General features: G+C 42.9%; 4 protein-coding genes and 1 long non-coding RNA gene across 9 annotated transcripts in view; 3 read left to right on the plus strand and 2 right to left on the minus strand.

The window, feature by feature from the left end:
* The first annotated feature begins 230 nt into the window (after positions 1-230).
* Positions 231-32,624, plus strand: dpysl2b (dihydropyrimidinase like 2b). Of its 3 annotated transcripts, XM_037117321.1 has the most exons (15): positions 4,042-4,445; positions 15,379-15,488; positions 15,779-15,867; positions 17,024-17,208; positions 18,751-18,915; positions 19,215-19,276; positions 21,173-21,253; positions 21,467-21,535; positions 23,835-23,955; positions 24,152-24,308; positions 24,461-24,602; positions 25,326-25,496; positions 27,433-27,612; positions 27,784-27,949; positions 29,544-32,624. In XM_037117321.1, exons 3-15 carry the CDS (start codon positions 15,848-15,850, stop codon positions 29,633-29,635), a joined length of 1,611 nt encoding a protein of 536 aa, XP_036973216.1. In that variant the 5' UTR covers positions 4,042-4,445; positions 15,379-15,488; positions 15,779-15,847; the 3' UTR covers positions 29,636-32,624. The 3 variants fall into 3 exon arrangements, with proteins under 3 accessions (XP_036973214.1, XP_036973216.1, XP_036973215.1); XM_037117319.1 differs by lacking the exons at positions 4,042-4,445; positions 15,379-15,488 and adding an exon at positions 231-709; XM_037117320.1 differs by lacking the exon at positions 15,379-15,488 and having other exon boundaries at positions 4,043-4,445.
* On the minus strand, positions 26,389-27,414 carry LOC119030022. The gene is made up of 2 exons (XR_005078151.1): positions 27,062-27,414; positions 26,389-26,919 (listed from the first exon to the last, which is right to left on the minus strand). It is a non-coding gene; the product is annotated as an uncharacterized LOC119030022 (long non-coding RNA).
* A 13,158-nt stretch (positions 32,625-45,782) lies between the features above and the next one.
* adra1ab (adrenoceptor alpha 1Ab) lies at positions 45,783-62,166 on the minus strand. 2 transcript variants are annotated; one of them, XM_037116281.1, is made up of 4 exons: positions 62,118-62,166; positions 54,587-55,844; positions 47,878-48,207; positions 45,783-46,727 (listed from the first exon to the last, which is right to left on the minus strand). In XM_037116281.1, exons 2-4 carry the CDS (start codon positions 55,494-55,496, stop codon positions 46,663-46,665), a joined length of 1,305 nt encoding a protein of 434 aa, XP_036972176.1. In that variant the 5' UTR covers positions 55,497-55,844; positions 62,118-62,166; the 3' UTR covers positions 45,783-46,662. The 2 variants fall into 2 exon arrangements, with proteins under 2 accessions (XP_036972176.1, XP_036972175.1); XM_037116280.1 differs by having other exon boundaries at positions 47,795-48,207.
* Positions 62,167-82,566: 20,400 nt separating this feature from the next.
* On the plus strand, positions 82,567-91,834 carry tmem230a (transmembrane protein 230a). The gene is made up of 4 exons (XM_037118118.1): positions 82,567-82,724; positions 86,703-86,817; positions 87,102-87,224; positions 90,971-91,834. The coding sequence occupies exons 2-4, from the start codon at positions 86,716-86,718 to the stop codon at positions 91,109-91,111; spliced, it is 366 nt and encodes a 121-aa protein (XP_036974013.1). The 5' UTR covers positions 82,567-82,724; positions 86,703-86,715; the 3' UTR covers positions 91,112-91,834.
* A 1,856-nt stretch (positions 91,835-93,690) lies between these two features.
* igsf9a (immunoglobulin superfamily, member 9a) overlaps positions 93,691-128,851 on the plus strand; it is a 62,443-nt gene continuing 27,282 nt past the window's right edge. The window contains exons 1-7 of one of the 2 annotated variants that reach the window (XM_037116833.1): positions 93,691-94,084; positions 107,287-107,372; positions 107,537-107,737; positions 115,721-115,867; positions 119,233-119,381; positions 122,241-122,352; positions 126,527-126,668. In XM_037116833.1, the coding sequence (XP_036972728.1) occupies positions 107,321-107,372; positions 107,537-107,737; positions 115,721-115,867; positions 119,233-119,381; positions 122,241-122,352; positions 126,527-126,668 (803 nt within the window). In that variant the 5' untranslated portion in view covers positions 93,691-94,084; positions 107,287-107,320. Of the gene's footprint in view, positions 94,085-107,286; positions 107,373-107,536; positions 107,738-115,720; positions 115,868-118,261; positions 118,442-119,232; positions 119,382-122,240; positions 122,353-126,526; positions 126,669-128,851 lie in introns of those variants that run through there. The other variant, XM_037116834.1, reaches the window with a different exon arrangement.

A 128,851-nucleotide genomic window follows, 5' to 3' on the forward strand; every position in this document is an offset into this window, starting at 1 on the left:
GGAGGGGGAAACAAAAAAAGAAAAAAGACAAGGGAAGGACCCCTCATATCTGCTGTAATACATCAGGCTACATTAGGCGGATCTCTCCGGTGCGGGGTGCTTTCACGCATCATTTAAGCCTGACAGATTTTTTTTTTTTTTTCAAATTTTTATTTTCTTGTTTCCCGTCCACGCTTTTTGTCACAGTGCGACCACCTGCGCTTGAAAAAAAAAACAAAAAAAACAACCCACCGGCTAAAAAGGCGGTGGCTGTCCAGGCGAGCGGAGCTGAGAGAGAGAGAGAGAGACAGAGAGAGAGAGGAGAGAGAGAGAGAGAGAGAAAAAAAAAACAGAAACAAGGAGCCGAGACTCAGTGAGAGCATCCGTGCAGCCACCATCACAACAAAACAGCCCCCCTTGTTCCAAAGAAAAAAAACCCCCAAAAACCCCGTGAGGCATGTCCACCGCCGGGGAAGAGGTGCCAGCCTTCTTCAAGAGCATGGGCTCCGACAGCCCCGCCAGGCCGAGGCAGAAATTCTGTGGCATGTTCTGCCCGGTGGAAGGCTCCTCGGACAGCAAGACGCTCGACTTTGACGCGCTGTCGGCGTGCAGGGGCGGCCGGAGCGACGGGAGAGTCATCGACCGGCAGACCGACATCACCCAGCCGAGGAAGGTGGAGATCAGGGAGAGCACCGGGAAGGAGGCTCTGCAGAACCTGGACGACAAAAGGGTAAGTCTCTTGGATTTAAAAAATATATATATTATCATTATTAGTATTTTATTACATGCTCATTGTGTATGTTTCCTTTCAGTTCTCTTTCATTTTTGCTCTCCTGTTTGTGCGCCATTTTTTCCCCCTCACCACCTAAAAAGTGTTCCAGTTTGCATCCTCTGCCACTTCATTCGAGTTGCGTCCGTGTGCCTGACAACTTGCCCCTGACTACATTTCCCAGAGAGCACCGTGATGTAACAGAGCAGAGATTTAGGGCCCACCATGCAGGGCAGCCAGAGGGAGTGGCTCCTGTTACAGCTTACATTAGTCTTTGGTGTGATTCCCCACCTCCTCTTTTTGTAGAGCTGGTTCGTCCGATTGCACAATCCTGCAGAGTGTGTGTTCAAGAATCTGCAAACCAGGGGCCTGGGTTTATTCAGCGGGACACACACACATACACACACTCAGGCTCAGCTGTGGTGCACGACTGCAGCGTTGTGTTCTCTGGTGCATCTATCCTCTCTGAGGGTGTGGGGCTGGTGGATATGAGGCAGCAGCTCTAACTCGCATGACTTGGTAGGAAGAAAAAAATTAAAAATCTGTCAACTTTGTTCTGCTGCTGCTGCCTGGAAACTCACCCTCTGGGTGGGGGTTTCCAAGTGGGTGCCACTAACAGTATCACGACTCCCTTCGCTTTGCCCTTAAGCAGGCTGCTCAGGATGCTGTTTAAAAAGCCTTCAGTAGTGGTGTGGTGTGGTGTGTCATGGTGTCATGTTGCATATTGATCGGAAGCATTAGCTGCACAATCTGGCCCCGCAACCACCGGCTCTCTTGCACATCCCTCTCTGGTTGGAGTCTTACATGTGTAGCAGTTTGCCCTCCTCCGCTCTTAATGTCTGACATGTTGTTTAATCTGATCCATGAATAATAAAACAAACAGAATGAAGCGACTGCATGTTTAAGAAGCCTAGGCTGATGAATGTGACATGAGCAGACTGCAGTGGTGGGGAAGTAACTTTTGTGTTGTACTTTTTTTTTTTTTTTTGCTCCACGACATTTCACACGATGACTTCAGTGACTCATCACGTTGCAGGTTTGGATAAATCTTAGAAAATAGAATCAGCAAATAAATAGATACGATAAATGTTGATTAAGGTAAGACTTTATTGAACTCACAAGCTAGCCGTCAGTATATAAAGTGATTAGAAGGAGCCCCACCCTTCCCAGCTGCAACACTACAGTGATGCATACACTGATGCATCAATTAGTGTATTATAATGCAGTTAGATATGTCATTCTGCACAATGAGCCCATTTACTTTTGGTCCATTAAGTGTATTATGAATGAATGGACCTGACTTGTGGTTTTGTCTGCTTCCTGCAACGTTGCTGACTCAACCTGATTGCTGGATTTCCAACTTTATATTTCCTGATGTGACAGCTTCATAGGTCTTTAGATTCAGCTATCAGTGCTACACTCTGACAGTGTTGCATTTTGGTCTGGTTAGGTGTAGGCAATCTATTTTCTAGTCATCTCCTTGATTTTGTGTAGATCAGCTTAGTCCGTGGCCTTAAGCTTCAAAGTCTGATGCTCTGGTTTCTTACCCATCTTCGGTTTTGCACGTGAAGGGCTCCGGGCTCAAGTTTGCAGTTATTAATAGCATGCAAAGTCTAGTTACGCTTTCAAAATAAAGCTTACAGACAAACGATTCATATGTCATGACATATTATGACGTTTGGACTGTTCTAAATGCTGTGAAAGGGTCAGGGTTGGGTTTGGTTTGGGCACAAGACCTAGTTATTTGTTGGGATTAGGTTCTGGAACAGATGTTAAAAGAAGTCCAAGTAAAGCTACGCTCAGTCTGGCAACGTACGTAGCAGAAGTTGTGCATGTGTCGTAGCTCAAGTCCTGTAACATTTGTGAGGTGTATTTTGGTTTGTGCGCGTTAACTTATAAACACAACTTAAAAACGAATCACTCTCGATTGTTGGTCACAAATGGGACATGAACCCTGGACATCAGTATTAAAATCCAGTCTATTACCACCCACCCGCCTCAACTGCACCCCTCTTAAAGAGGTGATACCTGAGGGGCAACTACAGCATCAAACAACAGCAGAAAAGTCAGTACTTGGATGTGACACAAATGACAAATTAAATGTGAACTTGTCTGCGGTTTGCAGAAACATAAAATGCCAACATGTTATACTGATACTGATGACTGGGCTGGACAGACTGCACAGCTCTACAGTTAAGCTACAGGATGAACTTTTGATAACATCTTGCCTCACACACGCCTTTAAGCCGACAAATGTTTATTATTTAATAACAGTAACCAAAGTCAGGTCCTTTAACAGAGGAAACAACATGTTCCTTTTCCTACAAATGAAATGTTGGATGTTAACATGCTCACAATGATCAGTTAACCGAGTCTGGTGGTTAGCTGTATCAGCAAACATCTTTATGGCTCAGTAACTGACATTACTGCCTCAACTCACTGACTCTGTGACTTCTCTGCTTGTGCACTGTGAGTTACAGAGGAACCGAGTAACAACACAAATGTTTGCTTTAACTGAGAAGAAGACATTGCAGGTGTTCATAATTGAGCAGGGTCTATAACACATTAAGACACTGCATCCCATTACAGCTGCCAAGGAGGTTATGTTTTCACCTATGGCGTTTTTTTTGGGTCGTTCGATTGGTTTTGTCAGTAGGATTACACGAAAGCCACCGAAGGGATTTCCACGGAACTTGGCTGGAGGACGAGTTTCAGCCCAGCGCGGAACCAGATAAAGGGACGGAACCAGGACTTTGTTGCACGTTGTGTTTTCCGTTTGTTCTAATCTAACGAGCCAAATATCACACAAGGGCCCACCCTGACATCTTCAAGGTGTGGAAATAAACATTTCTGTGTGAATGATGTCTTGAAAATATGAATCCCCTTGACACTGTCAAGAGTCACTTGTTGTTTCTACCCTCTTTAAAAACTCTGTTGGGACAGCTCAGACAGCAATAACCATTCAGGAAGACTGGCTGAATCAAATTTATCAAAGCTGGAGATGGTGATGGAGCTGATCCCCCCCCCCCCCTGAGCTCTTGTCTATCAGTTTTCCCTGGCTCTGATAAAAGTCAAGATTTGGAGGGCCTAACAGAGGAAGTGCTTGGAGTTAAGATGGCTGCTGGCTCCTCTTCCCTTCATTCGTTCACTTGCCTGCACTCTCTGCTCTGCCTCCACTAATCCAGGGAGAGCAATTGATGGCATTAGTGCCTCTCTCCTGTCAATGGAGCAGGGCGAGGCTCTGCGCATGCTCCGTGGGGTTCTTCTTTTTTTTTTTTTTCACGGGGAAGAGGCTCGCGGAGTGGTCCCTCCCTCCCCCTCCTCCCCTCCCCTCCTCTTGTCTCACTCCGTCTGGGGAAGGGAAAAGCTTTGGTGCATCGGCGAGGAGCGACCGGGAGGCTGCCAGGCAGGAAGGCGAGTTGAGAGAGAGAGAGCGAGAGAGAGTTTGACTCGTTTTTTTTGTTGTTGTGTTGTTGTCGTCGTTGCTGTGGCCTCCCCGAAAAAGACCAGCCGCCACCTTCTTCTTCACCATCTTCATCACCCTCGTCTGAGCGAGCAGTAATCCGTCCATCCCCCTCGCTGCATTGACTCGCGGTCCACGGCGCAGCGCATTAAAAAAAAAAAAAAGAAAAAGGCGAAACCAACCCGGCGAAAGATGTCTGGCTACCAGGGCAAGAAGAACATCCCCCGCATCACAGTGAGTGTCGGGACGTGTGTGTGTTTTTTCTTGTTCTAATGTTCACGTAAGCTGCGGTTGTGTGTGGTTGCGGGGTGGGCCTGCGGGGTGTGGGTGCAGGATGTCACCGGGACGGCATGCTCCCCTTCTCCCCGCCGACAGTCCCTCAGCTCCGCAGCGGGGGCTCGAGGAGAGCCGCTGTCCTCTCTGCGGATGGTTTTTGTGCACGTGCACACTGTTTCATCGCCAAAACCTTCGAAAAACGCACGTTAGGATCGACCAATCGATCGGCCGATGAGGCCGGGGGACAGTGTGTGTGTGTGTGTGTGTGTGTGTGTGTGTGTGTGTGTGTGTGTGTGTGTGTGTGGAAGGGGGGAAAAAACCGTGATTTTTCTTTTCTTTTTTTTTTTTTGCAGCATCTTTGCGACAAGTGCTTCAGTCCGGGGACAAAAAGAATTCGCCTCGACTTTCATTTTTTAAAAGCAGATCGGCTCTCGGCTCTCTTGTCTTTGTCCCCGGCATGCAATGACAGTTGAGATTTCACGCCGGTGGTCTTTGTTAGGCGGTGTGTGTGTGTATGTGTGTGTGTGTGTGTCTGGTGGCCCGGCTACCGTTCCACACACACCAACTGCTGGGTTGGGGGGGCAAATGCTCACCCTGCATCCGCCTCAGAGTCTCACTCCCCCGGCCGTGATTCTCTCTTTTCACCCTGGGGAGGAGGGGGAGAGGAGGGGTGGGGGGCTGTTTTTTTTTGCAAGAAAAGGCACTGCAAAAAGCATTGAAGGGGGCAGTTCACTGGTGTCACTGATTATTTCCCTTAATTCATAGCGGGAGCTGCAGGGATGGTGGTGGTGGTGGTGGTGGCTGAATGGAAAGTAGAGAATAGGGAGGGGAAGGGAGGGGAGCCAGTGGAAAGGGAGGGGACAGTGGGTCCTATTTCCTTCCATGTTTCTGTCTTTCCCTCTCTCCCTCTGCCTTTCTCTTTCTCTCTCAGCTGTGGAAGATGCAGAGGCAGTGCTGATCAGGAGAGGAGGAAGGAGGTCACCGTCTGAGCGGTGGTGAAGTAATTGGGTTGAAATAGTCAGAAGACGGCTCAGATCAGGGCAGAACAAAAGGTAGTGTGGAGGGAGCGGCGGTGCTTGTTTTCAGCCTCCCCCCCCCCAAGATTGCTGCGTGAGGATGAAGAAAGATACATCCGCTGAATAAATCATCTGGCTTGGAGATGTTTATCTAACAGGCCAACTAGGACACATGGTGCTGGGCCAGGAGTGCTCAGGTGGCTCCTGACCTGCAGCCCTCTGAGCTAAAAGTGACACTCCACTCAACACCCCTGAAGTAAAGAATCTAATTCTCTGATTAGAAACTCTGATCAGGACGTGATGTGGGTGTGGCGGCGGATGCTGGGAGCCCATCATCTCAGAAACCCATTCATTCATATTTAAAGTGGCTCTGTGGAGTGGTGCTGGAGGCTGCTCGTTAGCTAATGTTAGCGGACTCCCTTGATAAATAAAGGTTAGCTACTGTTAGCAGAGCAGAGATAGTGGAAACGCTGATCAGAGTCCTTCCACAGTCCACAGTTAAAGGAGCACTATGGAGTTTTTGTGGGAAGAGATTTCAGTCAGAAGGGAAAGAGCTTCACTGACTGACTTTTAAAAAAAAAAAAAATGCCTCAACAAACCACACAAACAAACTGACCTTAAAGGACAACACAATATCATACTTTATATGTGGCGGACCCTGCCAACTTTCTAGCTTCAAACAGTGTTCTGGGGACCTTATTTCCCTCTGAGAGCAGCTTGTTTATTCACTTATGGAAAATGTGTATTATTACCTCATTAATATTGTGAATATTACAGTTCTGAGTGTGAATTTCTTCACCAAACTGCGTAGTGCTCCTTTAAACAAATCGTCCATAAAGGTGACTGAGAGAGACGGGGAAGGTCATGTTACAACCCCTCTAACTTAAGGCCAATAAAAAGTGATTACTACATATAAATGGCTACAAATTATTTCCTGGATCCCCTTTAAAGTCTATAAGAAGAGGCCTAATACCTCCATCCATGCTGCACCTGCTGGGCGTTGTGAACACGGTGCAGCCAGCGACTCATCTCAGATCCCACAGAACCCTTTTTTTTGGCACTGGACTGAGTGAGAATGTTCAGACAAGCCATCCTAAAATAGAAATTACAGCTCTACAAAAGGTAAAATGTGACTGTCAGTCACAAACGCTGGCGGAGGAGCCGATGTGCACACCTCCCGTGTGGCAACAGAGTGTCCTGCGGCGCTGCCTGTCAGACAGGCTGATTGGTTGATCTAGTTTTATATCAAAAGACACACTCCACATGTTTGCTTATCATGTGGATTATGGGGGACATGCGGTCCAGCCCATGATTAACTGATTGATAAATACTGGACTTTCGATGTCGATGTCGATATCAGGGAGTAAAATCAATACCAGTGAACCAGTAACATTGAATTTGGCCAATATGCTTATCAACACAGAACATATACATAAACACACATGTTTTTGCAAAGATTCCCTTACAGTGTGGTTATCAAACACTTAAAAGATATGACAGTATTTGCTACTTTTCTCTGTCTCATATCACTGCAAATTTTAAAAAAATATTTCAGTTTAGAAGTCTTAGATAAATCGAGCAGTTGTTGGATGGGTTGTGGGGACTTGTGAGGAGCATTTTTTTCCTCCATTTTCTGACAATTTATAGACAAACTATAAATTGATGAACTGAGAAAATGATCAACCAAAAGAAGCAATAAAGAAAATGAGTTGTTAACTGTGCATTACTGCCAGGAGAGCAGACAGTAAAACACAAAGCCAAGTTGGTCTAAATAATGTATGTGTGTGCAAAAATACCCCCCAAAAATGTCTGGAGGAAACTAAATGAGAGAGAGAAAAGTCTCTGCTTCCTGTTTTTCCCAGTTTAACTTAAGCCTTAAAGTCCCTCTGAAACTGTTGCGTAACACAAAGTACGTCTGAACAAGTCATATATGATAGTAACCGGTGATAATTGGAAACATCTGATGGGCCATGCTGATATGGCGGCGTCCTCTGTGAAAAGCTGGCAGCCTCTCAGGTGAATCATCTCCTCTCAGCTCTCTGGAGAGCGCTTGAGATGCAGCAGCCGGTTGGTGGAGAGATCAGAGGATTAGCGTGGGGTTGTAGTCCCAACAGTGATTAAGTCAGACCTAAAGGGATAGACTGCCTATTCTTGAACCATGCATTAAAGAAAAAAGGGGATCAGAGACTGAATGGGTACCTTTAGTTTTGTCTTGATTGCACAGTAAATGTGTTGTGTGAGACGTCGGCTACTCTGGACCCTGTGAGCTCCAGGTAACATCCCCCACTCGTGCAACCGCTGGGCGTCGGTGCAAAGTGTGGATGAGCTTATTAAACCAAATGGAGGAAATGAACGAGGCTCAAATCGAATCAAAACTAAACAGGAAAGGCTGCGGCCGTCACAAAGGAGCTCTGTGTTCCGCGTCTTTCTCTACAAACCAATCAACTTAAGACTCGAGGCCGCGCATAATGCCGAGTGTTCATCGATCAATCCATCCATCCGTCCTGAGTCATTATGGGTGGAGTGCTGGTCGGAGCTGACTGGTTTTTGTCCGGGGCCAGATGGAGCCGGGTCAGCTGCACAGGCAGGGATGTACTTAAGACCGATCTCATCAAATATGAATGAACTCTCACAAGTTCACCAGCTGGGTTTGGAGATTCTGCGGCGCATGTTCTGATGATTCAGCTCATCGAGAGCAGAGTTATGAGACGTGTGATGGAAGTGATGATGGAGTGAGGCGGGGCTGGAGTTCAGTAACGACTGCCTTTGTTGACGATTGATTGATTTGTTGTTTGGTGTAAAAAAATATCGATAAGTGTTTCCTAAAGTCCAAGATGACGTCTCCAAGGGTCTTGTTTTCTCCACAATGCACAAAGATATATTTTCTGAATTATACATAAGAAGTTGAATATCTCTGGGTTTTGATGGTTGGCTTGACAAAACAGGTCATGTGAGAATGTCCCATAGAGTACTGGAAACTTGGTGATGGGCATGATCCCAGTATACCATATTACACAGTTATTATTAATGTCGTTGGTCACAGTGACCCTTGAAAGGAGAAAGAAAAACAGAATGCTTCCTGACAGACATGAAAGTTGATAAAATTTTTTTTTAGATATGTATAAGGTAGAATGTACACAGCACACCTTAAAACCGGTATATCAGTGCGACCTGACGGCAGACTGAAAATGTAATCATTGCTTGCAGTCCTAAATGATATTAAACTTCATAAAACTTGAAACCAACTGGAACCAGAGAACATTTGGCATGTTTTGCTGCGTATATAACCCAAACTGTCAGACACCCGTCTCTCTATCAACTAATCGATTCATTCGCGCTGGATTTATTTTTGCAGTGTGTCTCGACTTGCTTCCCTGCACAGCGAAAGATATAAATTTAGATGAAAGCAAAGTAAAAAAAGAAAAAAACAGGAACAAAGACAAAGTTTTGGTGAAGTGAACGCACCTCTAATGTTGAGTGAAAGGTAAAAATAGCCTGAGGCTATAATGAGACTGTCCTGGATTAAAGTCTCTGTGACTTCAATCCTCAGCGGATGAGAGATCATTAGCAGTCTGCTGCAGTAGTATACCTGTAGTACAGCAGAGGTCCCGGGTGGCAGCTCAGTGTGTGTGTGTGTGTGTTTTCACTGTGAAGGGCATGTCCGCCCGTTCACGCTGTTCTCTCACAGTGCACAGCAGCTCGGAGATCTGTCTGCTCTCCATAGCACACATCACACACACCCTCCGGCTCAGCAGCAATTCTTCACAGTCAGAATCCTCCCGAAATCCCCCATTCATAAAGCCAGAAGTTTGAGAGAATACAGAGCGTGTGTGTGTGTGTTTGTGATTTCATTGATCAGCACCAGAAACAAAGAGGAATACTGTGAAATCTGTAATAGGATACCTCTAGCTGCAGCTGGGTGCAGAGAGAGGTCAATGAGTTTGTATTCATAGAATTTAAGATGATTTATATGAGTTTTCATATTTATGAAAGAATTAAGAATGTAGATATTTAGGTCTGAGAGAATTTAAGCAGCTTTTCATTGTGTGATTATGTGTAATGATGAACACACAGAGAATTGTCACCTTTATCTGCAGTTCTTCTCAGTCGTATGTGGAGTTTTAGCATCACTGTTTTCGTTTTCTAAGCAGGAAGTAGCTTTCTGAGAAAACCCGGTGTAGGTAACGCTCCCACCTCCAACACAACAGATGAAGTGCATCAGCATGAGCATGAGCAGCACTAGCATTTAGCAGCTAAAGAGCCATATATTTTGTTCAGTAGCTGGTGGAGAGTAAAACAGAGCTAAAACCAGGTCACCCAAAACACAGCACTAAAAGTAAGCTAGTGTTGCTCTATGCTAACTGTTTGCTACCATGATCGCCATTTAAAATGTATTGGGCATTATCAGTCAGTCACTGTTGTGGTGTCTCCCACAAATCTGTTCAGTTTGAAGGATTACAGCAGTTTGCAATGTCGAAAATAAAAATGTATGCAAATTTTTCATTAAATGAAAATTGTACATAAATAAAGTAGACTATTTATTCTGAGTATTGATTGTAGTAATACACTAACGTCATAAAGTTTCTGTCTAAATCTCCTAATATCTGTTGGCAAACACAAAAAAATCTTGTTTGTGCTGTAATTTCCAAACCCAGGTGGTGTTGAGCTGCACACTCACCCCTCCGGGTGTTTGTTTCAGTCCTGTTTTGCCACTCTTTCAGCCAGCCTTCTGTCTCAAATAAACTTTCACAGCAGTTGTCTGTACATGTACTGAGATAATTTTGGTAGCAGGCTGGTTTTTGAATAATCCCGAACGCACATAAATCACGGTGCTGAATGTCTGACCTGGCAGCGTTCTCCACCTGACTTCACCAATGTTCCCAGGATACTTTCCATTTGGACAACAACACATGACGTTGCCGGGTTACGTCTTCACACTGGCAGACGTTTTCACAGCCCCGCAACGGATTTTGTCCTGATTTCATGAAACTCTGTCTTCGCATTCAACAGGCGTCTCTTTTCCCTCCGTCAAGCGTTTAAGTTTTCCCCCGTGTTGTGCTGCAGATTTGTTTGTACACAACACGTTTTGATGATGTGTGATAAACTACAGGAGTCATAGGATACTACAGATTGATCTGATGGGCTGTAACAGAGAAATAATCAATACTCCCTGAGTCCATCATCAGTGTGTTTCTTTTATACCCAGCAGCTTTTAGAAGTGGAATTACTTCTATAAATATGTTGGTTTAAAGCGGCTATAATCAATGTTTTTATATTATCTATGGTTCACAATGTGTCACGTGAGGATTATTAGATAACTCAGAGAAGCATTTAGCATCTTTGAGATCACTGTTACACTTCGCTCGCACCAGTGTTGTTCTTGGATGCAGCAGGAAGTAGTTTTCTGTGAAAAATTAGCCTTAGCAATAGCATTAGCTTTAGCATTTAGCAGTTAAAGGGCCAGATATTTTGCTCAGGAGTTGGTTGAGAGTAAAACAGCTAAAGAGAAAAGGAATATTCACCACGTCAGCTAAAACACGGCTCTATATGTAAGCTAATGTTGCTCTATGCTAGCTGTTTGCTACCGTGTTCACCATATGTATTAGGCATTATCAATCAATCAATCAATCAGTCCATGTTCTGTTTAGCATGTTGCCCTTCCCCCAGGTGCCCAAAAAATCTGTTCATTTTTAAGGAGCAGTTGAAAGGATTACAGCAGTAGCAGCCCTTGAAGCCAGCCAGTTTTATTTCTAATCAACCATAAAATTAGCAACAAAACAAGCAAGATGCAAATTAAGCTGCCATTGTTTGTGGACACAAAGGCCTGGTGCTGTGTTTACAGTAAACCAGAGAAAACCACAGAGACCTTTTTGTTCTTTTGTCTTCTGGATGCATGAATACGCAACTGCTCGCTAACACGTTCATCATATACACCCCCAATAAATGCTATGCGAACAGCTTGTCATGCTGCCTTGAAGTAGCCCCCTCCCCAAAAAAAACAGGTGTGTTTCTTCAACTTTTGCCCCTTTAAACTAGCCATTTTTTTCTCCCTAATATTAGCAGCAAAATAAGCTAAATCAAATGCTGTTTTATTGTAATAATACTATTAAGGTGCACATTAAGTTGCCTAGTGTGTAGACTCAGAGTGCTCCTGCTATGTTAATGATGAACCAGAGAAGAAGATGTGTTGTTTTGTTGTCTTATTAAATCATGCTAACCGGAATCTAGCTAGCCTCGCTAGCACTGGAGCATAATTGTTTGACCAGCTTTATTTTTATCATCATCATCGTCATCATCATCATCATGATCCATCTGTTCTATGCCGTGCATTTTTCTTTTTTATCATGCTAACCTGAATCGAGTTAGTCATGCTAGTATTGGAACACAGTTTTTTGTAGTTTATCGTGAGCAGATGGATTCAGCTTTACTTCTACTTGACCATTTCCTCATGAACCTGGCTGCTGCCCCTCTCAGAGACTTTATCCCCACCACGTGGGGCCTTCCCCCCACTTTTAGAAGAGTCAGGATGTTTACTTTGAGGAAACGGAAGGAGCAGTGAGGAAAGTTATTGCCTTCAGCAGAACAATCAGTGAGTAGTTTTTGTCTTCTTCATTCATGCTGGATAGATTTTTGCTGGTATGTTTACATTAGCACGGTTAAATATCCTAGCCTGGAATGAAAACACTGCAGTTTAGCAACAGTGAAGCCATTGAGCGCCGTCCACATCCTGTTTGTGAGGTTCCCATGGAGGGAAGGTCACTGTCATGTTTGGCTCTCGTCCAGTACAACCAGACACGCTCTCTAACCCCTGTGAGCTCCACAACAATATCATGATTGTACAGTACGAGTAGGATCAGGGCAAGTTGGGCACGCTGATCTTCCAAATTTTTAGTGTGTAAAAAAAACTGAACCCTATGGGACAAAACATGTTTTTTAGTGGGACCTCTTCAGAATCATCTGCCCTAATAACCAACAGTCTTTATGGATAAGTAATTGAAATGAGCAATTGTTTCTTGGCCTGTGCAGTTTCGGGTCTGTGTGAGTGCTGAGTCGAGGAGCGGAGTCTCGATGCTCCAGTGAGTAATGTGATAATGACAGTCATGATGAGGCACATGATGTATCGGCATATTTCAAAGCAGTTGCTGGTATGAACGCGGGCCAGTGCCGGGCTGGAGCGGGGCCAGTCGTTCCGGCAGGGCGGTCGGCTGCGCATAGATCGAACATGACCACATGATCTATTCGCATTGGTTCCATCGGCGCTGTCAAGAGCATCGCCACACCTTTCACATGACAACTGCGGAGCGTTTTCCAGACATGCTGCAGTCAGCTGAAGTCCTCGAGTGTGTGTGTGTGTATTGTGAGGCTGTGCATGCATGTCTTTGTGCGTCTTCCATTCCTTTTATTGAAAAGCAAAGAGTGTGAGACGTTTCTCTCCTATAGCAGAGAGGATGTGACTTAATGACGCATGTATGTCCTCCATGTGCAGCTGTGAACAGAACAAAAAAAAAAAGATTTAGGTGATACTCACTATCGCAGGCCTGCACTCACAAACTGTACAGCTGCATCTGTTTCTTAGTTCAGTAGTCGTCGTCCTCTGTGGCTCCAGGGGGATCCACATGAAATTTAAAGGGACGGTTCACCTCAAAATCCAACCCTGTGGAGATGTCTTTGGAGATGTCTGTAGAGATGTCTGCCTTTTCTCAGATATAATAAACAATTCCCAAGAACCCAAGCAGACATCTTCAAATCTTCAAATAAAATCTTTTCCTCAAGTAATTCAATGTACAGTCATTTGAAACAGAAATTTAAAAAAAAAAAAAAAGCTGCAGCGTTTGCAAGGCGGAACCAGATCAAATCAAATGATTAAGTGCACTTTGTGAAGAACACAAACACTTGAAACAGATTAAAAGAAACAAGTGCCTCGTGTTGTCTCGACCCGGTTTGCTGCAGTGTTTAAGAATCTGAATTTGCATCGTGTAACAAAAACACAAAAGAATGTTCCACCTGCTCCTGGCTGTGATCGCAAAGATGTCTTTTCTTCTATATCTGTGACCAGACTGTGATTAGGAAGAGTCTGGAAAGATAAAGACATTTAAGAAAGACCGTGAAGTGTTATTTGGAAAGCTGGGCTGAGCTGTGCAGTGCAGAGCCGTGTCTTGTGCTGGTTCTGATCCAGGGCGGGGCTCTGACTGGGAGCCTTCGTAGAGCAGCAGTTGTGCTCTGGGGCCAGAGCTGCTGGCCGGGCGGCAGCGAGTGGCAGCGGCTCGAACAGAGCTGCCTTTGTTAGCTGGGGATGCTGGGAGCCTTGTGACCAGAGTTGCCACTCCCATTTTGGACAGACGACCCGGGGTGACTGGAAAGAGGGAGGGACGGGGGGGAGAGGGGCTCTGTGTGGGAGGATGTGGAGGTGGCAAACCCTCCCTCCCCCTCTCCCTCTCCTCCTCTGTCCTGCACATGGACAAGTGGCACAGCACAGCAGGCATGGATGATTGATTACACCGCCTGCACTCTGATTGGTCCTCTCTTATGTCATTGTTGTGACAGCTCAAGCACATGAGGAGGACAGAGGGGTGTGTCTGTCTGTCTGACATTCATTAGTATCATTTCATGTTCCAAGCAACCAAGCATGTTTACATGTTTACCAAGGAGCTGCAGTACTAAACTGCTGCTGTGACTAACTTATAAACATTTATATAACGAACATTCGTTTAATACTCCTGACCTCAAATAACAGTTTATGTCTGAGTGTGTCTAGGCGATGTTAATAAACTTTTAAAAATGAAAGATTTTCCTTCAGACATACTTGACAAAGATTCTGATCACACCCTGCTTCTTACACTTTACAACAGCCATCATTAATAAATGGCAAAGTTTTTGTTTGTTAAACACGAGTGAATAAATATTTCGCTGTTACCACACACTGAAATAATGTTGAACTAAAGTTAAACTAGCTGTAAATCTGTCACTTATTAATGGTTATAAGAAGAGTTATCACAATGGAACCCAAAGATAAGACAATGTCCGAAACAACAACCATAAAGATACAAACACTTCACGCCAAGAGGTGCAAGTCAGGGAAAAAAAGAGTAAAAGTGGGAAAGAAAAAGCCTAAAACTGAGTACAAATCATTGATTCATTCTGGTTTGATAGTCTTAACAGGGCTGTGTGGAAAAAAGGCAAATTTATTTCTGTTCCCCTTTTATTAATTTATTTCCTGAGAACATAAAACGGTAAGCTGAGGTCACAGTATTGAGGCTTAACAAACCACTAATCAACATTAAAACTTCCACCTAGATAAAAGTCTCTTGCATGCATGTTTTATTCTCTGTTGTCATTTCCCATAATATTCTTGTAATATACTGTGTAAGACGACGAGTGGAGCGTCACGTGATGCCAGTGCATGATGAACATAGTTTAAATGCATGATAATATCTTTTGGTCAGCAGTGTTGGGCTTCAAAATGAAATATAGTGAGGGGGCACTGTAATATGTTAATTCTGCTACAGGAGAGACTTGATGTTTCTCAGCGATTTGGAGGGAAATAGGTGCATATATTGGCATTGGCATCAGCAATCGGGCTAAGTTGGGTAATATCAGTCTGATGAATACCGTCAAAAACCCTATGTTGTCATCCCTCATTTTAAAGAGTGTCGGAGGCTGATTGGCAGTGTTATGATCAGACCCCTCCTCACATCTAATCCCAGGTTTAATTGAACCCGTCTCCTCCCTCTCCCTCTCCCTCTCCTCCATCTGCTCCCCCTGCGTCTTATCTCTGTCACTAATTCACATTATAAACAGTGTCATTGTTAAAACATGCGCACAAAATATTAAGCATGTGTTTTAAGAGTCTGTGTGTGTGTGTGTGTGTGTGGCAGATAGCGATGAAGAAAGCCAGCACCAGTTGAAAGACGTTGTGCAGCCATGTGTTCCTTATCAGGACACATCCTAAAAAGGCCAGGCGCAGTCTGCCGTGGACGTTCGGCAGGTTTGGCTTATTTTTTTTCTCTTTTTGGGTTTGCGAGCACCGGTCCGCTTTTTTTATGTGACATTTCACAGAAATGTCTTTCATCAGATGCACTTAATCCTGCCTCCAGTCCAGCCAAATCGGATACTCGCCCCCATAAGCATATTTTTTATGGGCGCCTATAAATCTCTACATGTTAAGATGTGTGGCGGTTCCTACAGTTGAACTGGATCTTCTCCTGGTGGAGTGTGTCGTGTTTAAATGTAGTTAAACGATCACTGACTCGTCATCCTTTTTTTTTGCTTTTGCAGAGCGACCGTCTCCTGATCAAAGGAGGGAAGATCGTGAATGATGACCAGTCCTTCTGTGCTGACATCTATATGGAGGATGGAGTCATCAAGTGAGTGGAATAAAGACACACAAGTCATCGTGTTTACAAAGTTAAAATTGGTCCATGTGTCTGACTTTTGTCTCTTTTTTATTACGGTACAATCATCATCAACATAGAATCTATCAGTCAGCACATTTAATAGCACAACATTGAAATGTATTTCCATCTATAACTCATTGCACAAAAAAGACATTAAAATATGGGGTTAGACAATCTCACTTAAAGGTCTGTAAAGTAGTCGAACTTATATTACATGGTCCTCCTCAGCAGATGTCGATGAGTTTTCTCACTGTAGCTTAATCCGTCTCAGGACTTTAGGGAAAACTTTGCACATTTATTTCTAACGGAACACTGCTGTAGAAAAAAAAACAACAACCCTAAAACACCACAGAGAATATCATCTACAGACTGAACTCTGAATAACTAATTTAAATTAAATGAAAGGCACAATATGTAACATTGCCGCCTTAAAACTACTGTTTTATATTTTGACAAGTTGTGTATTTACATGATCCCAAATGTTTCCAACAACGTTCAAACCCAGAAGAAATCCACGAGTTCGCTCAAAGTAACAGTGTGTGTCATTTGGTCACCTGCCGTCATATCCTCTCTACATCCTCAAGTTGCCATAACTCCCGAGGAAACATGGGAAACTCAAGAGAATGTGCCACAGAGCGAGACAGGAAACCGGTGAAATAACTAATTAGTCGGCCTGCTGTGTTGTTCGTATTGCTCACTTGAGATGGAACACGATTGTTCCTCTGCATCCTTGATAGTGACAATGAAGACTGCAACTCCCATGATCCCATGGTACTTCTCAGCATCATCTGTTATTGTTTCGATAGACAGACCCCTAGTGGCAGAAATGACACAGTGCACATTTGAATATAATGGTTTCAACTTTTGTCCCCAGGCTGAAGAGAAAATACAAACGTCTGTTTTTTGCCTGTTGCTGGTTTGGATACAAATTTTTGACTTTGTACATGATCAGTACAATTTTAAATTTGACCAAGTATAAGTTTTAAAAAAAAGTATAGCTCTTGTTTGAGTGATAGAACAGCTTTGTTTGGCATTTAGTTTAACTAGTTTAATGTGCTGTCTGGAAGATAATGTTTCTCTCAATAACACATGCAAAGTATAAGCGCTGTATCATTTTTCTCTTCAGACAAATCGGGGAGAACCTCATCGTGCCCGGAGGGGTGAAAACCATTGATGCCCATGGCCGCATGCTGATGCCCGGTGGCATCGACGTGCACACGCGCTTCCAGATGCCCGACCGGGGCATGGTGTCCGCCGACGACTTCTACCAGGGCACCAAGGCAGCACTGAGCGGAGGCACCACCATGATCAGTGAGTTACTCCTCAGAAATATCCGACTGTTTGCGATTAAAGGCTCGCCTGTGAGCTAATGCGTCGGCTCCCTTTCGAGTCCTCTCTCTTTCTCTCTGAGCGCATCAAAGCGCCTTTCCCCGCAGTGATTCCTCATTCACTGAGCGGCTTTAATTGAAAATATCTTAATGAGAACAGGAAGGGTGCCAGCCTGGCCTGTCTGTGACCGAGCCAAAATACAAAACCGCCCATCTGCTGCGAGGACTCCGAGCCAGGGAGTCAGATCACTTTCTCTCTGGACAAACAGATACTGCAGATTTAACACTGTTGCATGTCCTGTATGGAGACTTTTCTATCTCTTAAAGCTTATTCCTGCAGCTCTGTTTTACATTAGCATAATGTTTCAGATGAATCTCAGGGCTTGGTTCTGATGTCAGATCCATTTAAATACCCATAATCTCTAGTCTCATCTCTCTGCCTTGGTGTCAGTCTTATGATATTTACTTGTTAACTTGTGACTTAAGGGCTAAATGTAAATAGATTTGGTACAACTGACAGGGATTTTGATTCAGATTATCTGTATATCACTCCTCAGGCCCATTCAGAAGGAGAACAGGCTGTCTGGATAAAACGAGCCAGTAATGTAAAAAGATAACAGAGCTAAATGAAGCTGCTCTCTAACACTCGCCCTCCCTCTGCTGACTCAGCAGCTGAACCCTCCTCCACTTAACTGCAGAACAAACACTCCCGGGCGACTCGCGTGTTGTTGTCACCTCGGGCAAAAAAAAAAAGGGCTGACGACTGCAGGGTTGGACAGGTCCTGGGACTGGGACGTGAAGTGTGGCAGCCCGGTGACTGGAACGTCAGGGCGGTGCACATCGCAGACTCACAGATGTGACTGCACCAAAAATGGAACGTGACAGAGAGACGGGCCAGACTTGGAATAAACCATTAGAGAACTCAGATTTGAATCAAACCACAGATGAGTGTGTTGATGGTCTGTTTCAGGTTCGACATCGGGTGGCCCAGACTTGATAGATGTGGGCTGCTAGTGTTAATGTAGACTGGACTCTGATCACTCAGATAGATGCAGTTAGTAACACTTGTGGTTTGTAAATGGAATCTTTTCCGATGAGATAAAATAGGTGATTTGATGACGCCATGTCAGGGGAAATGATCAATTTGAACTATTATCTAAAGTTAATGTAATTTATTCGTAAGAATTGACAACAGATGACCTGAACGAAAATCATTTGCAGCCCTCATGTGAATGCATGCAATTTGCTTTGTCCTCTGCATCAGTATATGCAGATCATTATACCAGACTACATGTCTTGAACATCAGAACAATTACATCTCAAGACCATACATATGTTTGTCTCTGTGTAGTGGAAAATCACAAGCACATTATGGTTTGCATGGAGACATGACTCAGGTATCTGGCAATTTTCAAAGCTCAGTCTCCTCCGCGCGTCGTCATTCGAGACAGAGTTCGACTGCCAGGTGTGAACTGCTCGGTCGCCGTTTTGACTGAGGTGTGTGTGTCTGTGTGTGTCCGTCCAGTTGACCACGTGGTCCCCGAGCCCGGCATCAGCCTCATCTCGTCCTTCGAGCAGTGGCGCGAGTGGGCCGACAGCAAGTCCTGCTGCGACTACTCGCTGCACGTCGACATCACCGAGTGGCACAAGGGCATCCAGGAGGAGATGGAGGCTCTTGTTAAGGACCACGGTATGACCACGCCCCACACAAAGTCACATTCTGATTTACTGCGATTATGCCCGAAATGTTTGAAACTGTTAATTGCAACCTTATTAGCTGAATGTCCCATATTGATGACAATTAGATGACTTTCTTGATTGTAAAGCGGGTCGAGGTGCTGTGTAAAAAGTATGAAAGTATGATGAAATGCACAGCTGTACCTGTAAACGAGCCGTCAGGTCTTCGTGAGGTTGTGACACATGTCTCACTTTGTTCCAGTCTTCCCTTTCCCTCGTGTGTTTTTACACTTTGCCATCTTGTATTTCTAGGTGTCAACTCTTTCCTCGTCTACCTTGCTTACAAGGATATTTTCCAGTTGACTGATGCTCAGGTGGGGCCTCCTCTCTCCTCCTTCATTCTTTGTTGTGCCATGTATTGCTGAGAAACATTGCTAGAGATGCTTGATGCTGTATTTAAGGATCAAATCAAATCAGGGAGGGAGGGAGTTTGTCGTATTGTACTGCTAACAATGATTGGTCTTGCTCCCACACTAAATCTGATTAGACTGGACGTGTTCTCGAAATATGAGACCTGCTGCTGCGCATGAATCCAAATTTAATCCACACGGTTAGCCTAATGATCCCAAGTGTTACATGATATATGAGAAGTGACAGCGAACAAATGAATCCACAAAGATGATGCTATTTACTGCGGAATCTACAGTTGGAATAGACAGAAATAACAAAAATCCTAGCTTGTTACAAACTGCTCCTTTGTCCAGAGAGCTCAGCTTGAGTAGCAACTGTGGTCAAAATAAATGCTGGTCTACCAAAGATGTTCACCGCATTACGGTTTGAATGTGTTTTCTCTGGCAACATATGGTTCAGTGGCAACAAGTAATAACTTGAGCAAGCAGACAGATAGATTGCTAACCTGCAATAAATCTGACATTATAATACCAAAGAAGTTGGATCACAGTCTTGATTTTGGATCGCACAGCGAGGGATACAGTGCGAGACTGTTTGTCTTGGCAAAGCGTATCCTCGCACTGATTATCTGTGTGAGAGTGAATGCATAACGAAGGCCGTGTCTCTTTCCTGACTCATGGTTAGAATGAATTAATCCCACTTGAAAAAGCTGTTTTGAAACACGTCTGTGTTGGGCTCTGCACCTGTGTGAGGAATGCTCGCGGCCCGGTGCAGCCAGAGTTTATCGCTTTCTCTCCCGTGTCAAACTCTGATGGCTCTTTTATTGTTACACGTTTGGCAGCCGAGAGGCGATGACTCATTCAACACGTCGGTTTTCCTTCGGTCCATGTTACAGTTTCAGCGTTGCTTCATAAACAATCGGCGCGTGGGAGACTCCCATAGTGTGTGAGAATCAGGGTCAGTGTTTAATTTAACCACAGAAATATGCAGGTTATGATCACTGTCTGGCTGAGATTACATTTAGGTTAGGGCTTCACATATCGGTGAAATTAAAGAACTCACGTAAATACAGAAGGCCTGAATGCAACTGCAGCGTCCATTATTCTATACTCATAGTTGAAAGAGAGCGTGTTTTGTAGTCACCAGATATTAAAGGTGCAATATGGATGAATTTAGAGTTTATATCGTTAAAAAGTTAACTAAAGCTATCAACAGAATGTAAAGTAATAGCAGTTCTGACATTATGCCAAAGAAATCTCTTTATAGCGTTCAAGAGGTATCCTCTGATGATAGCATGCTAATAAGCTAGCCGTGAACCTGTAAAGCTCTTTCGCCCAACGGTCTGCAGCTCCTATGCTAGTGAACGCCAACATTCCCAAAGTAGTCCAGCCAGTAACAGAGCTAACAGAACTAACAAGCTAACGGTAGCTACATACATGGATGTCTGCCCGTGTTTGTTGAGCACAACAAAAGGAGAGGGTTTCCAGGATTCAATATTTTGATTTAAACAAAACTAAGAGTCTAGTGTCATGCTATTGACTGTATTTCAAGCACCGTGTTTTACCATCTTAGGTTTGTTTGTCAGCATGCTAACGTTTGCTTAGTAACATTAAACTTAATAATTGATGATGGGAGACAACAGTGAGCTGAATAATAATTCTTTAGTTTAACTAGTCAAGTATTCATTCAGACAACCCACTGACTAAGCATTCTTGAAGGAAAAAAAAGTACTTTTGAACATTACATGACATGAGAGAAATCCAAGGAAGCTGTTGTGGACACACATTGAAAAGCAGAATTCAGGATCTGTCTCGTGATAGGAAGCTATCATTACTCAACATGACTTCCCTTTGCTGCAGGTGTACGAGGTGTTCAGCGTGATCCGCGATCTGGGAGCCATCGCCCAGGTTCATGCTGAGAACGGAGACATCGTAGCTGAGGTAAAGATGTTTCACTCCTTAACAGCTGGAATGTGGACATACATAGACACATGATTTGCTGCTGGATGTCAGCCTTAAATACAATGAAAATGATGGGAAACCAAGCTGTAATCCAAGTGTTTCAAGGCATACACGCTCCTGCACATGACTCAACATCTCATATTTCCATGGTGGTTCGTTTTTTTGTGTGTGTTGTTGATTGTGTGTATTTAGGAGCAGCGTAGGATCCTGGAGCAGGGCATCACTGGGCCTGAGGGACACGTGTTGAGCCGTCCTGAGGAGGTATGACAGACTTTCAGCACTGTGGACACACACTGGATTTCTGGTGTAAAGCTGATTTCACTTTTGGGAGTGAGAAATCACTTTATCTCAAAGTTGTGCTTGAAGAAGTCCTTTTTTCAGTTTCCAGCCTTCGCAGCTGTTTGTGTTTGGTTGCTTGACAGGCCGTGGGTGTCTCACTGCCTTGGCAAACACTTAGACATCCTCTTCAGGCTCACCTGCATGTGTTTAATGTGAATTTCCTGTTGGGAAATGCCAGACTCAGAGCATGTCCTTTGCATGAATCATTGCTGTTACTCATGAACACCTAGATGTGGCAAGAAAGTAGAGAATGACATTTGAAACATGACTCATGGCAGTTGTGTTTATTGCGAAAACCCCTACTTATGATCTTCTAATTCCTAAAATAAGCACAGATGACAGTCACCAAATCTTTTGAATCAACAAGTTAGCTGTCATTCACACTGCGCGATCAGCATTCTGACCTGAGCCAAAATGAATGACAGGTGTGGAAACATCCTCAGACTGGCAAACATCTAACCAGATGTGTTCATCAACAGCAGTAATACAATGCTTTACATTCAACATGTGTATCAGTGACAACAGCTGCGTAGGCCTGCGAGCGAGCTGTGTTCACTGTTGCTGGTTGAGACTTAGCAGGAGGAGGTCTGTGAACATCTGGTGTGTTTTGGATTTGATATAACACTGAAAATGTTTTATAAATATTTTTTAGGCCTTTTATTGACAGAACAGCTGAATATATGATAGGAGTGACACGGCAAACGGCGCCCAGGCCGGGACTCAAACCCTCTGCACATGAGACGCCCGCTCTATCAACTAAGCCAAACGGCACCCCGTAACACTGAGTATTTACAGGATATAACGTCAGTTTGACATTGTTACGGGAGAGATTTTATTCTGTTTTTTTTGCGTTTGAATCTGTCACTGACCCATTGAGAAGCTCATTCCCTTTAGATCACCAGCCAGAAACTCTGGTCTGTTTAGGCCCTATTGGATTTTCTTTGGGAATCCCTTGAAACCCCCAGGCCCTATACACCTTCAGTTTGACACTTTATTTCCCTTGGGTTTGTAGGAGGCATTTCTTGGTTATATCCAGAAGAGGCATTTGTTTATTGGGCATTTCCTCCTTGTTTTTCGCATTTTTTGTGACAGTACTGCCACACCCTTATACTTTATTGTATTAAATATATGATGTATGTAAAGGAACCTTATTACGAGTATACTTTTACTTTTTGTGCTAAATTCAAAGCATATTTTATGAGTTAAGGACAAGTGGTATATTGACATCTCTTTGTAAAACACAATTGGTATGTTTTCTTTAGTGTGTGTGTGTGTGTGTGTGTGTGTGTGTGTGTGTGTGTGTGTGTGTGTGTGTGTGCGTGCGTGTGTGTGTGTCCTGCAGCGATTAAGCAGTAAAGTGGAATAATGAATAATCACTCGCTGCCCTGCAGGAAGCTGCAGTAGCAAGCTGTTCCCGCTCGGTTAAATCAAATCTTGATTGTGATCCAAATGGCTGTTATTTTTAGTGACCCACAGAATGTTTATTAGAAACCTCAGGCAGAGTCGGACGAAAAAAGGATGTCCAGAAATGCTTGAAGAAGAAAGCAGGAAAAAAGGCTTAAAGATCCAAAAGGTTTTAGACGTGCAGTTCTCTCCTGGAACAGTTTGTTGATGTTTGTCATTAAGAATCACAATCCTACCATCTCGTCTGTCAAAAGCTGTTGCCAAAGTTTTGTTAAGTGGTTTACCATGTTTTTGTTGCAATGGATTAAAGAAAATCTTTTAATGAAAGTAATGCATCAGTTTGATCTTCGAAAGCGATGCTTCTTTCTTCTGAGATCATTGCATCTCACATTTTGCAGAGAGGTAGATGAGAAGATTGATACCACTCACATCTGTACAGTAAATATGAAGGTACAGCCAGCAACCAATTAGCTTAGCTTAGCACAAAGACTGGAAACAGGTGGAAACAGCTAGCCAGACTGTCTGAAAATAACAAAATCGGCTGATAAACACTTCTGAAGCTCAGCAGATTACACCTTATGTCTTGTTTTTTAACTGGACAAAAAACAAAGTGGTTTTTTCCAGTCTTTATGCTAAGCTAAGCTCAGCTAAGTTAACTGTGTGCGTGAAGATGGTATTAAGTTTAATTTATTTTGAACTGAGAAAACATGGGTAGTATTTGATGTAAGGTTAGTGGAAATAATGTAGGACGAAGAAAGCGGCTCAAACTCAGTTGTCCCGCTGAGGTCACTTATATGAAAACTCGTCTCTTCTCCAGGTGGAGGCCGAGGCTGTAAACCGCTCTGTGACTGTGGCCAACCAGACCAACTGCCCTCTCTACGTCACCAAAGTGATGAGCAAGAGTGCTGCCGATGTCATCGCTCAGGCCAGGAAGAAGGGTGAGACTCTACAGCAAAGCCTCAGTCTGGTCCATTAGTACTGACGCCAAATTTGCTCAATTATATCGAGGTTTTGAACTATAAAATGGCTACTTTGAATTATTTTTAATGCCCAGTTTACAACAGTCCACATCACATGGATGAAACAAACTCTAGAAGTATAGTGTCTGGTGGTGAAATGGGACTGGACTTTCAGGTACCGTGGTCTACGGAGAGCCCATCACTGCTAGCCTGGGAACAGACGGCTCTCACTACTGGAGCAAGAACTGGGCCAAAGCAGCTGCCTTCGTCACCTCCCCTCCTCTGAGCCCCGACCCAACCACACCAGACTATCTGAACTCCCTGCTGTCCTGGTAAGACCCAAATCATTCAAACTGCAAGTCCACTGAAGAGTGACTTAATTGAAATATTGGACTGTGTATTACAACTGACTTCATTTGCTGTACAACCAATGAACACAATGTCCCTCCTGTCCTCTTCTTCTGCACCTTGGCCGTCTGTTTAGCGGTGACCTGCAGGTGACAGGAAGTGCACACTGTCCCTTCAACACTGCCCAGCGCGCTGTGGGCAAAGACGACTTCAGCTTGATTCCTGAAGGAGTCAACGGCACTGAGGAGAGGATGTCTATCATCTGGGACAAGTGTGTGGTACGTATACAGATAATTTCATTTGTCAAATGAAGCGAGGAGTGGGCAATGTGAATAAAAGTCCTCTTCATGTTATGTCATGTCACTTTAAACTGGCATTATGTCATTTTGGAAATAAATTCAAACTAATATTTACAATATTAATGAGGTAATAAAACAAACTCTGAAATGTATATATTTTCCATAGCTGAATAAACAAGCTGTTCTCAGGGGAAAAGAAGGACCCCGGAAGACTGTTTGAAGCTAGAATGGTGGCAGGGTCCGCCACATATAAACAAAGTAAATAAGTCTGAAATTGTGTTGTCCTTTAAGGTCAGTTTGTTTATTCAGTAATGAATTTATGTAGTTTGTTTGGGCATTATCTGGCAATGTTTAGTGCTAATTAGCAAATGGTAGCATGCTAATACAAATTGTGAACCTTTTAAATGTAATCAGCTAAAAGTTAGCACATTAGCATTGTCACTGTAGGCATGTTAGCATGCTTGTTTTAGCATGGCTTCTAGTGTGAGTAGAGCAACTTGACAGTGTAATGTAAATGCATATCAAGTATGAAAAATTGCATAAGCAAATCAGTGTTAACAGTAAAACATCCAGCAGTCCACACTGAGCGAGATTTGAATAAACATGCGAGAAGCCACAGAGGTGGTCAGGACAAGTGAGACCAGCTAACAATAGCACAGGGAGCCCTGAACTCTTCTCACTCCCTGCTCTGATTTATTTCAGGTGACGGGTAAGATGGATGAAAACCAGTTTGTGGCAGTGACCAGCACCAACGCCGCCAAGATCTTCAACCTGTACCCCCGCAAGGGCCGCATCGCCGTGGGCTCAGACGCTGACCTGGTGCTGTGGGACCCAGACATGACGAAGATCATCTCCGCCAAGAGCCACAACTCGGTACGAAGTTCACACGATAATAGTGATGAATCTTTACGTCAAATATTAAAGCCACTATATGTGTAGTGTCTGCGTGATTGTGTGAGAAATAATGGTTGAGCAGAATACTAAAACAGAAATCACAGGAAAACATAAAATACCACTTGATTTTTTTAGTTCCAGTTGATTTAAGGGAGAACACATTCAAGACCATTCAAGTTTGTATGTATTGTGTTGCAGTGTTTAGCATGCTAACCAGCTATATATTAGTGTGAAACATTAAAACATTTTCTAAGCCAGCAGAATGTGAAAAGGTGTCCCTCTATTGTACTGAAGTTAGCATGCTAACCAGCTAGCCCCTGACCTGAAATTCTCTGTTCTACCAGCTCCTGTGATAGTGTTGTCAACACCAACACTCCCCTGCTAGTCCCACTTGTTGCACTGCTAACTGAGCTAACAAGCTAACAGTAGCTACAGTCAAGGATAAAATTAATACAGTTAGCAACAGTCAGCAGGCTGGCCAGTTCTTACTCATTGCACACTAAGAAAAGCAAGTGAGCTAGTGATTATATGAGAAATGCTTCTTAGATTCATACAAAAACACATGTACAATGTGATAATGATTAACAGTAAAGAAGACAGTCACTGTAATTGATACCAGCCAGAGGAGCGACCGGTTTATTGGTCCACTCTCTGCTGTATGACTGTTACTGCAGAACAGGGTGTGGGCCTCACACAGCGTCGAGGGAGTGATGTCATACTTGAAATCTGCCAGAGAGCTGGAACACATCGGTTCTGATTGTTAGCAGGCAGATCACTGCCTGTGTGTGTGTGTGTGTGTGTGTGTGTGTGTGTGTGTGTGTGTGTGTATAAGACAGACAGAGACTATAGCTGTGTACCTTCTTGGAATCTGTTTGCTTGAGCCCGTCATGTTCTCTGGTTTCTTTTTATTCCGCTTAGTCAGAGAATGATGGATTAACGTTCATCGGAGAGACTGCTCGCTCTGAGTGTGTATATATGTGTGTGTGTGTGTGTGTGTGTGTGTGTGTGTGTGTGTGTGTGTGTGTGTGTGTCACAGGATAGCCCAGCCCACTGGTGATCTCATTTGAGGTTCTCAGAGTCCACCAGATTGCCATGACCTCAGCCTTAGCTACGGTAGCGTTTAGGAGAGAGAGCAGTCATCCAGCTTCCAAATTGGTCACACAGAAACCCTTCTTGTCCACACACACGCACACCCAAACACCAGCACCACCCAAACGACCCTGTTCCTCCTTCTCCTTCTTCTGGCCTGAGAACTGAGGCCCTTGCGCTACATCAGCTGGGTTTCCCGACGATTCGCTTTGCTTTCTTTGCTCCCATTAGAAGCCAGAGGGAACTCTTTAAACTCTGCGTGAGTTCAATCAGTTAAGCTCCTCTCACAAGTGCGCTTCAATCCATAAACATCCTGGCATCATGCGTGAACACAAATGAGAAGTCAATCAACAAATCGCTCTGAGAGTTTTTCAAACACTGAGAAAGATTTCCATAAATCATTGAAATAAAAGCGGCAACATTCCCAGATACGATGTGTGCTGGAGGGAGGTTACCTCATCCATGTGGTGGGGGGGGAATATCAGCAGGAGAGGATGATTCACTGTAACTCTGCTTTGAAGATGTTTTCTCCGATGATTTAATATATCTGCATTTGCGTTAGAAGTTACAAGCAGCTGTAATAAAACATCACAGGGGCACAGCGGGCGAGTGTCAGACAAGAAGTTATTCTTTTGGCAGTTGCTACCCATCTGCCACGCCGTTAGCTGTAACTCATTGGAAGAGTCATGTGAAGTAAATTGTCCGATCAGCCATGAGACATTAGAGTAGAACTTGAACGTGAATAATTTATAACATCGTCTTAATCAATAAACACTCACTATGTTCATACTTAACCTTCCCTTTTTACCCTCCCTCTCCCCTGCAGACCGTGGAGTACAACATCTTTGAAGGCACAGAGGTGCGCGGCGGGCCTCTGGTGGTGATCAGCCAGGGCAAGATCGTCCTGGAGGAGGGGAACCTCCACACCACCGAGGGCTCAGGACGCTACATGGCCCGAAAACCCTTCCCTGACTACGTTTACAAGAGGATAAAGGCTCGCAGCAGGGTACAGCACCGCCTTTCAAACCTCGTTTAGTGAGGCTGTAGTTTTGTTGGAGGAAGTCGAGTACTTTTCGTAATGATCGACGGTTGTTTTATAGAGCGTTGGAAGGACGACGCTGCTTGTTACATTAACCTTATTCATTTTCCCTGCTGTGACTGTTTGTCTAACATGCAGCTGGCTGAGCTGAGGGGTGTACCCAGAGGACTGTACGACGGTCCAGTCTGCGAGGTGTCGGTCACACCTAAAGCCATGACTCCTGCCTCCTCCGCCAAGACCTCGCCTGCCAAGCAGCCCAACCAGCCCGTCCGTAACCTGCACCAGTCTGGATTCAGCCTATCTGGTCAGTCAGTCCTTGATCATCTTTATGACAACACATTAAAGGAAATGTTCCATTTTTGGGGGGGGGATTGTACACCCAAGTCTCCATTTTGAATGTACTTTAAAAACAGACGTTTTTAAGCAAAAATACACCCAGTAATTGTTAAGATTAATTTGAAAAATGTTTTAGAATACGTGAGGTTAGGCTTACACGTATAAAGCACGACATCCTCAGCAATGAAAAGTTGTGTTTCCCTGCTGTTGAGTTGTGCTGCTCCTTTGATGTTGTAAACATCCTCAACCGAGTTAAGCTACACCCAGGTCACCATTCAGGACGTCTTCTAAATGCATGCAGATATATAAAGAGCAGCGTTTAGGAAATGTGTCAAAGGCACCAGCCACACCGTCGTGTGTGAGCCAAAGAAATGTGAGCTGTATTCAATCCATTTAACAGTCACAGTAAGGAGATAATCTCATGTCATGGTCATGTGAAATCCATGCAGCGTTCAACCAAGGTGAGCTTTGACGAGTAAATTCCCAATACTGTCCACTTGCAAACAGTTTGTAACCGTAGCTGAGCTTAAGTATAGTTCTCTGACCTCCAAATTGGCCGTCATTCATTATAATGAAAACTGTCAGAGCAGTGATTGGTGCTTGTTAATGCTTCTCAAGGCCTTCAGATGGGCCATTTTGTGAGGAAATGTCTTCGAGGGTTGAAACTGTTTATTTAATTTGAAATGCTGACTATTGTGACAAAATGACAGATGACAAATGAGAGAATAGACTCCCCGTGCAGTGTCTGGGAAGGTCACTCCAACATCAGGGTTAGTCAAGTTAGCAAAACGGTCCCATGAAGCTCGTCCTACATTAACTTTATTTTGACACATTTTGGAGGGAAGTTTCTCTTCTCTTACATTTGAATGTATTTTGTATTCAATGCGGTAAAACCCCTATGACGAGGTTCTGCTTTGTCAAAAGACATTATACAGTATGAGGAGTTGAGCCAGCCAGCGAGGATTCAGAAAATTAACCTTCATCTCTCACGTGACCCTCGAAGTTCAAATGGTCCAAAAACTGTAGTCCAAACTCTGTCTTAGCTGAATGTTGCTGCTGAGGACTGATAGGTGAATTTACTGCAATAATTCAACCCACATAAACAGGGAAGAGTGAGCTGTTTGTGTGTATAACACCGGCTATCTGCTAGCTAGTAACCTGTATTGATAAAACTTATTTTTAGGCATATTGTTAGAGTAGTTTGTTCGGCCATTTCTCACGTTGTCATCCACCGTCAACACCATGGACGAGAGAGCGCATTTTGAATTATAGGGCACATACTGACAGTTTTGGGACTCTAATATCTTGATTCCTCCAAATTGAACAATAATAAAATAAGCCCCTTAAACCTCTTTACAATGAATTTTTGCACTGTTTAAACACTCCTTTGAAAAACTACTTAATAGCCTGCATAGACCTGGGAAGATTTGCTAGAAAGCTTTTGGTACCACCTTAACTGCAACAACAGAAACATTTTGTTTTCGCACTTTCTTTTCGAATGATGAAAAAGAAAAGAACCCGCAAAATAACTGAATAGACAACTTCTCCCTCTGATCTCCCAGGTGCCCAGGTTGACGACAACATTCCTCGCCGGAACACCCAGCGCATCGTGGCGCCACCAGGCGGCAGGGCCAACATCACCAGCCTGGGTTAGAGCTCCGCCCCATCGGCCGCTGAGGGAGGAAATGAAGATCCGAGGATGGACGGCCAACGGGAGCTGAGAGCCGGAGAAACGTCACGCCACGGCATCTAGGAGCCGAAACCCTTCGCAGCACCCGAGCCGGGCCCCTCCGTCAGCCTCGATCTTTCACCTCCTCCTTCGCCGCCCTCCACGTTCCCACTCTCCTCCTCCCCCGAACCCTGATCCTAGAGGACACAGTTAGAAACAAAAAACGAGAAAAAAAAAGGTCTGCCTCATACGATGAAAAAAGAGAAAAAAATGAAAACACTCCTTATTTGAGCACTTTTGACTGCATTATTTAGTTTTTTTTATACCGTACTTTCTCCCTGCCATGTATCCTTTTGATGTTCGGTTCACTGTTGTTTTAATAGAGGGGTCGAGTGAGATTAAAATGGATTGATACACTTGAGAAAAGACGATCATTTTCATTGAGGATGTCCACCGTATTTTTGTCCGTTGTCCGGAATGGAGCACGGGTACAAAAACCAGTATGTCTCGCTTTTCGTAAATAAGCCAGGCGGTAGGTTGCCTGAAACTGAACAGTCTTTACAGTTGTTTTTGCGGCTGACTAGAATCTGATTTGTTCCTCAAGCTGTTGACTATCTGTGATTTATATTAAGTTGCATTTCAACTGCTTAAGTTTCCAGTGCACTGCATCTGTCAAACACTGCTCCTATCAATTTCGGATTGATTAGTCGCCGGGGAGGGACGGCCTTAAGATTTGAGAAACTGAACATCACAAGAATCTTTTATTAGGGTTATTGACTCTCTCGTTGCACTGGCTCTCATCTCATGTTTTCCCACCTGTGGCTTCGCCGAGGTGCTTAAGTCGAAAAACATCTTCCATATTTGGCAGCTGCCTTTATAGATTGTGAGTCCCGCAGAGCAGAAGGAACCTTGGCAGGTAGTAAATTGAGCTTTATGTCTCGTCCCTGAGCATTAGGGCATCGTTAAGTGTGAGAATTGAAGGAACAATTCAGGGCGGAAAGAGAAAAGCTTGTACCCACTGTCGCTTCAAATCTCAACCTTTCCTCGCCTTATTCTCTCTCGATGTCATCCCATTAGAGAGCTTTAAGAAGTGCAGCTACCTTATTTTTCCGGCTTTCTTTTTTTGTTTGTTTTTGCATTCCTGTTCATCATAAAGGTCCAAATTTCAAGTGATTGACAGCTGTCCATAACCGTCCGTCACCAAACAGTGCATTTAAAAAAACAGAATGTCTCTCCTCCTCCAAATGTGACTGTTTTATACTCATCGAACTCCCTCTTTCCTTTCTACTCTTTATGTGCCTGAACCCACAGAAGTTGTACTGATAGTTTTGGATTTTTGTTCTTGTTTTGTTATTCTTATCGAGGTAAGTGAAGGATGTAAGATAAAAAAAAAAAAAAGATGTAAGATAGCCAGGATTAACCGATTCAAAGGTGCCAGATTTTGCGCTTTCATAGGGCCTATCCTGTTGGTAGAGCCCCTGTCGAGGCGAGAAATGCTCGATATCTTGAAATGTTCTAATGTTTTAGAGTTTTTAACTTGTTGTCAAACTGCTTTTTAGTGTCATTCTGTAACTAGGTGCCTAAGGGCTGAGCACTATTGATTTACGCTTGAAAGTAGACATGAGCTAATGTACTTCTGACTAGTGTGCAGTGTTGATGTGTGAGGGATGGGACACGCACGGCGGGCTCCTGTACAGCGGCACACCTTACTGTTGTGGACGTGAAGGCGCTCCTGGCTGTGCTGAGCAATCAGATGTTGTTGCTCCTTTTTTTTTTCTTTTTTCTTTTCTTTTTTTGCATGATCTGGTTTTCGTTAAGCCAAGCAAGCGATTTCCTGTGTTAGCTGTTATGTCAGAGAGGTCTTGGCCACCATCTTTCTTCCCCTGTGACTCAACATGGAGCAACAAGCTCACGCTGACACGGACATAGCCAGGGGCCAGTTACACACATGTAGATTGAGGCTGGTCTGAAATTCCTTTGTCCGACGAAGACCATACCCTGCAGAGACCTACTTGTGCTGTAGGAGCACATGAGCGATAGCTTTAGCTTTAGTTAGCTATTGGATACATCCGAAGTCTGGCTTGAAATGAGAATTAAAGGTGCAATATGTTTGTAGAATTTTAGTTGAAAAACATTCACATAATAACTGAAATTGTCAACAGAATGTTGAAGAAAAAACAAATTTGACACTGTGTATTGTGTTGGAGAGATATCTACAGAAGTTAGCATGCTAACCATCTGTCCCTGGCCCGTCTCGGTAGCTGCACGGCTAATTGAGCTAACTGGATAACGGTAGCTACAGTAAGTCAGCAGTCAGAGGTTACTCTGGTGATATGCTTCCACCTGTTTGTCTTGGGTATGAATTTGAGGAGAAGCCAGTTCTTACATATTGCACCTTTAAAGGCATGATATGTAACATTTCCGCATTAAAAATGTCTAAAAAAAAACCCCAACTAGACTTATGTCAGTTTCATTGAGTTGTTCACTTACATTTTCCCAAATATTTCCTACAATGTCAAAACCCTGAGAAATCTATGATTCAGGAAACCCCAGATGACACAGCACAGAACAAGGAAGGAAATGGGTGCTAGCTAGCTACGAGGACAACAACTCCCACGATCCCCTGCATCTTTCGTCATTGTTTTGGTCGAGACAACCTGAGCAGTAAAAATGACACACTGTGCTTGTAATATGAAGCGTGTCTTTATGCAGCTGGCCCCTGACTCACTCTCTCACACACACGTATACATACCTACATTTACACCTCTGTGACTGTGCTTTCAACCTCTGATCTGGCCGGAGTCCTACAGAGGGTGAAGTCTGTCTGCGTTACAAATGGCGTGTCTATTTAAAGCATCCCGAGCAGGGGAGATGCAACAAATGCACGTCTCTGAAGCATGAAGACCAGATAGCGCTGGGAAATGGATACTCGGCAGCCCACACGTCACACGGCAAGGGTGTGTGGGAAATCACCCCCGTCTGTCTGACCGGTAAACATTGCCCTGATACTTATAGCCTGTCCCCGATCCCCTCTCGCCTTCACTGCCACCGCACTGAAGGCGCCGTCGCAACTCGGCTCTCGTGAGAGGAATAGTGGAGTGTGTTCCCGCTTGTCCTCGCAGTTCGTCCGTATCCGTCTTCCTCCACTCCTTTCATTCCTCCCTCCCTCCCTCTCTCCCCGGGCCTCATTTGTTGTTTCTGGCTGTTGCCCCTGGCGACAGACCCCTCCACTCTCACAGGGTTCTGCCTTTTTTGTTTGTCATGGCAACCCGTCCTGACCTGGTGCTATTAGTACAGCTTTGCGCCTGCCTGCACACACACACACACACACACACACATGCAGACACACGTTTTTATAATTATTCTGTGACAGTGCTGCACCACTTCAACTCAAATTCTGTGCTGAGTTGCTTGGAATCCAGACCCCGTTGCCGCTTGAAAAGAATCTATTAAGAGTTGAAAGCACACTACAGAGTATAGTCGAGACACACACACACACTCACACACACTCTCTCAGACATCAAACAGCCGTTGCCGTGATGCAGCACCCACGCCTGAGGAATTGACTAGGATATTAAAAAGCAGCTGTCAGCGCTGGCACCCTCGCCGTGTCCCATGCCTCCTCGATTGACACACACTGAAAACACACACTTATACTCCTTTAATGCTCTGTCAGCTTGGATGCTTTTCTATGCCATATTATGCTAATGATATATGAGTGACATGTATGTACGCAACGTGCTGCAGACCGAGAGGAGCTTCCCCTCCGTTCTGAGGTTGTTGAACACCTTCTTGCTCCCGAACCCTTTCGCCCCCACCCCACCCCACCCCCATCACCCCCACACCTCTCTCTGTAAGCCTCTCCCCCTTTGTGAAAGTGAAACTGTGTGATGGTATTTGTCTTGGTGGCTGTGGGGTTTCTGGGATGCTTGCTCACTATGGAAAAAGTGTCAAATCCCGTGGATGGTAATGTTAAAAAAAAAAAAAAACACACACAAAAAAAAAACAAAAGAAAACACAAGGACTTCAAAGAATTAAAAAAATGAGGAAAAAAAGGAACAAAACGTCTGTTTGTCTTCTTTTTCCCTCCGACATGTTTTATGTAAGGCGCTGTCTGTGAGTCATTAAATGAAAGAAGGAAACAAGCACACAAATAAAAACAGGAAAACAATCTGACAGCTACACTTGCAAGGAATTTTTGTACTGAGCTACCTCAAACAAACGAAAAAAACCCCCAAAAAACTGCCACTTTGGGAAAATAACTTTTTGTGTGGTTTGGTTCTGATGCTAGACGGTGTCAACACAGAGACAAACAGGATGAAGGAATCGCATCTGGCAAAGGTTTTGGCCGGTGACATCACGCTCGAATGGGACCACTCACATGTTGAAGGACATGCTATAGAGTTCAGACGTCTGCCTCGTGTATTTGTACAAAGCGGCTCTTTGAACAGCGAGCCCTCAATCTGAACTGAGTCATAATTCTTTCTGACTGTGACAGTGTTTGCACTTGATCTCCACTTTCTGACTGAGAACACCGTAGTAAACACAGATGTCGTATAGTAGTTTTTCTTCGTGGTTGAAAGCCTACTGACAGCCACAGAAGCAAACATGACAGGACAAGCCTGGAGCACACAGGGTACGTGGATCCAAAACTGAACTTATGAACAGCACTGACACAGTCTTAAAGTCTTAGTGTGCTTCAGACGAAGCAGGTCGATGCGATATCCACCCCTGTGAGACAAACTCCAACAAGAGTAGAAACTACTTGATATTGCACAAACACTTGTCACGACGCTCACTTTTATCTTGATGTTCAGCCAACTTGCTTCAATCGATGGCGTGCATATGACACCTCTTTAAAATTCGAAATTGCGAGCAGAACAGACGCCAAGGTCCAACTTTCTGTGCAGGTGACTTTAATCGTTCCCCGTTAAGTGGTGTGCAAAACAGCTGTGTCCAAGCATCCCACATGAAAAAATGCCAGAGGACGTATGATAAAAAGACAGAGCGTAGGGAAGAATAGGACAAACAAATACAGGACTCTCACCGAGGACACTGGTGAGGGTGACACCAAAAGTCAACATCTGATATTTTCAAATGTGCATCTGTAAGTTAACAAGGTGAAACATAAACCATCAAATCTGACCAAGTAAAGTCAACCGTTAAAGTGGTGTATTTGACTGAGGTTATGCATGTCATGTAAGTTGATAAAACTTAATTTACATATTCTAACCCAAAGCACGATCTTTCAACAAACCGAACCAAATTGTGACTTTCATGTGTTAATTTTTCTCACCCATCACCCACACACAAAAAAACCCTGTTGATTACCTCAAAATGTACGGCACACTAATCATTTTAATCTGCTAAACCATTAAAGATTGTGAAAGTTAATATGTAATCGTCTGCTGCACTTGGTTACTCTGAGGTTATCGTTTTCTGCAGGTTCTTTTTTTTAAAATTTAAAGTCACTTTATCACCTTTTTTTTTTTTTTTTTTTTTTTTTTTTTTGCTTTTAGAGTAAAGTCAACTTTGCCAACTGCGAACCTGCACTTTTGCAATTTGAAAGGGTAAATTTGTGCTATTTGTGCGCAGGTTGACGCGACCTGGTGACAGGGATGGTTTCTTTGAAGGATGTTCAAACTCTGTCTTCTTTGACACCCACGCACGCCTCTGCTGCGTGAGGCAGTCAGAGGGTTTTCAAACACTGTCAGACGATACAATGAGCACTCTGCCTGAAGCGCTCCGAGGCCTTGATTTTTGATCTGAACGGTTTGAAATGGCAACAGAGACTTCACTCAGATCTGGAAAATAACTGAATCAAATGTGTCATGTAGTAATTACAAAAATTACATAATCAACAAGGGCACTATGTAGTTTTGTAGTTTTTATGTTTACAGTATCATGGGGTGCAAGCTGTAATTAGGGGAAAATAAGGTCCTCAGATCACTGTTTGATGCAAAAAGGTGGCAGGGTCCGCCACATATAAACAAAGTAAAACAGTATGAAACTGTGTTGTCCTTTAAAGGTCAGTTTGTTAATGCTGTTTATTCAGTCATAGAAACAAAGATCAGACAGTGAAGATCTTTCTCTTCTGATTCTAATTTCTTCCCCAAAACTCTAAAGTGCTCCTTCAGATTGAACACTGTGATGGTGGGCAGCCTCCACCTCTGAAGACGCTGTCAAAGTCAGACCGCGCTGTCCTGACCCCGGCGAGGCGTCTGAGACCTTCTGTGTGCTGTTAAGTGTGTTTTCCCCTCGACAGCCTCGGACATTAAGGTTAGGTGAGGTGACCCGGAAACGTGAAGTTTGCGTTTGGGTGTGAATGTGTTTGCCTTTCTGTCTGTTAGCCCCTGTGACAGACAGGCCTCATGCTCGGTGCATGCTGGGACACTCTCCAGCCTGACCGAATAACCAGGTCACATAAAACACTGGTCAGTCGACAGCCCCCTCCAGCAGGGTGGTGACGTCACAAACACCATGGACCACTGTGTTACTGCATACTGCATGCAGCAAATCAGCACCGGGAGGGGAGTCATTAAATATTGGCCCACTAGGTGGCAGTGCTGCCATCTTATTAACTCGCCGCTCCCCGCCTCCTCTGCCACCCTCTTGTGGGATCTCCTTATTGTTTCAGCAGTGAGTCTGCCTGTAGCACATCTTCCACTCCTATTATCATAAATCACTCATATTAGTGCATTTACCGTCCTAAGAGTAAAACACATCGACTTTGAAAAATACGTCAGTCGCAGTAACGTTCGCGTTAGGACAGATACAAAATTAGCCACAATTAAAAATGTGGTAACCATCCACAGACCTGCCGGGGCCCCCGCTCCCGAGAGCTTTCAAGTAGAAAAACACACAATTTCCTGAACTGCAGTGGATTAAAACTATTTCCAACATTAAAGCGTTTCTTCGACATCAGAGGCGCTTTCATGTTCGCTCCTCTGAGGCACATGGGGGGGGGTGTGAGACGAGATGACAAAATATACACTGAACATAACAACAGATTTAAAAAGAGGAGGTGTGAATTGTATTTTCATCTCGTTTGGGGTTTTGGGGTTTTAAATCGTGGCTTGCAGTTTAAAAGGCAAAAGGTCGAAGGCCAAACTCCAGTTCACCTGCATGTCCGTCAGGAGACGTTAGTCTTATTGAAGAAATGATTCAATCTGTGGTGCAGTTTGATGCTCTGAGCGTGTGGTGCACAGTGTGTCACCGAGGTGGCCCCTCTTGTTTACGGTGATGGCAAACAGAGCCCTCTGGTGGGCCTCCGTGTCTGTTAGGGGTGACACAGCGTGGGGGAGGCGAGAGCTGTAAGGTGAATCATTTTTTCCACGCTCACTGTTTCTATCATCTGAACGGTTTCAATCCGTCTGTCCACTTTCTATCCGCACTTATCCTGGTCATGGGTGGCTGAAGCCAGTCTCGAGCAGGGATACTGCCTGCTCAGCTCAGCCAGACAGCACCGGTCCAGCATTCATACTTTACAGCTATGGACATTTTAAAGCCTCCGATTCACCTGAGCTATATGTCTCAGGAGGAGCCCCCGCAGACCCCAGGGGAGAACAGTCCCCGAACACAGAGGCAGCACTCGGGTCTGATAAGGGCGTGACACAGGGGCCGTGAACTGCTATCATACGAAGGTTAACGTCATGGAGAGACTGCGGTCAGGGTTGGAGGGAGAGGGGGCCCCCCCTCAGAAAAGATCTATGGTTCGTGTTCGATGGGAGAGGTGCTTCAGAGACATTTCACCTGTCAGCTTAGATTTGCGGCTGTTCCGAAAGATTCCCGCGGTGCTTTCACTCCGGAGCAAAATGAAAAAAAAAGAAAAAAACATCTTCAACCACTCGAACAGCATTATCCACTTCTTTTTCTGCTCGGTGTGCTCTAAATAAAAAAAAAAAAAAAAAAAAAAAAACTCATGTCAGTGCCAAAATGCGGCTTGAGTCCCCTGGGTGGCAAGTTTTCCATTGATTTATGTCGTGTCATGTCATCGTCTGTAACCGCTTTATCCCTTTTTTCATAGGGGTCGTGGGGGGGTTTGTTGCTGGAGCCGATCCCAGCTGTCTCCAGGCGAAGGCGGGGTGCACCCTGGACAAGTCGCCAGCTCATCGCGGTGCCCTCAGGAGCACTTTGGGGTTCAGTGTCTTGCTCAAGGACGCTTCAAAAATGCAGCTCAGCTCAGCTCTTTGACTTTGACTCCCCCCACCCCCAAATAACAAGTCTGCTCGGATTGGTCGGCTCGCACACACACGCCTGAGCCAGCACTGCTAACAACACACTAGCGGCTAGGAATTTATTATACAAACGAGCGACGCTGGGACCACTGACGAGGCGTTTCAGGCCCAGACTTTGTTCACTTTCAAGACCTTGCACAGGCACATGAGCACTTTAGAAAACACTAATGGAAAGGGAGAAAACATAAAAGCATGACAGGTTTTCTCTAAGTATCCACAGACAACCTTGAGTTTTTGTGGTCCATCTGCATCGTTTCATAGCATTAAGTACATCAGCGTCAGTGTTTTTCTTCTTTGTCCTCAGATAAATCGCTAACTATTTCGACGCGGTCTGGAGGTTGACATGAGATTTACACACACTGTCATCTCAGCGTTTTCCTTTTTTGAGTGGACCACCTAAGCTGCTCCGACTCCACGTGCGCCGTGACCAGACAAGTGCGTCGACCTTTGGACAAGTGTGCTGACCTTTTTAAAGCTCAGCCTGGCTTTTAGAGGCCCTGATCATGGCTCACGCTCAAAATGGAACTTCAATACAGCCTCATTTTCACCTCCACAATCTTTTATGATAAGACCGTCACTGCGGTACACCTACGAGTCCATCATTTAGCTCGCTCACTGTGAAATAATGTTATTGAAAATTTGACAGCCACAGAATTTGAGGCAAAAAAAAAAAAAAAAAAAGAAATGAAGAGAGATTTCATGCAAATAGCTGAAATGTGAAGGGTATTTTGATGAAATCAAGAGCAACTTGAATAAACCGGGAGACGGATCTGCGTGTGCTGGATGGCAGCTGACAGTCTTTAAAACAAATGTTCAGTGACATGAGTGTAAAATGCAGGAGATTTGAGTCTTTTCTGATTAACTTGTATTCACGGCTGTCAACGTTCAAATCACGCATTTCCAGCCCATACACACACAATGGGCTTTAATAACTCCAAATGCCAGCACTGAAAGGTGCTAATTAATTTCATTATTTCAACAGTGAATGCGCGGAGTCCTTTGTTTAATCCTTTTGTCTTGTTTTTATTTATCACACTTTTATTGTTATTATCATAATCTGCTCCCAAGTAACACAGAAATGGGGAAAAGCCGGGGAGAGCTCAATTTTGCTTGAGCCTCTGCAAAACCATCTTGCCTCGCTGAGAGGTATTGATCGGGGAAAAAAAAAAAAAAGAAACAAAAAAAAAATCGTGTTTGTATTCCTGTTCAGTCGTCGATCTGGCGCCGAGCCTGCAGATTCACCGCCTGCCTCGCTGTCAATGGAACAGCTGCAGGACTCATTCTTCTCTCACATCTTCAAGGACCCATACACAAACGCCGGGGTAGTAACTATTCTGAATGATTAGAGCTCAGCTCAGGTTGGAGTCTGGAGGAGCTCCGCAAGGAATAACCCACTGTCACCAAACGCAACAGATCAATTATAATAATGAAGGTTGCATATTGAAACAAGCAAGTCAGTGTTATTCCTATCCCAGAGTTAGCGGTTCGCTACTTTCCTCTTCGATGGGATTTTTTGGGGAATTTAATGCTTTGGGAAGACAACCTGTCGCAACCTAAACAGGATAATGTGATCATACCTTAGCCTTCATATTTATACAGTTGCTACTTCAGCATATTTAGCATGTATTTAGCTAAATCCCTGCTGGGAAAAACAGCATAGACCAGCACCAAAACACAACATACGCTGGCCTTGCTGATGACCAGTGTATGTTGTGTTTTGGTGCTGGTCTATTCTGTTTTTTCAAGCAGGGATATGTTAGAGTTGCACCATATCCCCCCCAAAAGCTAGCTATAGCAATGCTTTTGGATTTATCTCTATCAACAAACTGTTGTTTAATAAACCACACGTGTAGTTCAGCTTGATTGGTTGTTTGAAGAGCTTAACTTGCCCCCGAACAGTGTATCACTTTAGCTAACACTATGCTGGCTTGTATATACGTCCAACTGCTGAAGGAAGTAGTCCAAAAACCCAGAAATCAGTTAGCATGTTTGCACTTCCCGTTCCCTCTTCTAAAAGTCAGTGTATTTTCTTTTGTTAAACGACTTAAACAAGATCTGCAGTTAAAACAACTTGTAAATATTTTGATGTTCGGTTCTAAGTTTCTAAGTTTTCATGTCATATACTGAACGGAGACTCACTACTCTGTCTTTAGGAGTGTAGCTGCAAACTTTTCTAACTTTAATTTTACAACTTAGATGTATGAATTTATAGAAAAGTGTGCAGAGTAGTCCTATAGTATGGTAGCATGCGACTGCAACGTAGTTTGTTTATAACCTAGCATTAGCTCTTTACTCCTGGTGATTTCATTTACACTTCAAAAATCATAAAGGTGGTGCTCATGTGTGAAGATTATCTTGCTGAACAAATCATGTAAGTAGAACAAACTAAGAAACTGTGAAACAAACTATAAGCGTATTATCTGCACAAGGGAACCAGGGCGATGCTAACGTCCAGGTTAGCTCACACGAAGTAGTGAGCTAACCTGGTTAAGTCATTACATAATTCTTATCAAAATTCAAATGTTGGTATCACTGGCTGATAATGCCAACATATAATTCCCAAGATGAAAGTCTGTTGCCTGTTAATGGCCCACAAAAAAGTCAGGAGTTGTTTGTGTTCATTTATGTCCTTTAACAATTATGTATGCAGCTGCCGTCCAACCCATCAAACTGAGTAAATATTCAAATCTGCTGTAAAAGAAGAACATTTAAAAAAAAGAATAATAAAAAAAACCCCATTTGGCCTTTGTCCAAAACTTCATAAGCACCAGGACTGAATAATTCAGCGACCATAAAATAAAAACAACCTTGTCCAATTTAATTCCTGCTGGCAGAAAATGAATTCATTCACTCTGGTGTTACAACATATCATCTTAACGTTCAATGAGACAAAAAAAATAATTAAAGTAAACAACACTGTGGGGATTTTTCTTTCTTTCTTTCTTTTTTTTTTTTTTGGCCAACTTCAATGGCTGACGCCGACGCCAGGAGCTGCATTCACACATCGGCTGCTCCATTTGGCACATTTGTGCAAACATCATTGCAGACACACATGCACACACACACACTCACACACCTGCGTCATGGCGTTTACACCTGAACACATTTTCGCACACGAGAGAGTTTCATTAAGCCATTATGCGGTGGGTGGCGCGCTTACAAAAACTTTTTCTTCACTTTTCTCCCGCTCTCGCAGGCTGGCAGCCGGCGCGATCCGAGCACTTCTGAGGGAGTCAATAAAACTTCAAAAATTGCTGCACAGTCACTTGGAAGACGGCGAGAAAAGAGAGAGTGTGTATGAGAGAGAGAGAGGGGGGACTCAGAGGAAGTTTCAGGGACGTCTTCCAGCCTGACACACAACACGAACCACATCTCAGGCTCTGCAAATAATGAGGCCGCTTCCGCTTCCAGATGAAGCCGCGATTCCTCGCCGGCCGCTGTGCTCGTAGCTGGCAACGTCGTTATTAATCATGATCTTGAAATCATCGCGTCGCTAAGTCAACTCATTAAGCTGAGCGGCACGCACTTGTCTTCAAGTGATGGCGACCTGGATCCATTCATCACAACATTGTTTGCTTTCTTTATGACAGCAGCTGCAACCCCGTTCGAATCCTGTGCTGCTTTTTCTTTTCTTTTCTTTTTTAATTGAGAAGAGCTGCACGTTTAATCGCAAGCTGATGCATTTATTTCCATAAATAATACCTGAACTGATGGCAGACACAACGCCACTTGACTACACCTCACTCCCACACACAAAAGCTATCCAAACAGGTGCACACACACACACACACACACACACACACACAGTGAGCAAGCAGTGGTTTGATGAGTCTCCCCTGTAGTGCTGATACTGCGCTATGAGTCATTAGTTTTCAAGGTTTGTGTTTTTGCTTGTGCTCACCAGGCAGCATCTTGCTTTCCAAAGCTGTGCATTCTAGCAAACGCAGGAAGGAGCAAAGACTGGGACTGCGTGCGCAGACTTGACATTCAAGCATCAGAAAGAGGAAGAAAATTAAGTTGTTTTTTTTTTTTCGTGTTTATACTTTCGGAAAGAAAATTACTCCAAGAGTACGGGAAAATGTGACGCAGGCCCGAGTGTGAAGTGCCGCTGTGTTTCCCTTTAGTCATGCTGCTCTAATGGACAGCCCACACGTCTAATTCTGCTACTTGTCGCCTAACGCAGTGTAACACGCCGTGAGCTGCGTGTTTATGAGCTATCGCAGGCAGTTTAGTGGCCACACTAATCTAAACAGTCGGAGGTTGTTGTTATCCTCGCCAACTGTCGCGTAATGCCACTCCTCCGACGCAGAGCGAAGGCAGCTCTCCTCACGGCCCAACCCTAGGTGGCCGTGAGGCGACGAATCATTTGTCTTCTAGGAAGTTCCGTCAACAAGCCTGCACCTCTCTGATAAGCTCCCGCAGGTATTCATCACCGTTATGATGTCTGTAGGGTGCCTTTAATCCCAACGCAGCAAAGGAAAACAGCTCCGAAGGAAGCAGAGGATTAATAGCTAAGAAGAGGAAGTTGTTAAGAAAAAAAAAAAAAGATAAGGCGCCTGAAACGTGGTCATCAATGCTCGAGACGTGTTTTTTAATGAAACGCTCACGTTATCTTGACACGTGGCGTTTGTGTAGTGATTTTGCGTGATTCGCTGGGCTTTATTCGGCTAATTAATGGAATCACTTAATTCCATTGAAGACAGAGTGGGCTGACACATCGTGGACTCCCATGAGGTACAGTGCAATCCAGTGCAATCGCCTTTGTGAAGCTTTCACTCCAGATTTGAATTCACAGTCAGCGGTGTTAATGAGGGTCGGCGTGTGTACTGGCATATGTCATGATAATGTTACAGCCTTTTGTTTAAGGTGACTCAGAAACCTCTGTAGCCTCGGTTGCGCGGTGATTTAACTGATTCAAAGTTAATTACCTTTTATCGAAATGTCAGGGTTTTTTTATATTTGTCCACCTCCTGTACATCACAAAGGTAGCCACCCACGCTGGGACTTTGTGAACCGAGCACAATAACCCGACTGTCATTTCCCTCCATCAAAAGGCAGCAACATGAAATTCAGCCTCGGATACTAACCAAAAAAGATTTGCAAGAACATTTTCTTTGACTGTTTCTCATCTGAGTATGCATAATTTGAAAAGGGTATGTCTCCACTTATATCCATCCAACTATCCATGGCAACAGTGTGGTGAAAACTGATGCAGCCACTGGTAGCTCCTTCAAGTTTTCCAACAAACAAATCCAACAGCACCGGAGAGCAAAGTGCAGATTTGAGATAGAGAGCAGCAGACTTTCAGACCATCACTTCCCTTGTTGTTGATAACATTGAGCCACTAAATGTGGAAGTGGCTGCCAGTTTCTTGTAGCTCACTCGAGCCGACGGCGTAAATGCTAGTCGACGTTGCTAATGCTAGCTAACATCACTAAGGCCAGCCAACTTTAAAGTGCTGCAAACTCCAGCCAACTTTTTACATTAGGGCAGTACAGCATGTTGGATGCATACTTTAGAGCTCGGCAAACAAACTGGCAGCTACTAAACTACACTGACCCAGCATGGATAGGCTACCACATGGTACCAAAGACAATTCTTACAGAGAGGTCATCAAAACAATCATTTAGGGATGGACGAACGTTGCAAAATCACTGATTCAAAATCACCAGAATGTTTTCAAGGAAAAGAGATGATTTATTCTGCACCTTTTGTCCAAACTCTGTAGAATTAAAACAAAAAGATGAAAACAATCTGACCTTTAAGGCTGCTTCTGGATGATGTCCAGTCACAGAACAGAATGAAACTAGAACAGAAGTGGAAAGTGTTGTGCACACATTATCACAAAGACCTTGCTCAAGCTGTAGGGGCCATTTTTGCTGAGGTGACAGAGCACAGGACTTCGGCGCAGAAGAAGCAGCAGAATAGAGCTGAAACGATTCGATTACAAAAAATGGTCGAAGCCAAATCTCTGCCTCGAGGCTTTGTTTAATTCCTATCACCTGCGTTGTGTGGCCTGCTGAGCTCAGGGATCATTTTTCCACGCAGACTGTTATTGATATTTATAACACACACCACTACATTCAGAGTTGGCACGATGGCAGAGAGCATGTCCAAAGTTTGGGATCATTCACAATTAAAGAAGAAGATAAAGTGCAGTGTGTCCACTGCGAAGCAGAACTGGCGTACCACAACAGCACGTCAACAATGATTCAACATCTGAACTGAAAGCATCCAGCTGTTAACACCAGCTCACCGAGCGTCGCCGACACAAGCTAATGTAAACATTGATGTTAGCTAATTTAACGCAGCCTAGCATCGCTAGTTAGAACGTGTGGTATGTGTAGAGGCTGTAGCCTGATGTTGGTATGACCAGATATCATGTTAAGATGTGGAAACTAATTTGTGTTAAATTTCAAGAGAATAATAGCCTACACCACATAACTCCTTTACACACACACACACACACACACACACACACACACACACACACACACCCTCATCTCGTCTCTCTCACTCTCACTCTCCCTCACAAACACACACCCTTACTCCTGTTGTTGGGTGTCCACCACACCATATAGGCCTACTCCAGACATTGTTAGTAGGTTACTTGGTGGTAATGGTTAATGCTGCAGATGGCCCGAGGAGCTGACTCAGGTCCTTGGGCCATTTGAAGGATCGACAGAGTTTCTGAGTTGGGAACAGTATGTAACTCTCTCTGATCTTGCACAGCTGGTGCAAAACCTCAAGAAGTCAACACTAAACTCAGCATTTGAAACTGCATCAGCAAGGGCATTCCTGACTGCTGCATTGGACCCAAGGTTTAGGAAACTGAAGTTCCTGCCTGCTGAGGAGGCGTTTAAGGTCCAAAGTACAATTCAGTCCATGGCACTAGCTCTCAAATAGGAAGCAAGACAGTTCAATTAAAGAGAAAATGAAGCCACCACCACATTAGAAGACCATTCATCTACAAAAGATGGATAATTTATCAACAGTATTATGGAATCATCATCAGGCATGAGCAGCTGAGTCAAGCGGGAGGTCTTGCAGTATTTTAGAGAACATCCTCTCCTCCAAGAAGGAGAATCCACTGCCATGGTGGAAAACAAATGCAGCACAATATCCAACCTTGGCAATCCCAGCAACATCGAGACCCTCGGAGTGTTTGTTCTCTGCTGCTGGGAACATTGCCTCAAAGTGTAGGGCAAGCCTTCGTTCTGAGCATGTCCATATGTTGACTTTGTGTTGACCCCCCCCCCCCACCCCCACACACACACACAGCCCTATGTACCTCATCTAGGTTCCTTTTGTACCGTTTGTTTTGTGATTACAGCTACTAAGGCAAAATGTCCTGGAATTCTTATTTATATTTATTTGTACACACATTTATTTTTCTCTTTTGTTATTTTTTGTTTATTCTTACAGTTTTATTCATTCTTTTTTCTCAGATGGGTTGCAGCAGGAGATACAATCCTTATTCTCGTTGTCTTAAGTAGACAAAACTAAGGCCAAATAGCCTATAGTTGTATTTCATGGTTTTACATTTTATACCTGTTCCACAGTAAGTTGACATTACTGTATTGTTAATAATTTGCTTCTGCAATGTCAGTTGACACTTAAATGCAATGAATGGCTAAGTTGCAATAAATGGGCTTATTTCTGGAGCCAAACCCCTAATAAAACAATAATAAATACCTGTATGTCTTTTTCAGGTATAAAAGCCAATTGTTGTTTAATAATGCACAATCATTTTTTATTAGATTACTTGATTGATCGCTGGGATAATCGGTAGAACACTCGATTCTAACAATATTCGATAGCTGCAGCCTACAGTGGAATCCGGATTTTTACATCAACTGATGCTGGGCGCTCAAACACAAAGCGGATGGACAATGTTTTCCCAGAGGCTGAGCTTTTAATTTGAGGAAAAAAGCATGTCATCGTCACTGTCGGCCCCTTGATGCAAACTCACAAATATTCACCACAGAATTGTCTCGCTGGGTGTTTATGTGTAATAAGTGCATATTGTTTATGTTCTACAGTATTTCTGTGGTGTGCAAAAGAACAACAAACATTCACTTTGTCATGCAACCCTGTGTTGTACGATGAATGCAGAGTGGGCAAAGGGCCGAGACTGTTGTATCTGCAGGACTCAGGTTCCCATCTGTAGTCCATTTGTAGTGCGAGTCCATCAGGCTTGAGTTGCATGCGGGTAAACAGTCCATGTAGAGAGCAGAAGAGGTTTAGTGCACTAGTGGCGATCGTCTTTTATCAGTTCTTTTTTTAATTTATCTGCATTCAAACAGACATATATTTTATCTCATGATTTATTTACTCTGTTTTTAACATTGGCCTGTAACAAGTCACATGGCCCTTATATCATCATTCAGACATCCACAAGTCACAAAACATTAAGCATCGCTCCCAGAGGCTCAATTGTTGTCAGACATTAGCTGATGGATTTCGACATTTAGTGATGAGTTCCCCAACCCTTTCGTTTTTGGCTCCTTTAAACTAATTGTTTTGGTTTCACAGCCCTCACAAAGTGTCTTTACGATCTGCCTAGCTACAAATGGCAGACAGAAAGTGAAGAAAGTGGAATACCTGGCAACCAAACAGCAAGATATTTCCCTTACAGGTCCAACGAGAATGACGAGAAATAAATGTTCGACCAGCGTTCATCGGGCGGCCACAGACACGCCTCAGATGGGGTCGTGAAGCTGCTGAATGTGAGAGCGGACCATCTCTTGTTAGCTGTAACTGCTTGATAAGCTGCTAATCTGTCAGGACTGCGTGTCTGTCAGCTTGAGCTGGGAGTTCTTCCGTCTCTCCGACGAGCCCTGAAAAAAATATCAAAGAGTGCGGCTTTAAAGACAACATGCAGATGGCGGTTACAGATGAACAAAGATGTCAGACAGGGACAGGCACTGTTTGAATTACTCATGCGTCAGTTTCGAGCACCCAGAAAATTACGTAACGTCCCATATTTGCATGGGGGAAAACACAGTTCTGGAGGACCATACTGGCAAAAAAAAAAAGAAAAAAAAAAAACAGAGTACAGAGTCAGTCCTTCACTAGGACTCAGTGAGAAACATCTGACGCCATTTTAATTATTTGAGAACACCAGCAGTGACGATCCCCAATGTTAAAAGCGGATTTAGACACATCTTTTGCACAGCAAAGGCCGAGCTGTACTGAAAGGTCCCACACCCGAACATCGACTGATATTTCTTCCTCGTTCTGACTGTGCACAATATTTCACATTCAAAGCCTGCCAGCGTCTACTCCCTTTTCAACAGACGTCGCAGACACTCGCACTCCTAGATCAGCTTCCACTTTCTCAGAGCTGTCAGTGAATGCTAATTGCGCCGGGGTGTCTTGCCCCCCTGGAAGGCTTTTGTGCAATCTGCAGAAATACCACTAATGTTTAAAGAAATAAGGTTCTTTTTACAATGTCATTTCAATAAGATTGTCTGTCATTCCTCGCCAAGGGCTGGCGGTTCTCCCTTCGAACCCAGTGTCATCACTTTTCCCGAATGCGTTTTTTTGCCTTGCAAATTTTAACGGGAAAGGTTTATGTTTCCTGTTTTTTTTTCATCTTGCTGCCTGTCAGTCAGAGCAGACGTTGTTGAGTGTAGACAAAATAATATACGTTCACTTTCCCAAATTATGTGACATTCGGGGCATTTACAATGGCACGAGGCTGCAGGCAACAGGCTTTTCCTCTTCCTGCCGCGGAGGTTCGTCACTACTGGCTGGCCCCACAGTCTGATGCCTCTGAGGGGTATAAATCTACATGTTAAAGTCGTTCCCCGAGGCAAAACAAAGCACAAGATCGGATGCTTAAGATCCCACCGCACGCCAATCAAACAGCCTCTCCTGTTACGCTGAGGGAAAGGCATAAGACCTTGGTTGATCTGTGACCGGAGGGGTTCTGCGGCACCGGCGTTCTCCTCGCTGAGAAACACCACGCCTTCAGCAGGCTCTTACTCTGGATTTGTGCGCTCTGAGCCTGATCGGGACCCCCGACGGAGGAGGAGGAGGTCGAAATGTTCCCGCAGCAGCGCCACGAGGAGGCAGCCGCACGGTTTTGGGCCGGGAGGACGGAGGTGTTGGACGCGGGACCTGGACTGGAGGAATGGACGGTCAAGTGTCCCCCAGCTCTCAGGCAGCGACCACGTAGCACATTGTGGAAGGCTTTCTTGAACTCCCGGCTGAAGCAGGGGTAGATAATGGGGTTAATGCAGCTGTTGAGGTAACCCAGCCAGAAGGTGATCTTAAAGACGGTTTCAGAAGGCTTACAGGACGGGAAGATGGATCCTGAAAACACACAAACAGGGATGCATGAGAACATGAATGGAAGAAGTCATTTACCAACTCATAATTCAAGTCCCATGAATTGACACACACTTCACTGAAGACAACAAAGACAATAAATATTTAATGTTTTCCCCGTCAACTTCAGCGCTTTTTGGAAATGTATGCTTATGCTTAGTTGACACAAGACAGGAGCAACAACAGACTGTGAAACGCTCCAAAAACACCTGTTTGGAGCTTTCCACAGGTAAGCAGGTTGATTGGTAACAGTTGGAGTTACATCCTGGAAAGACTCAGTGGTTACAAAAGAAAGATGAGCCGAGGTTCAACACTTTGTGAACACGTGATTGTATAACGATATTACTACATGTGCTTGGGAACACTGGGTTAAAGCTACAGCTACAGTTGGCAGCATTTACCTGTTTCTCTGGTCATATGCTACCCCCTAATTGTTGTCATGTCATATCATGTCATTGTCCATAACCGCTTAACCCTTTCCATGGGGTTGTGGGGTGTTGCTGCTGGAGCCAATCCCAGCCTTGTCTCAGGGCGAGGGCAGGGTACTCCCTGGACAAGTCGCCAGCTCATCGCAGGGCCCTCACTGATGAGCAATGTGGGGTTCAGTATCTTGCTCAAAGACGCTTCGACATGCAGCCCAGCCTTGCCCGGAGCCGGGATTTGAACTAGCATCCTTTCCCCTAATTGTTTTGAGTATGAATTTGACAAGTGGCCATTTCTTACACATTGCACCTTTAATTGTTTTCATTAGAGATGCACAATATATTCAGTATTAACTGCAATGCAATTATAGCTGACAGTACAATACAAAATAACAATACAGCAACAATGCAACAATACAACAATACAAAACCAAATTGCTTTCAAGCACAGCATGAACACAGCCCAATACAATAAGTTGTGGTATGCAACTTTGAAGATGATTGCGATCTGCCAGCAGCAGCAGAAGAAGAAGAAGAAGAAGAAGAAGAAGAAGAAGAAGAAGAATAAGAAGAAGGAGAAGTAGAAGAAGAAGGAGATGTGCTTCTTCTGTTGTTGCACTCATGTCGTCAAACTGCTTCAGCTGATTAGAGCCACGCAGTGTAGACTAGAGAGACACACACGTCGCCGCCATGTTCCACAAGGGCCGTGAGAGGAGGAAAAAGGTCAACGACTTTTTAACACAATTAAACATATAGCTTCTGGAATATTAATCATCCGGCTTTGCTCACTACATTTGAACCTTTCTTACCCTCGGGTGCACATAAACTACAATTTAGACTCGCTATTAAGAGCAAGAATCCAAAAAAAGGGAAAAAAGCTTCTTTGAGCAATTACTTATAGATATTATAATCAAAGCTACAAAAGATATAGTAGCCTGCAATCATCCTTTATGAGTAATAGCATTAGATGCTTTATAAATTGCCAGTCAAAGGCCACCTGCACACAGGATCTAATCTAATTGGTATTTTCTTCGGCACATGACTTCATTTTCCAGCAGACTACATTCAGATCTGCGGAGACATTTCAGAGATTCTCTGCTAACTAAGAGCAGACGACACCAGACCATCTGTCTCCTCGGTGGAGGAGATAAAAGCTGCCGCATTCCAGTCACAGCCATGGTTTTTCATATGCAAACTGATTTGCAGAGAAGCAATGCTTCAGAGCAGTGCTTTTTATATATATATATATATATATATATATATATATATATATATATATATATATATATATATATATATATATATATATATATACGGTGCCACTGATGAGCAGCAGTCACTTCACTTCATGAGCCTGCCAAGCATACTGCTCTGAAGTGAAGGAAACCTGCAAGTGCTTTATAAGAGAACAGGCTTTCCATCTGAAGTGCAAAAGAAAAAAATGCAAAATCAAACCTTCTGTGTTCTTTCAAGCCCTCAGTCTGAGAATCTCAGACTAGCACCGCCTCTGAGGTTGAGTGAGCGCTGCGCTCTGAGTCGTGAAGGTCTGTCTCAATTGAAATGCAGAGCTGCTCTCCGATGACTGGCTGCCTTAGGATGCTGCACGGTGGCTGATGCCTTGTAGCATTACAGCCCATTAAGCCTCATGCTTGTTATCTATAATAGCTTTCATAGGAGGGAGCAATAGTTTGGTTCATTCCATTTCATCTCGCAGCAGGGCCCATTCTGCTCCAATGTGGTGTTTATTTGCTCTGTTTGGTCGCGTGTAATTGAATTTTTTGATGTCCCCACCGTGAAGCTCGAAACATATTGTCGAGACGCAACGCAGGGCGAAGGTGCGAGGTCCTTGCTGATGTGTTCGTAGGGCAAAACGTATTATCAAGGAACGTTATACAAATGATTCAGGCCTCAACAGCTTCTGTTTCAAAATAAGTATGAAGCTGAGCCACAGGAGGCAGGCTGTTATAACTTCATGTTAAAGGCTCAGTCTATATTTTTAGACATGATGGCAGGACGCCTGTAGAAGTACAAAGCGGCATAAAATGGTGGCAAATGCCTCGAATTTGTACTTCAGTAGAGAACTGGAGTAACGTCTCACCGCTGTCACAAAAGATCTTTGCTAGCGAGTGACAGATGGAGGATGGATCGCGATAAAGAAATGTATTTATATGCGACTTCATATGTGATATATGTGATCGGACCCGAGCACAGGCATTAATAATAACTGAATAAAAACAGCAGTCTTTTCACTGATGGTCTTGTTTGCTCTTACATGTCATTTATAATCATCAGAGGAATCATAAACACTTCAAAGGTCCTCGTAGTCACTTCAAACTGCTCTTTGTGTTCAGTGTTAATTAGCAAATGTCAATATGTTAATATGCTAGACTAAGAAGAGTAAGAAAGTAAATATTACTGGCCAAACATTAGCGTGTCGCCGTTGTTTAGCTCAAAGCACCCCGTGGGCGAAGTGCAGCCTCACAGAGCTGCTGGTGTCAATGTAGACGCTTAATGTTCACATTTTCTTACACTTAACTTGAGTTTGATTAGAGCCATTTCTCTCCTGTGTTTAGCGATATCACAATATAGATTATGCTCAATGAAATGTCAGAGAGAAAAACATTGCATTTTTCAGAGCACCAGAGAACACCTTTAAATTGCTTATTTGGGTCCACCAACAAAAAAAAACCCATCAAAGGATCCAGCTTGCAATGACATGTAACAGTGAGAGAGGCTCTCTGCCAAAAAGATAATTAGGCCTAATTGTTTCACAGCGGACATTTTGTCTCGCCATGGTATTAAAAGCACAGGTGTCATATCAGGTTTACATTACATGTTTATGACCTGACTTTCACATTGGTGGCGGAGTTTCAGTGCTTCGGACAATTTCCAGTTTCCAACGAGACCTTGAGACATTTCAAGCTGTGTTTGTGGAGACTAAAACAGGTATTTTAAGCCGAAACAGGATCTTTCCCCAACCGCTTACCAAGTGGTAATGCTAACCACACCTTAATCACGGCATTGTCGCATCATAAAGTTGGAAAACTTAAATAAAAAAAAAGTTTCAACACACTGCCAGTATTTTGTCATGCTTCACATGCATGCACAATACCAGGATCCTGAAATCAAAACAGCCACATGGAATTCACATGGATTTTTTTTTTTTTCTTTTTAAAAAGACCTATTGGATGAATGTTTCGGAATGTTTCCTGTGAATGAAGCTGAAAAAAATAAAATGATCATGAAAGTTTGTTCTTTGTCTCGTAAACAGTAACTTGAACAAAAAAAAGTCCTGTGTAAGGTCGGCTTCTTTGTTCTGGAGATTTCAGAGAAATAAATGAAAGAAATGTCCTGCGTTCGGCATCCAATGGAAGCTTGCAGGTGAAAAGACGAATCTCAGTGACAACTGAGCAAGCTCCATCCATCCACTGATGAATACTGTGTGGCACGGTTGAGAAACCCCCCCGGAAGAAGTAGCGGGAGGACTTTTGAGTTGGTATTGTTGCAGATTTAATCCCCGTATCAAAAGAGCCAATAACCAATTAAAGACAGACAACAAGTCGCTGTGTTTTAGTTGACATTTGGATTACACACTGGGCCTTCAATGTGGCTACCTATGAATGTACACACCTGCAGATGAAAGAGGAAAAGATAACACATATTTGTCAGGATGATGTTTCATCTCCCCCGTCCTGTATGACGGAGGGTTCCCTCCTTCCATAATATTACAGTTTATGGCACCGAGCACGCGTTTCATTTGTAATCTCACCGTGCGGGGGAGGTAACGACCGGCTGCTCCCCTTAAACACACACTGCCCTGCGCTGACACTCACTTATCTCAGTCAAGCCATGGGAGTTATTACAGAAGCAATTACGATTTTTAGATTAGGCTTCAAAAAAGGTTGGTTTCTGTCCTCTCTAACATCTATGATAACAGACTCTGACTAAATGTATGTGTAACGTAGTGAATCTAAAGCCTCGTTTATCATGCTTACACAACATTTACCGTTTGCGGAGCTCCTTAGGTTGCTAACTACAGCTCATATCTACAGTGACGACTGAAAATGACAGCGTGATCCTTAATTAGTTCATTTATATTCAGTTTTGTGCATCAGCGGAATTTTTAATTAACAGTTTATATACTTTTATATATTATTATTCATTTATTTAGCTGGCCTCTCAATATCTTATCAAATAAATCATTAATGTTTTCATTATGACACTGATTCATGTCTGAATAATTTAAATCCCCTTTCAGAATCTGGGCATCAGAAAAGAGTTGCAGCCGATCAATCATTTCAAGGTTCATTACTTTTCTTTAACTTTCGTCCAATGTTGTGCCTCTCCTTCTCTCGAAGTCGTTCGAGTGACAGAGTTTGTGTGTTTGAGTGACAGAGGCAAATGAAAACACTTTACTTCTCCTTTCTGTGGAAGCCTTTCAAAAACTCAGAAGGTTGCTGAACAACTTATTGCTGTTTTGAATTACTCAGACTCTTCTGTTCTTCGGAATCGAAAAAAACATTACAGCCGCTGCACCGTGAAAAAAGATTTTTTTTTTTTTTGCTGTTTTTTTTAGCTGTTAGAAGAAAGATTGATTGATTTGTACGACATGTCAATAAAATGAATATGTCTTTCTTACGTTTTTTAATTTTTTTTAATTATTATTCAGTACATTTATCTGTGCTGGGTTTGGAAGGCACATTTTAACAGCACTCTCTGGCTGAAGTTTCAAGCCTGTTGCACCTACAACCACAGCCGCTAGTGATGCAAATGTGTCCTGACACAGAATCGGGGGTGGGGTGGGGGGGCGGTCAGCAGAAACAAGATCTCTGACTAGTTTTAAAATGGCAATAAAGAGCTTTTCTCTTAAACTTGACATCCTGAAATTAATACTGGCTGCACAGTGTGATGGATGTAGAAAAACTCAAACTGACACCATCTGTGCTTCCACTATGCCACCTGGCCTGCCACAGCAAGGAAGCGTGTCTTCCTCTTGCGCGACCAAAACAGGAAGAGGCAGACTGCAATCCCCAGGTAACGGTGAAACAACTGGAATAACTGTGGGAACTCTACACTGCGAAAAAGTAAAAGAACCCCGCTGATGGAGGAGGCGGAGACGGTAAAGAAGGAGATAGATAGAAACTCTTCCCACTTGTCATAGCACTAAGATCAGGGTTTCTAGAATGAATTGTGATTCTTGCGGTTCTCTCTGCTTCGGACAATAGCCGTGCTGGTAGCTGCAGCCATGGTGCTCGTGCAGTCTTTGCAGCACCACTGGAAATGGAGTGGGACTTTGGGACGGGGGTTGAAAAGTGCTTAAAATTTTACGCATAATAGCTTCACAGATCTTTATTGCGAGTTGAAATCATCGCACTGAACAGTCAGACACAGCTAGCACGTGAACAGCAGATGCTTCCCTCAGGAATTGCTGGAGATCGTAGATTTAAAGTAGACCCAGATAGGGAAATTCAAAGATGGGGCGTGCCTGGTCCATATGCCTCAAAAGTTTTACTTCCTTGTCATGCGGCCCGCTGAGTATCCTTAAAATACATCCCGATTGGCCCATAAACTTTACATGGTGATGAATCAAGGGTAATGATATGTTAATGTTGGGAGTTCACAACTAGTTCTCCCCAAGTGTCCAGAAAGCATTAGCACAACAAGATCAAGAATAGAGTCAAAATCCAAGTTAAAAACCTGTTTTTTGCTGTCCTGCAGACAGAATGTTTCATTTGATCCGGATGCACAGAGGAACCTTTGAGGATTCTTGTTCAAAACATTAAAGAGTGTTTAACCTTCCAGGGTTTTTGACAGATTCCCAAGGATTTTGCCTCCGAGAAACAAACCCTTTGCTTTGTGCTTGAATACGCTTACTAGGACATGAAAAGGCACAACGAGGGGTTATGTCAAGATAAACACGGAATAAGTGAGCAGGTACCTACCGATGGGTAAAACCAGGAAGAAGGGGAGCCAGCACAGAATGAAGCACCCGACAACTATGCCGAGAGTCTTGGCTGCCTTCTCTTCTCTTGAGAACTTCAGCAGCTTCGGCAGTGAAAAAGTGGTGCGTTTGTGCCTCGCGGTAGCCTCCTCCTGCTTCCCTGTCTGAGAAGCATTTCCTCTGTGTATCCTCAGTATCACCCCCTCCGTCTCTACCCCGTCGCCCTTACTACCCTTTCGGAGGGTTTTTGTCTCTCTCTTTGCCACGGTGTACACGCGGCAGTACATGGCCAGGATGATAGCCAGAGGTATGTAGAAAGATCCTAGTGCTGAGAACAAAGCGTAGCCGGGCTCCTCCGTGATTCGGCACACCGTCTCGTCCTCCGGCTCGGGCTCCCTCCAGCCGAACAGAGGGCCTACAGATATAGCAGCCGAGAGTCCCCAGAGAGCAGCCACCGCAGTCAGGCCTCGCCTCCCCGTAGCCATGGCAGGGTATCGCAGCGGGTAGCTGACGGCCAGATACCGGTCGATAGATATCACACACAGGCTGAGGATGGAGGCGGTGCAGCAGAGGACGTCCAACGCGGCCCAGACGCTGCAGAAGGACCGGCCAAACACCCATCTGCCGAGGGCCTCCGAGGTGGCGGAGAAGGGCAGGACGGCGGAGCTGAGCAGCAGGTCCGCCGCTGCCAGGTTGGCGATGAAGTAGTGCGTCACCGAGCGCCAGTGGTGGTGGAACAGCACGGACAGGATGACCAGGATGTTGCCGAGGACGCCGAACACCACGAACAACAGCAGAACCATCCCCAGCACCACAGCCTTGGTTACATCCACCTCCGGGTGGGCGGAGGAGCTGCAGTTGGGACAACGATCTGCCGCAGGGAACACACTCAAGTTCTCAGCAGGAAACATGGTAATCTGATGGGCGTATCGAGTTCTTTCTTCATCTGTTCCTAAATCACTACAGCGCCAGTCACTCTACCCTCCAAATGCACAAGATGAAAGCTTTCCCTGCTGCATAAACTCCCCCTAAAGTTAATTTGTCGAGGCTCTTGCCAAAGCTCCACCAATCAAATGGCCTTGGCCGGGATTTCCTTGGCAGTATGTCTTATTTAGGGGGCTAAACACCGCCGCACAGTTCGTCATGTTTAATCCAGAGTATCTTAATCGAAATGACAAATTCTCATGTTTTAGGAGGCAGTCGCTGATGGATTCGGGATGTCATGTTCAGCCATGCTGAAAGGCTTTAATGCAGGAAACCTGTTAAAACAAGAAAAGAGATAAAGTATATTTAACACCACCTTCATGATCCAGGGCTTTCAGAAGCAGGCTCATTACCTCTTCCTTCTCTTTTTTTCTGGCGGCTGTGGTAACACGTCAAGATGTCATACATACAAAACAGAGCATATTTAAGGTGAATTGCTAAAAAAAAGAAAAAAAACCCCATCACACAGCACCCAGTCATGATTATAGGGTAAAAATATCCCTCAATAGCTTCTTCTCAGAGGACACGGTCTGTCTTTTTTTGTTAATTTTTCACCCTTCATTACAGATGCATTAGAGACAACAGAGGTTACGGTTGAGGGAACTGAGTGGCGTTCACAATTACTTTTTCATCCCACAAACATTAAGGCCTACTTGTCTTTTTGCCTCTGCAAACAAAAAGCTGGCAGCCATTAAACATCCCGTTATTAATATGCGATTTTTGTTTAACCTTATTTAATGAGGCAGGTCGATTAAAGGAAAATATCTATTTACAGAGACTCAGAGGAGGCAGCTGTGGAGCAGCGGGGAGGAGGGTGGGGGGTGTTAAGGTTATGAAAGAAAAGAGAGAAAGACGAATCAAGATATAATCAAAAACAACAGGGGGGAGACAAGGACACCACAGAGGCAATAATAACCCCAGGGGCAAAAAAAAGAAAATTATCTGTGGCATTATGAGAAAAGCAGCCAGTCATGCAGGGAATACAAAGATAAATGAAAGGAGCGGACAATTTTTTTGTCCCAGAGCAGACAGTCGGAGCCTGTGATGACTTCCTTGAAGGTCTTGCGTCTGCTCTTACTCAACCGCCGGATGACAGGATGGGAATTGAACCTTGAGGAGGGCACTATATTATTACCGTGGCGAAGGCTCCGGCCGCTGATAGTCCCAATCAGTACCGCTCTCAGAGTACGTGTTGGAGATCTGGGATGTCACTGAGTGAGATAAACGCCGACGAGGAAAAAAAAAAGAATGAAAAAGCATCCGAGATAAAGCCTTCGGAGAGCAGTCACGCTTGTCAAATGTTCATGCTGGATCAAAGGCTCTCGATCATCGCACATCCCACCACGGGCTGGAACGAAATTCACCCAAATAAACACTCGATTCTGGGTTCAGTAGCCCGAGGGTGAATCCAAATGAAATAGGTGTTGAATGGATATGTCGGATTGTTTCAGGAGAGGAGCGAAGGGGGGGAGGGTGATATTTGGAATGCATTTTCGCTTGTAATGAGATTTTTCTCGGTGCGGCGCAAAGAAGTGCCTGCGCAAAGAGATTAGCCGCGTTTAAAAAAGTTTTATTCCCTCGGCCCACCTGTGGGTGAGAACTACTGTAAGCAGCGTCGGGCAGGAAATCGATGTCAAAAGAGAAACAAGCAGAAACAATCCAACAAAGGTCAGACAATATTAAACAAGGGAGGATGTCATTCAGAAGTTCTGCAGCACAGTGCTGTTTGCCCTAAGGCAGCGCAATTTGAATTTGAAGGCTAACTGTTGCTTGAGGTAAAAATCAGGGCAGCAAGTCTAACACAGGCGACACATCTAAGTCCTGAAGCTTCTTGTCTGACATATTGTATGTACGTACTGTGTTGGCGCCTGGCCTGAGGCTGAATACACACTCTCTGACGTATACACTCCTTTACAGCTCTTCATGTTTCATTCATGCATGTATTAGTATGGACGGGGCAGGGTGACAGCGGCTCTGTGACATGAAGATGAACAGCTGTAAGACATATTAAATGCTTTCCAGCCCCCGCCCTGAGAGTCTTTAGCGGCTCTTACTCATATTTTTTCTTCCTCCGGGAGAGGAGCATGATCAGGCAAAATGGAAATGTTGTCAAGCTGCTTCTGTTTTGACAAAAAGGGCGTGGGCAGTCATGAGATACCAAAACAAATTCAAAAGCAGACACGGCATGCTCTCACGTTTAAACAATGGGGGAACTGTCGTGCCTGTGCATCTCTCTAGATCTGAAGTGAGAACAGAATAAGTCCTACAGCACTTGTTGAGTGTAGAATATCGAGTCTGTATCGAGAATAAACAAAATGTCAAAAATCCTGTTCACGGGTTGATTTGCGTCCGTATGGACAAAGCATTAAAATGTTATGGTGTTTATATATCTATATCTATATCTATATCTATCTATCTATCTATCTATCTATCTATCTATCTATCTATCTATCTATCTATATCTATATATATATATATATATATATATATATATATATATATAAAACACCATAACATTTTAATTTTAATTTTAACATATATTTATTCGAAGCATTCATAATTCATTTAAGGTCATATTGATAAATGTATCATGCTGACAAGTCATGTTGAAAACATAATATATCTAAAGAGTTTGTAGAAAGAATAAAAGTCTTTTCCTTAAAAAAACAGCATCCAAAATGATTGTTGTAAGAATCCTGACAGCTGGTTCCAGCTTAGCTGGCTAACCACTTAGCCCAGTTAGCATGCTAACCGGCCTGGTCTAAGGCTCCAGTACTAGTGAGTTCCCATTCTGAACCACTGGATGCACAGCTAATTAGGCTAACTGAGCTAACTAGTGAAACCACAATTGGTGATACGCACCCCATCATTAATTGGATGGATGGTCGATTATTACATATTGCATCTTTAATAAGGGTGTCAGTAACCTCTTTTCAACCCAATAAGGGATCTTGGGGCTTCCAGAGACTCTGATTATGCCAGGGCCAGTTTATGATTTGTCTATTGTTGTATCTTTTACATTTTAGGAAAACGCTGCAACACTAGCCGTTTTTAGACAGAGCACCAAGCCACCAATTTGCCCGTCCTTTTGGTGGCTCAGTCCGGGGTTTTAGACAGAGGGCAGCAAAATGGGGGTTTGTTTGGTCCGCCGATTTTCGCTTCGGAGGGTACACTTATTTTCGCCTCACCTGCTACCTAAAAATGAGGCGGAAATGTGCCGGCCTCTGCGTGGGGTGGGCGGAGGTGTCAATGTCCTGCACTGTTGTGCGACCCACAGCTGGGGAGTTTTAAAACCAGGAAACAGCTGATCACAGCAGTCAGTCCATCGCTTCATCCGCAGACATTAAGATGAACAACTGGACAGCCGCTGAGATCCAGGAGAAGCTAGTGTCTCCTCGGTCTCTGTAGCTGTTTGGTTGTGTTAGCTTGTTGTTGTGTCGGCAAGCTAAGGATGGTCGCTACTTTCAAATTAAAAGCTCCCCTCTATGATCCCAGTTCTAAACTCCTATGGGGTGCAATGTAAAGCTCTTATTTTAAAGACAAATTCTATGCCACTGTTCACAGCCCAACTTCGAGCTTCACGTCACGTCACATGTTTATGCCTACCTCAGAAGCGGCTTTTAGAAAAGGAGGAATATTATGCCTCGGTTTTAGAAAGACAGTCTGGCCTGTTGCCGCCCTTACCTTGGAGCAAATGTGCCGCCTTTTCTATCCAAACAGGGCTACTGTTTTGCTGTGAAGCTCCAGAAGTGTCTTGTGGACAACAATACCTCTATTTTTTTGAGTGAACTGTTCCTTTAAAATACCATGTTTGCCCATCTCATTTGAAAAATAAAAAAGGAGATTAGCTAAAAATGTCTTCAGAGATGCCATTAGTAATCATTATCACTAATGGCATATCTAAGGACATTGTCTTCCTGACCAGCAGCTCATACCAACAGCAAGTCTGCATTCATTGCTCATTCTCTGCGGGATATTTGATAAAAGCTATCAGTGAATATCATTACCCCCCCATTTACATCTGAAATCCAAAGTTCTTATTGCATTAGCGGATCTCATGCAAAGATGGTGCTTTGCCCTTGAAGAAACTTTCGTGTTTGCCTTCTGTCTGACTGGCCATTACAGAATTGAAACAAGTCGGCCAATTAAATCTATGATTGGACTCATAATTAGGAATGTGTTTTAGGAGGAAGAATATTTAGGGAGCTTATTAAGTGGTTTAATGTAGCCTGACTGTGGGCATATTCAATCAGCACAGCAGTTTATAGGCAGAAGACAGAATTATTATCTCAGGGGAAATGTGCACAACATTGACATAAGGTCTCCTGACATTATTTCGTCAGGAGCAAATGTTCTTTTAAAAGCATGTGTGTTTTATTTGCTGTCCCTCAGTGACATAAACTGAATTTATGGATGCTCCAATTTGCTGGCACCTTCGACTTGGAATAGTGTTACAACATGCTGGATTTTTAGCCAAATGCAGACTTGAAAAAATAAACTAAAATCTTGTTAGAGTTGCTGGTAGGATTCTTCTGTGCATTGTGTTAAACAAATCACCTTTATTCGTTTTTGGGGAAATTGCATTGAAAAAAGGTAACAAACTAGTAGGTGGTAATTACCAAGCCAAGCCATTTATTGGAAATGAGTCCCATTCAAGTAATGTTCTGCTGAGAGGAAGCAAGAAACTACTTGGAAATAAAAATGTCACGATCGACAGAATGATCATCAAAACTTATATCATGCAAGTTTGATTTCCATCCTGTTTCCGTCTTACTTCCCCTCCGCAGGCCACTAAGCTACAGTTAGCTGTAGTCACTGCAGCTGAGTTGTCACAGATTAATTTCCAACTAGTTTCCGTCCAACTTCCCCTTAGCAGAGCACTAATTGATATGGCGTAAATATTCAAGGTAATTATTGTAGTCATTTGGGGTTAATATCAAAGACATATCAAATATTGTTTGGTAACCTCCTATTTATTATGAACTTTCTGGACCAGTAAAATAAAGTATTACCCAAAAAAGATATATATACTGAACCTATCTGTATAGAGATAGCTGGTTGCTGAGCACCTTTAACACATCTGATTTATTACTGTCTCTCATGCACAAGGGCTTGTGCTGCTACCAACAATTATTTCCAGCCTTGCCTCTCGTCTATTGTGTACTCGTGTAATAAATCAATGCGTCGCTCGAATACTGTGTGGCTTTATAATGTACACATCTTCAGCTTGCTTGCTTGTCTCGTCTGATCAACAGTTCAAAATCCCTCACAGAAGATAAAAAAAAAGTTACAACCCAGAGAAAAAAAGAAAGACAGTGTGGGCAAAATTGCCGAAATCAAAATTCATATTCAAATATTCAAAATACTTCTGCACACCGCCACCACCGAGACAAAGGCCTCGACTCTACGTGACTGGAATGAGCCTCCTTCAGGTGAACGGATTTCAAAGACACACACGAATCTCCTCCAACATCCTGATGTGTTCTGCTGCCAGTGTGTGGGGCCCCTGTGGAGTTCATTTGTTTCTACAAACATTGTAATATAACAGTTAGCGTCAGGTCTCTGGAGCGGTGCTCCATCATGATGAATTACTGCACATTTAAAGTCCATTTCTGAAAAGCTGCTCGCTGCGGGAAGGGGGGGTGCAGTCATCGACTGAGGCTCATAATTCAAAAAACCTTTGTGACATTATTCATTACGCTTTGTCAACCTTGAACACCACACACTGCCTTATAGAAGCGGCAGTTATGTGTTTTGATCTTGAGCTTTCTTAATGTCTTTGAATGTCCAAGGATAGAGGATGCTGCTCTAAAGCCCGATGTGGGGAAAGAGATAGATAGATAGATAGATAGATAGATAGATAGATAGATAGATAGATAGCTTTATTAGTCCCCAAGGGGAAATTCATCATCATAGCGGCAGGTGCATTCAGTACTAATACAATAAAAAGTGATATTAAATCAAATAAACCTGATTTTCATCCATCTGAAGAGGTTTTGTCATAAGTGTGTATTCCCAAATTGAAGCTGTGTCCCAGAGGATGATGAAGTTCAATCTTCAAGCTTAAGAACATGAGCCTCTGCCGTCTTTTAAAAACTACTATCACTCCCCACTGTCTCCATATTCATTAAAGATTTATATTTCCATCCCCAATCTGTGTTTTGCACTGAGCCGGCCCACCTGATGGAGGGAAAATGTTGTGAATATAAATCAGAAAGAGGCTGCAGAGGGAAACAGCCCATTATTCTCCTCAGTGCTCTTTACTTTTATCATGTCCGAATACTTCTGAAACACACAAGGAAAAATCACTTGACATTGGACTACATGAATTGGCTTTATCAACCGACGGTGGGGAAAAAAAAAAAAACACACTCACAACGTGCTCATCAGGAGGCTATTATAAAACAATCAGCACGCTCTCCACCTGATTAAAAACATCATCGAAATAATCAGAACGATCCATTATGGAAATCTGAAGTCAGTCAGCCTGTGAGGTTTGAGCTGATGAGAGAAGAAAGAAATAAAGGAAAAAAGAAATGAAGTCTTACCTTGTTCAGAGCGCACATATCTCACTGCAGCGAGTTTTGGAGAAAAAAAGAAAAAAAAAAGGGAGGGGTGGGGGGGGAAACATTTCAGGTAATTTTCTCTGAAGGCGCCCATGCGTTGTTGTGTCCGCCACAGGCAGCTCGCACAGAAGCTTCCCTCCCTCCACCTCCACCACCAGCACCAGCACCAGCACCTCCTGCCTCCACCTCCTCCGGTGAGGAAGACAAGTCACACTGAGTGGACTACCCGACCTGATCCTCCCAGGCCCCGCCCCCTGGCCGAGCCCGCTGCCATATCTGTGCCCCGCACCAGTGACCACATCACACCTTCGTCATTTTAGATGAGTTTCCAAACAACCAGGGCGGTTTTGACACACGAATAGGCCTACAGGAAGCACAGGTGACTAATAAAAGATCATAAGGTTCCAGTATGTACTTCTTATAACATCAACACACCATTTCATTCTGTAGTTTTTTAAATTGAACTTAATGGATTTTTTTTTAATTTTTTTTTGTCAAGACATCCCATGAGGAGAGCCAATATATGGGGTTAGAGAAGTGCCTTTGTTTTTGGCATTGAAAATATGTGGTATCAAATAAATAGATAGATGGATCTGAATTGATGAAGGGAACATTCATACTGAAACACTGGATGAAGTCGAAACAATTATTGAAAAACTAAACAAATAAAAATAATATTTTATTTTATTTTGTTTTTAATGACTTTTCTTAAATTAGGTTATTTTTCTTCGTGCATATTTATTTCAGTGCTAGTATGCCAAGGTGGCTGGTTTAAAGTCAGTTTCTAACTGATATTTGCCAGAGGTCCTCCACTTTGTGATGACACAGAAAAGTGGTGATTATAAAATAGCAACATAATTGCAAAAAGAATGTAAAGATGACATTGGGAAAAACGATCATAAAATACAAAGAAATTATTCTAATGTCCATCTTTTTATTTTTCAATGGAACCTTTTTCAGTGCAAGCACAACTTTTCTAATAGAGATGTCAGACATTAAAATTAATTTATTTCTATCTTGTGATTACATTCTTCAGCTTTTTTGTTCATGTTTGTCTTTTAATAATGATCTTTTTTGTGTGTCTGTGTTTTTAGTCACTTGTTTTTGAATTTGTTTTGGCAATAGCAATATCTTCTTCTTTGTTTTCCCAGCAAAATTCTAACCTCACTGTTCTAGCTCCGTACAAAATAAGACTAAAGCTGGTAATTTCATTCAGTGTAACCATGGGTTGTTTTCACTGATTCCTTATGTCACAGTGCTGTTAATCTCCTCCTTGGAAACATAAGATTTTACTAAGTGTGTTTTTACTCAATCATCCAAACACCATCCTGCCGCTCAGTGCACAATAACACACCAAATGTGTATCAGTCCACAGCTGAAATAGTCCACAGCAAATAAACCATTGTCTCCTGGGGCTCAGCTGTTTAATAGAATGATTTAGTCTTTCTGATATTACATTCATATATTTCTGTCTTAGTTCCGCATACAGGACAGTAAAGTCGTACTAACATTCTTATCTAATAATATTTATCATTATCATCATCAAATTTCTACAATTTCTTCTTGGTGACTCCCTGACATTTTGTACAGCTTGATAAATCCCCCATGAGCAAGATGAGACGTCCTCACCAGAGTAACAGTGGCACTCATGGTTAGACACTTAAAAAGACGTTTGTTCCATTTTCCTGACGAGCACCTCTTTAGGCTGCGAGGATAATGACTGTTGTCTGTCTGGAGCAAAGGCAGGGGTAACCTGACATTGTGACTGTGCTGCAGAACTTGTGATGCGTCAGCTCAGGTCACGGTTGGTCAACCAAAATGTCTGACTGTGACGCGGGAAACTGTGGTTCTTGGTTTCTGTTAGATGATGTTGTTAGATGACAACCTTTCTCTAAACCGTCTCACCTCAACAGAGGAATTTCACTTGCCTGAGGGTGCCTTAACTTTGATCACAGAGGAGACAAAGAAAAGATTCATACGGGTAGTTTTGAGGAGCAATAATGAACATTTCATTCTTGTTTAGTTTTCTATTAAAATGAACTGCCAAATTTTCTTTTTATTCACGATATATTCAGAGTCCCCAGAGACTTACACTGCTATTGGTGGCCTCTGACTTCTTTTGGCAATGCCATCTGGCCAAAATTCAGTTGCTGCAGCAGCAATATCTACGCCCAAAGGGCAGTTGGCCATTCATTTTATGACTGATTCACGCTCCCCAGAAGGTAAACCCCCTTCTAATTCAGACCTGCCAAGCTTTCCTCTAGCACCAGCGTTAGGCCAAATCTTTGTACACTGGATATAATGGTATGAATCCATTAGATAGTGAAAGACCACATTCACGCTCCTATGAGGATAAATCTTTCTAAATACCAACTTTAATCTGATGCCCAAATAAGATTATAAGGATTGTAGCATTATTAATAGACTGCAATTAATTAGCCTCAATCTTGTGCTGTAACAGCCTCCACTCTCCAGCAGATTTCTGAACCTGGCTTCAGGCCTTAGTAGGGTCAATCCCTGATGTTGCGTGATAAGACCTGGCTCACAGTCAAGTTCCTTCACACCAAACTGGGGAATCCATTCCTTTATGAGCCTGATTTTGTACTCTGGGACACTTTCATAGTTGAAACGGGAAAGGGTCAAGACACAGACTGTTGCCACAAAGTTGGAAGCACACTTCTGGGAAGACTTTTAATCAATCAGATGATGAGCAATATGAACTGCTCCAGCGGCCAAAAGGGAATGTCTCTGTCCTGGTGGTGCCTTGCTCTAATATGCGGAGGGATAGCAGGCGCACTGAGGCCGACCCTGAACAGGGCTGGGAGTTGTCAGGTACATCACTGGTAGCTCTAGGATGACAAATAGGCTGTATCTCCTCTCAGGTTATTATTTCAGGTTGGGTTATTTATGGTCTCTGTGACGGCATCGTGAACAGACCACAGGTGTCTCAGATGTCGCAAAGGGCCCTGGCAGCAGTGTTCACTTTATGTTCTTTTTTTCACATCTTTTCTCACATCTCGTCTTGAATGTCAGGGTGATGCATTTCTCTTCAAACCTCAGCGTCGTCTCATACGTCTATTGCCGCTGGGTGCATTGATCCAGTGTATGGATCCTGCCACTCTATGAGTTTATATTACAACTTCCAGAGATCATTTTGTGGCTGTCCTTAAAATGTCCTCCGAGGGGCCTCCTTTGTGTCCCCATCTGAGTGTGAAAAGGTTGCTTTAATCTGCACAGAGCTGCACATAGCAGAAACAACACATTAAGTAAGACAGCTAACAACAACAACAACAACAATAATAATAATAATAATAATAATAATAATAATAATAATAATAATAATAATAATAATAATAATAATAATAATAATAATAATAATAATAATAATAATAATAATAATAGGGCTGCACAGTGGCCCAGTGGCTAGCACTGCTGCCTCACAGCTAGAAGATCGCCGGTTCGCGTCCCGGTTGGGACGCCTGGGATCTTTCTGTGTGGCATTTGTATGTTCTCCCTGTGCAAGCGTGGGTTTTCACCGGGTACTCTGGCTTCCTCCCACAGTCCAAAAACATAGTGAGGTTAATTGATCATTCTAAATTGTCCGTGAGTGTGTGAGAGTGTTTGTCTCTATGTGTGGCCCTGCGATGGACTGGCGACCTGTCCAGGGTGTCCCCTGCCTTCGCCCTAAGTCAGCTGGGATAGGCTCCAGCCCCCCGCGACCCTGCAGAGGATTAAGCGGCGTACATAGAATATGTACAGATGATGGATGGATGGATGGATGGATAATAATAATAATATCTGAATCATTAAATCATTTATAGTATATGTTCATATTATAAGTGTGTAGCTAGTTTGCACAGTGAGACAACATTAACAACAGTTCCCCCATTCAATATATGACAGCCTATAGTACTTAAGTAATTTAATAAATCAGAAACTCTTCTTCATCCACAGCAAACAGTGGTGGAGGAAGTAGGACACGAAAACAACACATGTTGGTTAGTGCAACAGACAGACAAAATATTATATGTTTCAACAGCTGCTGCACAAAGTGTGTTACTAGTATAAATAATGGCAATCATCACTTGATGACAGCCTACTCTGAGTCCCACTCATTGACATCTCCACAGTGAACAGCAGCAGCTCAGGTGGTGGGGTAAGCTGAGAGAGAGAGACAAAAATGTAAAGTAAGTAAATCAACTGGGCAACTGGACTGGTTTCAGATGCTCACCTCTCACCCAAGTGGCTTATTCAGTTCTAACTAACTGGAGGGGAGATGCAGGCTTTTAAACCCTGTGTGGGAGTGTCTTCACAGAGTTTTTAAGGTCATGTGTGAGCCCTGAGTCTTGAGGGATGCTTGTGGCCCATTGACCCAACCGCTGGGTCAACTGTTTCAACACGTGTCCTTACCGACTCTGTGAGGACACTCCCACACAGGGTTTAAAAGCCTGCAACTCCCCTCCAGTTAGTTAGAACGGAAGAAGCCTCTTGGGTGAGACATGAAACATCTTCAGTTCATTGAAACAAGTCCAGTCCAAGATACAGCACTAAGATTGTGGCAAGTTGTGTAGATAATATGCAGAAACAAACATGATAACATATGCTTAGGGTGCCACACAAAGTATGTATCTAGTTTACACAATAACATAAACATAACTGCCCTCTTGTTTATACACCAGTCTTTTCCTGTAATACATTTTACACATCTCACACTCCTGCTATAAACAGGTGCAGCATAAACTGTGTAGGAGGTTAACACAATAACATGCATTACGTCCACGTACTCTATTCCGACCCGCTTTCTTTACAAGTCCGAACCTCAAAATCAGTTTTTGTCCAAGGTTGAGTAAGACGGACAGAGGTTTTTTTGACAAGGCATCTTTGAATTATTGAGTAAGGAAGATTAAATGGACATACGGGTTAATGCAGTTACCAACATTAATTTCCCTTTTTTCAATAACAATCGGTCAATTCTGGGTCACTTATCTTACAAGACAGAAGCGCGCACTCAGCTGCTTTATCCACAGTGAACAGCAGCAGATCAGGTGGTGGAGGGAGATAAGAGCAGGATCAGCACATAACGGTGGGTGAGACAGCTGAAATCATCCTCGAATTACTAAATAATTGATTTTATATGATTAAAACAGATATGTAGTTTGAACAGTGTCAAACATTACTTTCCCTCATTTTTGTGTGACAGCCTATACTAAGTCACTTCCTTTACAGACCAGAAGCTCACACTCACCTTTATTTCCCACAGTAAACAGTTGCAGCTCAGGTGTTGAGGGGAGATACAGGATGAGAAAGACAATAAATGGTTATTAATGCCAGTCATCCGCATGTATAGACTGGTGTGGTATGTAGCTAGTTAACGCAATGACCTCATAGGCTGTTGTAAGTCACTGTCTTTACGAGTCAGAACCTAATTCTCACCTCTTCTCTATCCAAGGCTGGGTGAGATAAAGTAAGATAGACAAAGGTTGTTAATACAAGTCATATTTTGAATTATCGAGTAAATGATCTCTTTTATTAATGCCAGTCAATTCTGGGTACCTTATTTTACAAGTCTGAAGCTCATACACGACTTCTTCCTCCATGGTGAACAGCAGCAGCTCGGGTGGTGGAGGAGAATAAGAGCAGAAGCAACACGTGACCAGTAAGACAGCCAAAATCATCTCTGAATCAACTAAACAACTGATATTTCATGCTTTATCACGTGCTAACAGCTTAACACAACAATAATATAAATCATTACCCCTGTCTTTATTAAAGTACTGTATATAGTTAATCAGTGGGTGCAATTTGTCTCGATTGTGAGAGAAAAGTTGGAATAGCTTGTTTGGATATGATGTCACATCACCCTGTTGCTATGGGGCAGACAACAGATGGAGGGCAAGGAACCTTAAAAAAAACACTCTTTTCTGTTGTTGTATGTGGGAGATGCATGGCAGATTAAAACCCATCAAATACATCCCTTATGACCTTTGATCAAGAAATGGATCCACAAAAACGAGCGAATGATTTTCCCAGATGAGTGCATTAGTTGATTTGTTGTTTACTCAAAATAGATGGATTACAATGATTGACAGGGATGAGAACAGCTAATGCTGTGGGTACCTGCTTCACGTCACCATCGTGTTTCAGTGACTCACACCGATGCACTCGTGGTGAGCATGAAGATCTCCATTTTGGACTTCAGTGCGTAGACTGATGTGTGAACTCTCATCGCCTCTGTAGACTGTCAGAGACTCTTTAGAATGATGCACACCCTTTTCAACTCGTTGATTAATTCTTGATCAATACCATCTCCATATTCAGACTAGAAAAAAAAAAAGATCAGCATTTTAATGATTCTCACTAACACTGTCAATCACAGCTGGTTTCAGGTGTCTGTTGTTATGCGTGGGATTTTAGGCTCAGGAGCAGGTACCTCCCAATCTCCAGACACAACCCAAATCCAACCAGACCATAAACACAGCACTGTCACAACGTTAAATTGAAAATCGATCCTGAAGAAACTTGTTTGCAGAAAGGTACACTGTGAACATTTATTCTGATGACAGGGTTGAGTGTTCAATCTTCCCCCTTTGTTGCATTTCCCTGGGGTCCTACTGTTGGTGCCGTGGTCACACAGGCAGCGTTAGCAGCATTGTTACCGCCAGCAACCAGGCTTCTACCAAAGCAAAAAAAAAAAAACAACTGTAGGAATCTTAGTTTGACCAGACGAAGTTGTCTTAATGTTCTTATTCCTATAAATGTATTTCAAATAATACTAAAAGCGTGTCCCAGCCAAGTCCAAAGTAAATTCAAAGCTGTTGTTCAACCATTTGGAGTACATGCACAGTTTTGGGCAAGTTTAGTGATCCAGCTGGACAGTTTTTAATAAGTCGGCAAGTTCTGTTACTTTCTTGCTCTTGTTTCATCTCGGTTTCGATCACTCGCCCTATTCACCTTCTCTGCCTCCTCCATGAGAGTTTCCACAGCTATTAGAGTTGCTCCAGCAGCACCTGGGGATGGTGACCGGTGAAAACGATGCCTCTTCCACTGTCGGTTGGACAATGACAGACTCGCTTCCTCTGAGGACGGCGGATGGTGCCATTTTTCAACAGCCAATCGGTATTCACTTCAGAATGACAATTTGTCCATAGTCAGTTTAAGTAGCGAATATCTTCTTCCTTCTCTGCTTAAGAAGTTTTGACTGATGTAAAAATAAGCGCCTCTAAATATTAGAACGACGAGGGACACACATTAAGGTGTGTGTCAAGTCGCTCCGTGTGAAGATCTAAGAGATGGGAACGCTAGGAGGCCCAAGGCAGTTGTTTTTTGGGAAGAGGCACTCGTCTCAAATCCTCTCTCCGAGCCCAGCGGCTCATTTGCAAAGGTCATGCTAAGTTCTATCAGATGCAGACTTTGAGGCGTTGCCCTGAAATGACAGCTTGACAGTTTTGTTCAAAGTTCAGTTGAATCACTCACAGCACTCGAAATGCACTTTAGACTTCAATGAGAGTAGCGTCTCTCCTTCATGCCATTTCCTTCCCTCCTTGATCTGTGTGATTATCAAATCCGAGCCGAGTAAATAACCTGTGATCTGCTGCTTGCAAAAGAACTCACTCCGGTGCTTCTGTAATAACAGAGCGATTTGACTTTGCTGCTCTGAATCTCTATTCATTCAGCCTTTATTTAAATCGCTACCACCGATCAGACTCGGTCGTAATCTGGCGGGCAGGACGGTTTCTGTGTTGAGTGTTCTGCTCCTGTCCAGAGTTTTGTGCGTTAAAACTTCTCAAAAAAGAAATAAAAAATGAAAAAAATGAATAAATGCATACAAATAACCTCTTTCACTTTTAAAGGTCAGATTCCTGGCCCTGAGCAGACAGGCGTTCAGACCGCTGCTGATACCTCGCTGTAGCGCCCAGCGCACCCTTTCACAACTGATGTTCTCCCGCTTTCACCAACCTCAGACATTAAACTGATGACATTTTTTGGGGAAAATCCTCCCCTCTCCTTTCACTGCCTGGAGAGCGCAAACGGCTCCTGCCTCCACTTGGCGGAGGGAAATACATTTGGTTTGTTATCAGCCACAGTTGGTTAAACGCTAAATTATTCATGGGGAGGTAAAGGCTTGCCCACACGAGATTAGTGCGCCTAATTGTTCATCCAGTTTGCTGCTCGAATGCAGGAGCGGGGCTGGCTCGACACCAGCATCCTGGAAGATTTCCTAAATGAGAAAAAGGAGACTTGACATTCGAAAAAAAAACAAACAAAAAAAAACCTATTCACAGAACTCCTTCAACTTTTAGAAATACTTAGCTAAGCAATAATGTCCGCCTCCAACTTTGCCGGTTGGGAAAATGAAGGGGAAATTAGCCATCAAATTGGAAGAAGGCAGCTAATGTTCACTCGTTAGTTTTCCCATGAAGCACAGGGAGCTCGAGCATGTTCACCCTCTTTAAATTTTATCGACATTTAAGAAAATAGAGCTATTATCTTATTTTCAATGTAAACCAAACCCCAAAGCTTTTAAAGTCTTGAAGTTGATTTTACAGCGATTCTATCTCTTTAATCCTAATGAAGATCTCCTGCATCTATAATCAGCAGCTGATGCACCTTTATCTGATCTGACTGTCTTGTGCTATTCCTTAGTTCTGGCTCACTGTCCTTTGGACTGTTTTAAATCTCCAGCGAAAAGAGGGACATAGGATTCTATTATCCTCCCCCACAATATGCAGATGTGTCGCCTCCTCATTGCATTGTTAGTAAAGACATATATAGTAGTATCCAATATGGTGTTTTATATAATTAAAAGCCCTCATGCATCTTCTGTAATGTATGAAATACTGCACAAAATATGTCAACTTTGTTAATTTAACTTTAACTTAAAGGTTCAGCTTGTTTGCGTAAACATGAAGCTGGTATCCTGGCACGTAGGGAGCTCCCGGCTAACTGCTCTGAGGCTTTTCTGACTTTGTTTTTCCTCTGAGTCACTTTGGAAAAGCTCGAGGCGCAAGGTCGTGGGGTGGGGGGTGTTTGCACTGCCGACCGCAGTGGATGTATGTTTGTTTGCCATGCTCAACTTGAGAAAAAAATCTGAAAAGTTTGCTGAGAAGACATACTGGCATCCAATGTTGTTTTTTTCATCATCTGAAATAATCAATAAAGGCACACTCTGCTTTTTAGCCTCTGTTTTGGTATTGAACCAAGAAACGCAGTCAGTCATGTAGCAGCAAGCTGGGGAAAAAAACAAAAATTAAAGAGGGTACAAAAGAGAGTTGGGTGATGATTCTCTGCAGGTTTGGCATTTTGTTTGGCAGTTTGTTTGTTTGTTCAGCTTGTTGCTAACTGTTTTGGCTTTGCAGCTAAAAGGCAAACAGCTAGCTGGTAAAGCAGATTAATTAGCCACAGTAGGGCATCCACAAGTGGGTCGGCCATCTTGGTTAGCTACACTATGTCTGTCAACATCACTAAGACATACCACATGTGGAACTGACATTTAGTTAAGTTAATTTAACTAAATTGCAAGTGAGTGGCTATCAAAGCACAGGCTAGTTGTCAGTGTTTATGTCGCTGCCATGTTGTACTGTTGTCAAATGAAAATTGGTTCTTAGAATTCCTGTGTCAAATAATGCCTGGCTTGACCAAAATAGCGCGTGTGCTTATCTCCGCTGTAGCTTACTGTCCAACATGGTAGACGAGCTCCAGCATGCGCCACTCAGATCGAGTGGCTACCCACACTTAATGTTGACAGAGACCAAACAAGAGCTGAAAGTCTCTGGCCTTTCACTTACTGTGCAGACACACAACCATGACTCTAAATGAATGCTAATGTCGCTCTGTGTCTGCTGGATGTGCTGAGTGTTAGTTAACATTCTAGCTCTAATTTCTTAACAACTTGGTAACGATCCAGTGCCGTGTCTTTACATTAAAAAGGCTCTGTGGAACTTGTGTGTTGTGCTAAAAGCTGGTCGTTCAATTATCTATTTCTGAGCTACTGTTAGCTACTGCTGCTCTCTGTTAAAGAACAGGAGCGAGGCGGTCAAGGACGTGAATACACTCACATCATTCAGACTGTTGCAGAAAGTCCAATCCAAGTCTCTTACGTGGAAATCCACAGTCCAACAGCATTCGACCAATACAAACTGTCCACAGGCTTGAAAAGGCAACCGGGAGGGACGGGGAATGTGTCATTTTTCATGTCACACTACAATCTGCTCAGGTATGGTAAGTGATGAATCAGGTCAATGACAACAAACTGTTGAATAGAGCCCCTTCAAAGCTCTGCAGCCTCTGTGGGTTGAAAGTTAATGATTGCAGCTTTTTTACTGCTCAGGCACTGGGTAGCAGAAATGGCTTCATACGGTGATCTGCAGTTTTGAAAACGCTTTCACTCAATCATCCCTAACCTGTTACTCTGGGACCAACAGACATGCATTATCATTTTCCCAGCATGCTCTGAAGCCGGCTCAACATAATAACTTGCTGTCACACAGCCACACATCTCTGTGCAGCCGTCTTATACCACGGCTCATTCTTTGATAAGATACTGATGGTGCACTTACATCCATCAAATGTATGGCACGCTGTTTTCACTCCCTGTGTAGACAGAGCAAGGTAGAGATTCCACAGAAGCGATGTCAATCCTAATTTGATTTCCTGTGTGGATGCCGGAGACGCCTGGGGACTTGTTGGGGAATAAAAGATATAGGAGGGGGTCCAGTTAATAGTGGAATGCACTTAGAGACGGGCAAATGGAATTTAAAATGAGCACTTTTTGTTTGATTAACTTAAAAAGCCCCTGGGGTTGAAAGAAAAAAAAAACCCAAGATGGATACATCAACAGTGGAGACGAGAGGAGGAACATCCAGGAATGGAAATGAAATGAAATGAAAGACAGCCCGTGGCGTACAGTTAATGGCAGGGACCTGGATAAGTCAGCTTGAGGAATGGACTTCTAATTACTGCCAGTATCGCTGTTCCTACATTTATTTGATTAAGTAAACAGGTAACTGGTTCTTTCAGTCCCAACATGTACAGCTCTGTTTGCCCAGGTTGGACACTACTCACTGTCATGTTTTCGCACAAAGGATCCTTTAGATGTGTATCGCTGTGATTAGATAACGATGATGATGAGTTATTAATTTGTTTAACAAACCCTACTTTAAGTTCCCTAAATTTTCCTGGTTCACATATACAAATATGTATATATATATATATCAAAGAAAACAGTGGAGTCTCCCTTTACTTGCAATTATGAATCATCCATTATTAAGTGAACATATTCGCATGAATCTCACGTACACGCACAACAGGTTACTTGGTGCATGTTGAAGAACTGCTGATCTAAGTTTAATCCACCGACATTCAAGGGGGAACTGAATAAACTAGTAGACATATTGAATGAATAAATGAAAATACACGCATGTCGGTCTTCCAAATATATATAGTGCACAGTAATTGCACATGTCAGTAAAACAAACCACCACAGACGTGCATGCATGAGCGTACAAACCAGATTCCGCGAATGCATTCATGTACTTCCTTCTGTACTTTTACATGGTCTGCGGAAACATGGCCAAAAATAACCCTTTTGCATGAGAAGCACACAAATATGCGTACATGTACTGTGCGCACTGTGAACACACGAAACACTGTAGATACATAAATCTGCCGCATGAGCAGATACACTCACCGACAGCCGTGGAGAGAAATTTGACCGTGCGAGACTGGTTAAAGGTCAAGTTCACACAAAACTTAAATTCAGTCATTAATCAACCCCCTTGCTGATGGAAAAGTCAGGTGAGGTTTGTTAGTCCGCAAAACATTTCTGGATCTTCACAGCAAAACACTGTTGAGATAAATTTAGGATCCATGAGCATCTGGAACCTTGGATTACACCAGACGAGTTGCATTGAACCATTTATTAATTCATTTTTTGGTTGTTTTCTTACTTTTTTTTTAAAATAAAAAAGTCCCCATCTTCAGTTGTTTAGGAGAAGCCTGCCTCGTGTTGCTGCGAAACTCCAGAAATGTTTAGTGGACTTTGAAACTTCAGCTGACTTTCTATCAGCATGAAAGTAAATCCGTGATGACTGAATTTCCTTTTCTGGGTGAACTTATCCTTTGAGCGAGGTTCATCCACCGAACACTAACGTCCAGCCTTGCAATAAACCCTGAGGATTATGATTGTCGTGGCTACAGAAAATCAGTCACTTGTTTAGTGCAGATGAGAGTTGGTCAAAACGCCAAATTTGACACAATATTTAATTTCTAGTCACACATCAGCAGTGCATAGATGACGACTGAAGAGAGCCAGTCTGTCCTCTGCTTTTATAATAATAGAGCCTGACAGTTTTACCATAGTAGAAAGATTACATATGATCTTACTCCAGTCAACAAAATAAGGATCTCCACATCCAGGATTTCATTCCGGACACACACATTACTGTTGAACAGTATTTGTTGGGTTTCATATGCATGACCAGCATATCAACAGAGCACAGGGACATTAGAGAGTTTCCCTCACATGATATTGTCACGTCTTGTCACAAATCTCCCCATTTGTTGGACATTTGTTGAAAGGAATTTCTGATTCTAAAACTCTTTCAGAGAGATGTTGATCAGAGTTCATGGCCATTTTGGTGGCTTCAATAATTTGTGTGAAGGGTACATATAGTAGATAGTAGATAGTAGATATAGTAGAGGAGGTTGGCTAGTGATCGGAAGGTTGCTCCTGGTTCCGGGCTGTGCTGAGCTGCATGCTGAAGTGTCCTTGAGCAAGTTACTGAACCCCAAATTGCTCCTGATATGCGCCCTGCCTGGGGGGCCTCTGCCATCAGTGAGGGCCCTGCGATGAGCTGGCGACTTGTCCAGGGAGCACCCTGCCCTCGCACAGAGACAGCTGGGATTGGCTCCAGCAAAACCCCCCGCAACCCCTTTAAGGGATAAAGCTGTTACAGACAATGGATTGATGGATGGGTTTCCAATATTGAATCCACTTGAACTGATGTAAATGGTTGAACACCTGAAAGATTTGGAAAATGAGGGAAAAGGTAAAAACAGTGACAATATTAAAGGTGCAATATGTAAGATTTGGCCTCCCTTCTGAATTCAAACTCAAAACAAACAAGTGGCAGCTTACTGCTGCCAGTTGTTCCAGAGTAACTAACTGTAGCTACCATTGGCTAGATAGCTCAGTTTGCTGCATAGCTAGCGATCTGGATTGAGAGCTCAGTGCACGAGGGGAGTGCTGGTGTTTACGCCTCACAGTGGGGTAGCTGGTTAGCATGCTAACTTCAGCAGATATCTCTGTGCCACAATACAAAGACATCATAATGACTTTTATTTCTTCACACTCTATTGATCATTTTAAATCATTTCAGATTGTTTTCAACTGAAATTCTCGCTATTGCACCTTTAAAGGCATAAAATGGAAATGTTGACTACATGACATCAAGACAATGTATCTACTTTGTGATTCCTATTTTCATCATTTAAAGGGTACCAAGACGATACACTGAGCAGATCGAAGCCATACAACACAGTAAAGGCGATATGGGCTGGTCGAGGTGAACAGCGTGTCCTGCCAGCTCTGCCACAGCCAGCGAGGCACCGTGTTCATCTGAGGAGTTCTTCTTTATAGCTGCTGGAGCAGAGAGTGAACATGTCGTGAATATAAAGAACAGGCTGGTGCGGGCCGTGTAATGTTTTCCATGGCAGCAGACATACCTTGGCACGAGGCTGGTATTCACTTTCAGCCCTCTCTGACGACCAGCGACTGAAACAGGTTTTTGTGTTATTAAAGTGCCACGAGGCATTTGATAGATGGTTCACAGCATGTGCTCTGTGTACCCCAAGACTTTCTGTTAACCTGATCCTATCTCTTTTTTATGAAATGTATCTGACTGGCTACTAAATAATAAAGAAAGTATGGGACTGTCTGAGTTTTCTAAATTCCTTTTTAAATACCGGCGATATCGCTGACCGGACGTTTGTAAAACCTCTAAGCAAAGTGTTTTTCTGGTGTTACTTGGATTTTAGTTTGCTCCCTGAGTTTAATAATGTTCATGACTGCCTGTGTGGTGGACGGCCTCGTAATTTACTTTCTGATTTAATGTACCAACAAAGACATTTTGCTGAGGTGTACATGGTATCTCATGCTATTAATTTTTTCCCCTTACTTGCCCAGTTCTGTCTGGATTTCTCGCAAAGGTAGCACATAATATGAACTGTGTTGTCGTATTTATGATAGTACAGAGTTTGTATTTGAGCACAGCAAGTTCTCAGCGAGTCCCTGGTTTCCTGCCATCAATAAAGACAGACAGACAACTCCAGGCTCAAACTGTTCCCTCTAGTTATATGCTTTTTACTCTTATCAATGCCGGCAGCTTCCCAAATTGGTGTGGGTGTGGATGTGAAGGAGTTATTGTGATTTGTTTGTGTGAATAAAGGATCCTCACAAGTCAATCTCAGAACCCTCAGGCTGTTGTCTGATGACGATTTAGACTCGTGGGTCGACAGCCAATGTTTCAGGCCCTCTGATGTAGCCAGCACAAATCTGGATGGCAGATAACGAATAGCCAGGCTGGGGCTTCCTACTCATCATTTTGACTAATCTCATTAAACAGATACCCACATATGAATGCAAATAAAGTAAAATTAAAAAAAATAAAGCTTATAGAAAAGTCTGATTTTTTTCCATAACTAAATAAACAAGCTGTTTTCAGAGGAAAATAAGGTCTCCAGAATGTTGCTTAAAGCTACAAAGGTTGCAGGGTTCGCCACATATAAACAAAGTAGAACAGTATGAGACTTTGTTGTCCTTTAAGGTCAGTCTGTTTCATGCCAGTTTTAAGTGGTTATGAAATATGCTTCACAAGTCAATTTAATTTTGATGCCTCTTTAAAGGGATATTCCAGTGTAAGTTTAATCCATGGTCTAACACACCGTGACACTGAGTAAGACCCCCCACAAGAGATCAGCCGCTAGCTTATGTAGTTTTAGCAACCTAAGAAAAGACCCCACGATAACAATACATTGTACATAGATCGAGGCATCATATGTCTGCTAGCTTAGCCAGGTTTCTATTGTAAAGTGAGCACAACTCACCACTCTCCTGCCGCAGCTTCCTGTTGTGGGGAAGCCCTGCGTAAAGAAGTCAGGAGTATGAATTTGAAAGATGTGTGAGCCTCTTTTCATATTGAACAGAGGGGGAACAGTATCTGACAGTAATATCCCAAGCTGTCAGGATGTGCTTTACCTGCTATAATGGAGCTGGATTTAAGACAAATATGATAAAAGCCTACCAAAATCCATAATATTTGAAATGAAAAATCTTTCACAAATATAATATTTTTTCTTGATAGAAATAAAAGTAGTTGGTTGTGTTAATAAAGACATAAAAGGAAAAACACATGTGCTGTTGTCCCAGTTTAACAATTTAACTAGACAGTCATGAAATTTGGATTTCATTTCTACAACAGCTTCAGATAAAACTCGCAAAAAAAAAAGTCAGTTTTGAACCTTAGCTCTCTCCACAGTGCCTCTGTGGTAAGAGCACAACTGCTCGGGGGCGAGCTTTTTGTGAACGCCCGCTTCCTTCGCCCTTCAGGCCATTTTGAATGGGGGCGGGACCAGGGGAAACAAATCTCAACGAGGAAACAGAGCTCGATAATGTCTGTAAAAAGTGAAAAAAGACACTGGTTTAACTTTTTTGGTTTATGGGTGCACTAAAACGAAACATTCCCATCAGCTTAAATGTGCTTTGTGTTCCATGCTAATTAGTTTTATTTGTACATGTTATGACGCTAAGGATAAACCATAAACATTACTTCACATTAGCATTGTCGCTACAAATGTGCCGGCATGCAGATTTTAGCATTTAGCCTGCAGAACTGTTCACAGACTACAGACTCTATTGTGTGTCGAGTCTCAGGCTTCTTATTTAAAACTCTGTTAATTTTTACACACTGTGAATCTAAGCACCCAGCAATCTGCTTGAGCTGTACCTGGAGCTATTACGTGTGTGAGTTGTGCAGCTTCATGGCTTGTCTTGGAAAGCTAAAGATAACTTATTTATAATTGTATCAACATTTCCCTTAACTCTGTGAACTCTCTTCCTCTTCCTATCTAATTCTGACTCCCACTGATGGACATAATGCTGCCTGGAGGAAGCTGGCTAACGCTGTTGATAGTCTGCAAAGGCTGCTGAGATTAATTTAGCACTGAAGCAGTCATTAGTAATATTTTTGATATGATCTGATTGGGACACACTGCATTTCTCCAAATCAGACCGATTAAATGTTCACAGCGGCTTCAAATCCAAATGTCTGCATCTGGCAAAGCTGACTGTCTCTCAGTGAGTGTAAGTGGTTGACACATGATCACAAAACCAGTTTCAGTTGGAGGTTGTTGGTTTGTGGCAATTCGTAGCTGATAGTGGGGGCTTTTAAAGCACATACAAGATAATATGGTAAAAGTCAGTTAAAGTAATGAACTGCCGGTATGCAGATGCACGGGGATGGGAGGTGGGTGGGCGAAACAGTACATCTTTTATAAGGAAAATATTAATTACATTACCTGCAGCGACCCCCCGGCAGGAATCATAGGCATTTCCCCTGTGTGCATTTACGCACGAGGCACAGCCGCTTAACCTCATCGATTATTTACACATCTCAACAGGCCGACAGGATCGCTCAGAACCTTGTATTAAACAACATTCTTCTCCACATCCTAAAAGTCTTGCACACAATCCGTGTTCGTGAAAGAGCCGCCCTCGTGATAAATCCGTGGCTCCATCAGGAGCTGTCCGAATGCGTTTATTTCAGCCGTGAAAAGTTTCGCTCTGTTTTGCTCTGGAGAGTTTCCTCTGTCCTGTCAAGTTTATCACTACAGCTTTTAGTTTTGCTGCTGAAATGTGCCACTGTTTTCGCTGCAGGGACACATTGCATGCATGGAAACATTTAACATACTGAAAGCAGCCTTTCCTCATCATTAAAGTATGTTGTTAGAGAAAACACTCTGTATAAAAGGGTTGAATCCATGCAGGATCTTGCCTTCTATTGAAGTTAGACTTTCCTTAAGTTGCTTGTTGGCCTATTTTGGATGGATGAAAAAGTTATTTTAAAAGCAGAGAGAGGGAGAGGAGGGGAAAAAAGAGAGAAAAAACATCATGTCACTCAGTGATGCCCGAAGCAGCACTGTCCATCGTACTGAAACGGAGTGGAGGAGATTGATCAGTCGTGAGATAAACAGAACTCACTTGGGTTTTGTTTCTTAGCCTGCTGGCTTTGCTTGTTGTTGTACATAAAACTTTGGGTGTGTGATAGCAATCCACAGACTGAAAGGGAGACACCAAGAAAGTGCAGGGATGGTGAGAGAGAGGTAGAAACAGAGCTAGAGAACATAATAACATTGCTCTCTGAGGTCATTAGAGCAGTTAATAATTGCTGGTCAAATATTAGCCTATCCTCAGCCTCACCCACTGGCTATGACCTCAGCTCCACGTCTATGAAATTTGGTGACTGCATCTCGCAGAAGTCCTGCATCTTCTTCAGATGCACATCAGAAAACAGGGTGGACTGGTTTTTCAAACTACAATACCTTCTAATCTTCAGAAGGGCCCTGTACTTCTTATTCTCAATACATCCTCTCAAATCTCTGGTCACCAGACTGGACAGGTCATACAGTGTACTTTTGAAGACCTGGGTCCTGTTTGTGACCATGAATCAAAAGTAATTTATTTCACTTATGTTACACAACTAAGTTAAAAGTGCAATTTAAAAGAGTGTAATTAAATAAAATGTCAATAGAACTAGAAAAAATAACAGTTTTGACTTTCTGATGTTTAGGTGTTGCTGCAATATCTAATGAAGTAACTATGTTAGCCAGCTAGCCCAGTCCAGAGACCCCGTGCTAGCGATGTAAATGCTAACACTCCCCTGGTGATCTGAGCTCTCGGTCCAGACTGCTAGCTGCACAGCTAAATGAGCTAACTAGCAAATTGCGACGACAGCTGTGGCTCTGGTGATGCTGCTGCGGACGGTTTGTTTCGAGTATGAGTTCGACAGGCGGTCAATTCTTACATATTGCACCTTTAAGATTCATAAATGACATACTCACCTCACTTACGGGAGGTCATGACACCAATAATCTGTTGATCTTCAAGTCTGGATGTCACAGTGCCAAAGGGAGGATCTTGTATCCTTTACTACTGTCTGGCACACAGCACTTGATTGTGTTCCCCATTCAGCAGCTTTTGTTTCCATTGGCATCATCTTTCATTTGAACAGTGACTTTATTCTTATGTAGGTCACTTAACCAACTGACCTCATTCTATTCATGCATTAATTACCCTGTCAGTTACAGTCATCTGTATCTTGTGTACTCAAACTCATACTTTATTTTTCTACTGTAATTAATGAATTAATTAATCCACACCCAAAAGAGTCGTTGACAGTTTATTGATGAACTTAATATCGTTGTTGGTCGTTCAAGTAATCCTTGGTCAATGTAAGCCTTCCCTACCCTTGCCTCACCCGCCGTCTATGCCACAGTGAATCTCTTTTCTATGATGGAGCTTAAAAATACAAAGGACTTTCTGTGGGTTTTGAAGAGCGAGTCATCCTTTCATTGCACAAATTGAAGTGTCACCATACAAAGAATAGAAATCTGATGGAAATACTGAATAAATGTGTTTATTTATTTGGAGAATCACAGCTCTTAGCGACAGCGATAGCACCAGCCGTCAGAACTCCACATCAGTTTACCACTAATTATTTGACTGTCGTGACAGGCAATTCCTCTTTGCAGAGAGCTCAGATTGAGGGATCTCTTTTTTTCTGAAATGACTCTGCCATTTACTGTCCACTTAGTCGAAATGCTGCAGAGGCCATCAGCAAATAGACAGGAATGTGATTACTGTACAGTATGAGGAGGGAAAAAAACAGAGTTAACAGCAAAAGGTAGGAAGCTGCAAATGAAGAAGAGTGAAATGGAAATTTAACAAAAGCAAAATAGCTTAGGGCGGCCTGTTTCCTGAGGGCTGTGTGTCTGGAATTTGGATTGGAGAGTGAAGATGTTCCACTGTGTCTCTCATAACGGTCTGCACATATTTGTGGAGAATTCCTCAAGACAAAAAACTTAAAGCAGGCTGGTAGATCATGTTACACTCAATAGTTTATATTGAGACAGAATCGATTTGTGCTCTGCTGAAACACCACGTGAAGAAGACACGGCGGCTCTTTTTCAAACACAATCAGTAAAAAGCAGCGAAAGGCCAAAGACAGGAGTGCAGCTGAGGTAAAGACAGGGAACAAAACACTATGCTCAATATTTCAGGATGAACATACGTAGCTCGCAGTTTATTTGAGTTCTGTTGTTGCATCAATGTAACAGTGTCACAAGGTCACATGTTACATACAGGTTTTAGGTACCCGAGTGTTACTATTCTATTCTAATTATAACATACTTCACTGTTGTTCAGAGGGAAATGTTTTTTATATAGGCCTAATGCACATTGTAAATATTATGCCCCATTATGGCCTTTTTTCCACATCTATAGCTGTTATAATCTTTGCAGATTAAGAGTTACTAAACTCACTACTAAATGCTATAATTTCAATTTTATATTATGTGACAAATTATTAGAGTGCATTTCAATGAACTCCATCTGTAGGGAGAAATGAAACTGACAGAATCTACAAATATCTACAAATATATAAATGAAGTAAATATATATATGCCATTAAATACACCAAAATTTAATTGAAAATAGTGTAGGCATCTTTTCATGTATAATTTATATGTGACATCAATTGATAAAATAAATATATACTTGTATAAAAAAGCTAAGGAAGAAGAATACAGAAATAAATAAGGAAATACATAGGTAAATATGAATATAAATATAAATATGGATCGATTAGTAAATCAAATAAAAAATACAATGGAAAGGTAAAACAAATGTTGAGTTAAAACAAAGGTAAATATATATAGAGGCAAATTATAGCAGAAATATCAATTTTTGTTTTCATATTAACATTTTCTAAATAAACTTATTCTTACTTTTTATATTTGGTGTATATGTATTTATTTATTAAGCCATATCTTGAATCATTTAATTACTTAATTACTGCCTTCATAGTAATGCATAATCAACAATAATAATGATAATAATCCAATTATAATTATACATTAAAAATGACATCAGTGAAAGAGATTATACTGTTGCAGAACAAACTGTTGTTTTTCATACTCTCAGTACACTGAGCTGATAAAACCACTGTTGCCTACTTTTAATGGTGTGGAAGTTTGACCTCTGTTGTCATTAGATGTTTCTACAGTGCAGCAGTGCTTCTTCTCCTCTAGTGAATGACCTGGAGTCTTCTTCCATCACACCACTGGTAGTTTCCTAACAGCAGTCAGTCAGGATGTGGACCGGACCTGCAGCCTGTGTAAGAAACAGGACGCGAGCTCAGCGCGCATGCGCAATCCTTGTAAATAAGGAAGTTGACGTAGATTTTCCAAGTTATGTGGCACTGCGGAGGTACAATGTGCGCACGATAGACATTTATGCCGTTATAACACGAGTTTAAGGTAAGAGCGGAGCGGGGGCAAGAAACGACCTTTAGCCGTTGTGTTAAGCTGCATGTCGGGTCGTGTCTGCAAGCTTTGGACAGCGTAGCGTTAAGTTAAGCTAATGCTGCTGCAGCTAATTAGGCTAGGTAGGAGTGTTTACATGACATGTCGTTGTACAAACAAAAAACTATGCAGGTCACCGAGCAGAGAGCATAACACGGTACAGATATAGTTGTTGGCTGGACAAAAACCTCAGTTACATGTCATAAACACACAGAAGCTACCAATGTGTTTTCTGTTAGTAATTAGCCCCGTGCAACAGTGATTTAATTAACAACATGGAGGACTTTCATTTTGCTGTATTTCAAAGCTGTTTCCGTTTGCTCTGGTTTCTTTTTCAGTGCTCACCTTTATAACACATGGTACAGTTGCAGGAAAGTAAAAAAAAGGTGTCTCATAGTATACTGTACCTCAGATTTATGCACTTGCATTCAGTAATACATGTGCATTATGTTAATGAATCGCACACGTCATTCAGGAAACTAATGTTTGAGCATGTGAGTATACACAGATGAAAAACACAAAGACTCATGCATAAAGTCTGATTAAAGAGCAGACAGGATTTTAGTACATTAATCCGCATTCACCCTGTAGTTTCTTTTCACCCTGTAGTTTCCCTTTAAAAAAAACAAATTCTGATTGTTTCCCTCTTGTTCTGTTTGTTTAATTAAGTTTTTAATTATTATTTTTTTTAAATTACTTTTTATCTCCCTTTCCTCACGGTCCACCAATTATATTTCTAATCCCATCCCCTCACCGCCACAGTATAGCCTAGTTCTGGTATGGAAACACTAGACACTGTATTGTATATTAATTATTTAAAAACTGTGAAATTTAAAAACACAAGTCTACTGGCATTGGTCATTCAAACACAATGTATAATTTGCACACAAGTTCAGAATGTGGCCCAGGGGTAGAGCCAGTGTCTTGTTCTCAGAAGGTTGCTGGTCCAAATCCCCTGTTTTTTTTTTTTTTTAAGTATTTTTTTTTTGGCTTTTTCTGGCTTTATTGATAGTACAGCTGAAGAGTGTGACAGGAAACAAGGTAAGAGAGGGGGAGTGACACGCAGCAAAGGGACCCAGGCCGGGAGTCGAGCCGGGTCCACTGCAGAGCCTCGGCACATGGGTCGCGTGCGCTACCGACCGAGCTAAGCAGTGCCCCCCTGGTCTGCTTTTTGAAGTGTCCTTGGGCAAGCAACTGAACCCTAAACCGCTCCTGATGTGCTAGTCAGCACCTTGCATGGCAGCTTCCGCCATCAGTTTGCGAATGTTTGATTGAATTATTGTAAATTGCTTTGTAAAGTATCTGCTAAATGCCCTAAAATGTTAACTCGTCAAAACCCTCAGAATCACAGAAATGAGCCTATACTAAAGACATGACCTCCTTTTTCTCAGTGATATCTGCAGCGCATAAGGGAACCATGCTAAATATATTATCAATTGATGAGTTGTTTGGTCTACAAAATAGCAGAATTTTTTTTCTCCCAAGGCCCAAGATGACATCTTGAAATGTCTCGATTTTGCCACAATGCAAATAAATTTAGCTTACTCTCATAGAGGAGTAAAGAAACCAGAAAAACAAAACAAAACAAAATAAAAAAAAAAAAACTCTTGCACACAATCTAACTTATGAAATGACATTTATTTGCTACATTTCAGTGGTAGACCTTTATCAGACAAAATTATTTTGCCTGGTAAAGGTCTACTACTGAAACAATTAAGTCAGGATAATCAAACATTAGGGAATAAGTAGCAGTGAAGCTCTTCTGGAGGCTGTTGGTGGACCAGCTACTCATTATCACACCTAATAATGGTTTAGCACCCATCTCCTTTATCAACAACTGTATCTAGATATGTTAATAACAGAAGATAAAGGACAAGTTGCAGCAAAATTAACATGATCTTACAATCTTCTGTGAAAGTGTTTCCACTGAAGGTTGTGTCTCTCCCTCTGAAACCAGTCCAGATGAATATTAATAAATACTCCCATTTGTTTGCTGTTTTGCTCATGTAGTGTAGGTACATCCAGAAGTCGTCTCGTAAACACTTCCCTCCATTTTATGTAAAATCTACAGTATTCCCTTGCTGCGCTAAGTGCTGCAACTTCGCAACAGCCATAACCTGGAGCCTTCCTCGTCATCACAGAGGCTCTGTGGCGAGTTGATGTGACAGCTGCTAGCAACACAACAGAATGTTTCTGAAAGCTCCTCCATACTCTGTTCAAGCCGGAACAACAGTTTTTATTCATGGATTTACTCTCCCTTGGGGCGGGGAGGCTCAATTGCACAGATGCATAGAGCCCAAATCTCCAACATAAACAAAACTTTAGCCTTGAGGAAGATCGCATCTCATGCTCAGTCACACACACTTCTCTCCGCGTGGAGACCGGCGATAATCTGTTAAAATTATGAGTCATTTGTTTTTATTGATGCTCACTGGCTTGTGTGGAATAAGTACATGAAATATTAATATGAACAGCAGTATCTCTCATGGCTCAGAAGGAGCATTAGATTAATACACATTTTTCTTGTCAGAAAAATAATTGACATGTGATTTCTCTCCACCCGTGTGATTATTAGTGTCTTTTAGGTCTGGGAAAAAGTTCTTAGACCACTCAGACAGACAAACATCTGCAAACATCTGCTCCTTTTTATAAAGCAGATACATTAAAAATAGACTCTCGACTGTCTTTAGCTTGGTTAAATAGTCAGAATGAATGTTGCATCAGCTGATGAAGATACAGAGCTCACTTACCTAGAGTCACCTTTTTAGATGCTGTTTTTTTTTTGTTTTTTTTTTAACTTGCCCAAAGCAAAATCAAGTGGCAAAATATTATATATCAATAAACTGTGGTATGACGTAACTCTTGTCTTTTGTTTTAAAGGCTTCATAGCTGTGAAGTGATTATTTTCGAAAGTTACGTCAACCCAATTAACCTTAGATTCCAGCAGGCATGTCTGCGTTGTGTTTGGGCAGCGACAAGGGCGCCAGGAGCTGACTGCAGATATTCTAGACAATGACTGCTCTTTCAGAAACATCCCATAAGTGGCTGCCTGCTGTGCTGTATGGAAATAAATGTCTTCTCTTTTTTAAAAAAGCAGAATGAAGCGTTGTCAAACTACAAAGATTAGACTTAGCTGGGCTGGAGGCTGGACACAGACTCAGGACCTACAGCTGTTACAGCAAGCACTTATCCTCCACACACAACTTGAATTTACCATGATGATGTTGTTGTCCTTTTTTTCCCAACAATTCAGAATAATCTGGAACATTTCCATGAAGTTAATGCTGTCCTTTTCTGCCATCGCACTATATTGAATTAGCCAGCCATGCATGCACACTGACACAACTGTTGGTTTGCCTTCCGCTGGCTTGCAGCCACCTGCTGAGCAGCAGGAGAGAAACTGCAAATGCTTCAGGGATTTGATTTTATTTTTGTGGCAACAAAATGAAAGGAACAGACAGCATTAACTAAGCGTTAACTTAATAACGTAGAACTTGAATTGCAGAACTAGTGCGTGTAAGTTACTTATTGTGCTGAGTTACCCGAAAACACTGTTTGTAGTTAATAGTTATTTTTTCAAAAGAAAACCTGCAATTTCACATTAACTTGGATTATTATTATTATTGGCTTACCATGTCTATGTACAAAATTGGAGCAGATAACTAATTGTTATACTAATTAACACTGATCTTAAAGACAAAACTCTCTTAAGAAGACTTCTTGTCATTTAGCCATTTAGTGATTTATGTCATTTGGCTTACATGTTGCCGACACAGCCTGGGTGCTTTGCTTAAGCCTTAGAATTGTATGCAAAGCCCCTAATATATTTTTACAGAACACAGTAGAGTGATAAAATGAGGGCCAGAAATCAGAGATTACTGTGGAGATATCATGGATGATTGATTACCCCCGCATGTCTCTCTGTCCAAACAGCTCCTATGCCATAATGAAGGCAGCTAGAAGCAATATGTTGGGTGCTGGAACATCCAACAACAAGGTCAAGTATTCACGACTGGCTGCTGATGACGAGGGTTACATAGACTTACAGGTGAGACAGCTGTTCTTCTTCTTTGGTTACCGACATTGTCTCTGATGTGTCCTGCTGCTCTATGCATCGTGCGGGAGCCTGATAATCAGCAAATCATTTACTTGCACACAGGCAATTAATTGGTGGTAAATCCCAATGAATGAATTCCTGGAAATGTGCCAAATACTTATGTGATTAACCAGAGGAGATATGAGGAGCTGCAAATGAACAAGTCTGATCATCTTCTTGTCTCTGTCTCTGTGTCTGTCTATTGTCTTGTCTTTTTGTCGAACAATTCTTAACAGTTTAAGAAAAGCCCCCCAAAGGTCCCGTACAAGGCGATTGCGCTGGCAATATTCCTGTTTCTGATTGGCTCCTTACTCATAATCTTCGGAGCTCTTCTTCTGTCAGGAACCATAAAGGTTGAGGTGAGTTTGGCCAGTTGTCATAAAGTCTTTTCAAATGGCGAATTGCATTGTTGAGTCTCAGGTCCAGATTTTGTCTGTACAGCCGGACTATAATTAAAATGTGTCCAGAGTGTATACATTCTGAAACTATCTCTTGTTCTTTGCCAAAAAGCTTACTGTCAAGCGTGGTACATTTTCCCATAATGCTTGGGCGCCTTAAAGCTGACAGTAAATACCCTGACAGGCTTGTTCTTACATGAATTCTCCTGAAAATCCATTTGTGACAAAAATGTTTCTGTCTGAGCTGCCTCCCTCCCTCCTGTCTGTTCTGAGTTAATTCCTGTAGGAGGGTATATCTCTGCTCATGTTGCTCCTGTGTGTGACGAGCTTTACATTTATGGTACATTTATGAGTCCAGAATGTGTCTTCAGACACCACTGAGGACAGATTGATGAATCAGCTCTTTCTTTAGGTTGTCTTGGTTGCATTTTGGTGTTAAAAGAGCTGGCTGACATGTTGTGAATTTGCTTTCTTGCTGGAAGTTACATAAGAAATATGATACCACTTTTATGTCAGTTTACTTTAAAGGGACGCTTCACCCCAAAATTAGAAAAAAGAGTTTTTCCTTTACCTATAGTTCTATTTATCTAACTAGACTGATTGAGTGGTTGAGTGGAGATGTCATGGAGATGTCTGCCTGCTCTACAATATAATGGAATTACTTGACTTGTGGTGCTCAGGGAGCCAAAAAACAAATACATTTGAGAAGTTAAACAGCAATGTCTCTTTTATGACCCACTTACTGTGATATAATCTACAGACCGTATCTCAAGTGGGAACTGCTTTTTATTTCTAACAAACTACATCTGCCAACATTATCACTGCAAAAAAGGAAGCGTGCATCTGCTCATGGACAAGAGGCTCGAGCTCATGACCAGGTCAAGACCAAGGCTTTGAGGGCTTAAGACTAAGGCAGATCCAAGATCCAGAGTTTAGACCAAGATCAAGGCAGCTTAAGACCAAGTCAAGACCAAGACAGGTGCGAGTCGCACAATGCACAACATACAATAAAATGTGGAACATGCAAACCGTAGGCCCTCATAAAACCCAATTGAAAAGTCCATCTTCACTCACTTGTTTTATTGCTATATGTGTGTGTGTTCCATAAGAAATGTCATGATAATATAATCAAAAACCATTGCATAGGGGAGATTTACTTTGTCTTCTGTGAGCAAAAAAGACCATCGTGGATCAAGGAGTTGAAGCCAAAACCAAAATTAAATATTATACGTTTGACAACCTTTTGATTCAAAACAGGAATTTTTTATAGTCATACACAAGAGTCGTCATGTTTTTCTTCATACCTCAGCATGAGCCTTTTATATATTCAGACTGATCAGGTCCTCCATGTTTCTACAGTAGCTCAGAATGGACAAACCAAATACCGGCTCTGGAGACATCATTTCACGTTTTTTAGGAGTTGTGTTCAGTTGGTTACAATCTGCAACCACACCACTAAATGCCACTAAATCCTACACACTGAAAGTTAGCTCTGTAGACGTTCTATTGCAGTTTTTGGTACTTGCCAGTTTTACAACACTTGTTGCTACAGTATGAAAACATTTCAGTCAGTACTGTGGTGTGATGACTAGCCCTACTCTTGAAAACCCATCAATAAAGCTTACACAGCCTGTAAAATGTCAGCTCAGGCAGTAATTAAAACACTCTGGATGCCGTTAATCTTGCCTTTAAATAGCTGTAATGGAACAGTCGTCTTGACATTTTCCTGCTTTGCTGCCAGTTTTTGTTTCTGCTATGCTCTTGATTTTCCTGACCACAATGTTTTTTTTTAAAATTTTTTTATTGCATGTTAGGATATAACTAATGATTTTGATACCATGGAGTGCCAGATTTTGGTGGATCCCCGGCTGGGGTTTCTGCTTCCCTTAATTCATGCCTACATGTGGGAGATAAAAGAGTCTCTACACATTATGTAATTGTAATGATCAGTAGGAGGTTAATGTTAACATTTTTTTTTCCCAGTCTGCACATTCTGTTTGCAGAAAATTTGAACTGACATGAAGGCAGCATCAGTGTATTTGAACTGCTACTTGCCAGTTAGCCCACACGAGGTGGTGAAGAAAATTACACAAGATGCAAGCAATTGAAAACCAAATAATGAGTTTTGGTTTAAAAGATTTTTAGTTTAATAGTTTTTGTTTTCAGCTGTATAGAGTGTATGTGTGTTTTTGAGCCCGTTTGTGTATTGAACTGGAGTGTTTCTGGTGAACTCAAAACACTCAAGGTCTTCAGTTAACATTATGAAAAACTTTTGAGCCCGGTCAACCATTGCAGTTGTAAGAGAAAGGAAACGAAGCCCACACTGAAACAAGTTAACCCTTCACTTAAACTACTTAATTAGATATTGAAGAACTGGCCATCTGTCAGATTCATACTGAAAACAAATAACGTCTGCATATCACCACAGTTACCACAATGTGTTGCGAACTGTAGCTACCGTTAGCTAGTTAGCTCAGTTAGTGGTGTAGTTAGTAGTAACATTATAGCTAACTGGAAACGGTGGTCATTTTTTGTTGACATCATGCTCAGGGTCTGAAGCTCGAATGCTAGGAAACTGTCACACTGCTATGCTCCAGGTTACATGTCATGTCATTTTAATCCTAGAAGAGATACACACTGGATGTAAACTGCTGATTGAATGCTAACATCAGCAAATGGATGTTAAAACATGTTGTTTTTATGTTGACATATGGCGAGATGTCCATCTTGATTTTCACTATCCATCATCTTTTCAGTTGCTGACTAATCTAGAAGTGGTGCAATAATAACAATTTGTCAGATTCCCTACGTTACTACGTTACCAGGTCTTGCAACTTGTAACACAGCAGGATTATGTTATCCCAGCATACATGACGTCAGAGGAAAATGGCTGCCCAGTGAATAGGTCCCAGTGTAATAAGTACGGAAACCTCAGTAAAATGATAGATGACAACCGAGACAATCTCTTTTAATGAAGATGACTAGATGCAGTTGAAAGCTTGTAAAAACACAGAGAATGAACTTGTGTTACAATTTTTCTTTTGTCAAACTATAAAAACACACATTTCAGTGTATTTGTATGTTGTTTTTGTAACTTTGTTCTCATTTTGGTGAAGTGACCCTTTTAAACCCACTTCACATACATCTCAACACACACTGTATGAGTGGTCAGACAAATGTAATGATAAAATGCTTGACAATTAACCGATAGACGCATTGTTATGGCCAATGCAGCAGTCCACCCTTTAAAAACCACAGGGAGAGGGCTGCGGTAACTCTGTGCACAAGACTGCCATCTGGTGGTGAAATGAGACACTTGACTGGGCGTTGATAGAGACTGCCTGTGCCTCCTGGTGGTTAGCTGCTATGCAATTGAAATGACTTATGATGGAGTGATTTACATGAAACCAGACCTCAGACGGATGAAGCCATCGCGCCCGTGTGCCTCCTGCGCACCCTTTTCATACAGAGGATGTTTACATCGAGCTGGCAGGCGATGTGTAGATCAGTATGTTAAAACCTGCTGAGCACATTAAGCACTCTGTGATGCTTCTTCTAACATCTCATTTCCATTCCAGTATTCCAGTATGTGATGTTTGTCAGTAAATAGATGTGAGGTTCCAGAGGTTCTTGGATTGTCGTTGCAGAGAAGTGTCCCGCTGTGACCCCTCATCACAGGTTGTTGTTGTTGTTGTTGTTGTTTTCAGCATCCAGACCGCACCATTCCTGTCATCATCATCGGGCTACTGGTTTTCCTTCCCGGATTTTATCATTTGAGAATCGCCTACTACGCCGCCAAGGGTTACCGGGGTTACTCCTATGATGACATCCCAGATTTCGGCGACTGAGCCGAACGACAACTGCTGATGCCACGCCGTTCGATCAGAGACTGCTGCCTGACGTTTACTTTGAGTTTCTGAATGTACGTAGCAAATAAATCAGAACTTGTATTGCTGTTCAGCATTTTAACGGTTTCGCCGTATCGGTTTTACAATTTTGTGTTGTTTACTCATGGCTGTGTTGCATCATCCTCGACACAAAAGCTCGACAAAGTCTTTATATATCCAGCAACAGCAACCAAACACTTGTAGTGATTGCATCGAGTAGAAGATGCCACATCTGCTGCTTATCTGTGACAGTACAACGACATGTTGCTGATGAAGACTACTCACCGCACTGTCAAGACATGATAACCAACCTCAGATGAGTGGTGAAACATTTTTATAGAGACTGCTAAGATGCCTTTAACTTACTACTGCTTGAAGTCCATGACCCGGGTTACTGAGAATCTTTCTTTGCACAGTTTCATAGTCTATCTTAAACCTATATTTAATGTAGTCAGTATGATATGTGAATCTCTGGCTGCTGTATTTCTCCAGAAGGATTATATTTGCAGTACTATCCAAAGAGTGATTACTTTGTTGAAGAACAGTATATTTTTTAATTGAATGTATCACTTTCTGTATTAAGTCTTGCTGTTTGTGCATATTCATTTGGTTTTGAATATCAAAGATGTATTTTTACATACATTGCTTAAGAAATTAAAGAAGAACTCTGATGCAGAATCTGAAGTTTTGTTGTTGTCGTTCTTGTCACAGTTGTCTCAGGATGTGATGGTGATGAAGACACATTGTGCATTTAGCCACTTACAAAACAAACCTCATGAATGATGCTGACACATTACCAGTGATGGTATGTAACTAAGGACATTTACTCAAGTTGTTTGGTTTCTTTAAGAAGAGACAGTGCAAATGATAATTAAAAGTGAAACAATGAAATATTTCTTAGTTGTAATCCCCTGGCCAAGGCTTTAAAAAGACTTCCTAAAATATGACAACAAAGAGAACAATTGTGCTGCTCATATATTGGTACGTTTATTGCCAGAAAAAAATACTTTACTTTTTAATATCAAATTATGACCTTTACTCAAGTGCTACTTGGTATGGGTGACTTATACTTCTACCACTGTCATATTTTGACATGATATCCTGATAAAAGTGTTACCACTCATGGTTAACAGTATACACACTTGTTACAGCCACAACAGAAACGGTCGGCTCTATCCTGTGACCAGCAACACATTAGAAAGTATGTCATACCTGAAAACGAGTTTGCCAAAGGAAGTAAATAGTTATTTACAGATAATACCAAATATATCCAAAACTATGGGAGTCAGGAGACCTGGCTAAAATGAACAAACAGATGGAGGAAGTCTGGGCCAGGACCCAGAAATTCTCTCCCTAAACTAACAGAAGACTGCATCAACTAAACTAACAAAGCAAGCCACGAAAACAGGACTATCAGACCTGCATCCTTACAAGAAAACAAGACACAAACTGAGGACAGAGACTGTCTGAAACAGTCAGGACTGCTTGGTCTGTAGAAAAAGAGAGCTCCTGCCTTTAAATATGAGGCAGGGCTGCATGCCTGATAGGCAGCGCCTCAGAGGAGAAAACACAGCCGGGAACTGTGTGAAACACATCACATATATGTCAATATATAAGGTTTACTTTTATTTCATACTCATATACATGGAATATTGGATACTATAAGGCTTTTAGTCTGGTGCAATTTGAATGGGTGACTAAAGTAACAAAATATATTTTACGCAACTATGCCAGAACTGCACATCACATACAGAAAACATGGCAGTGGGTTATTGGAAATACACACACAAAACCCCCCAAAACTTGGTAAATACATATAAAAATCAGCTGAATTCACAGAAACATGTAGAAGCAGGGGCGGGCGTCCCATGTACAGAGGTTTCATCCTCTCTGCAGCAGCCCCGGACTCAAGTTCTGGCCTGAGGCCCCCTGCTGTGTGTCACACCCCCACCCTATCAGTTTAGTTTCCTACCATCTCTGAAGCTGTCCTATCAATAAAGCCATACAATGGCCAACAAATAATTAAAGAAACAAGTACAAGTACAAATGGTTAAAAAAGATACACAACTTCCTTTCTTCCTTGTACTGTGTCAGGCCTGCGTTTTTTTTTTTTTTACTGTAATGTAAAAACCATGACCATAGAAAAAACTTTAAATAAAAAAACAACAAAAAAACAAAAACAAAAACAAAAAGAAAAACAAAGAAACATATACATACAGTCTATTGGAACAGCTTTTTATCTTTTCAAAGTATTTCCCGTGCGCAGTCAAAGGGCCAACAAGTGTGACTCTTCCTCCGCCAACATCAGGTAAAGGACACCCTCTTGTGGCTACCACCACCGCACTGGGTGCCATCAGGGGGGATTAAGGTGCTGCAACAAAGTGGCCTTTTTATCTGCTGCCTGCACAAACACGGACTCTTTCATTAGACCTCGACAGTAAAGAGGTTATTGTGGGAGCGTGGAGGCGGACTCGTGTTTAATGTGGTCCGAGCCTTTTGAACGCATCAGCCAGAGGGAGGAGGAGGAGGACTGGAGGGGGGGAGGAGGGAGGACCGCGAGGAGCCGAGAGGGAGAGACAGGGAGAGGGAGCGGCAGAGTGCGTCGATCCCTCACCGTCACCTGTGCGTGAAATGAACACCTGTTTGCCTGCGGAGGACTTTTAAAACAGAATAACGCTCAAGTTTCAGCTACAGCTACTAGCAGAGGAGCCCGGCCTGCTGTGGGTCAGTCAGTCAGTCAGACATACAGACAGACAGACAGACAGACAGACAGACAGACAGACAGTGTTCACACACGGAACAGAACCGCAGCGCCACTTGGACCGAGAGGACTAAGAAAGAGGAGTGATGCACTTTTTTTGAAAAAACAAAACAACCAAAAAGAAAAACCCCAAAACGGAAGTACCGCGGCGGCTGCCAGAATCCGAGCCACAGGTAAGGATGGGTGTAAAAAAAGAAACAAAAAGAAAGAAAGAAAGAAAGAAAGAAAGAAAGAAAGAAAGAAAGAAAGAAAGAAAGAACGAAAGCAGCACTCAATGATTTTTCTCAAAGTGTTTCTGACTTCCAGCAGCTTTTTGAAAGGGATGAGACATTAATGCTGCCAGCTCTCTCTCTCTCTCTCTCCTCCCCCCTTCCTCACCCTCAGCGCTCTGAACTGTGTCATGCATTTAAACGCCGGTAATGAAGTTTTTCTACGGGGGCCTTTCTTGTTGTAATGTGGAAAAAAAAAATGGGAGAGAGTGAGAAACGTTGAAAAAAGTTTGTGGAGCCTTGAACCGAGGCGAACCAGGCGTACACACACACACACACACACACACACACACACACACACACACACACACACACACACACACACACACACACACACACACACAGACGTGCTATGTTAATCATTCATAGGCTGTGAGCTCTGTGTGTTGTTCTCTTCTGGCTTTTACAGTTTTAATTGTGCTCTCATGGCTGATGACCTCTGTACCATCGCTCTGACCTCTTTACAGCTGTGGTAAAAGCAGGCCAAAGGCAGACAAACTGGAATATCTGCCACTGTGCTGTCAAACACATGCTGTCATATCATATCCAGGGCTTTAAAATGCTTAATTATGCTTAATTAATTATTCTGTTCATGGCTCAATCTTTATATCATTCTATATCCTGTTGATGAGATGGATATGAGTTCTTACATGATTACTGTAACTTAAAGGGGCGCTGTGTTGTTTAGAGAAATTCAGAGGAAGAGAACTCAAACTCAGAATTGTTTATTTTTTCCATAACTGAATAACCTAAATGAAAACAAGGTGCCCAGAACACTGCTTGACACTATAAAGGTGGCAGGGTCCGCCACACGTAAACAAAGTAAAACAGTATGAAACTATGTTGGCCTTTAAGGTCAGTTTGTCTATTCAGTTTATTCAGTCATGGAAACAGAGAGGTTTTGAATACATGGCCATGAAAATCAGCCAGTGAAGATCTGTCTCTCCTCATTGAGATTTCTTCCACCACAACTACATCGTGCTCCTTATGAAACTTTACCGCGGTGCAATATCTGAGCCGGAGCCAGAATACGAAATCGTTTTTTTTTTTTCTTTTCTTTTTTTTTTTTTTTCTGCTGCTCGCTTTGTATTGACATCAGTGTTCGTCTTTATTTCCCAGATTATGGGAGAAATACTCTCGTAGCTTCCCCAGACTCATTTAATCATTTCACATTCTATTCCTGGTGTAATTGAGTCTGTTAAAGTGCCAGATGGGCACGTCAGAGGGAGGCGGTGGATGGAAACTCATTTTAAGTACTTTTCGATGAAGGACACGGACTTGAATGACATCACCTGGAAATATACGACTGTTGTAGACACTTCAGATCTGATATTAAAAGCAGGCTGAAGTACATGCAAAACACTAATAAGCCCTCACCAGTGTTTTTGCATGCTCTTTCCCCCGCTTGCATTTCTCATGATGGGAAAGCCTTGCTGCTGTGTTGATTTTGAATCCATCTGAGAGGAGATTAACTCGCCGACTCGCAACTTGACAATAATGTAACTTTGAGGGACATGAAAGGAGACATTGTGATCGCTGTGATGAATTATCCATGTCTTGAAAGTCTGTGTGCCTAAAGACGTGATGGGAAACCAACAACTGAGGACGTAGTTAAAACTGGCATTAATATTGAACGCACCGGTAATGACCTTTAAAAAGTTAAAGTCGTTGCTTTTACAACACTGATAGTATGACTGGGGCAAGATAGAAAGCGCGTCGACATCTGGAGGTATTCTCTGCTGGGAGTTAAACACTCAAAACACAGTCGGGTTCAGGTTCGGATTCAAATGTTGCTGATTGGTGCAAAGGTCAGTGAGATCGCCTTTTTTTGAATTAAGCTCCACCCACTTCAGATCAGCCAGAGGAGTGCTGTCTCACCCTGCACGTCTGTCACTTAACTTTGTTGGCTGAGAGAAACAGGGAGGTGGTGGGAGGTGGGAAAAGGAACACAGCTCGTTTAATAAGCAAATAATTAGCGGCACATGGAGGTATAATGTTAGTTCCCTGAGCAGCAACATACATCTCTCCACATATCACAAACGACAACAGCTGTTGCTCTACTGCAACTCTTAGGAGACGCGCAATATAAAGGTGCTCTCAGGCTGGAGCCTTTTAAATCCCGATGTTACGATGGCCTGGGATTTGAACTGTATGGCTGTCAGCCATCACTCAAGCTAGTGTACATTACTGCAAACCATGGCTATGATGGAACCTTACTTTTCTTTGTGCTGCAGCTCTTTCTTTATTTAGGCTCAGTGTTCAAATTTGATGCCGTGGCAACGCTGTGCCTGTGGCGTGGTGAAGTTAAGCCACAAAAAAACACTTCAGAACTGATTGAGTCTTAAAATACCTGCTTTGGTTGTCACAAACACAAGCGAGAGCTGTCCCAAGGTCTCATTAAGAATATCAGTTTTCTACTTGCTACTCTACCGTACCTTTTCTTATTTCTCTCCATGATTTTCATTAAATTATTTACACAGCTGGATAGTGTGTCACACCAGACATAATTAAAAAATGATGCTATGTGAGCATATAAAACATTTTACCAACACTTTTCTTTTACACCTTAAAGTCTCTTTTTCAGCTACAGTTGCAATGCTGCAGCTGTGTGAACAGCAGCATCCAGCAAATTCCCAATATTCCATCATAAACAACAATACCCAGGATGCCATGCATATCACAGTAGTGAATTTTATTGGGCGCCTTGCGCAAAGTAACTCCAGACTCTGACAGCAGAGTGCAACAGTGTATCCAGTGGGTTTCCATGCCCACACGTGTTGAAAGCATCTTGAGGTCACTGGCTCGGCAGCCCTTCTCGCCTTGCTGAACTCCACCGACACCCCCCTGACTTTCACGTCAGGAGGTGGAGGGGATGGTGATGGCGTGAGAGATGGCTGCCGAGCAAGAGGCTTAGTAAGTGTGAAACTACGAGAGGTCAGGACAATTTTGTGACACGTTTGTGACAACAAAACCGTCCAGCCCTTGACTCCAACTATAATCTTTTCCTGACCCTAACCAAGTGAGTGTCACGCAAAGAAACCTCGACTTCAACATATCAAAATGTAAGGTTTTTACATATCCATGGCTTGCATGAATGCATATTTCCAGCATTTACTCCTGTGACAGGGTTGCCTTCCAGATATTGAGTTCCAGTGGTTTTTGCTGTCAAGGAAATCCAAACTTTTAACGAGGTGTACGGTCGAGTCAGGAGTCTAATGACCATTACAGAATCAGGGACAGTAAGACTTCTTGTCTGTGGAGTGATCTCATGCCGTAAAATCTCCCCATTTCTTTCCAACAACAGATATGCTTTGAATCAGTTCGTCAGCGGCCAATCGCATTGTTGGTAGCTGTAGGGAAAAGGTGCTGCTTTGGCAGTGAAGACAAGCAGACAGACAACAGATGATACCTCAGATTATCGGACTGAGATGTAAAGACTCTGCTGTTATCGACAAACAGCAGATGGCTACGTGCAAAACATTCAGTTAAAAAAAAACAATCTCAAATTAATTAAAAAGACAAATAAAGGAAATGAAATGTGATGTCAGTCTATTTGAATAATTGAAGTGGCGTTAAATGGCAGCAGTTTTATGTTTGGGACTTTATAGCTTAGACAGAAGACGCATTTAATATTTGCAAAACACTGACTTTGCCCTATCTGTGCCCTCAACCCAAGGCCTTATCTTTTCTTTATATGACTGAAGTATATTTCATGGATTACAGAAACACAAAGATTGCGGCTTTCATCTGGATTTGCCTGCCTGCTCTGTGATTCATAGAAAAGATACCTGATGTTTGCAATCAGAGCACAGAGATGCAATACCCACACAGAGGAGACCTCTTTATTTTTTCCCTTTCTCTTTTTTCCTCCCACCTTTTCAATCCGTCCTATTTTCTCTTAAGTGCACATCAAACCGAGCCACGCAGAGGGTTTCCATTGTGATGGGAAGCTTGCATTAGAATACGAAAATGGGCTTTTTCTGAGCAGTGTGCGAGCCGCGTGGAAAAATAAAATGTACACTTGCAGGCGGGAGGACAAAATAATGTAAGCACCTCGTGGAGAAGAGCTTAAGCTCTGAGGTAACTAAATCACAATAACAATTACTGCGGCAGAGGTGAGTTAGAGCTTGTTGAATGCCAATGAGCGGCATTTTTCAGCTGTGAGAGGCAATCAGCAGGCAATCAGCAACCTGACGAGAGTTTTCAAAGGACAGAGCGGTTTTAAAAATCTGTGAAAATGTGGCAACGAGGAAACACGTGTGTGATCAGAATATGGTGCACATGAAGTTGATTGGAATAAGTCCAGGTTTAGTCTCAACAACTTCACAAGTAAATTTCAAGCCAAGTCAAGTCTGATATTGCTAGATTTAATTTTAGTACCTTTTTAATGCAGACGCTTAATTAAACCTCAGGCTGTCAGCGTGTGTCGCTGCCTTGCTTACTTTTTATTGCTCTGGGACTTTTAACAGGTCAAACCTCCTCTCGGTTGACTTGACATTTTTTGATTTCAAGTCTCAGTTCAAGTCCGTAGGGAGCAAGGTCCAAAGTTAATCTAGTCTCTCAGTCATAACAAGGCCCAGATACACTGTGCAGTAACAGTCTGAGTGACTTTCTGTAGTGAGGACTGTACAGCAGAGCTAAAACCATTAGTCAGTTGATTTATTAGGCAGTCCACAGAAAATAATGTAATTATTTTTTTATGATTGTTTAGTAGTGTAGGTAATTTATCAAGCAAACTTGCAAAACACACTCTGCTTTAAACTTCTCAGATGGGGAGATTTTGAATAAATATCTCTGAGTGGAGGAGTGTTGGTCAGACAACATTATCGACATGAAGACATCAGCTTAACAACAGCACAATGTGTTTTCTTTCAAAGCTTCATCATATATTCATGCCGATGTGATATAAAATGTATGCATCCATGTGGGCACTTAGCGTGTCATGTCGGTGTTCTTTGTCATGACATGCTGACTTCTGATTGGTCGAGCAGTCAACATGAGTCTCAGCGGCAGTCACTTCTGGTTGAAGTGTCACGCTGTGGTTTCTGGGACCGTTCAGCACCGGCTGAAGTTTTCACCACAGTTCCCTCACAGCTGTCACAACTGTTTATTGGGACAGCTCAATTACTCAGTGTAGGGGCCCCGTAAGCCTGACTCGAGTCGACATCTCGGCTCAGTCAAGTTGAAGGGAAACACAAGTCCAAAGCTGTGTAAAGCTCCAGAGGAAGCTGTGTGAAATCTGTGTGAATTCAGGGCCGGGCATTGAACTTATATGCTGTGGCACTGACTGATTTGCCTCTGAGTAAGCCAACAGGCATGTAGCGTGCTTGTCGTGCCAAGCTCTAATTGTGCTGGCCGGAGACAGGGCTCACCACGTGTATCAAAGAAGTGTCGTTCATGACCCGCTATTGGAGCGAAAGTATAGGTATCTGAACCTGAATCAGAATTTGTGTAACGAAACCCGGCCCTACCTGTGTCAGCGTCAGTTGAGGCTGAGGACTACAGATTTCAAAATGAGAACTAAAGCAAAACATCTGGAAATCAGGTATTCCAATCACGTCCATGTCCACCGGTGTATAAAAGCCAGCACCTAGGCATGCAGACTGTTTCCACAAACATTTGTGAAAGAATGGGTCGTTCTCAGGAGCTCAGTGAATTCCAGCGTGGTACTGTGATAGGATAGGATGCCATCTGTGCAGCAAGTCCAGTTGTGAAATTTCCTTGCTCCTAAATATTTTTTATATATATATATATATATATATATATATATATATATATATATATATATATATATAGATATAGATATATAGATAGATATAGATATATAGATAGATATAGATATATATAAATAGATATATATATATATATATATATATATAGATATAGATATAGATATATAGATATAGATATAGATATAGATATATATATATATAGATATATACTCAGCCACAAAGTGGTAGGCCTCGTAAAATGACGGAGTGGGGTCAGGAGATGCCGAGGCACAGAGTGCACAGAGATTTCTGCAGAGTCAATCGATACAGACCTCCAAACTTCATGTGGCCTTCAGATTAGCTCAGGAGCAGTGTATAGAGAGCTTCATGGAATGGGTTTCCATGGCCCAGCAGCTGCATCCAAGCTGTACATCAGCAAGTGCAATGCAAAGCGTTGGATGAAGTGGTGTAAAGCACGCCGGCACTGGACTCTAGAGCAGTGGAGACGCATTCTCTGGAGTGACGAATCGCACTTCTCCATCTGGCAATCTGATGGACGAGTCTGGGTTTGGGGGTTGCCAGGAGGACGGTACTTGTCTGACTGCATTGTGCCAAGTTAAAGTTTGGTGGGGGGGATTGTGGTGTGGGGTTGTTTTTCAGGAGCTGGGCCCCTTAGTTTCGGTGAAAGGAACTCTGATGCATCAGCTTACCAAGAGATGTTTGGTTCCAACATGACTGTGCACCAGTGCACAAAGCAAGGTCCACAAAGACATGGATGAGAGAGTTTGGTGTGGATAAACTTGACTGGCCTGCACAGAGTCCTGACCTCAACCCGACAGAACACCTTTGGGATGAATTAGCGTAGAGACTGAGAGCCAGGCTTTCTTGTCCAACATCAGTGTGTGACCTCACAAATGCGCTTCTAGAGGAATGGTCAAATATTCCCATAAAAACACTCCTCAGCCTTGTAGAAAGCCTTCCCACAAGAGTTGAAGCTGTTGTAGCTGCAAAAGGTGGACCAACGTCCCCATGGATTAAGAATGGGATATCACTTTAGTTTATATGTGAGTCAACAGAGTGAGCAAATACTTTTGGCATTATAGTGTATGTAGTCCACTCCTCGTCTCTATTTGAGGCTAGCAACACAAGGCTGCATTGGCCACAAGTGGCACAACACACCCAAATGTGCTGTGAAAGATCTTGGTGTGGAGTGCTAATTTTCACCCAGATCACAATCTTTCTCTCACACCGACCAAGTGTTTTTGTGCCTAACCCTTACCAGATCTTAACCACACCATCATCACACTGTAAAGACTAATTGATCTGAACACTGAGCACAATATGACAAATACGCATCTTGGACAGTGAGAGTTTTGCAAATATAGGGTTGCTCTATAGCCTCGACAACCCCAGTTATCAAACGGAGCTGCTGGGAGGCGGTGTGGTTGCATCATGGGTAATGTAGGCGGCAGGTTTGCTGTTTTGACAGTGCATGCTGAGAAGAGATCAGTTTGCTCCTTTGTGAGTCTCATAGTGTTTTCGAATCTGTGGAGTAGACTTTTTTTTTTGCGAGCCTAAGTTAAAAGCACTATTTTTCCGTGAAGTTTTCTAAATTAATTTGTTTATCCCCTCTAGGTCAAAGCCCATTAAGCGTTTGACTTTGTTTCCCCTCCTTTACTCTCACTCCGGCCAGAGGTTAATGTCCAATTAAGCCTGCTGGCAGATACAAACAGCTCCGAAAACCCATCCCGACCCACTGAGCAAATACCCTGTGCTTCACTTTCCCTGAAGAACACAGAACCAGCAGCTGTCCAAATCAATACTTGGGACATTATGAAGGAGGGTGTTTTGAGAATAGGCACAGACGCAGACAGACATGCACCACAGCAGCGCTGGTGTAAACGAAATGGCATTTGATGGGGGAAAAACAAATGCATAGAAGCTCCTTTATCTTTTTGGCTTCAAGTGCGCCGGATTAAGAGGAGGCAGAGCGGCTGATAAATCTGTTGCCGTGGCTCGGTCACGATTAATCAGCTGCTCCCCATTTTTTTCCCCCCACGTGTAGATTAAAACGGCAACAACACAGAATTCCAACAGCACGCCTGTCACTGACATTTCTATTTCTGTCAGCTGATAAATCTGTGCGAGACGGGCCACTTTCCATTGTGCGCCAGCGGCCCATTTATTATAGCTTTAAACATTTTCCAGAGTGCTGTGCTGTCACCGCGCTTGTGTTTATGCATTTCCTGTGCAGTGACAGAGGAAGGCAGGGTGGTGAGTCTGGAGGGGGAAGTGTCTGGAGACCGTCGGCGTTACCATGGCGGAACGTTTCACCTGCGCAGGGCACTTTGTTTGGCAGCTCTGTGAGTCTCTTTTTTTCGGCGCGGATTTAATGACACGAAATGTCCCGCGGCTTAACAAGGTTCCTTTTTCTGCCTCTCATCTTTCCTCTCGCTGCGTTTGCCACAATTTGCGGGCTCCCTTTCTCACGATAACAGACTTCTTTTTTTTATCATTGTTGTTCCAATGCCAGGCGCATCAAATGCGTCTCACCTTATTAGAGCAATAAAAGCATAAACAACGTTTTTATTCATCTGTAGCTGTCCGTATTGGGATGGCAAATGCGGAGCAGAAGTGTCTGGTTATATTTTTTAATTAGTGACATGATGAACATCATTACAGGGTATTCAGATCTTATCATCTCTCTATTCATATGAGTTAACAAGAGGCAGTCGGTGAAGAATGAGGAGAAGATGCCGAGCATCTGTTAATTATCTGGCTAACAGGGATGAGAGGCTGCTGGCTCAGTCATGGCAACAGGCAGTCTTAATTTGTGCATGTGTGTGAGTGTGTCTGTCACACTCGCCCACTGTGTGAGGATGAGAAGCAGCAAAATCACAACGGCGGAAGTTTCACCTCTGTCTCAGCAAGCGTTCGGCAGCTAATTAATGATAATAAATGTAGTAAGTTCAGCCGAACTCTGTTGTGCCGCGTTGCATGAAGCCACATGGGTGAAGGGCAGAAGACAGGAGCCTGACAGGCGTCTGTTGATGTTCCACCAGGTAGTGATCAGCAGACGCAGCGCAGATTGAGGATTTTATTTTTTTGACTTTCACTTTGATTTTGTGGAGAATCTGTGTACGCCGCGCTGTTTGCTGAAGCATGTGAGTATGTTGGAACAAGGCGCTGCAGCTGTTGACAGCCGGCGTAATTGTTTTTCACCGGTGCAGACTTTGCCCCTGCCTTGAAAATGAAAAAGCCCATAAAAAGCCTTATGGATGTGGCCTGTGCTGCTGGGATGAGGGCTGGTTCGCTGCTTATAGTCACCGAGGATGACATCATTCATCGCTGACCTTTCTTATTTACAGTGGACCTCGATCGTGAAGGTTATAAACACATATATGTTTCCATAGATAGGCAGGAAGTATGCATAAGAAACAAATGGATGTTTTAATAGCTCTTACTGTGTCCCATATTCAAACCACTCTGTCAGGGCTGCAAAGAACAATTACTGTCATTATTGATTATTCTGTTTAGTCTATTATTGTCAGATAATTGGGAAAAATAGTCTGTTGTCCAAAGTCCTCAAAGTTTTTCATCTTCCTGTTGTACACGTGTAAAGGAAACAAGGATAAATATTCACATTTGAGAAGCTAAAATTGGAAATTTGGACATTTGTCTTTCTTTAAATTGATTTAACATAACCAATCAAACACTAAATTAATTTCTAGAGACAAATGTTCAGGCACATCATTTTATTTTGGGTTAATTCTAGAATAGGTTTGCATGCTTTAAAGAAGCATTATGTAAGTTTTGTTAGGCCTGTAAACACAGAGACAGAGCCCGTTGATACGTGGAATAGCACTTTGCAAAAGATAACATGAGTTTTTGATGCACTTAAAGACCACGTGTTTACATCCATGTTTGCAAAAATGCAAAAAGTACAAATATAGAACATTGTTTATCCAGAAATATACAGTTCAAAGATACAGAACTATATAGCCAAAATTGTCACTAAAAAGAGTTAAATAGCACTACACAAAAACAGTTTTCCCATACTGTTCAGTACAGCAGCACTGTATTCTTGCTGTCATAAACACTCATTTGTTTTGCTCCTGTTTCTTTAAGACCCCCACTTTAATAACCAGTCTCCTTTGATTGGTCAGCTCACACACACCTGAGCCAGCACCGCTAACACCAACAGAGCAGCTGTGCTAAATTCATTGTTACGTGAACTAGAAGCAAGTCATAAAATGATGCAACTGTGTGACATGGTGACCTGGTGTGATGTCACAAAGTTATAGACTTAGAGGCCGGACGACTCATTCACACTCAGTATTTTCTGTGGGAGAGAGGAGCGCTCATTGGTGTGACCTTGACGTTTTAAACTTTCCTATATAAAACACTTCAAAACCGGAAAAACTAAAACACATAATAGGTTCTACTTTAAACGATTTCATATTCAACAACTCTGATTCATCGACTCGTTGCAGCTCTCAACACTATAACTATACTACCTGTTTGGCCGTATGTGTAGATTTGAAGCGATAAACGTCTCAGATGTTATTACCTGTTCTCTTTGCCTGTAATATATCGCATCTTAATGTTGAAGCGTTCTATAGACACGATGCCAAGAACACATTTCCATTATAGTTGAGTTTGTATTGCACTCTATGTGCCAACGTTGACATCGCATTTTGTGCGAGGTAGCATTCAAGAAATTACTGTTATATTACAACAGCCTGAAATAATACAAGCCGCGTGCTGTCAGTCAAACTGTAACTTCCAATTTCAATGAGAGATCTCATCACAAACACTGAGTGAGTTTCCACCACAATGTTGTGGGCCTCTTGTTTATCGCTGGTACCTGTATGAGCTTTCATTGGAGCTGTTTCATGTCTGCCATCATTTCACTTCCCTCTCGCTGGTTGGCTACTTTACCCGAGTTGTGTCTTCACACTGAGGAATAAAATCACCCATCGACGCCACACTCACGTTTTCAATCACAGACTTTATCGCATCAGTATTTTCAACCAGTTAATTAAAAGTGTTGGTACATTTACTTGAGTGCTGTTTCAGAGAACTTTACTTTTACACCAGTCCACTACATTTCAGACTTCCATGTTAAAACCAAAGTCATTTTTCAGGGAAGATACAAAACTCACCATATACAAGCAAATCAGCATATACAAATGTAAAATGATATGTACTGTGCTTATAATGGATTATGTTTTGATAGCCGTACTGCTATTCTAACTTTGAGGGAAGGCCATAACATTTTTTTCATTTTGCATTCGTACACCATTTCTTAATATTCAGTCTTTTTTTAAGGACAGGTTTACCCAAAAATGATTTTCAAAAATGAAATTATATAGTCTCCCAAATGTCAGTGTGAAGTGGTTTTTGAAGTTTTTCGCCATTCACAGAACATTTCTGGAGCTTCACAGCCAAACAGAGGTGCAGCATTCTCCTCAACACTGAAGTAGAAGGGAACTTGTTTTAAACCATGAAAAAACAATCCAAAAAAAGCCTCCAGGAAATTGCAAAAAAACATTTGAAAAAAGGATAAATTGGCTCCATCTGGCATAATCTAAATCTCTGAGATCTCAAATTGAGTGGAAGATGATTTTTACACACTTTATTAAGACTTCACTGTAGCCGCTCCGCTAAAAGCACACATTCCACATTCCTCCATAAGCTGTCTGTAGTGGGTCCACATACAATTGTATTTTCATTGGATTACGGCAGGACGAGCTGTATGGAGCCATTTGCCCCCCCCCCCCTCCAAATTTTTTGTGACGCTTCAGAAATCTTTTGTGGACCACAAAACTTCACCTGACTTTTCATCCAAACCGGGGTGAGTCGATCATGACTTGGGTTTCATTTTTGACATCCCCTTTGAGGTTAATAAAACTGTGTAGCAGACATTAAATGGCTTTGTGACTCTAATGTGTGCTGCTTTGTGTTTCAGTTAAATACTTAACAACTGAATGCAGTGGGCACCTAGTTTCACTTTGGATAAAGAATCTGAAAAATGTTTTCAGCACACACAGTGTCAGAGTTGTTTGTTCATGGAGCGGGGACCCAGTTCTCTGCTCTTATCTGGCACGCTTCTTGTTGTTTGCCTGCGTGTGTGTGTGTGTGTAGACATGTGAAGTCGAGCATGCAGCGCTTGTTTGAGGCGTTGCCACCAAAAATTAGTCATACTCTTCTACGTGGGCATACAGTCATTAACTTTATGTGATAGTGTAGATGTGGGCTAAAGCAAGCAAGGCTGGACTGGTGTGTGTGGATGCAGAGCGGATGTCAGCCCATTTCCTGTCCGTGTGATATCAGCACGCATGTAGAAGAGAAGCGGTTGCACCAGCATGTGAGTCATTTAAAGGTTCCAAATTGTAAATAAATTATGTCAAAGTTTCATATTGCTGAATGCAAGAAGAAATAAAGCTTGTATTTAGAAACTGTGCCACGGAGAGCCCGTCAGAACCTCTGTGAAATCGTGATGTCGTGAGTCAGGAACACAGTGGGCGGTGCGTGCTCAGGCCTGTGTAAGCTGACCAATAAGAGCAGCGAGGAGCACTCAGACAGCGGGTGAATCGAGGCGCTGCAGCAATGAACAGTATGAGAGAAAAATAATATCTTTTTATGGAACATTTAAGCATTTAAACTTCTTCTGGTATGCACCCAAAATGTGAGCATGAACCCGGACATGAGGTTATTACAGGACCTTTAATCATGTAAGGAGAAGTTTCACACACGTTTGTGGCTTCTACCATAGCGGGTGATTGATGGTGAAAATGATAGATGACTTTTTCATGTCTGTGTGCATCTTAAATCTGGCCTATCATGTTGGCTTCTTCACTCCGGTTGACACATTCTGATAAAACGCAGCCAGGGGTGGCTTTGACGGGATCGAATCGGTCGCCAGCGTCCTGACATTAAGTTGCACTCCTTGATGCCTGATGCGGCCCACGCGCTCCCATCAGCTCAGCTTATCTGCGTCCTTGAGTGCTGAGTCTCCCGGCTCCTCCAGCCAAACATCTTCATTGATGTGTTCTAAATAAAACACTTAGATGTCGCTCCGCACGTGACTCTCCAAAGATTTATGTGACATTTATGACATTTACTTTCAGAAAAGGATATAGGGGGCCAGGGAGTTTTCTGGCAGCGGAGGCAGCCTTGCCCATTTGTGTAATGATATGGGATGAATTCCAGTTATTGGAAAGCTGTATAAAAAAAAAAAAAACAAAAAAAAAAAACTGAGCGCTCCTTATGACAGAAGCGGCAGCCCTGCTGTAGCCCTTTTAGTTTGGAAATCTGTCACAGATGGCTGTCTTCTTGCACGCAGCCAAGGAAGTAATGTGATTGTGACAATTGTGTCTCTTTTGCCAACAGATTGAACATGCTGCAGGTTGTGTGAGTGACAGATATGGGGTCATCCAGATCATATTTGCAGACTTTCACTGTGGTTTGCCTGTTTTGTAAGTATCTCCACAGTGTGACAAGATATTTGCATCCCGCTGTACTTTCTGCTTATCTTTTCTATGATATGTGCACACCATTGGTCATAATGTTTTACCTTATCAAACATAACTGTTAACTAACTGAAAGTATTTTGTCACTTTGCGTCTGACAAACCCAACAGTGGCCACTAAAGGCGTGAGGTCGGACGTGCGTGGAAAGGCCGGAGGTGTGGTGGAGCTGGAGTGTAGCTTTCCTCCATCAGATCCGGCAGCTGTGTCCCCGGCGTCCCTGCATGTGGTGGAGTGGGTTCGGCAGGGACTTGAAATCCCCGTCCTGATCAAATTCGGATCCTATGCGCCTCGTGTCCATCCACAATATGAAGGTGAGCTTCTACGAATACGAACATGACGCATCATCCAACTGAACATTGTAAGGTTAAACGTTGCCCCATCATTGCTTGTGAACGATGATATTCCCCGATCGCACCCAATCGTCACACTGTCACCTGTTACCAATCAGCCTATGTTTACCTGTGGAGGTATTTTTTGGAGCATTCCACAACTTTCCCAGTCTGCTGTTGCTCCTGGGTCAACTCGTTTGCTGGCATCAAATTCAGAATAAGCAGATATTGGCAAAAATCAATGAAGTTGATGAGGAAAAAATTAAAAATATATTGTCTATGTTCTGTTTTCAGTTGAGTACATGTCAGAAGGGATAAAGAAATGATCACATTCTGTTTTATATATTGTCCTGGACTTGGACGTTGAGGTAGTCGTTTACCATACAGGACTGGGTGCTGTTGGACCAAATTGATGAGGTTTTCTCTATTTTAAACCTGAACGTCCACTGAAACAAATGATTGAATTGGTCAAACATATATTTGCACAGGGCGAATACACTCCCAATTACCGTCTGCTAAGAGATTGTAACCGGTATCTGTGTCTCCGAGTATATTCAGCACCACGCCTTAATGGCCTTTTCAGAGCAGCCTCGATGGGAGCTACTTTTTTTTAAAAAGAGCTGAAACTCTCACATTGCATCACCGCCTATTGTTCACCCGCTGCCCACAGCCTCGAGAACAAAGAGAGCCTGTGAGGAAAAGAGATCCTCAATGGACCGCGAATACCTGTATGTAGCTCCTGTTATCCTTTAAAGTCACAAACAATGGGACTGGTGTGGACAAAAGGAAAGCATGTCTGGGTGGCTCAGATCTTTCTTTTGTCACAGTCGTTTTCTTTTCCATAGAGCCGCCTGCAGAGAAATTCAACCTCCCGACCTTTTCCAAAGAATATTGTGAATTTCTGTTGGAGCAACCGTGAGTAGTTTTGACCAAAGTGCACTTTGAGAAAGAAACTGCCCGAGCAGGAGCGAGGATCCCACTTCAAAGAGCGAAATGAAATTCTTACTGTTTAACATTCAGGTGGGAGCAGATAGCAGACAGCTAACTACCACTTGTCAGTTATTTTCAGCAGCTTCAGTACCGGCAGATAGAATCAACATTTGTGAAACAATTAGAGATTTCAACCTCTTAAGCCCTACTTACCTGCTGTTGCATCATTCATTTCAATCTTGTCCTGTGGGGCTAAACATTGTTCAAACCCACAGATCTCCACTTGAAATTCTAGTGGAGATCCCAAAGTTTTTTTCCAAAGATACCAAATGTGCCAGACTGAATTTTAGTTGCTTTGTAGAAAAGTGGTTCACAAGCCATCCAGAATATTTCTGTTTGATGGAGTTTTAAACATTTTTTTGGAGCCATCGCGGGCTTCAACAAATCGCTGGAAGAGGCTAATACAACATGAGATACTCCCAGGCGGCATGGCATTGGTAAAATTTTCCAGTTTCACCAATGTTTGAACAATACTTCACAGGAGATAAAGAAAGTGGTGGGGGAAATGAGAAACCACATTGGTCAACCGACAGAGAATGAATCACATTAATCAAAGACAAACGACCTAAGATGTGGGAACCTTAATGTCCAGTTTGCAGGATATGGGAAGATCCAGCGTGTGAAAAAAACCAGGCCCGATCCCCCCCCTTCTCCTTTCTGTTTGCCTATTCTCGACTCCGTTCCTCGGTCCCGTCACGCGGGATGCGATTGGAGGAGGCGTGGACGAGACACAAGGAGAGAGGAGACGTCTGAGCTTCAGAGCAAAGTCAAAAAAACATGACGGGTGGCACAGCCGCATCGCCTGTCCATTGTTTCCTCCTCGTCACGGGCTGTCAGACGGGCGTGACAGCGTTCGTTCACAATGTATACGTTTATTTTTGACTTCAGCTAATCAGTCAGGGAGTTGTGAAATGCTTGTGCCAGCTTCTGTACATTTATACCATTCGCCACCTGGAACACGGCAGCACCAGAGTTATATTGGAGTATATTGGCATACGAGCTTCCCACCTTGCGCGAGATGGCCGCCACGAGAATATGGTCTGACGACGTTTGCCCAGTGACCTCTGAGTCAGAATTTGGGCCAGAGATAAAAAGGCCTGTTCGGAGGGTCGGTTTATTGTTGATTCGCCCTTAAAGCTCGGGACATTGCCAGCCTCATCCTTCAGGCCGCCGTTTTATTACAATGTAGGAAAACCCTTTGGTGTCGGTGGGTTTATTGGTTGTACTGACACACAGTAAAGAGCACTAATCATCGCTCTTAGGTGTGTATTTGTCGAAGGATCGGAGCCTCTATTCAGCTGAGCCAGGGCCTTTCTCATTTGAGTCGGATGCCACTCCCTCGTCTAACCCCCTGAGCGAGCAGGAAATACGATACAGACATTTACATAGCAATAAAGTCAGGGTGAACCTTGGCTGATGAATTATCGTAAGTGGGAGCGGGGCAGACTTTAATTCCAGCCCGGGCTCATAAAAGACAGTAGCCTTTTGTGGCTGGCTCCGAGGACGATCCTTCAACGCGCCGCTAGTGTCACACTTCATCACGCCGGGTGTTAGTCTCAGAGGGGGACTTGGGCGATACTGTCGGTGGAAAACCCTAAAGTTTGCGTGCCCTTTGGCTCATGAATTGCACTTCCCAGCACTCGTAAGTGAGCACCTGCTTGAAAAAGGACGGGCACGCTAATCACACGCTCTCCGGTGACAAACAGAAGAGCTGCTGTTCTTAGCGCACACAAAAGGCCTGAAAAAGGTGCTTTGTCCCATCTGATGCCGAGCTCAGGCTTTTCTCACAGGTACTGGCCGGTGTGAAGGTAACAGGTGCAGCATGGGAAAGTAACGCTTCGGAGGTGGAACCCCCCCGGTGTGGATTTCACCTCCCCGGGCCGTGAACGTTCTACAGTGTCGCAACGGTTTTTGCTTCAAGACCCTTCAAGGAGTCCAACTGTTGCTCGGTGGTTGGGATTCGTACGTGACTCCCTCGGCTGCCGAGGCTCACTTTCTGCCGCCGTTCCTCCCTCATCGCCACCTTAAGAGGATAAAACTTGAACTTCACTGATTGCAGGTCACCTCCTCCATTAATATTCTTTGTGTTCGAGCTCTTTTGCAGCCCCACCGGGTGTCAGATACATTAGATTTCCTTGCGATTGCTCCCCCGAGAGTGTTAAGAGCTAAAAGGGTTTAAATGTATTTGTTGTAATAGAGCAGTAAAGATCAGAGGATTAGTGTCTGCTCTGTGAAGAGGACAGAGAACGTCCCTCAGCAGCCATACAGCTGCTGACTCCATAAAAATACAGCTGTATAAATACACTGTTCGCATGTAAATCCCATCACAATCAGCAGGAGCAGGCTGTGTGCAGGCGTAACACATTACACACCGCTAACACGGCTAATGTGCTTCCTTCCCCGTGTGGACAAACATGAGAGTTTGTGGTGGGATTATTCACATCCGTTCTAAAGAAGCGAGGCGGCTCTGCTTTTTTTTTTTTTTTTTCTTTTTGACTGGGAGAAAGCTCCTAAATTCAGATTTCAAACCATCACGCGGCCGAGCTTTAATAGAGCAACGAGCAGCGCGGAGTGAAACCTCATCTGCCTCCTTTCTCCAACCGAAACCCGAACGACTTGGCGCGAGCCTGCCAAGAGCTGACGGCATCTCTCCGAGAAAGATGTGGGCTCTGTGCCCGTCGGTACCACATTCTCAGGGACATAAAATGTCGGCGTCGCGCGAAAATGGTATTGAATTTATATCATTTTTCCACGCGGAGGCCTGTCCAACCAAACAAGACACTTCCCTTCCCCCTCCATTGATTCCACCCTGAAGACGATTTGTTTTATCATTTAAAAACTTAATTCCCAAAATGTTACGTGTTCATTCCGGAAGAGAGAAAATCAATATTTCCAGAGTGCCTTTCACTCTGAATGAAACACACACAACAAGTGTTCCATTGTCAGCGAAGGGCCCACTTCTTTGTTTTGTAAGATATCTCCAATCTGTCATTGTTGATTTTGTAAATGTGTCATACCAAAGTTCACTGTTTTGGCATCACTGCTTTTCACTGACATAAACCTGAACAGGAATCAAAGCAAACATGGTCAAATCAAGGTTTAACAGAGTGTATAACAAAGGGAAGGATCAGACGCAACATGTTTTTTTGTGTGTGTGTGAGATCATTACATAGCCAATCAATTAAAAAGGATCTTAAGCCTGAAGTTTGATCTCCTCAGATGACGCCCCACAAAGGTTTTTAATTGGTATTTCAGCTGAATGCAGACTATTTTTTACATTTTCGTTCTGAAAGCGAATACCTTAAGAAAGATAATGACAGCTGCGTCTGAGTCTTTACTGTTTTCAACCCTCTCATCTGAGAGGGCTGTATTTCTGACATCGCTGAATGGTTTAGTGTTTCTGTCACCTGAGAGTGTATTGAAGGGACGGAGCCTCTAGGGATGGGTGGGGGTGGGGGGTGGGCAGGCTTCAGTTGGAAACAGTTTGGCACATGAATGCAGCGGTCAGCGGTGTGTGCAGGAGACAAACTGAGCTCGGGCCAGTCAGAAAAGCTGCTCTTTGGCTGATTTAAAGGATTCAGTGAGCAGAGGGGAGGTGGAGCAGGGAAGGCAGCACGAGGCGGAGGAAGAGCTGGTGGTGGTGGTGGTGATGGAGTGAGTGTTGGTGGGGGAGGTGGGGCTTCTACCTGTTGACAGTGTCGTTTTCAGTCCCTGCCGTAGCACCCGTATCTGGTTACCTGCCTCATCGTCTGTGGCATCATTTTAGTTTCTGTTCCAGCAGATCTTGACGTCAGTTTTTAGTCACTTACAGCAGCTATACTGAAGCTAATTTATAGCAGGAGAGTAGATGCTTAACGACTAAATGTTGGAGAAACACCAGCACAGGGAAGACTTTTGTATTTATTTATTTGGATGCCTGTAAACTCTCAACAATGGATCGACTGACTGTTTTCAGACAGGACTAATACTGATACTGACCCATAATCAGATCAGGAGCTGATCTCGTACATCTGTAGTAATAACATAACTAGTGACAGGATGTACAATTTACTAGTACGTTACTTTTAACTAGTACAGTTTTAAAGTACTTGAGTATTTCCATTTCTCTCTATGTATCCGATGACTTGAGTTACGGATACTTGCAGATGGGCTTTTTTTTATGCATGACATGCAGCCAATCGGATGGCGTTGTGTTGGAGTTGTGAGCACAGACAGAGAGCGGTGCTGCTGAAGTATTGTTTTTTTATTTGCTTTATCAGCAAGTGGACACTAAAGACACAGATACCAGTGATGGGAAAAATGCTAAATATCAGAGCAGTTTTATTAAAGGGTAACTCCATCCATTTAACTCATTAAAGTGTGTCTACAGGTCGTTGGGAGTACTACTGCATATGTGAACACAGTAGTATAAAGCCTTTTGTGGCTCAAGAATAAGCTGCATGTAATCTGAAAAATGAACCCAAGTGATGTCAGGGGATAAGTTGCATTGTGGGTAATAAAGGCACCAAGTTTTTAAAAGCTGGTCTAGCATTGCACTCCTACAACACTGTTGGCCCTTACTATCGGCAGTTTAAAAACATTTCATCCAAATAGATAGAGCGGTACTTATTCTTCCTTTTTTAAAGCCTGGTGCCTAAATTACCCACAATGCAACATTTCACTGAAGGGAATTTATCAGAGAAGACACTACAGGTGAACAGGGTGAAAAAAATGAAATAGTAACCAACTGATATCACCATGAAACTCCCCAGATGATCGCTTGCTGACTTTTGTGTGACAAGCTTTCTGATACTTCATGATTACATATGTAAATCAGGCATTTTTAATTAAATACGCACTCATTTGCATACACTGCTGGAACAGAAATCTGAATGTGTGTTTTTGATGTCTTCTCTGACCGGTGCGCAAATGAAAATTGAAAAAGATTGAAAATTGATTGAAGCCGTATCTCCTCCAATTTGCCAAAAGTTTGTGGATGCTGAACTTTTTCACCCACGTCCGATTGTTGGATTCCTTGTTCCGAAAACATAAAAAACAAAACAAAACAAAACAAAAAAACACTTTGGTCTGCTGCCAATGACAAACATCCCCCGACTCTTGTGGTTGGAGGGACTCCACCGGTACCTGACTGCAGGGCACAGGAGCTGTGAAGTCCAGCGTTAACGAGGTCTGACTCACAATGGGCATTCCAGTTCATCCCACAGGTGTTGGAGCTGGATGGGGCTGAGGTCAGGGCTGTGAGCAGGTTCGCTGAAACTCCTCCACAGCAAACAGGGAAATCCATTTCTTTATTCCCCCGGCTTTGGGGGCATGGAAACAGGAGAGGCTCTGCACCCTGAAACAGTTGCCACAAAGTCAGACTGCAACTAATGCTGCGTTAACTAGCATTAAGATTTCTATTAGTTGGGACATGCACAAGAAAATAAATAAAGTGACGGGCCGATCTTTACAAGGGCGCAGATTCTATTAGCAAATAAATACACTGGCAAATTGAATCAGCGGAAAAATAAATGAAATTCAATACTAGTTAGTGATACAGATAGCAGCGCTGCTGCATTTACTGCTGCACGCTTGAATAAATGAATAAATGCTTTAAAAAATAAATAATCCTTTTATTTTCCGAATGAACCATTGAAACTGATTCTTATTCAACACAAAAGTCATATTTGTTTGGGACTGACCTCCATATACATAACTGTTAGTTATCATTACCTCAGACTGACTTGAGACTGAACAAAGCAGAAGGGAAACGTTGTTGTTCTTTAACATGAACATGTCCAAGTTAACTTCACCTGATTGACTACGCTCTTTCATTTGTTTGCATGCTCAGAACTCGCTGCAGCCGCTGAGAGACTCTGACTCCCCTCCCCTCCCCCCGCTCTACCTCTCATCTGGCCGCACACTCAATTTACCTTGATTTGAAATCTCTCGCAGTCATGCATTTTTCAAAACAGGCAACGGGAGTGGCGTTAGTTCACGCTCCCTGACTTCACCTCCACCCCCGCCTTTCCCCTGTCCCTCTTATCTGATTACACGCGGTTGGTCCCACAGCATCCCAGTCCTCGGCACAACCTTCCCTCCGAGGTGCTGTAGTGACCTATATCAACACTGCCAGTAAACATGAGAGCAGGCGAGGGAAAAAAAACTGCCAGGGGTCAAAGGGTAGGATTTTGAAATGCGCTAATCCCCCGAGTGTATGCTGATGTGTGTTTTGCTCGGCTTTAAACCCTCCCTACTCTCTCTCCCCCCCTATGGATTTAGTCCCCTTTGGCAGCTTGGAAAAGTAAATAAGGCGTGTTATCACTGCCAACATGCCTAACTCTAACTTCCTGGTTTCTTTTTGACTGTCAGGAACTGTCCCCTCCCTGCTACAGTCACCAGAAATCACAGCCTCTGTTAATAATTACCGTCACAACACGGCCACCCCAGTGGCACCGAGGCTTCCACGCTGCAGTGCGTGTTTGCGGCTAACATGTTTTTATTTCTGAGACGATGCAGTGGGAAGGCTTGAGTCCTCACGCAATGCCTTTCATTGACGGCTTCTTCTCAGACGGCGTTACATCCTGTCAGGCCACCGGACGATTATGTGTCTGATAAAGTGTGAAACCACGCGGACACAGGGAGGTGTGAGCCGCGGACCGGAGAAGATAAAGGGTTGATGTTGCAAAGCTTCACTCCGGCTCGAGGGAGCCGTCACCTGGCAACCGTGAGATCACGTTTCCAGGTTTGCGTGCGTGCGTGCGTGCGTGCGTCGGCCTGCTGCTTGTGTGCATCTGCGTGCGTGTGTGTCGGTGATCCAGGCTACGTTTCAGGACAATGTTCTCTGTCAGCACGGGAGAGTTTCACACTCCGACTGTTCCACACGAATCAGACCTGAGAAATGACAAGTGGAATCAGCATCACGCGCAGTTGGCCTGTCTCATGGCTCTTCACGCGCCGCCCTCTCACCTCTTTAACTGCACTGTGCTTCCACAGGTCGGGTGTCTCTGGTTCGAGTCACTGCCCTCAGGCTGGAGGGCCTGCTGCTGGATGACCAGGGCTCGTACGAGTGTCGAATCCTCTTACTGGATGAACCCACAGATGAGCTGCAAAATGGCACCTGGACTGTGCTCTCTGTAACTGGTGAGGTTTATCTAGTAGTGTGTGTGTGTGTGTGTGTGTGTGTGTGTGTGTGTGTGTGTGTGTGTGTGTGTGTGTGTGCTTTATTTTTGTTTTGGCTTCACGCCTATGGCTGAGAGGCGATTATATTTAGCTTCACGAGGCAAAAATCGGTGATCCAAGTGTGAAATGTAAATAAATAAGGTCTGGTGGCATTACATAAGACGCACTGCTCGCCTGGCACATCAATCAGAACACAAGAAGTCAGCGCGGATAACTTTCACTCCTCAGCGTACATACAGGACTGGGAACCTGGAATGATTTGCGTCTGAACCACCGAGTATTAGATACCGTCAGGCACCAACCGCTCAGAATTATAAAATAGTTTTTGATCACAGAGGAAACATCAAACATGCGATAAGCGTTGGCTCACAGGAAACTGACACGACTGTTACACACAAGTCATACATTTTAATTAAATACACGTTTTTTTTTGCTCTTTATGTGCAGGGTCACAAGTGTCCATCTGAAGTCATACTCAGGCAGCTAATTATTTTCTCCCTTTGTGTGAGCGCACACTTGAACGTGACGCTACTGCCGTTGGGTGTAATTAAGGAGGGACGTCTTTTCGAAACATATTTGTTGAGGCAGTTTCTACGCTCTGAGCCGCTCGGTGGGTGTTTCCCGCGGCAGCACTTGACTGACAAGTCGAGGGTCGGTGTTGCCAGGAGACGCGCTGTCAGCTCCCATGATGCACTTAATGACGGACTTTAAGACGTCTGCTCCTTCACAACATTCCGGCGAGGAACCCCTGTGGCTATACATTTGTATTTCACTAGTAGAACCTAGTTTGCCCAGCTGGGCGGCGTCAGTGCGTACTCCCACTTTCACTGTCACTCTCAGTCGCGTTATTCTAACACCTGCGGAACAGATCAGCAGCTGTCACACAGTGCTGTGATTGTCCCACATTATAGCGGGGGTTTTAATGTGGGCAGTATAGCGCTTAGCTAGCTAGCTGTTTGTCCTTGGTGGGTCTGCCCACCGGTGCCCATCAATCAGGCTGCGTAAACAACGTTCTCATAAACCCCTTCGAAGTGACTTGTTCCACCATCAGAATTTTGATTTACTGATAACACTTTGAAAGTCTCAAAGAGAATATGGATAAATTGTTTTAAATCCCTGTCAAGGTAGTTGGCCTTTAGTCAGGTGTGGAGAGGTTTCACCATAAGTGCATCACCACTGAGTCCAACACTGGCCCCCCCCGGTGGTGATGAGAAAGGACCAGAACTCTCTGCAATGGGTCCTGTAATCTCAGCGCCGATTTGAATGACAGATGAGGCTGTAGCACGGTCAGACAGTTAGGATCTGAAGTTCCCGCCCTCTGGGAAACACTAACGCAAGGCGATGCAACCACTAAACTTAAACATATTCCCTGAGCTCTCTTTTCTTAGCTAGATTTTCTCAGAGTTTTTAGTTCAGTATTAAACTTCACTAAGCAGGCCTCCAGTGACAGCAGGAGATGACCTCGGATTTCTTAACCATCCTGTTTGCAACACACGCGCACACACACACACACACACACACACACACACACACACACACACACACACACACACACACACACACACACACACACACACACACACACTGTGTACTCAGTCCTTTATTTACTCTGACTGGCTGCTCCAGATGAAAGTTTGACAGTGTGTAATTTCGCTCTTTTGAATCCACTGTTCTCTGGAGGAGCCGGCCTCAGCTGCGCCGAAAGCACGTTTTGCAGATCCTATATTTAAACTTGTCACTTCCTGTACAATGACATGATTTTCAGCACCCGTCAACATTGTGGCCGAGAAAAAAAAAAGCAAAGCTGTGGGTCATTCGTACATTTTGATGTTGTGTTTTTCAACCCCGTCGAGCACTTCGGTCTAATTGAAGGTGCACATTTAATTAAAAACCTTCCACCCACCCTGTCTGTAACGTCATTTAATCTGTAAAACACTGTTTAAAGAACATTTCATGACAGGCGCTGTAAACTCTTGAGACTTAAGCTTCTAAAAGAAGTCAGAGCAACTTTTGTGAAAACTTTTTAAACACCTTTTAAAAAAAACAAAAAACAACAACCTTTTCGTGACGGATCAGGTAATTTGGATCAACTTCTGATGTTCTTCTTCACGCGGGTTGCAGGGAGAGACTCATCCCTGACTAAAGTTATCACCACACCTATTGATAGCTTTAAATAATACATCTGCATATAAAACATGCATCATTATTTTTGTGCTTTGAAGTTTGTGTATTTGAGCAAACCTTAGCTGTGACTCTCCGTGGCAACATACAGAACAAAGCACCGGCAGATCAAAGTGAGGGGAGACAGTTTCACAGAGCTGGTCGGTGTGAGGCTCGCGTTAGAGATGAGAATTATAACAGGTTATGACTCCATATTTGAGGCCTTGGCTGTAACTTAACTGACGTGCCCTGCAGATGCTCCCCCCGCGTCCTTCTGTCTGCACTCGGCCTCAGCATTTGGGCCCGAAAAATCTCAACATTGACCAGTGCATGAAAAAATGATGGAACCTGCATATGCTCCGCATGATTTCAAAGGTTTGTGGCCTCGGCTTCAACGTTGGAGATTTTCAGTGTTTGTGTGTGCCGAAATTCATATACGAAAGCTTTTGTTTTCGTGCAGCAGGAGTAAGTATTCTGCAGGTGTTTTTGAAAGAGTCTCACAAGGTCCCTCCTTTGTACAAACACTGAAGCAAACATCTCACCCTGTAGCTCAGATAAGGAAAAAAAAATAAAAAAATCACTCTTATCTTGTCGGGAAGAAAAATACCAAAGCCATTCCCAGACTCAAAACACGTCTGCATATTTATCATACGTACAATAAGAGAGTGATGATTGTAATAAACTGGTGAAGTTGCGAGTGCTTTGTTTATGTTTTTGGGTGTCTGCTCTCCGATGAGATCTGAGAACCCGAAACGGCAGCGAAGCCTTCACGTTAGCGGATCTAAAAGGCGGCGTAGCTGACATTTCTACTTGTGGCGTGTGAAATCATAATGTAACTTGATGTCAGGAAACTGCACGCAGGCCGCGGCTGTTAACAAACAAGGCAGCGCCGCTGTCATGCTGTGTATGAACTGGGAAAAAAAAAAAAAAAAGAGGACGGCTGGGAACAAAGATTTATTGTCTGCTAGTCCGGCTTCTCTCTCTGCAGTTGACGCCGCCTGAACGAGAGCGTGGAACTTTATATAACTTTATATTTGTCTTTTGTTGGAGACAGTGAAGTGTCCATATCTGACAAACAGAATGATTGTGTGTCTCAAACAGCAGTGGTTCTCCGGGTGTGTGGATGTGTTTCATTACATGTTCGCCCTAATGTTTTTCTTCTCCAGCCCCACCCACCTTCACGGAAGCCCCGCCCCCTGAGGTGGACGCTATGGTTGGAAGCCATCTCGCTCTTTCCTGTGGCGCTAATGGAAACCCTACCCCGACCATCACCTGGCTAAAAGACGGCAGTGTGATTCCAAGGAGAATTTATCAGGTATGTTTGGACAGTTGTGTACGTGTTAAAGGGTTACACCAACAATTTGTCATGTTGATGTGGGTTTACAGGTCTCTGGGAGTATTATAGCATGACCTTCATTGGCCTCACAGAAAGCTGCATGTAATTTGATCCATTTCTACTAATTATGTCATCCAGTTGTTAAGTGGCATTGTGGGTAATGTAGGCGCAGTCCAGTTATTCCACTCATTCGTCTTTTCCAAAACCTGCCGCCTACAGTACCCAGAAGGCAACTTTTCTCACATATGCAGTCGTACCCCTCAGCTAGCAGAAACTTTGATTTGTGTTGATTCGGCCGGCCCCTGTGGACAAAAGCAGTATGAGCAGCACCCACGCTGGAGATTTTTTTCGATTTGTGTTGGAAACGAGTGAAAGGAATTAGCGATTTATTTTGAAGCCCGCTGCTGACACAAGCCTGGTTATCTTAGCTGTAATTTGGTTCGGCTGGTCCAGCTGGTGGGGGGTGGTCAGAGGATGCTGTGTACAGTGATCATCAGGTCAGTTTTCTGGTCCGCTGCATCCACTTCCTGTGCTCCCTCCTATTAAGGTGATGAGTATGCTTCTGTCATAGGCTTCCGGGGCTGTCCGGGATGCCAGACCTGTTTAACCTCTGAACCGGCTCCAGCATCAGCCATAACCATAACATCTTTCTACAGGAAAATCTCCTCCTGCTTCCTTTTAAATGCCAAACCTTGCCTTAGAAAATGTAAACATATGCTAAACATGTGCTGTCTGTCAAGAAATCATCAGTCCTCTTGCTGGCTTGCTGGTTTGCTTATATAGGTCATTTAGAAGTATCACCATTAAATCATTTCATGATCAGTTTTGAACTTGTTGTGGTATGATTAATGTACGCTTTAATGATTCATGGATTTTTGTGGGTTTCTTAACTTTTTAACTATTTATTAACTGTATCCACCATATCTATCTAGCTACTGTGCTGTATGACTTTCTCATATCTAGCCTATTTGTCTTATGAGTGTCTTTATTGTATCAATTGTTTCATTAAAACATAAAATATCAGCTATATGGCTATGTGCCTTAACTATAGCTGGTCAAAGTACAGCACCTGTGCAAGAGACTACATAAATACTCCAGTACGAGTAAAAGTCCTGCAAAAGTAATCAAGTGTTCAATGTTGGCAAAATATCTTTCTGCAAACTGTTCAAACTTCTTAAGGTTCAGTTTTCAGTTTTTGACATTATGTTTGTTTCTAGTGCTTGGTTAGGCTTAGGAAAAGATAATGTTTTGTCTTAAGAATCCTGTTTTGGATGCCATAAACACGGGAGAAGTCCTAAGATCTTATTATTTCCTAAGAAATAAAAACAGTTTTGGTTGCCAATAACACAGCTGGAAATTGTCCCAAGGTTTCCTAAAAAAAACATCCAGCGGCTTCACACTGATGTTCAAACACAGTGTTGAACTGTGGTCACTGGCTTGGAAGCCTCCCTTCCACCTTGGAACGTAAATGTCAGGTCATACAAATGTAATGTGAACCCCATATGACACATATTGTACAATTGTCTTCGTTGTACGTATGACACATACATGTTTAATGTAACTGCCCATATTTTATTCTTGCAACTCGACTGAAAATGCCCCCAGTGACTCTTTTATCAGCACATAAGCAGTGTTTTACTGCTTCAGTAGGTCGAGGTGGAGCAAAGTTCAACTGCTTTATGAACACACGCAGGTAATTTAGTCCAGTGTGTGTGTGTTTCGTTTTTTTTTTACCAGCACATGGGTTGGGCTCCCTCCAAGGGTCACTGACACAACTACACACTGCTTTTACAGACACAGACATAACTAACAATATTGGAAAACACTGCTTTAATCTAAACATTAAACATTTAAAAAAGAAAAAATCTTACTCCTCGCAGGGACTGGTCTCTATAGCTGTCAAATAAACACAGAGGAGTAAAATGGAAATATGTATACTAATACTGAATACTAAGATATATATTTTTTTTAAATTGGTGGAACAGCTTGAAAGGAAAAGAGAGTGACACAGGAGAATGATAAGACAGACATCCCTGAAATAACAAAAAGCAATTATGGGGAAGTATGTGACGTGATGTGATATGATATGAGTCAGTGAGTACAGAGTGGATCACAGGGAAGAGTGAACAGGATGGATATCTAGAATGCCTGCATGCTACGTCTGTGTGTGTGTGTGTGTGTGTGTGTGTGTGTGTGTGTGTGTGTGTGTTTGGACTGATATGGAAAAGAATGAGAAAAATAACTAGTCGTCAGTGTAAAGCGGTGTAACATGCATTTATGATGTGGAAGAAGGAATGTTAAAATTTGAAGTATAAAAATATGATATGGTTTGATCGTAGTAACAGTTAAACTTTTGCTATCAATGTTACGTATAATACAGTGTGATTTAAGAAAATAGAAACAAATATTATAATTAGGATATGAGTACTTAAAGGTGCACTACATAGTTTTGGGAAAGAAATTAGCCTAATCAATCTAAATAAGCAAACCGTCTCAATTTTCATGACTGAATAAATCAAACAAACTGACCTTAAAGGACAACAGAGTTTCATACTGTTTTACTTTGTTTATATGTGGCGGACCTTATTCTCCTCTGAGAACAGCTTGTTTATTCACTTCAGTTATTTGTAAGTTTGTATAATAACCTCACTGAATTTGAATTTGACTACCACCGTCCCTTTAAGATTGTACTTACCTACAATACTTCTGTGAATGTACTGAAACTACATCATGTTCAACTCCACTATCCATCTGCCTATAGTATATATCTATATGTGCTACTTGCAGGCATCCGTATCGCAGTTACTGTCACTGTAACTGTCACATCTTATTTCCCAGGACGGAGCGTTATCTCTGCGAGCGGTGAGCATGCAGTCAGCGGGACGGTACACCTGCCACGCCTCCAACTCAGAGGGAAACGTGACTCGCGTGACCAAAGTGAAGATCAAAGGTCAGTTGTTGCCCCGGCCGCCTGTCTGTCTGTCTGCCTGTTTTCCTGTCTCTCTGCCTGTCTGTTTGTCTGTCTGCCTGCCAGTTCCCTCAGCCTCTGTGATGCCTGTGTGCCTGACTGGCTGTGAGCCACCGTAATTTACATTTTCTGTTTCTCGCTCTTGCATCATATGACAGAGTGGCAACAGAAAGTCAAGCCGAATTCAGCTCCGTTCCTGCGAAGATAACACTGATATCATGATATGAGACAGGATATCATCTGGGATTGTGTGTGTGTGTGTGTGTGTGTGTGTGTGTGTGTTGCTTTATCGTGATAAAAACCTCATGTGTTTTAATCATTTTAAAGGCTGCACTGCAGAAATTGTCTGTTTTCTGAACTTGCTTGGCTTCTGTAGCTGAGCCGAATGAGAATGTCGCTGTCTGGTCATCAAATTCATATTATTAACATCTTTTTTTTTTCTTTTTCTGTAAGTGTCCCTGGTTGCATTCCTTGTTGAATGTTTTCAATATTTCCAAGGCCTAACACACCATTGAGAGATTCAAAGACAGCTTATACGGTCCACTTTAAGGACAAATGCATGTAGAATATGCAAATATCCTACTGTGTATTACAGGATTACACCGACACAGCGCTGCATAATACATTGTGGAATTTATTTATGACTTCTTCCTGTACTCCTACTCCTACTCCTACTGCTGATTTTCTCTGGAGAACCAGGACTCGTCTGAAGCGCGGTGCATGGGGAAAAATTTCATTTGGCATAAATGTCTCACCAAGGTTTCACTTCATTTTTGAAATCTCACAGAGGCAGCGGCCATGTTTTGAATAATAATCATGAGCCCCTAAAACTGTTTAGTCGTAGTCACATTATCTCGGCTTTGGCGGGCTTCTTTTTTTTCCCAACAGCGGTTGCCATATGGATGGATTACACTAGACTAATGGCTGAGCTGGATGGAGTGTGAAAGCCCTAAGTAACCTCTAAACTGTCACTTATGCATGCATCCATGGAGCTTTAAAGGTTATGGACCTTATCAGGAATAACTGCTCTAGAGGTCATGTGATCATTTATACATGAGACGTGGAATGTCACACCTCCTTCATTAGCTCTTTGCAAATGGCACACGTGTCGGAGGTGGGCACAGTACAGGGAGGGCGTAAATGTGCCGTCACAGCGCCGCGCTGCAGTACATGTATCCGATTTTCTTCCGAGGGAATTACACGAGTGTGTTCGACCCTTTCAGCAGTTGCTTTACCATAATCGTCAAAGGGAAGTCAGGATTCTTAACACACGGTGTGCACTCATCAGATCCACAGCTCATTTCCTCTCAACGCTACATGTGCCTCTTGTTGCTTAACACGGTGATGCCGTGACTTCTCCCTGGTCTGTACCACTCTCAGGCACATACATCGACATGCTCATTCTGCAAATCCCACACAGTGTACCCGGCCTTCATAAGCTTTCAAACAACTGCTTTTATATACCTCCAACCCAGTATGACGTTGGTTGGTGAAAGATATGCATGATGGAATTAAGTTTTTCATGGCACGGGCAGGAATTGTCGCTTTTGTTTGTTATGCAGTTGAAATGGACAATTTGTGACCGTGCACCGGATCCCGAAGAGTTCATTACATCACCACTTCACAAACAGATTTAACATGAAACTTCTCTAACCTTAACCCAAGTGAATCCTACAGGATACATTTTGTGACTGTTTCATGACAACCCAGTAGCCAGATTAAATAATGGCATTGTACATTTCTGCAAGCCACAGGTATGTTTTCAACTTTACATTTCTTTAGTTTCAGCTTTCAGTTTTGCTTTAGTCGTCATTATGTTTAGGCTAAAAAAAAACAAAAAAACAAAAAAAACCCCACTTGGTAACAGTTAGGAAAAGCTCATGTTGTGCCTCACAATACCTGTTTTTGTCACCGCAAACTTAGTGGTTTGCACAAATGTTAAAACACCATCTTGAGCTGCGGTCACTAGCTTGCCAGGCTTCTCGTCTGTAATGACCCCACCGTCCCTTCTACCTCTTGTCAGCTGACAAAGATATAAGTGAACATGATATGGCACGTTTCATGGAAATGTCAATACGATGTGTAGCCTATACAAATTTGAATGTATCAGTTGTTTGCGGGAAAACTTACTGCCAAGATTTTATCCTGACAACTGGGCTGTTCACGAGGAAAGCATCTTTTCATGACTTTTACCACAGTTCCTGAACCTAACCATAGACTGGACTTGGCAGTTGTACTATGTACACCAGTCCTCCACCCTGACCACCAGCGTGGCACATACATTTTGTTTCTGTTTTATTTGGTCGAAGAAATGTGGTGCAGATAGTCACACTGAAAGTCACAAAAAACAATTCCGATCATTGTCCGTGTACACTAATCACACAGATAATATTTCATGACCGTTTCACAGATTGCCGTGATAATGGCCTAATGGCACAAGAAACTGATAGCAGGTGTGTGCGCAGCTTCAGATAGTAACTTGTTCCTTATCAGTCTTCAGTGTAGCTAATCACGTTTATGCCCCCGAGGGTACAATTGAGTATCGTGAAGGCACCGCAGTCAGTGAATATGCAGGTGAAGGACGGCAGGTCTCTCGTATATTGAAACACAGATTGTCTGTGATGTGCTTGGTCCAGCAGAGGCATGCAGGGAACAGCTGCAGCATGCCAAAATGTCTCTCTGCGTGTTTTTACTGTTTTAATGTTGAAAAAAAAAAAATGTCCTGACCAAATAGACGGGAGGGGTTGGAAAGCCAGGATTTACACTCGGATTTCAAAAGTTCCTAATGTACATTCATTTGACGTATGTGATATTTGATATGTTTATGTCCCTTTCAGTGTTCATTTTACACAGCTGTGAACCTGGGTAACCCGCCCTTCATGTGCCCGGCTCCATCTGACATAGCTGATACTTTAGTTAATTTAATATCCTCTCTTTACCTTTTTTACGTCTCACTTTTACTTTCACGCCTGACCCACGCATATCACAGAACTCAAAGGCACAATTTAATCCCCCAATTGCTTGTTGTGCGCTGGGTAATATAGACTTCCATCACGGTAACATATATTTTTCTGAGCTGCTGTCACGGCATGCATGACAGTTTCAGCACTACTCTGAGGCAGTAAACTGCCGTGAATCTACAAATCAGACTCCCCCAAGTAAGCATACGCTTAAAATCTCTATGCAACATGTTAATGAGCTGTTGGCTGTTGATGTCTAGTGTAATAGCTTTTCCAGTCTCTCACACGTCATAAGAAAGCAAATCTGCGTCGTCTTTGTTGCATCGTAGACGTTTCGAAAATACTGGGGCAGAGTTGATTCAGTTTTGAATTGAAGTTACATCCATTCAGCCCGATTTCTCGCCTTCGAATGAATCGAATTTGTCTTTATCGGTTCCCATTTTTTAATCGCGGCGCTCCTGCAAACATCCTTGAGAGCTGCAACGAACAATCAAATTGTTTCATTTAAAAAAAAAAAAAAAAAAAAAAAATCTCTGTGAATTTCTCATCAGAGAGCCCAAAGTGACACCTTCAAATGAATTCTTTTGGCCAACCAACGGTCCAAAAAAGACTCTCGATTTACTGTCATGAACGACAGAGAAAAGCAGCAGCTCCTCACATTTCAGATGCTGAAACCGGCTGATGTTTGCTTGACAAGCGACTGAGACAGTTAGTCCTTTTATCAAAATTGATTAACTAATGGAGTCATCTCCGCAGCTTTATCCCCATCCTCTCTTCTCTCGCTGATCTTACTATTAATGGCATATAAGGTACCTACGTCGAACATGGCCAAGAAAGTTGAACACTGACGGTGACAAACTGAGAAATGAAGCAAAAACATGAAACGTGATTTCAGTGTCTTCTGCTGCACCGACAGATCCTCCAACACGTGACTGTCGTGACTCGAGCGATGATGAATGCACATGTCATTTTGAAGGCAGTGACAGCTCGAGGATGGAGTTATTTACTTTTTTTTTTTTTTTTTAACCTTTTTTCATGTGAGCCACCACCTTTTGCTGTAAAATAACCTGTTCTGAGAACTGCCACTGTTGTCTGTAAGCAATGTGAAGCACTGTATAATCATATACTCACTAATCGTTAATTGCAGCCATTTTTGTGAACATATATGGTGTCTTTTGTGTCCTGCCTCCCACCAGGTCCGCCAGTCATTGTCGTCCCTCCCAAAAGCACCTCCCTCAACGTGTCCCAGGATGCACTGCTGCAGTGCCAGGCGGTGGCCGACCCCCCCAACATGACCTACGTGTGGCGCAAAGATGGAGAGAACGTCCATCACATAGAGTGAGTGCAGTCGACGCCCGTTGTTCCTGAGAGGTCCCCCTCCGCCCGTTGTGTGGTGTAGCACTTATCGAGCAGATGGGGTAAAATGTCCCCTTTCTTTCTCTTAATGTTCGAGGACAGCAGGATTGGCTGTTACATCTAATTCAGATCGGGCTCACGGAAGATTGCAGAGCAAAAGAGGGAAAGAAAATCAACCAAAAAAAACAAAAACAAAACAGTTGGGAACACGATGACAGTGATGTGAAATAAAGGGGACAAACAGTAAGAGTGGAAAGATCAACTAAAAAATGAAAATGGAGTCCTGGTGGACCAGGCAAAAATAAAAATGTCATTTTTAGAGCCTGTCTCGCATCGCGTGCTGGTCCGCTGAATGATTTGATGACAAATATTTTTTCAGCGACTACAAGGATTGATTTTTAACAAAGGGGTGCTCTGCTTCAGGACTTGCACATGTCAACTTCTGCAAGTCCTGCCGACTGAGCGTGTGCCACACGAGGACACAAAATACACCGACATACATTGCAGTCAGCATTCATTTTATATATTTTATGTGTTATCGTTAATCATTTATCGCGCTCGCTTAGCACAGTTGAGTCAGCTTAAACTTTCACTAAAATAGCCACACTTAAAACCTGATCGCAGAATGGCGCATGTCAGAGACGGCTCCTTGTACAAGTTCTGCACCTCTACGTGTTTTATTTTGTTATTCACAAAGACAGTGTGGCCTGTCAGTGCCCTGTGTCTACAGATATTACGGCTTCGGATGCCACAGTATCTAGGTAGGGGTAGAATATTTAAAAGCACAGAAGCAGAACCGTATCAGTCAAAATGAACAATAAGTAATTTATATCACAACTTTTTTCATTTTTCACCTACAGTTAACTCGGTCTGCGGAGAATGCTTTCACGCCGACACACATCCAAGGGCCGCAACAGACAAACTTAAAAACTGAGAGGCGTCTTTGGTACCAGAGAAAAAAGAAAAAAGAGCTTTGCGGTAATCAAGCCTGTGAGTGATGAAAGAATACTTTTTTCCTCCAGTATCTGCCCAGGGGAGGGAGAGAGGGAGAGAGAGAGAGAGAGAGAGAGAGAGAGAGAGAGAGAGAGAGCTGTACATCGGCAATATTCCTGAGATGATAAAAGGTGGATTTTTTTTTTCTTCCCGCCTCTGATGTGAAATTCAAATCAGCGTCAAAAAAACCAACACCAAGGTTACTGGCTCGGGGCTTGACATTTTGTGCCAGGGATTATAAGTTGGAGCACAGCTTCCTTTTTTTTTTTTTTTTGGATTCTTTGCTGCAATGTTTTGCATCTCAGTGTTATGCCTGTTGAGTTTGGAGAGATATGGTGACATCCAGAAGTTGATATGATTCCATCGTCATACATATCACACGGGAGCACGCGGCACTCTGCACTGTTGACGGCTGAGTGACGCAGCTGCCAGAGCAGAGCTCAGGGTGCCTCACAGGCTGGGGTGGGAAAAAGTGATGACATCCATTATGGTAGATTTAATTATATATTACGGTTTTGAAACTATAGACTTCCTAATTTATAAAGTAAAGTTGTAAAGTTGCTTTAAGTCTATTTTTTTATGGAAAAATTACCCAAAAATGACTGTGTTTCTGGCTAATTAAACAGATTAAATATCTGGCAAGTTTGATGCCGAATGCATTGTGGGTATCTTTGAGTCTAACATTCATGTTGAATGTAGTCCTTGCTTCTTTACTTCTCTGGATGTTGTTGCCACCAGCTATCAACTAGTGACAAGAATGTGCATGAGTGTGTCATTGTGCACAATAATAACAATGTAATGCAGATGCCAATGAAACAAAAACGTTTTTTAGAAACCAGGTCCAATCAGCTGCAGTGAAAACACGGCACCCACACGTGCTGATAAGCCACGACATGCATTGAAGTTAGGGACCTTAATGTGTGAAAAAAATCCTATAGTATCAACCCAAAGTAAAATTATGAACTTAATATGCATAATATGTCTCCTTTAAAACAAGTTAAGTGGCTTCCTGATGTAGTAATTGAGGTTTATGTTCTGCAGCTTTCTACAGTTTTCTGGTGCATTCTAGAAGACAGACGTGATGCCCAAATGAAAGGCAAAAGTTTCCTGTCAATGGAAAGGAGCCGACCTGTATTTGCATCGCAATTTTGGTGTGGAAGTAGAATTAGATG

This window comes from Acanthopagrus latus, chromosome 12 (genome assembly GCF_904848185.1).
Source record: "Acanthopagrus latus isolate v.2019 chromosome 12, fAcaLat1.1, whole genome shotgun sequence".
In the NCBI taxonomy this organism is placed as follows: Eukaryota; Metazoa; Chordata; class Actinopteri; order Spariformes; family Sparidae; genus Acanthopagrus; species Acanthopagrus latus.

Excerpts from the sequence above, each read along its gene's own strand:
- dpysl2b (XM_037117319.1), top strand. The coding sequence starts at position 437 with ATGTCCACCGCCGGGGAAGAGGTGCCAGCCTTCTTCAAGAGCATGGGC. Across the intron at positions 24,309-24,460 it reads CTGAACTCCCTGCTGTCCTG|CGGTGACCTGCAGGTGACAG; the intron begins GTAAGACCCAAA and ends CCGTCTGTTTAG. Across the intron at positions 25,497-27,432 it reads CCGCCAAGAGCCACAACTCG|ACCGTGGAGTACAACATCTT; the intron begins GTACGAAGTTCA and ends TCTCCCCTGCAG.
- adra1ab (XM_037116280.1), bottom strand. The coding sequence starts at position 55,496 with ATGTTTCCTGCTGAGAACTTGAGTGTGTTCCCTGCGGCAGATCGTTGT. Across the intron at positions 48,208-54,586 it reads CTTCCTGGTTTTACCCATCG|GATCCATCTTCCCGTCCTGT; the intron begins GTAGGTACCTGC and ends GTGTGTTTTCAG. Across the intron at positions 46,728-47,794 it reads CCGGTCACAGATCAACCAAG|GGCTCGTCGGAGAGACGGAA; the intron begins GTCTTATGCCTT and ends TATTTTTTTCAG.
- tmem230a (XM_037118118.1), top strand. The coding sequence starts at position 86,716 with ATGAAGGCAGCTAGAAGCAATATGTTGGGTGCTGGAACATCCAACAAC. Across the intron at positions 86,818-87,101 it reads AGGGTTACATAGACTTACAG|TTTAAGAAAAGCCCCCCAAA; the intron begins GTGAGACAGCTG and ends AATTCTTAACAG. Across the intron at positions 87,225-90,970 it reads CAGGAACCATAAAGGTTGAG|CATCCAGACCGCACCATTCC; the intron begins GTGAGTTTGGCC and ends TGTTGTTTTCAG.